General features: G+C 47.2%; 2 protein-coding genes across 4 annotated transcripts; one reads left to right on the forward strand and one right to left on the reverse strand.

Moving 5' to 3' along the window:
* The first annotated feature begins 2601 nt into the window (after positions 1-2601).
* On the forward strand, positions 2602-92275 carry LOC115127423 (probable E3 ubiquitin-protein ligase RNF144A-A). Of its 3 annotated transcripts, none has more exons than XM_065008677.1 (9): positions 2602-2916; positions 49890-50052; positions 52846-52950; positions 53229-53289; positions 54375-54585; positions 56371-56518; positions 61147-61236; positions 67784-67872; positions 92014-92275. In XM_065008677.1, the coding sequence occupies exons 2-9, from the start codon at positions 49909-49911 to the stop codon at positions 92162-92164; spliced, it is 999 nt and encodes a 332-aa protein (XP_064864749.1). In that variant the 5' UTR covers positions 2602-2916; positions 49890-49908; the 3' UTR covers positions 92165-92275. The 3 variants fall into 3 exon arrangements, with proteins under 3 accessions (XP_064864749.1, XP_064864748.1, XP_064864750.1); XM_065008676.1 differs by lacking the exon at positions 2602-2916 and adding an exon at positions 7315-7555; XM_065008678.1 differs by lacking the exons at positions 2602-2916; positions 67784-67872; positions 92014-92275 and adding exons at positions 7322-7555; positions 63639-66325.
* A 21759-nt stretch (positions 92276-114034) lies between these two features.
* Positions 114035-132008, reverse strand: LOC115124662 (uncharacterized). Its single transcript, XM_029654097.2, has 2 exons — positions 131839-132008; positions 114035-114266 (listed from the first exon to the last, which is right to left on the reverse strand). The coding sequence occupies exons 1-2, from the start codon at positions 132006-132008 to the stop codon at positions 114035-114037; spliced, it is 402 nt and encodes a 133-aa protein (XP_029509957.2).
* Positions 132009-143506: the final 11498 nt, after the last annotated feature.

The following is a 143506-nucleotide window of genomic DNA, read 5'->3' on the forward strand; positions in this document are numbered from 1 at the left end:
ACACTAACTGGAGTGTTTTTTTGTAATCATTAATATTTCATTTTCCAGTCCGTTTTTTGGGGGGTAGTACAGTAGACAAGTACCCTGGTCCCAGGTCTGTTTGTGTTTCTGTTTGTGTTTGTGTAGACAACTCTTTCCATTGGCTGTACAGCACACAGCACAAACAGATCTGGGACCAGGCTAGAGTTGGCTACAGAGTTGGCCTCATTGTAGTGGCTGGAATGGAATCGCTGGAACGGAGTCAAATATGTGGTTTCCATATTTTTTATGTGTTTGATACAGTTAAATGATTCCATTCCAGCCATTACAATGAGCCCATCCTCCTACAGCTCCTCCCATCAGCCTCCACTGCCCTGCAGTACTTCCGTACTCTAAAATAGTGACTCACAAATAGTGACTCACATGTACATGACATCCATATGGTGACAGTAACTTAACAAACATAATGTACACTCAATAAAGCTGTCATCAGCCCTTCAATTAATAGGGTATCAGGTGACAGAAAAACATTGTATAGGTGTCTTTCAAAAAGAACGAAGCCTTTCCTCTATATCAGGTGTAATATTTCAGAGACTGCCATTGATGTTGCTTTAGGTTTCAGTTTCTGATGTGTCTCTGACACTCATGCCCTAGGGACTGTTCTCTGGGAAATTCACCCCGCATCAGGTAGGGCTATGTCCCAAATGACACCATATTCCCTGTATTGTGCAGTACTTTTGACCAGAGCATAGGGACTAGGGAGCCATTTGGAACGCATCCAGGTAGAGTGAATCCAAAGACAACGCAAACCACCAATCATTATCTGCCTGGCAGCATTATAAGACACACACACACACAAACACACACACACACACACACACACACACACACACACACACACACACACACACACACACACACACACACACACACACACACACACACACACACACACACACACACACACACTGAACAGGACTCTCTAGCTTTGGTGTGATTTATTTGATGCTCCTGATGGATCTGTTAGCCTCTGGTGATGGGAGTGCAGGGGAATCAAAGCAACGTTCTTTAGGAAGACAGGAAAGGGAAGGATAGTAGTCCAGCACAGGATTCAAAACACTGCCATGTCTGTGAACATTGTGACCTCTATGTGGACAGATATTTACCAAAGGTAAGCTACTGTAAAAAATAAAAATGACTTATTAAAGACATTGGAGAAAGTATGTGAGCTGCTGCTGGTACCACTATTTGCCAAAAATTAATGGTACAATTTAGCTGAGGAAAGACAAAGTAGCTAGTTTGATGTCATTTGCACTTTGACAGAGGTACTAGGGCTATGAAAACATGTCTCAGGAAAAAAGGTTGCAAGGTTTTTTGTTTTTGAGATGAATGTTTTTATTTTCTTGTTCATATCTGCTAGATCTCAACTAGTCCCAGCACTTCTTTCAATTACAAAAGTAGAAACAAGAGTGTTTGCCGTAGCCTACGTCTTCACTTCAGTTGTTGTGAAGAGGAAATTCAGCAGGTCTTGGAGGGAAGTCAGAAGTTGAAAAAAATGCTTCTTTATTGTTATTTGATTCAATTCATTTCATTCAAGATGGAATTATGCAGAATGCAGTTACATTTAAACAATACTTTAAAACTAAATTGTTTTAAGTAAAAACAATGAATTTCGCAGCTTTGCAGGTTTAACAGTTAGAGATGGAGGCTTTTATATTACAGCGACCTTAACCCAGCATCTAGCGACCTCATCAAGGGGTTCAGACCTCTTGGCGCCCTGACAAACGCTGGAACTGGTTTTGAGTCCTGGTCAGAGCTACCCCTGGAATTTACTACATTGATGTGGGATGGGCTAGAGAGGTGTGTACATGCAAGGGATTTGGTGTAGAGAACCGTGGGGACATGCTCTCCTAAAGGAAGGGGGCAATGTAATGACTTTAACACAACACCTTGCAACCTCATCAAGAGGTTTGGACCTCTTGGTGTAACGGTTCAGGTGTTGGCTTGACAGTTGCTGGTCCCAGGTTCAAATCCTGAGCCAGTTGCTGGTCCTAGGTTCAAATCCTGAGCCAGTTGCTGGTCCCAGGTTAAAATCCTGGTCGAGGCAACTACCCACCCGAATTCACTAATATATTTCCTCATGTTCAGGGACCAATCACAATATGAAAACAAAACAACATGTGATGTTAAGTTCAAAAATCTCATAAATTGTTTTTAGAGGTAAACTGATCAACAGATTGTGGGTACATCGTGTTGTACTTTTCAATGGAAGGAGGTCATTTAGAAAAAATATATATAACATCCTCCTTCATTTCTCTATCTGTAAAACCCAACCCTGGCGAAGGCTAAGGGCCAAAACACGTTTACTCTTAACAATTAAGAAGCAGTTTAATCAATGATTGCTAATATTCAGTGAGTCTTGTTGTATTGTCTACAGATAATAGGCCGATTTCTTCTATAAATAAACATTATTCCATAATACCACCCAATCCAAACAGCAGGTGGCAGTACTGGTACATGAATTGTTTTAGGCTTGTGTTTTTCCTTCCCAAACACTGAAAGGGATTACCTCATAATCAGGGAAAACCCTATTCATGACGCCTTGTGCTCGACAGAGGGCTCTTCGCGATGCCACATATCTCAGAATACAGCAATTCCCCCTCCTGAGCTTTTACGGCTCTATAACGCATACAAATTACATTTTTCCACCGAACAGTTGATTTTGATAAGCGCACCAACTACTAGAGCTGTCTATTATACTTTTTAAGAAGAGAGAGAGACATAAATGTTGATGTCCACTGACAGCAAGGCTGTTGTCGATAATACTTGAGCCAAACTGCAACGACTAGAAAAGGTCGTTTGAAAGGATAGTCTGGATGGAAAACAAGGCTCCTGTCCTTCCTCAAGAAAACTGACAAGCAATAGTCTGAATTCAAGGTAACCTGGATACATAACATCATGTTGTTACAATGTAAATGTTACAGATTAGCTGTGCATGTTGTTTGGACGCAGCTGTTACGTGTTGTTACAATGTAACAACACATATCGAGGCAGTCTGTGCTCTGCTTGCGTCAACGGAATGTTAATTTTGTTTGGTTTATGATGTGTTTTGCGTGTGTGGTCTGCTTTTTGTATTTTTTTAATGTTTATAAAGGATTCTTATATTCCCTTAAGGGATGTAGGCTATAGCTGTCATGGAATGGTTTGTGAAGTAGGAAACTGACCTACACTACAATGATGTCTGTGGAGGTAGGCTGCACATACACTTAACAATTCCCAGCATGGCTCTTATCCGATTCAGTAGATCAGGGGTATTTCCTTGCACAGGGACCCCTCCCAGGCAAACAGGTGACCAGGGACCCGTCCCGGGCAAACCGGCGACCAGGGACCCCATGATACCTTAGCAAACTATTTTCTCATCATCAAGTGAATGATAATGGCAAGGAGAAATAATCAACATTTTTAAATAAATAGATTTGGTACATAGTTTTTAATTATTTTGACATCCTGACATTATAATTGGAAGAGGAAGTATAAACTATAACATAGCCTAGTAGCTAGAAAGATACACTACATGAACAAAAGTATGTGGACACATACTGCTCGTCGAACATCTCATTCCAAAACCATGGGCATTAATATGGAGTTGGTCCCCCCTTTGCTGCTATAACAGCCTCCACTCTTCTGGGAAGGCTTTCCACTAGATGTTGGAACATTGCTGTGGAGACATGCATCCATTCAGCCACAAGAGCGTTAGTGAGGTCGGCACTGATGTTGGGCGATTAGGCCAGGCTCGCAGTCAGCGTTCCAATTCATCCCAAAGGTGTTCGATGGGGTTGAAGTCAGGGCTCTGTGCAGGCCAGTCAAGTTCTCCCACACCAATCTCGACACACCATTCTGTATGGACCTCGCGTTGTGCACATGGGCATTGTCATGCTGAAACAGGAAAGGGCCTTCCCCAAACTGTTGCCACAAAGTTGGAAGCACAGAATCGTCTAGAATGTCATTGTATGCTGTAGCTTTAAGATTTCCCTTCACTGGAACTAAGAGGCCTAGCACGAACCATGAAAAACAGCCCCAGACCATTCCTCCTTCACCAAATTGGCAGTTGGCACTATGCATTGGGGCAGGTAGCGTTCTCCTGGCAGCCAAACCCAGATTTGTCCGTTGGACTGCCAGATGGTGAAGTGTGATTCCACTGCTCCAGAGTCCAATGGCGACGAGCTTTACACCACTCCAGCCAACACTTGGCATTGCACATTGTGTTCTTAGGCTCTAGGTACAGCTGCTCGGCCATGGAAACCTATTTCATGAAGCTCCCAACAAACAGTTATTGTGCTGATGTTGTTTCCAGTGGCAGTTTCAAACTCGATAGTGAGTGTTGCAACTGAGGACAGATGATTTTTACATGCTTCAGTACTTGGCGGTCCCGTTCTGTGAGCTTGTGTTCCTACCACTTCACGGCTGAGATGTTGTTGCTCCTAAATGTTTCCACTTCACAATAACAGCACTTACAGTTGACCAGGGCAGCTCTAGCAGAGCAGAATTTGACAAACTGACTTGTTGGAAAGGTGGCATTCTATAACAGTGCCACGTTGAAAGTCACTGAGCTCCTCAGTAAGGCCATTCTGCTGCCAATGTGGAGATTGCATGGCTGTGCTCAATTTTATACACCTGTCAAAATGTGTTTATTCCGTTGTTGCTGGCGATATTCATAAACACATTGAACAAATAAATAAATGATCACTTTAAAATATTGTAGAACCCCTGCAGTACCTTGACCCCAGGTTGAATACCCCTGCAGTAGCTTGACCCCAGGTTGAATACCCCTGCAGTACCTTGATCCCCGGTTGAATACCCCTGTAGTACCTTGACCCCCGGTTGAATACCCCTGCAGTAGCTTGACCCCAGGTTGAATACCCCTGCAGTAGCTTGACCCCAGGTTGAATACCCCTGCAGTACCTTGATCCCCGGTTGAATACCCCTGCAGTACCTTGACCCCCGGTTGAATACCCCTGCAGTAGCTTGATCCCCAGTTGAATACCCCTGTAGTACCTTGACCCCCGGTTGAATACCCCTGCAGTACCTTGATCCCCGGTTGAATACCCCTGTAGTACCTTGACCCCCGGTTGAATACCCCTGCAGTAGCTTGACCTCCGGTTGAATACCCCCTGCAGTACCTTGACCCCCGGTTGAATACCCCTGCAGTAGATACTTTTTTGGGGGGACTGATAGGACATCACCTCCATGGCAGCACAGTGAACCCACCTATTTAATTGTGTAAAACTGTTCTTGAACAACACCCTTGTTTCTTCAAAGGCAATGTTCTCTTTTCCCTATTTTTTGTTAAATACTCTTTGTTAACCATAATATCAGTCAGCAATTGAAGATCAGGCCAAATCAAATAAAAATCATGTTGTTGTGAATATGAATTGGCAAGCCTAATGAGCCTATGTAGGATCATGTCAACCAAATAGTTCTGCTGACGTACAGTAGTGGGCATTGCTTGTATAACCCTCTGCAGGAGGTGATTCATGTTTTGTAAATGTACAGGCTTAGTGCCGTGGGCTTTGGCTTGTTCTGGCCTTATATGATGAGACCCAGTCTGAAAGAAAGTAAGGATGTGTCCCAAATATCACTGTATTTCCTACATAGTAGTGTACTACTTTTGAACAGAGCCCTATGGGCCCTAGTCAACAGTAGTGCACTGCACTATAGTGAATAGGGTGCCATTTGGGAGCTACCTTCCTGGAGGTTTTCACTCCAATCTCAATTGTAACTAACCTGACTCAGCTTATCAACCAGCTAATTATTAGATTATTAGGGGGCGGCAGGGTAGCCTAGTGGTTAGAGCGTTGGACTAGTAAGGTTGCAAGTTCAAACCCTCGGGCTGACAAGGTACAAATCTGTCGTTCTGCCCCTGAACAGGCATTTAACTCACTAGGCTGTCATTGACTTGCCTAGTAAAATATAAATAAAACAATTTAGGTATGTTAGATTTGGGTTGGAGCGAAAACCTACAGGATGGAAGCTCTTTGGGAGCAGGGAGTTGGAGAGCCCTGGGCTAGAACATGGTGATTATTTTCCCTATGGCTATTTGTCATTCTTACCAGTCCAGTCACTCACAACCAGTGGATCTTTACAAGAGGAGATACATTCCTCAAATTAGCCTCATTGTGGAGTGAGCCACACCTAATTGAACACTTAGGAAGTTTGAGGTAAAATAGTGCACTATTTAGGGAATAAGGTTCCATTTAGGACGCACATCGTGATTCGTCATTATATCGTTACATCATGTCCCACCAGCCAGTGAGGTAACACAGCCCCTTACATTGTATGGCCCAGTGGGCACACATAGCAGAGCTTCTGAGTTAGAAGGCTCCTTCAGAAGCTCACTGTGATCAGACAGGCCTAGTAGCTACTTGACAGGCCTAGTAGCTGCTGCTTGACAGGCCTAGTAGCTGCTTGACTGGCCTAGTAGCTGCTGCTTGACAGGCCTAGTAGCTGCTTGACAGGCCTAGTAGCTGCTTGACAGGCCTAGTAGTCTGCAGACACAGAAAAGCCTCTTGACCCACCAGCCTAGTCTGACTGAAGGTATACTGAAGGTACAGCTGTCCAACCAAGTCCTTGAAATAGGATTGTTACTTCAGTAGCAGCAATGACCCAAATATTGTAACCGTTTCAAAATATATATTATGTCTCTCTTTGCACAGTATTTAGATCCTGAATTGTCTGAAAAAACTCCATGATACCTATAAAGCAAGCAGATCCATTTTTACCTCATGTTCACCTTACCTATCCACAGCTCCCATTGGGTGTGAACATACAACTACTGTGTGCCCCCTCTCTCTGAATCCCTCTAACAACGACCACACAGGTCCAGAACCTAGCTCTGGTCCAGAACCTAGCTCTGGTCCAGGCCGTCATGTACGGCTTGCTGGCGCTGAAGGCTCCTAGTGCCCTGGACCAGAGCTAAGGAGAACCATTCTGGGTTGAGAGGGAAGGAGAGGGCAAGGTGTAGCTGGATTAGTGTAAATGGAGCTGAAGAATGTTTATTTCATGAGTAGTGAGACGGGCTTGTAGGCCAGGCCAGGGTTCCAGTGCTGAATCCAGAACACTATGTGCCTGCCAGGCAGCTGGCTCCCAGTCTTCCTGCCCACAGCATAGCCGCACAGTACACTCTGCCCAGGCCAAGCTAGCCACAGCCACACACAGAGAGGTTTGTCTGTCTGCAGACAGAAGCAACCTGCTTTCTCTGCCCAGTGCACTGCCCTGTCAGGACAGACCCGTAGATAAAAATCCCAGAGCTGGCAGGAGACCACTCATTCAGTAGAAAGCCATACGGTTGGTGTGGTTAGATGGACAGCACTGTTAGCTTTTGATGTGGTACATTCATATGAGTGGTTTAGGAACTAATCTCTAGTGACGTGAACATTATTTGGTTCTGGGTGCCAAAATTAGAACAGGTTCTTCTAGCTCCTATCTCTGTTAGTTGTCTGAATTCTGCATCTGAGATCAGAAGTGTCCGTTCTTACTAGGACTGGGTCTACTCCATAGCTGTGATGGTACTTCAAGGGTAAGTCTTCATAAGGATTTCTGTCTGATCAATGTATGATCAGTTCAGAAGCATTGATTGTATGTGTGGTGATGGTGAATGCTGATATATGTGGTAATCCAGGAAATGTTAAGAGATTTAATTTGTGTTCTATTCTGCTTTTACTCTGTTGTTCTGTTAGTGAACCTTGTGTCCTCTGGTAGACTGGAAGTCATTTCAGTCACATGTCATGCCTGCAGGTGGAACGTGATGGGCTTAGTCCCTAATTTGTATTTGTATTTGTTAAAAGTAGTGCACTATGTAGGGAATAGTGTGCCATTTGGAACGTAACCATGGTGTCAGACTTTACAAGTAAACATGGTAAGTGTTCGCAAAGTAAGTCCTCTAAGCATCTTAAAGATGTCTGTGTGACTGACTGTGAAGAAATCCAGTGGAAAGTGAGAAATCCACCCAGCCACGCCAGCTGTTGAATTTGTGATTCATGTTAAGTTCAGCTTTAGCTCATTTGCACCCAGCAAACTTTTGTCTGACAGTAGGCTACATTTATATGCACTGATAGCAAAGGCTTAGCTCACTGTTCAATCTGCATTCAGTGATGAAATACACTAAACCATTCTCCATGTAAAGGTAGTGAAAACATTGCATCCCTTTATAGTCAGATTGTTGAAAAACCTTTGTTTAGCCATAAAGCACTGTGTCCTCATTATCCAATGGCCATAAAAGGGATTTAGTTCAAATATACATTTTCATTCCATGGTGTGTGGCCTCTTCCATCTCTAGCAGTAACCAGACAGGAAGACTTTGAGTCACCTGCTTGTTTCACCATAACAAACACTGCTACAGTACATAGCCTATATTCTTCTGATTTGATTGGGCACCTTGAGAAAACACTAATTGTTAGGGATTGTAAGTGATCACTAATCCCCCTTGATCCCCAACCAAGCATTCATCTAATCTGGTGATCACTAATCCCCTTGATCCCCAACCAAGCATTCATCTAATCTGGTGATCACTAATCCCCCTTGATCCCCAACCAAGCATTCGTCTAATCTGGTGATCACTAATCCCCCTTGATCCCCAACCAAGCATTCATCTAATCTGGTGATCACTAATACCCCTTGATCCCCAACCAAGCATTCATCTAATCTGGTGATCACTAATCCCCAACCAAGCATTCATCTAATCTGGTGATCACTAATCCCCCTTGATCCCCAACCAAGCATTCATCTAATCTGGTGATCACTAATCCCCCTTGATTCCCAACCAAGCATTCATCTAATCTGGTGATCACTAATCCCCCTTGATTCCCAACCAAGCATTCATCTAATCTGGTGATCACTAATCCCCCTTGATCCCCAAACAAGCATTCATATAATCTGGTGATCACTAATCCCCCTTGATCCCCAACCAAACATTCATCTAATCTGGTGATCACTAATCCCCCTTGATCCCCAACCAAGCATTCATCTAATCTGGTGATCACTAATCCCCCTTGATCCCCAACCAAGCATTCATCTAATCTGGTGATCACTAATCCCCCTTGATCCCCAACCAAGCATTCATCTAATCTGGTGATCACTAATCCCCCTTGATCCCCAACCAAGCATTCATCTAATCTGGTAAGTGTTTGTGTCCAGCTAGCTAAGTGGATCATGTTATTCACATGAAATGACATTCCATCTGATAGAGGCTCATCACTAATGTGGCAGTAGTATATGAAGTATCTATTGATCATAGACATGCATGTACTCATGTATATACTGTACATGCATATGTTTGTGTTTACTGTATAGACTAATGCTACACCACTCTTATTGATTCCTGAAAGGGGTATGCTGTATAGGGTTATATTAAGGCATTTCCCTATCCCCTTCCCAATTCCAATCTCTAAATACTGTGAATTTAAGTGAACTTGTCTTTCAGCTCTCCTAGTAGCCTCACCAGTGCATGCACCCCCACCCCCAGCATGCCTATATCCTGCCTGTGTGAATGGGGCCTTTAGGATTCAGCAGGCAGGGTGCCAGTTGTGTCTCGTGCCAACAACAGGAAATGCTGCGGTTTCCTCAGGCTGCTGTCACTTCCTTTCCTTGGCTCCCGGGTCCAGGACTCAGTAGAAGGCTACGGGGGTGTCCCAAATTGCATCCTATTCACTATTTAGTGCACAACTTTTGGCAATGGGGTTCTGGTCAAAAGTAGTGCACTATATAGGGAATATAGGGTGGCATTTGGGATTCACTATGTTTGGGGCTGGGCTATAATCTTGGAAAGGATAGAATAGGAATGAATCCCTTTCTAATGTTATCACTTCATTGTAAACAGTACTGGAGAAGAATACATTTTAGATGAGAAGAGCATGTTTGTTTAGAAATATAGGCTGAGCACTGAGCACAAAGGGAGGAACAGTCATATTTCCTCTTGTGAACTGAACACATTTTCTGTGTGTCCAGAATGGCACCCTATTCCTTATATAGTGTACTACTTTTGACCAGACACCTATTGGTATTGGTCAAAAGTAGTGCACTAAATAGGGAATAGGGTGCCATTTGGGACGTAGCCCTATACCACTGCCTCTCCTCTCATCCTGGGGCCAGCCTGTCACTCACTACTAACTCACTGGCTCACGTCCATGTATTATAAACACATACTGTACTGTGTTTCTTAACTGTACCTCTCCCTTTTCCCTCCACTCCCTTTCTCATTTCCTCTAGTATTGTGTTCTCAATTTAATGTTTCAGCTTGCTCTCTCCTCCCTCTCTATTTCCCCCTCTCCCTGGCATGCAGTACAGTAGTAGTGTGTATTGTACCAAGGCCGAGCAGATGGAGCAGTGCTGTTCCTGGTGTAGGGAGGGCAGGTGATGTAATCAATGTAACCTCTCTCTCTCGCGCACTCTTTTTTTCTCCGTCTGTCTCTTTCTCTCTCACTCCATCTTTTCCTCTCGCTCGCTCTTTCTCTCTCCCCATAAGTCTCTCTCCATATTTCTCTATCTCCCTTGCATTCTCTTTTTGTTCATCTGTCCCTATATGTCCCTCTATAATTTCTTCAATTCAAAAGGCTTTATTGGCATGAGAAACATAGTTTATTAGGTACACCACCCTGTTCACAAAAAATGATTCGCTCCTACAGACAGTGAGTCACATGGCCGTGGCTTGCTATATTAAGCAGGCATCGAGGCATTCAGTTACTGTTCGATTGAACGTTAGAATGGGCAAAACAAGTGACCTAAGTGACGAACGTGGTATGATCATCGGTGCCAGGTGCGGCGGTTCCAGTATCTCAGAAACAACCTGCCTCCTGGGCTTTTCACGTACGACAGAGTCTACGGTTGACAGAGAATGGTGCAACAAACAAAAAACATCCAGTCAGCGGCATTCCTGTGGGCGAAAACAGCTCGTTGATGAAAGGTCGAAGGAGAATGGCAAGAAACCTGCAAACTAACAGGCGGGCCACAAACAGGGAAATAACAGTGGTGTGCAGAACGGCATCTGGGAATGCAGAACTACCCGGTCCTTGTCACAGATGGGCTATTGCAGCAGAAACCACACCGGGTTCCACTCCTATCAGCTAAACACAAGAAGCAGCAGCAGCTCCAGTGGCCACAACAAAAGGGGAGACCACACATTACTTAAATGTAAAAAAGGAATACATTTAAACTAAATAATAAATACAAAAATGTTGTATGGTGAGAACAGACCAAAAAAACAAAATGTGGTGGAAGCCAGCCTGCACATCCACCCAGACCAGAGACAACACGGTTCATGAAGTGCTGGAATGTTGCAGGTGTATAATGCAAACTAAAGTTTTGTTCAGACTCTTTGCGCACCACCGTGAAAGGACCAGTGAAATTAGCCTGAAAAGGAGAACCTACAATAGGTAACAGAGCTAAAATCTGGTCGCCAGGGCTAAATTGTCTATGTTCAGACCGACAGTCATAAATATTCTTCATCTTTACTTGTGCAATTTCCAGTTTCTCTTTTTCAATTTCACTAGTAGAGGGCAGTCTATTACGAAAACCATTGACATAATCAAGCACATTTAGTGGTGGCTCTATTGTTCTGCAGCTGTCCTGCAACACAGCCAGAGGACCACGTGCCGCATGTCCAAAAAACAAATAATTTGGACTAAATCCTGTACTCTCCTGACAACTTCTGGCAAACAGTTCCTTCAAAGATGGGTCATCCTGCTGTTCCTTCAACAAATCATCACAAGAAACAGATGGAGATATTCAGGCAAAGGCTGGTCAAATGGTTCTGTAACAGACAGAATTATATTCAGTTACTGACACCTCACGGCTCATGGCACGTGTCACTGCACAAGCTGGTTAGATAACAGGACTATCTGGAGAGTTCTTACTCCTCACTGGCAGGGAGAACAGGGGTTTGACTCCTCAGGAGCAGGGAGAACAGGGGTCTGACTCCTCAGGAGCAGGGAGAACAGGGGTCTGACTCCTCAGGAGCAGGGAGAACAGGAGTCTGACTCCTCAAGAGCAGGGAGAACAGGGGTTTGACTCCTCAGGAGCAGGGAGAACAGGGGTCTGACTCCTCAGGAGCAGGGAGAACAGGGGTCTGACTCCTCAAGAGCAGGGAGAACAGGGGTTTGACTCCTCAGGAGCAGGGAGAACAGGGGTCTGACTCCTCAGGAGCAGGGAGAACAGGGGTCTGACTCCTCAGGAGCAGGGAGAACAGGGGTCTGACTCCTCAGGAGCAGGGAGGACAGGAGTCTGACTCCTCATGAGCAGGGAGAACAGGGGTCTGACTCCTCAGGAGCAGGGAGAACAGGGGTCTGACTCCTCAGGAGCAGGGAGAACAGGGGTCTGACTCCTCGGGAGCAGGGAGAACAGGGGTCTGACTCCTCAGAAGAAGGGATAACAGGGGTTTGCTGTGTAACCACAAGGTGGTGGCACCCCAACCCAGACCTCTACACCAGCTAACTGGTTACCAAGAATGAGACCAATACCCTGAACTGGTAGATGAGGATGCACCAACACAAACCTTTCACAAGATCTGAGTCAAGTTTCAATGTATGCCCAGGCACAGGAAAAACAAGCAACCCCATCCCACAAATGAGTATAGAATCACCTATATCTGACTCACAAACAAATTATTCCACAGAGCCTGTGTCTTGCAAGATTTTGACTTGCACTTTCTCATCCCGTCCTACCAGGAAGATATATCCCTCAGAAATGTATGCAGCATAGTCAGAAGCACTGGCTTTTCCAAAAGGATATGCATGCTTCTCAAGCTGAGATACAGTACTTGGACTAAGTGATATAGCTAGGCCAGAAAACTGTACTTTTGACTTGCCACCAGAATCTTTTGCTTTTGCTTTAAGGACAGGACATTCATTTTTACAGTGTCCCTTACCTTGACAGTAGTTACATACTCTGTTTAGATAATTTCTACCTCGTATGCTACAATCAACCTAAAAGCATTGATCTGCTCCAAACCTTGAAAACTTTTGGTGAGGGTAGCAGTACTCTAGTACGGGCAGTTTCAGAATGATGACCAGGATCCACAAGAAAGCTTTTATGGGTCAAGACATACTCATCTGATTGAACTGCTGCCACACAGACTTTTCACCTTGTGCTCACTAATATAAATTGTGACACGCTCTGGAACTGAATTCTTAAACTGATCAAGTACCACCAGATCAGACAATTGCTCAAATGTATCTACCTCTGTGACAGAGCACCAATGATTAAACTGAGACACTAAATTACATGCAAATTTTACGTAGGTTTGCTTGTCACCTCTCTTCCAATTTGAAAACGCTGCTTATAAGCCTCAGGGATCAATTCGTAGGCTTTTAACAACTCATTTTTCACCGTTTCATAGACCTGAATCTGCTATAATTAACCATGAACAGGCCTCTTGAGCTTCACCAGTTAACACACACTGTAGCAGTAAAGTACGATTTACATCAGACCAATCTCTAGATTCTGCTACTCGCTCAAAGGGAGAGAAACATGTTTCTTGGTCCTTTTCATTAAACTTAGGAAGTAAATGCACATTTCTTACGTCCTCAGTTGGATAGTTTGTTACTGGCAAAACTGATGAATCTTGTCTAAGTTTACCCTCTCTGATTATGTCTAGTTTATACTGTTCCATCTGTCATTTTGCCAACTCAGTTTGTTTAATCTGCTATTTTTCTAGTTGCAGCATTAACTCGTTGCTCAAAACTTAAACCAGTGACACCTGGTGACACAACTGGAGTAACAAACTGTGGCTCTCGAACAGTTAGGATTCCCTCCTCAACTAGTTTGGCTTTTAGATTGGCCTTCATATTGTTTTTCAATTGCTTACGATCTAATTCAATATTGTAGTGCTCAGCAATCTGTGCCATCTGCTCTTTAGTGCACTGTTCTAAACGTGCTTCAGACGGGCACTCAACTTGTCCACATTATTAGCCATGAGAAACTCAACTAAAGTACCAATTAGACTGTGACAAAAGCCTGTACATAGTGTACCCTGATAATGTGAAGGACAACCAACACAAAATGGACCCTCCCCGGCCCTAGTCTAATTAATATACCCATCTAACGGACTATTTAACCAAAAACCCTAGTCTTTGTGCAGACACTGGCTTTGGGTCAGTCACAGTGGTCAGGTATTATGTTTAGGACCAAATAACAATATTTTTATCTCGCTCTCTCTCTATATTGACGACTCTCTCTTTCAGTGTCTCTCTATCTTTCCTCTTTCTTGCTTTCGCTCTATTTTTCTATCTCTCTCAGAAGCCAGGTACAAGCTAGAGAGGAACTATTAACTGACTACCTGATCACAGAATTGTATTCTAGTTTGCTGTTTCATTAACCTGAACTAGTTTTGTTATTTTCTTGGTGCTGGACGTCTCACCATTGGCCTTATCAAGTGAAATACCACAGTCTGAGGTTTCTGTTCCCTTTATGTAAGAGCCACTAGAGGAGATGTGTTGTATTACTGTACAAAAGGTTTGAACTTTAGCTGAACTTTTTTCTTGATTGAGGAGAAATGACTCACGCTCTGCAGTGTTTTAGTGATTCACAAGGGGAGAGATCTCACTTGACTGTACTTGGGTTGGTCTCTGAAAAGGCAAAAGAGCATCCGCAAAGTCAATTTGCCCGCAGACTCAAGAGAAGAGATGAGAACACCGTTTATAATTCAAATGATCTCTCATGAATTGCCTCTGGTATTTGTATCTATGTAGCTTACATTGTGCACTTAGTCTGTACTCAGCAATAAGTCCATGGAGTCTTGCTGTAGGCTAGTAAGACTCCACCTTGGACAGCCTCGAGACATAGAGATGGGTATTGGTTATTTCGCTAGTTGACTTCAGTCCTCTGTAGCTCAGTTGGTAGAACATGATGCTTGCAACACCAGGATAGTGGGTTTGATTCCAGTGACCGACCTTATGTAAAATGAATGACTGTAAGTCTCTTTGGATAATAGTGTCTCCTAAATGGCATATATTATATATAACTGGACTGTTACTAGGAGACAGAGTTCTCCTCTAGTCTTTCCTGGTTATTCCACTGAGTTCCCAGTCTTTCCCTATTCAAGAGGGTTAATGTAGAGCACGTGTCAAACTCAAAGCCTGCGGGTGGAAAAGCAACCTCAGTCAACATTGAAATGACTAAAACCAAATCGAAACTGTGTAGAAATTATATTGGACCTACATTTTTATACAGTAGTCTCTTCACTCTTTCCATGTTGCTAAGAATCATCGAAACGAAAGCTGAATTGTCAGGGAGCGTCAAAAATTCCAAAAACAATGGATAGAGGGCTATTTTTTGCTCATTTTGACAGCGAGGAAATATAGCACATTTTCAGTGTGGGCCTCCAGACCTCGGTGAAGAGCGAATGCGGTCCGTAGGCAACATTTGTTTGACACTCCTGATGCAGAAAGAGGGTGCACACACAACAAATATGAAATACTTATCATACATTTTGTTAGTCTTCACATTTATTGAATTAAATATAGTTCAGCTGTCCCTGACATTTCAGCTGCTGCCTTTCTCAAGGGATGTTGTTGCAAAGGGTTAGAGCGGTAGCTAGCTTGGTAGCTTGTTCATTCTGACTGGTGTAGATCAGATGTGTTTATTCTGACTGGTGTAGGTCAGATGTGTTCATTCTGACTGGTGTAGGTCAGATGTGTTCATTCTGACTGGTGTAGATCAGATGTGTTCATTCTGACTGGTGTAGGTCAGATGTGTTCATTCTGACTGGTGTAGGTCAGATGTGTTCATTCTGACTGGTGTAGGTCAGATGTGTTCATTCTGACTGGTGTAGGTCAGATGTGTTCATTCTGACTGGTGTAGGTCAGATGTGTTCATTCTGACTGGTGTAGGTCAGATGTGTTCATTCTGCCTGGTGTAGGTCAGATGTGTTCATTCTGACTGGTGTAGGTCAGATGTGTTCATTCTGACTGGTGTAGGTCAGATGTGTTCATTCTGACTGGTGTAGGTCAGATGTGTTCATTCTGACTGGTGTAGGTCAGATGTGTTCATTCTGCCTGGTGTAGGTCAGATGTGTTCATTCTGCCTGGTGTAGATCAAACATGTTCATTCTGACTGGTGTAGGTCAGATGTGTTCATTCTGACTGGTGTAGGTCAGATGTGTTCATTCTGACTGGTGTAGGTCAGATGTGTTCATTCTGCCTGGTGTAGATCAAACATGTTCATTCTGACTGGTGTAGGTCAGATGTGTTCATTCTGACTGGTGTAGATCAAACATGTTCATTCTGACTGGTGTAGGTCAGATGTGTTCATTCTGACTGGTGTAGGTCAGATGTGTTCATTCTGACTGGTGTAGATCAGACATGTTCATTCTGCCTGGTGTAGGTCAGATGTGTTCATTCTGACTGGTGTAGGTCAGATGTGTTCATTCTGACTGGTGTAGGTCAGATGTGTTCATTCTGACTGGTGTAGGTCAGATGTGTTCATTCTGACTGGTGTAGGTCAGATGTGTTCATTCTGACTGGTGTAGGTCAGATGTGTTCATTCTGACTGGTGTAGGTCAGATGTGTTCATTCTGACTGGTGTAGGTCAGATGTGTTCATTCTGACTGGTGTAGGTCAGATGTGTTCATTCTGCCTGGTGTAGGTCAGATGTGTTCATTCTGCCTGGTGTAGATCAAACATGTTCATTCTGACTGGTGTAGGTCAGATGTGTTCATTCTGACTGGTGTAGGTCAGATGTGTTCATTCTGACTGGTGTAGGTCAGATGTGTTCATTCTGCCTGGTGTAGATCAAACATGTTCATTCTGACTGGTGTAGGTCAGATGTGTTCATTCTGACTGGTGTAGATCAAACATGTTCATTCTGACTGGTGTAGGTCAGATGTGTTCATTCTGACTGGTGTAGGTCAGATGTGTTCATTCTGACTGGTGTAGATCAGACATGTTCATTCTGCCTGGTGTAGGTCAGATGTGTTCATTCTGACTGGTGTAGGTCAAATGTGTTCATTCTGACTGGTGTAGGTCAGATGTGTTCATTCTGACTGGTGTAGGTCAGATGTGTTCATTCTGACTGGTGTAGGTCAGATGTGTTCATTCTGACTGGTGTAGGTCAGATGTGTTCATTCTGACTGGTGTAGATCAGATGTGTTCATTCTGACTGGTGTAGGTCAGATGTGTTCATTCTGACTGGTGTAGGTCAGATGTGTTCATTCTGACTGGTGTAGGTCAGATGTGTTCATTCTGAATGGTGTAGATCAGATGAGTTCATTCTCTCTCTCAATTCAATTTCGATTAAATTTAAGGGGCTTTATTGGCATGGGAAACATCAAATCAAATCAAACTTTATTTTCCACATGCGCCAAATACAACAAGTGCAGACTTTAACGTGAAATGCTTACTTACAAGCCCTTACCAAGTAAGCTCAAATAAAAAGTAATAATAAAAAGTAACACAATAAGAATAACAATAATGAGGCTATATACAGGGGCACCGGTACCGAGACAGTGTGCAGGGGTACAGGCTAGTTGAGTTAATCTGTACATGTAGGTGGGGGCGAAGTGGCTATGCATAGGTAACAAACAAACAGCGAGTAGCAGCAGTGTACAAGAGGGGGAGTCAATGTAAATTGTCCGGTGGCGATTTTTATGAATTGTTCAGCAGTCTAATGGCTTGGGGGTAGAAGCTGTTGAGGAGCATTTTAGTCCTAGACTTGGCGCTCCGGTAAAGCTTGCCGTGCGGTAGCCCAAGTCTATAACTTGGGTGACTGGAGTCTCTGACAATTTTATGGGCTTTCCTCTGACACCGCCTATTACAGTGAGGGAAAAAAGTGGACTGGAAGAAAGATTTCTTCCAGTCCAAAACGATGTCCTCTCCGTTCAAAATATATTCCTCCATTTGGGAATCGCTAAATGAATCGTCCTCCAACAATCTCTGTCTCACTTTCCCGATCAATTTCTTCTAAAATTGTGTGTACATCTGTATATCTAGACTTAGATTTTGCTTTCTCTGACTTAGTCGCCATACTGATTGATATATATACAGCTGAAGATGCGCTTTACCAAAACAACGATGTGCGTAACATGCATTGCTCCTTCCGGTATGAAACTTCAATGGCGAATGACCCTCTTTACGCCGGAGTTTACTACATGGGTTGGTCTTCCAACACATAAACATTAAATATTGCCGTTTACCTCAGCTCATTGGCTATCTACCCAGCTAGATTTCAAGACGATCAGTGGTCATTGGGTTAAAATACAGACAATCAACGAAACAGCGGTCATATCATTCGTGCACAATGATGTCGTTACTTGTTGTCTTCAAATCGGTTTCTTTCAGTCAATATGTCCCGTGAAATGATCCATCAGGTTTGGTTGTGTTACAAACAAACCAGTTGATTGCAATGAAACCAAACATGACTGGAAAAGTCACGTTTGGTGTGTGTATTTACATCGAATGTGTCGTCGAAAATGGAATGAGACGGAATTCACGACACAAGCGGTTCACAAAATGTTTCGTGTTAGGCTGTAAAAATGGATTCTATCAAACAAAAGACCATTCATTGTGTAACAATGAGCATTGGGATTGCAAACAGAGGAAGATCATCAAAGGTAAACGATTTATTTTATTGCAGTTTGTGATTTTGTTACGCCTGTGCTGGTTGAAATAGTTGTTTTTTATGGGGCTCTATCCTCAGATAATTGCATCGTATTCTTTCGCAGTAAATCCTTTTTTAAGTCTGACAACGCAGTTGGATTAGCAAGATTCTAGGCTTTCGAAACTTGTGAAACACTTGTATTTTCATGAATGTTTAATATGACTATTTATGTAGCGATCACCGTATGTTGTCGAATTTCATCCCGCTAACTAACGGGTTCGGTGCGCAGAGAGGTTAAGTTTGCCTGCATTAAAGTCCCCGGCCACTAGGAGCGCCACTTCTGGGTGAGCATTTTCTTCTTTGCTTATGGCCTTATAGTGTTGTTTGAGAGCGGTCTTAGTGCCAGCTTCACTTTTGTGGTGGTAAATAGATGGCTACGAATAATACAGATGAGAACTCTTGGTAGATAGTGTGGTCAACAACTTATCATAAGGTACTCTACCTCAGGCGAGCAATACCTTGAGACTTCTTTAATATTACATATGTTTAATATTAATATGTTTACGTTGCCAAAGCAAGTGAAATAGATAATAAACAAAAGTGAAATAAACAATAAAAAAACGGTCTACATTACACTCACAAAAGTTCCAAAAGAATAAAGACATTTCAAATGTATATATACAGTGTTGTATCGATGTGCAAATAATTAAAGTACAAAAGGGAAAATAAATAAGTGTAAATGTGGGTTGAATTTACATTGGTGTTTGTTCTTCACTAGTTGCCCTTTTTTTGTGGCAACAAGTCACACATCTTGATTGCACACTGGTATTTCACCCATTAGATATGGGAGTTTATCAAAATTGGACTTATTGGATTTATTTTCTAATTCTTTGTGGGTCTGTAATATGTGTCTATAATATGGTCATACATTAGACAGGCGGTTGGATTTCAGAGATCATCTTGTTCTACTGTAAGAATTGTCTCAGTACTGCTTCTTTTCCCCTGTGGAACAGACCATTACTTTCCTTTGTTGATTTCTGCTGGTCAAGCAAAGTGGATTACTCTCTCTCTCACTCTCACTCTCTCTCTCACTCTCACTCTCTCTCTCTCTCGCTCTCTCTCTCTCTCGCTCTCTCGCTCTCTCGCTCTCTCTTATCTTCCTTAAAGACTGTTCTTCCAGACACAAGGCACACACCTTCCTCTCCTCTTTGGAAGCTGTGTGCTTTTCCTTGTTCTAATCCAATTATAGACACTAATTTAGGAGACCTACATTTCACTTTTCTGACTGGCTAGAGTTAGATTCAGAAGCCAGAGATTCTCTCTGATCTCTGTGGACTTCTGCTAAGGAAAACAAAGACCTTGTCACTTCGTGTGCTGCGAAAGGGCCTTGAGATCGCTCCCATGGTGTTTAACTTTATTCGAAAATGAACGTTTTATATAGCATGCATGCATGCCCTTTAACAATGAACAATCTCTAGTCTCCAGATAATGATATAAAGAGATGGATCCACTTTTCCTCAGTTGTGTACTTGAACACAAGAATCTATATCTAAATATACCCGCGATGGAACCGTTTGTAGAAACCTGTGGTTTACAGGTCAAACAAGGGCAAGTGAGCCATTAAGCAACATTGGGATACTTAATTAACGTTAAGAAAAAATCCCTAACCGAACATTTTAAGCACAGTGCACCAAACTACTACTAGCAGGTCCCGGTCATCATCATCAAGGGAAAACAAGGCAACAGTAAACAGTCTCCCATGAATGATGCAGCGCCCCCTCTTGGGCCAATTGAGATATTGCGTGTGACTAAGACATTTCAGTTATTGTGTTACCACAGATTATCCATTATAGTGGCTGCTCTAACAATGAAAAAATAAAGTAAAAAATAGATAGCAGTTAGCCTGGGTAACAGTCTTTTCATTCTCTCTCAAACTCATTCCACGGAGGGCCAAGTGTCTGCGGGTTTTCGCTCCTTCCTTGTACTTGATTGATTAATTAAGATCACTAATTAGTAAGGAACTCCCAACACCTGGTTGTCTAGGACTTAATTGAAATAACTTTTTTTTTTTTAACTGCAGACACTAGGCCCTCCATGGAATGAGTTTGACACCCCTGTTCTAGATCATTCTAGCCATTCTATCCAATGAGAGGGCAGATACGCGTGTGAACAACAGGCACAACACTGATATAGTGTTTTTTCAAAGTATCATACTTATCAGTACACTCGTAGCAACCTAAGCACTACTAAACATCTATTCCATCAAATAAGCCATTACATTTTTGTGGGGGAGGATATGTTTACTGTTGCTTTGTTTAACCTAGATGGATTATACATAAAAATAGTTTACGTAAGCCCTTGATACCGACATTATGTAGCTACAGTATATGCTTGTCGGGACTGAAATGAAAGCTGTCAGTTCATTTAGATTCAGAAGACAGGTGCTTTTGACGGAGATCAACACTGACTGACTGCCTGACTGACTGGAGAAATGCTTACAATATTGATTTTCCACTACAGTTGTTGAGTTAAAGGGGAAATCTGGGATTCTAACAACAACAAAGTTGCCACCTTGCCACTTTTTTTGTTAAACAGGGGAGGGGATGGGGCTGGAATTAAACTCATGAGGCATTTATCAATTATTTTCTTCAATTTAGAATTAATTTAAAAGTCCAAAATGGATGTACCACTCTTTAAGAGTGGTTTTTAACTAACAGATTCAGCCTCAGATTATATAAATCCAGTCTTTGTATTGTCAAGTATAGAATTTACAATCAAAATAGATTATCGCATTATGCATATCTAGAATGAAGCCTATCTAGTTGATCTATTTATCAGCAGTGTTCTCCTAGGGCTAGCAGCACAGGGATGTTGCTCTGAGCCGCTTGTCCAGATGGGTGGTTAAAGCAGGAGATGGGCTGGTAACAAGCTGGTCTGGTCTACCATGCAGAGAGAGGAATCAATCCCCATTTCTGACTCACAGTCGTCCATTAAATGAATGAGAACAAACAACTAAAATGGTCAATTTCCATACAGTCCATCACAAAAAAATATGAGTGATCAACTAATAGCCAGCCATTATAGCATATTGGCTTGCCTTTCTGCATGTCAAAACACATATTTTGTAAGTGATGATAGAAGTGTTTCTTTCCAAGCTTTGGACGAGGCAATAACAAGAGATTGACTCCTGTAGACAATCCTAATTGGCCTAAACATAGCTGGGGTGCAATTACAGGGTGTCACTATCAATTATACAAATGGCCAGTTAGTCAGAGAGGTAGTACCCACCTCACTGTTCTCTGTCTGTCACAGGGTAAAGAGACAGAGATTTTAAAATATATATATAACCAGGCAAGTCAGTTAAGAACAAATTCTTATTTACAATGACAGCCTACACCAGCCAAACCTGGACGACACTGGGCCAATTGTGCGCCACCCTATGAGACTCCCAATCACAGCCAGTTGTGATACAACCTGGATTTGAACCAAGGTATCCATAGTGACACCTCTAGCACTGAAATGCAGTGCCTTAGACAACTCGGGAGAGAAGGTAGTCAAGCCACCTCAAAAAGCACAAGAAAGAGGATTTCGACACCCACCATCTCATATTGTTCTGAAATAATTTCTGTAGTTAGAAACAGATAAGGTTAGCATTCCTGCAACATTATTTTGTTTAAATATAATTTGATCTCTGAGAAACTGATTGCTATTAAGGTATTTTAATTTATAGGATTCATATAATCTTCAATAAATATAGTACATAATATCCGATTTGGACCATAATTCTTCCTAACAATGAATTAGGCCTGAGGAATTCAATAAAAGGATCAATAGCCACCCCACGCCAATCTCACCCCACTAACCAGTGTACAGTATCAGTTCTCTATGTCTGACAAGTAGTATGGAGCTGCTTCTTGGGGTATTGTTTCTTCATTCTATTTAATGTATTCCCTGTGAATCTGGGAATGTGTTTTTTTTTAAATAAGTCCCTTGCATTATTTACCATAAATCAGTGTGAAAGTACAACGTTTTGCCCACTAGATACCGCTGTTCGTGCTACTGCCACCGCACCCTTTTATCCATGTTGCTGGTGTTTTGTGTTTAATACTGAACACAAATATAAATGCAATGTGTAAAGTTTTGGTCCCATGTTTCATGAGCTGAAATAAAATAAAATAAATGCCACAGAGGTCTCAAGTTTTGAGGGAGTGTGCAATTGGCATGCTGACTGCAGGAATGTCCACCAGAGCTGTTCCCGGAGAATTACATTAAATGTTCATTTGTCTCCCATAAGCCGCCTCCAAAAATGTTTCAAAGAATTTGGCAGTATGTCCAACCGGGTAACCACGTCAGCCCCTCCACATCAGACTTCTTCTCCTGCGGGATCGTCTGAGACCAGCCACCCAGAAATCTGATGAAACTGTGGGTTTGCAAAACTGAAGAATTTCTACACAAACTGTCAGAAACCATCTCAGGGAAGCGTGCTCGTTGTTCTCACTAGAGTCTGCAGTTCGGCATCGTAATCAACTTCAGTGGGCAAATGCTCGCCGTCGATGGCCACTGACACGCTGGAGAAGTGTGCTCTTTGTGGATTAATCCCGGTTTCAACTGTACCAGGCAGATGGCAAACAGCGTGTATGGCATCATGTGGGCGAGCGGTTTGCTGATGTCAACATTGTGAACAGAGTGCCCCATGGTGGCAGTGGGGTTATTGTATGGGCAGGCATAAGCTACCGACAACGAACACAATTGCATTTTAGCGATTTCAATTTGAATGCACAAAGATACAATGATTAGAACCTAAGGCCCATTGTCGTGCCATTCATCTGCCGCCATCACCTCATGTTTCAGCATAAAATGCACGGCCCCATGTTGCAAAGATCTTTACACAATTCAGTCAGAAATGGCTGTAATTATTTTGCAGCTTCAGCATCACTGACAGTGCGATACACACTGCTGATGTTCTGTGTTGGTCGCTGCAGCAGGGAGGAGAGAAACAACGGATGCTAGTCACACAGTCACTCGCTGTCTTCTTTTTACACAGCACAGCACATCTGAGCCCAGCCCGGCACAATCAAATCAATTGCGGTCGGACTCCCTCTAGTCATTTGTGTGTCTTAATTATTTCATGAAACCTTTCGCTTTAAGCATCAGACAAGCTAAGTGCATATAGTTGATTTGATTAAAACACATAGGATGTGTCTATACAGTATATGAAGGAATTCACATTTAAACATTTCGACCAAATCGATTGGTCAATAGAACAGACGACTCTTGGTCGACTATGATTGTTTTTTGTCAGGGACAGCCCTACTCTGGATCGAAGTGTACAACAGCGGGTTCCAGTTCCCACCAATATTCAGCAACTTTGCACATCCATTGAGGAGGAGTGGGAGAACATTCCTCAGGTCACAATCAACAGCCTGATCAACTCTGTGTGAAGGAGATGCACGAGGCAAATGGTGGTCACACCAGATAATGACTGGTTTTCTGATCCACGCCCCTACCTTTTTTTTAAAGCTATCTATAACCAAGATTAAGGCCTAATTGACTGATTTGTACTGTAACTCAGTAAAATCGTTGAAATTGTTGCATGTTTGGTTTATAAATATATATTTTTCTTTGCAACTTTGGGTAGAAAACCAATAACTTTTGCTCATGTTGAAAATAAATTGTATGGTCATCCTCACAATTCAAGCCAGTCCTCCATGAATGCAATTCAGTTTGTCCTCCTCTTAGGCATAATCTGTCAGAGAACTGCTACTGAATACTGGTTGTTGGGGTGGGATTGGTATGGGGGCTCTGTGGGTGTCTTTTGACCCTGTTATTGGATTCTTCTTGTCTTACTCAATGGTTGGAAATAGTTTGGTTCAAATCGATTTTGGGGTACTATATTTGTAGAATAGTATATTTATCTTACAAATTAAAAGGGCCAATTTGGGTGCACACAATTAGCTTGAGAGAGAGAGAGAAAGAAAATGTTTCAGGAATGCTAATTATGTTTCAAACTACAGAAATGATTTGATGGCTTGCTGAAATGACATGGAATGACTCGGCAGAGAGAAAGCCCGAGACAGAGAGAGCAAGCACTGACATGGAATGACTCGGCAGAGAGAAAGCCCGAGACAGAGAGAGCAAGCACTGACATGGAATGACTCGGCAGAGAGAAAGCCCGAGACAGAGAGAGCAAGCACTGACATGGAATGACTCGGCAGAGAGAAAGCCCGAGACAGAGAGAGCAAGCACTGACATGGAATGACTCGGCAGAGAGAAAGCCCGAGACAGAGAGAGCAAGCACTGACATGGAATGACTCGGCAGAGAGAAAGCCCGAGACAGAGAGAGCAAGCACTGAGGCATGCTGAGAAGTCAACTGAACTGACCTATTCTGCTCACTGGTTTCAACTCGCCTGGCAATGAAATGTCATAGTTAAGTAGGGTGCTGTACTTGAGTTTTCCCCCTTACTCTGCCAGTAGTTTAGGCCTTGCATATCCCAATAGCACCCTAATGTATTCCCAGGCATCTGGTCAAAGGCAGTGCACTAAATATGTTGCTAATTGTATCTTTATTTAACTAGGCAAGTCAGTTTTTACAATGACAGCCTACCCCAGCCAAACCCTCCAGTAACCAAGACAACACTGGGCCAATTGTGCAGCACCCAGGATTGAACCAGGGTCTGTAGTGACACCTCTAGCACGGTATGGCAGTGCCTTAGACCATTGCACCGCTCAGGAGTATAAAATTGTGATGCACCTAATGACTTAGGCTCTCACTGTTAAATGTTCCCATTCATTGTAAATGTTGTGTCCCATTCATTTTCACTGTTATGTCTTCCCATTCATTTTCACTATTATGTCTTCCCATTCATTCTCACTGTTATATGGCAGGGCAGCCTTCATCTGTACACACAGCATTCATTCATGTGATTATGGCGATGTTGATAAAATCATTTAGAAATTAGCGATGGGCTGAACATATCCAGTTTTATTGCTGCTGGAGTCAGCCTGGTAGTCTATGGTCATAATGGGTTTGTTACGAAATGAAAGACTCTCTCCATCCCACCCGCTCTGAACCCTCCCTCGCTTTCTGTATATTAATGTGACAACATCAGTTAGGATGATATCTACCTTATTTCTGGATATATATTTTCTCATACCGTCTGGTTATTATACAGTAGAAACACTAAGTGTGAGTCCCAAATGGCACCAGATTCTCCACTAGTGCACTATTTTGCACTAAAATGCACTAGGGTGCCATTTGGGGCGAACCCACTGTGAGACATGTTGTCTGGAGTGATATCCATATGACACGTATTTTCTCATCTGTACTGTGTTTGGAGGAAAATGTTGTTGTATTGACACTTTGTGGAGGATGTGATACGCCATGTGCCCATGTGTCATCAACATGTTCCTTTTTATAGTTTCAGACATTCAGACACGGTCACATACTCTCACTCAGGTTCCTAATATTAGAGTGGTGGGGGTGGGAAGGAGGTCTGGCTGTGGTACAACTGTGTGATGTTGGTCATCCACACACACACACACACACACACGCACACACACACACAGTCCTCCAGGAGGTCCTTCAGTTCCATCTGTCTCCAACCCTGTCGTCTCCAACCCTGTCGTCTCCAACCCTGTCTCCACACTACCAATCCACATGAATCATCTTAGGGTAGAAAAGAGGACTCACTAGCTGTATAGTCTAGTTACAGTAGTGACGCATGGCTCTGTGGAAGGCAAGCAACACTCATTTCCATCTTTGTTCATAAATAGTCACTTTAGACCATTGAGGTTTGAGGTTTGAACTTGGCTCTGCTTTCATAAATTCCTGTGGTGCCAGTTCCACAGTAGCTTGGCCCTCCCCATGAGGCATCCCTCTCACACAGTACAGAGTAGGGCCGTTTAAAGGCTTAACACAGTCATGGTGCCTGGTCAATCAATTCACAACTTCCCTCTACTCTGTGTGAAGTGAGAGGAACGTGTTGTATATTTGCATAACGCTTCTCACATTCACTCACTCTAGGTTGAAATGAAGTCTCTGAAATGAAGCTCTCTCTCCCTCTCTCTGGAACCCGAATGGAGTGGAGAGAGGCTGGTCTGTGTTGTACTGTTCTGAACAGCTGTAGTGTCCTGTAGAGGCTGGTCTGTGTTGTACTGTTCTGAACAGCTGTAGTGTCCTGTAGAGGCTGGTCTGTGCTGTACTGTTCTGAACAGCTGTAGTGTCCTGTAGAGGCTGGTCTGTGCTGTACTGTTCTGAACAGCTGTAGTGTCCTGTAGAGGCTGGTCTGTGTTGTACTGTTCTGAACAGCTGTAGTGTCCTGTAGAGGCTGGTCTGTGCTGTACTGTTCTGAACAGCTGTAGTGTCCTGTAGAGGCTGGTCTGTGCTGTACTGTTCTGAACAGTTGTAGTGTCCTGTAGAGGCTGGTCTGTGTTGTATTGTTCTGAACAGCTGTAGTGTCCTGTAGAGGCTGGTCTGTGCTATACTGTTCTGAACAGCTGTAGTGTTCTGTAGAGGCTGGTCTGTGTTGTACTGTTCTGAACAGCTGTAGTGTCCTGTAGAGGCTGGTCTGTGTTGTACTGTTCTGAACTGCTGTAGTGTTCTGTAGAGGCTGGTCTGTGCTGTACTGTTCTGAACAGCTGTAGTGTTCTGTAGAGGCTGGTCTGTGCTGTACTGTTCTGAACAGCTGTAGTGTTCTGTAGAGGCTGGTCTGTGTTTGTACTGTTCTGAACAGCTGTAGTGTCCTGTAGAGGCTGGTCTGTGCTGTACTGTTCTGAACAGTTGTAGTGTCCTGTAGAGGCTGGCCTGTGTTGTACTGTTCTGAACAGCTGTAGTGTCCTGTAGAGGCTGGTCTGTGTTGTACTGTTCTGAAGAGCTGTAGTGTTCTGTAGAGGCTGGTCTGTGCTGTACTGTTCTGAAGAGCTGTAGTGTTCTGTAGAGGCTGGTCTGTGCTGTACTGTTCTGAACAGCTGTAGTGTTCTGTAGAGGCTGGTCTGTGTTGTACTGTTCTGAACAGCTGTAGTGTCCTGTAGAGGCTGGCCTGTGTTGTACTGTTCTGAACAGCTGTAGTGTCCTGTAGAGGCTGGTCTGTGTTGTACTGTTCTGAACAGCTGTAGTGTTCTGTAGAGGCTTGTCTGTGCTGTACTGTTCTGAAGAGCTGTAGTGTTCTGTAGAGGCTGGTCTGTGTTGTACTGTTCTGAACAGCTGTAGTGTTCTGTAGAGGCTGGTCTCTGCTGTACTGTTCTGAACAGTTGTAGTGTCCTGTAGAGGCTGGCCTGTGTTGTACTGTTCTGAACAGCTGTAGTGTCCTGTAGAGGCTGGTCTGTGCTGTACTGTTCTGAACAGCTGTAGTGTTCTGTAGAGGCTGGTCTGTGTTGTACTGTTCTGAACAGCTGTAGTGTCCTGTAGAGGCTGGTCTGTGCTGTACTGTTCTGAACAGTTGTAGTGTCCTGTAGAGGCTGGCCTGTGTTGTACTGTTCTGAACAGCTGTCGTGTCCTGTAGAGGCTGGTCTGTGTTGTACTGTTTTGAACAGCTGTAGTGTCATGTAGAGGCTGGTCTGTGTTGTACTGTTCTGAACAGCTGTAGTGTCCTGTAGAGGCTGGTCTGTGCTGTACTGTTCTGAACAGCTGTAGTGTCCTGTAGAGGCTGGTCTGTGCTGTACTGTTCTGAACAGCTGTAGTGTCCTGTAGAGGCTGGTCTGTGCTGTACTGTTCTGAACAGCTGTAGTGTTCTGTAGAGGCTGGTCTGTGTTGTACTGTTCTGAACAGCTGTAGTGTCCTGTAGAGGCTTGTCTGTGTTGTACTGTTCTGAACAGCTGTAGTGTTCTGTAGAGGCTGGTCTGTGCTGTACTGTTCTGCAGAGCTGTAGTGTTCTGTAGAGGCTGGTCTGTGCTGTACTGTTCTGAACAGCTGTAGTGTCCTGTAGAGGCTGGTCTGTGCTGTACTGTTCTGAACAGCTGTAGTGTTCTGTAGAGGCTGGTCTGTGTTGTACTGTTCTGAACAGCTGTAGTGTCCTGTAGAGGCTGGTCTGTGCTGTACTGTTCTGAACAGTTGTAGTGTCCTGTAGAGGCTGGCCTGTGTTGTACTGTTCTGAACAGCTGTAGTGTCCTGTAGAGGCTGGTCTGTGTTGTACTGGTCTGAACAGCTGTAGTGTCCTGTAGAGGCTGGTCTGTGCTGTACTGTTCTGAACAGCTGTAGTGTCCTGTAGAGGCTGGTCTGTGCTGTACTGTTCTGAACAGTTGTAGTGTCCTGTAGAGGCTGGTCTGTGTTGTATTGTTCTGAACAGCTGTAGTGTCCTGTAGAGGCTGGTCTGTGCTATACTGTTCTGAACAGCTGTAGTGTTCTGTAGAGGCTGGTCTGTGTTGTACTGTTCTGAACAGCTGTAGTGTCCTGTAGAGGCTGGTCTGTGTTGTACTGTTCTGAACAGCTGTAGTGTCCTGTAGAGGCTGGTCTGTGCTGTACTGTTCTGAACAGCTGTAGTGTTCTGTAGAGGCTGGTCTGTGTTGTACTGTTCTGAACAGCTGTAGTGTCCTGTAGAGGCTTGTCTGTGTTGTACTGTTCTGAACAGCTGTAGTGTCCTGTAGAGGCTGGTCTGTGTTGTACTGTTCTGAACTGCTGTAGTGTTCTGTAGAGGCTGGTCTGTGCTGTACTGTTCTGAACAGCTGTAGTGTTCTGTAGAGGCTGGTCTGTGCTGTACTGTTCTGAACAGCTGTAGTGTTCTGTAGAGGCTGGTCTGTGTTTGTACTGTTCTGAACAGCTGTAGTGTCCTGTAGAGGCTGGTCTGTGTTGTACTGTTCTGAACAGTTGTAGTGTCCTGTAGAGGCTGACCTGTGTTGTACTGTTCTGAACAGCTGTAGTGTCCTGTAGAGGCTGGTCTGTGTTGTACTGGTCTGAACAGCTGTAGTGTCCTGTAGAGGCTGGTCTGTGCTGTACTGTTCTGAACAGCTGTAGTGTCCTGTAGAGGCTGGTCTGTGCTGTACTGTTCTGAACAGCTGTAGTGTCCTGTAGAGGCTGGTCTGTGCTGTACTGTTCTGAACAGTTGTAGTGTCCTGTAGAGGCTGGTCTGTGTTGTATTGTTCTGAACAGCTGTAGTGTCCTGTAGAGGCTGGTCTGTGCTATACTGTTCTGAACAGCTGTAGTGTTCTGTAGAGGCTGGTCTGTGTTGTACTGTTCTGAACAGCTGTAGTGTCCTGTAGAGGCTGGTCTGTGTTGTACTGTTCTGAACAGCTGTAGTGTCCTGTAGAGGCTGGTCTGTGCTGTACTGTTCTGAACAGCTGTAGTGTTCTGTAGAGGCTGGTCTGTGTTGTACTGTTCTGAACAGCTGTAGTGTCCTGTAGAGGCTTGTCTGTGTTGTACTGTTCTGAACAGCTGTAGTGTCCTGTAGAGGCTGGTCTGTGTTGTACTGTTCTGAACTGCTGTAGTGTTCTGTAGAGGCTGGTCTGTGCTGTACTGTTCTGAACAGCTGTAGTGTTCTGTAGAGGCTGGTCTGTGCTGTACTGTTCTGAACAGCTGTAGTGTTCTGTAGAGGCTGGTCTGTGTTTGTACTGTTCTGAACAGCTGTAGTGTCCTGTAGAGGCTGGTCTGTGTTGTACTGTTCTGAACAGCTGTAGTGTTCTGTAGAGGCTGGTCTGTGCTGTACTGTTCTGCAGAGCTGTAGTGTTCTGTAGAGGCTGGTCTGTGCTGTACTGTTCTGAACAGCTGTAGTGTCCTGTAGAGGCTGGTCTGTGCTGTACTGTTCTGAACAGTTGTAGTGTCCTGTAGAGGCTGGTCTGTGTTGTATTGTTCTGAACAGCTGTAGTGTCCTGTAGAGGCTGGTCTGTGCTATACTGTTCTGAACAGCTGTAGTGTTCTGTAGAGGCTGGTCTGTGTTGTACTGTTCTGAACAGCTGTAGTGTCCTGTAGAGGCTGGTCTGTGTTGTACTGTTCTGAACAGCTGTAGTGTCCTGTAGAGGCTGGTCTGTGCTGTACTGTTCTGCAGAGCTGTAGTGTTCTGTAGAGGCTGGTCTGTGCTGTACTGTTCTGAACAGCTGTAGTGTCCTGTAGAGGCTGGTCTGTGCTGTACTGTTCTGAACAGCTGTAGTGTTCTGTAGAGGCTGGTCTGTGTTGTACTGTTCTGAACAGCTGTAGTGTCCTGTAGAGGCTGGTCTGTGCTGTACTGTTCTGAACAGTTGTAGTGTCCTGTAGAGGCTGGCCTGTGTTGTACTGTTCTGAACAGCTGTAGTGTCCTGTAGAGGCTGGTCTGTGTTGTACTGGTCTGAACAGCTGTAGTGTCCTGTAGAGGCTGGTCTGTGCTGTACTGTTCTGAACAGCTGTAGTGTCCTGTAGAGGCTGGTCTGTGCTGTACTGTTCTGAACAGCTGTAGTGTCCTGTAGAGGCTGGTCTGTGCTGTACTGTTCTGAACAGTTGTAGTGTCCTGTAGAGGCTGACCTGTGTTGTACTGTTCTGAACAGCTGTAGTGTCCTGTAGAGGCTGGTCTGTGTTGTACTGTTCTGAACAGCTGTAGTGTCCTGTAGAGGCTTGTCTGTGTTGTACTGTTCTGAACAGCTGTAGTGTCCTGTAGAGGCTGGTCTGTGTTGTACTGTTCTGAACTGCTGTAGTGTTCTGTAGAGGCTGGTCTGTGCTGTACTGTTCTGAACAGCTGTAGTGTTCTGTAGAGGCTGGTCTGTGCTGTACTGTTCTGAACAGCTGTAGTGTTCTGTAGAGGCTGGTCTGTGTTTGTACTGTTCTGAACAGCTGTAGTGTCCTGTAGAGGCTGGTCTGTGTTGTACTGTTCTGAACAGTTGTAGTGTCCTGTAGAGGCTGACCTGTGTTGTACTGTTCTGAACAGCTGTAGTGTCCTGTAGAGGCTGGTCTGTGTTGTACTGGTCTGAACAGCTGTAGTGTCCTGTAGAGGCTGGTCTGTGCTGTACTGTTCTGAACAGCTGTAGTGTCCTGTAGAGGCTGGTCTGTGCTGTACTGTTCTGAACAGCTGTAGTGTCCTGTAGAGGCTGGTCTGTGCTGTACTGTTCTGAACAGTTGTAGTGTCCTGTAGAGGCTGGTCTGTGTTGTATTGTTCTGAACAGCTGTAGTGTCCTGTAGAGGCTGGTCTGTGCTATACTGTTCTGAACAGCTGTAGTGTTCTGTAGAGGCTGGTCTGTGTTGTACTGTTCTGAACAGCTGTAGTGTCCTGTAGAGGCTGGTCTGTGTTGTACTGTTCTGAACAGCTGTAGTGTCCTGTAGAGGCTGGTCTGTGCTGTACTGTTCTGAACAGCTGTAGTGTTCTGTAGAGGCTGGTCTGTGTTGTACTGTTCTGAACAGCTGTAGTGTCCTGTAGAGGCTTGTCTGTGTTGTACTGTTCTGAACAGCTGTAGTGTCCTGTAGAGGCTGGTCTGTGTTGTACTGTTCTGAACTGCTGTAGTGTTCTGTAGAGGCTGGTCTGTGCTGTACTGTTCTGAACAGCTGTAGTGTTCTGTAGAGGCTGGTCTGTGCTGTACTGTTCTGAACAGCTGTAGTGTTCTGTAGAGGCTGGTCTGTGTTTGTACTGTTCTGAACAGCTGTAGTGTCCTGTAGAGGCTGGTCTGTGTTGTACTGTTCTGAACAGCTGTAGTGTTCTGTAGAGGCTGGTCTGTGCTGTACTGTTCTGCAGAGCTGTAGTGTTCTGTAGAGGCTGGTCTGTGCTGTACTGTTCTGAACAGCTGTAGTGTCCTGTAGAGGCTGGTCTGTGCTGTACTGTTCTGAACAGTTGTAGTGTCCTGTAGAGGCTGGTCTGTGTTGTATTGTTCTGAACAGCTGTAGTGTCCTGTAGAGGCTGGTCTGTGCTATACTGTTCTGAACAGCTGTAGTGTTCTGTAGAGGCTGGTCTGTGTTGTACTGTTCTGAACAGCTGTAGTGTCCTGTAGAGGCTGGTCTGTGTTGTACTGTTCTGAACAGCTGTAGTGTCCTGTAGAGGCTGGTCTGTGCTGTACTGTTCTGCAGAGCTGTAGTGTTCTGTAGAGGCTGGTCTGTGCTGTACTGTTCTGAACAGCTGTAGTGTCCTGTAGAGGCTGGTCTGTGCTGTACTGTTCTGAACAGCTGTAGTGTTCTGTAGAGGCTGGTCTGTGTTGTACTGTTCTGAACAGCTGTAGTGTCCTGTAGAGGCTGGTCTGTGCTGTACTGTTCTGAACAGTTGTAGTGTCCTGTAGAGGCTGGCCTGTGTTGTACTGTTCTGAACAGCTGTAGTGTCCTGTAGAGGCTGGTCTGTGTTGTACTGGTCTGAACAGCTGTAGTGTCCTGTAGAGGCTGGTCTGTGCTGTACTGTTCTGAACAGCTGTAGTGTCCTGTAGAGGCTGGTCTGTGCTGTACTGTTCTGAACAGCTGTAGTGTCCTGTAGAGGCTGGTCTGTGCTGTACTGTTCTGAACAGTTGTAGTGTCCTGTAGAGGCTGGTCTGTGTTGTATTGTTCTGAACAGCTGTAGTGTCCTGTAGAGGCTGGTCTGTGCTATACTGTTCTGAACAGCTGTAGTGTTCTGTAGAGGCTGGTCTGTGTTGTACTGTTCTGAACAGCTGTAGTGTCCTGTAGAGGCTGGTCTGTGTTGTACTGTTCTGAACAGCTGTAGTGTCCTGTAGAGGCTGGTCTGTGCTGTACTGTTCTGAACAGCTGTAGTGTTCTGTAGAGGCTGGTCTGTGTTGTACTGTTCTGAACAGCTGTAGTGTCCTGTAGAGGCTTGTCTGTGTTGTACTGTTCTGAACAGCTGTAGTGTCCTGTAGAGGCTGGTCTGTGTTGTACTGTTCTGAACTGCTGTAGTGTTCTGTAGAGGCTGGTCTGTGCTGTACTGTTCTGAACAGCTGTAGTGTTCTGTAGAGGCTGGTCTGTGCTGTACTGTTCTGAACAGCTGTAGTGTTCTGTAGAGGCTGGTCTGTGCTGTACTGTTCTGAACAGCTGTAGTGTCCTGTAGAGGCTGGTCTGTGCTGTACTGTTCTGAACAGTTGTAGTGTCCTGTAGAGGCTGGTCTGTGTTGTATTGTTCTGAACAGCTGTAGTGTCCTGTAGAGGCTGGTCTGTGCTATACTGTTCTGAACAGCTGTAGTGTTCTGTAGAGGCTGGTCTGTGTTGTACTGTTCTGAACAGCTGTAGTGTCCTGTAGAGGCTGGTCTGTGTTGTACTGTTCTGAACAGCTGTAGTGTCCTGTAGAGGCTGGTCTGTGCTGTACTGTTCTGAACAGCTGTAGTGTTCTGTAGAGGCTGGTCTGTGTTGTACTGTTCTGAACAGCTGTAGTGTCCTGTAGAGGCTTGTCTGTGTTGTACTGTTCTGAACAGCTGTAGTGTCCTGTAGAGGCTGGTCTGTGTTGTACTGTTCTGAACTGCTGTAGTGTTCTGTAGAGGCTGGTCTGTGCTGTACTGTTCTGAACAGCTGTAGTGTTCTGTAGAGGCTGGTCTGTGCTGTACTGTTCTGAACAGCTGTAGTGTTCTGTAGAGGCTGGTCTGTGTTTGTACTGTTCTGAACAGCTGTAGTGTCCTGTAGAGGCTGGTCTGTGCTGTACTGTTCTGAACAGTTGTAGTGTCCTGTAGAGGCTGGCCTGTGTTGTACTGTTCTGAACAGCTGTAGTGTCCTGTAGAGGCTGGTCTGTGTTGTACTGTTCTGAACAGCTGTAGTGTTCTGTAGAGGCTGGTCTGTGCTGTACTGTTCTGAAGAGCTGTAGTGTTCTGTAGAGGCTGGTCTGTGCTGTACTGTTCTGAACAGCTGTAGTGTTCTGTAGAGGCTGGTCTGTGTTGTACTGTTCTGAACAGCTGTAGTGTCCTGTAGAGGCTGGCCTGTGTTGTACTGTTCTGAACAGCTGTAGTGTCCTGTAGAGGCTGGTCTGTGTTGTACTGTTCTGAACAGCTGTAGTGTTCTGTAGAGGCTGGTCTGTGCTGTACTGTTCTGAAGAGCTGTAGTGTTCTGTAGAGGCTGGTCTGTGCTGTACTGTTCTGAACAGCTGTAGTGTTCTGTAGAGGCTGGTCTGTGTTGTACTGTTCTGAACAGCTGTAGTGTTCTGTAGAGGCTGGTCTCTGCTGTACTGTTCTGAACAGTTGTAGTGTCCTGTAGAGGCTGGCCTGTGTTGTACTGTTCTGAACAGCTGTAGTGTCCTGTAGAGGCTGGTCTGTGCTGTACTGTTCTGAACAGCTGTAGTGTTCTGTAGAGGCTGGTCTGTGTTGTACTGTTCTGAACAGCTGTAGTGTCCTGTAGAGGCTGGTCTGTGCTGTACTGTTCTGAACAGTTGTAGTGTCCTGTAGAGGCTGGCCTGTGTTGTACTGTTCTGAACAGCTGTCGTGTCCTGTAGAGGCTGGTCTGTGTTGTACTGTTCTGAACAGCTGTAGTGTCATGTAGAGGCTGGTCTGTGTTGTACTGTTCTGAACAGCTGTAGTGACCTGTAGAGGCTGGTCTGTGCTGTACTGTTCTGAACAGCTGTAGTGTCCTGTAGAGGCTGGTCTGTGCTGTACTGTTCTGCACAGCTGTAGTGTCCTGTAGAGGCTGGTCTGTGTTGTCCTGTTCTAAACAGCTGTTGTGTCCTGTAGAGGCTGGTCTGTGTTGTACTGTTCTGAACAGCTGTAGTGTCCTGTAGAGGCTGGTCTGTGTTGTACTGTTCTGAACAGCTGTAGTGTTCTGTAGAGGCTGGTCTGTGTTGTACTGTTCTGAACAGCTGTAGTGTCCTGTAGAGGCTGGTCTGTGCTGTACTGTTCTGAACAGTTGTAGTGTCCTGCAGAGGCTGGCCTGTGTTGTACTGTTCTGAACAGCTGTAGTGTCCTGTAGAGGCTGGTCTGTGTTGTACTGGTCTGAACAGCTGTAGTGTCCTGTAGAGGCTGGTCTGTGTTGTACTGTTCTGAACAGCTGTAGTGTCCTGTAGAGGCTTGTCTGTGTTGTACTGTTCTGAACAGCTGTAGTGTTCTGTAGAGGCTGGTCTGTGCTGTACTGTTCTGCAGAGCTGTAGTGTTCTATAGAGGCTGGTCTGTGCTGTACTGTTCTGAACAGCTGTAGTGTCCTGTAGAGGCTGGTCTGTGCTGTACTGTTCTGAACAGCTGTAGTGTTCTGTAGAGGCTGGTCTGTGTTGTACCGTTCTGAACAGCTGTAGTGTCCTGTAGAGGCTGGTCTGTGCTGTACTGTTCTGAACAGTTGTAGTGTCCTGTAGAGGCTGGCCTGTGTTGTACTGTTCTGAACAGCTGTAGTGTCCTGTAGAGGCTGGTCTGTGTTGTACTGGTCTGAACAGCTGTAGTGTCCTGTAGAGGCTGGTCTGTGTTGTACTGTTCTGAACAGCTGTAGTGTCCTGTAGAGGCTCGTCTGTGCTGTACTGTTCTGAACAGCTGTAGTGTCCTGTAGAGGCTGGTCTGTGCTGTACTGTTCTGAACAGCTGTAGTGTCCTATAGAGGCTGGTCTGTGCTGTACTGTTCTGAACAGCTGTAGTGTCCTATAGAGGCTGGTCTGTGTTGTACTGTTCTGAACAGCTGTAGTGTCCCGTAGAGGCTGGTCTGTGTTGTACTGTTCTGAACAGCTGTAGTGTCCTATAGAGGCTGGTCTGTGTTGTACTGTTCTGAACAGCTGTAGTGTTCTGTAGAGGCTGGTCTGTGTTGTACTGTTCTGAACAGTTGTAGTGTTCTGTAGAGGCTGGTCTGTGCTGTACTGTTCTGAAGAGCTGTAGTGTTCTGTAGAGGCTGGTCTGTACTGTACTGTTCTGAACAGCTGTAGTGTTCTGTAGAGGCTGGTCTGTGTTGTACTGTTCTGAACAGCTGTAGTGTTCTGTAGAGGCTGGTCTGTGCTGTACTGTTCTGAAGAGCTGTAGTGTTCTGTAGAGGCTGGTCTGTGCTGTACTGTTCTGAACAGCTGTAGTGTTCTGTAGAGGCTGGTCTGTGTTGTACTGTTCTGAACAGCTGTAGTGTTCTGTAGAGGCTGGTCTCTGCTGTACTGTTCTGAACAGCTGTAGTGTCCTGTAGAGGCTGGTCTGTGTTGTACTGTTCTGAACAGCTGTAGTGTTCTGTAGAGGCTGGTCTGTGTTGTACTGTTCTGAACAGCTGTAGTGTCCTGTAGAGGCTGGTCTGTGCTGTACTGTTCTGAACAGTTGTAGTGTCCTGCAGAGGCTGGCCTGTGTTGTACTGTTCTGAACAGCTGTAGTGTCCTGTAGAGGCTGGTCTGTGTTGTACTGGTCTGAACAGCTGTAGTGTCCTGTAGAGGCTGGTCTGTGTTGTACTGTTCTGAACAGCTGTAGTGTCCTGTAGAGGCTTGTCTGTGTTGTACTGTTCTGAACAGCTGTAGTGTTCTGTAGAGGCTGGTCTGTGCTGTACTGTTCTGCAGAGCTGTAGTGTTCTATAGAGGCTGGTCTGTGCTGTACTGTTCTGAACAGCTGTAGTGTCCTGTAGAGGCTGGTCTGTGCTGTACTGTTCTGAACAGCTGTAGTGTTCTGTAGAGGCTGGTCTGTGTTGTACCGTTCTGAACAGCTGTAGTGTCCTGTAGAGGATGGTCTGTGCTGTACTGTTCTGAACAGTTGTAGTGTCCTGTAGAGGCTGGCCTGTGTTGTACTGTTCTGAACAGCTGTAGTGTCCTGTAGAGGCTGGTCTGTGTTGTACTGGTCTGAACAGCTGTAGTGTCCTGTAGAGGCTGGTCTGTGTTGTACTGTTCTGAACAGCTGTAGTGTCCTGTAGAGGCTCGTCTGTGCTGTACTGTTCTGAACAGCTGTAGTGTCCTGTAGAGGCTGGTCTGTGCTGTACTGTTCTGAACAGCTGTAGTGTCCTATAGAGGCTGGTCTGTGCTGTACTGTTCTGAACAGCTGTAGTGTCCTATAGAGGCTGGTCTGTGTTGTACTGTTCTGAACAGCTGTAGTGTCCCGTAGAGGCTGGTCTGTGTTGTACTGTTCTGAACAGCTGTAGTGTCCTATAGAGGCTGGTCTGTGTTGTACTGTTCTGAACAGCTGTAGTGTTCTGTAGAGGCTGGTCTGTGTTGTACTGTTCTGAACAGTTGTAGTGTTCTGTAGAGGCTGGTCTGTGCTGTACTGTTCTGAAGAGCTGTAGTGTTCTGTAGAGGCTGGTCTGTACTGTACTGTTCTGAACAGCTGTAGTGTTCTGTAGAGGCTGGTCTGTGTTGTACTGTTCTGAACAGCTGTAGTGTTCTGTAGAGGCTGGTCTGTGCTGTACTGTTCTGAAGAGCTGTAGTGTTCTGTAGAGGCTGGTCTGTGCTGTACTGTTCTGAACAGCTGTAGTGTTCTGTAGAGGCTGGTCTGTGTTGTACTGTTCTGAACAGCTGTAGTGTTCTGTAGAGGCTGGTCTCTGCTGTACTGTTCTGAACAGTTGTAGTGTCCTGTAGAGGCTGGCCTGTGTTGTACTGTTCTGAACAGCTGTAGTGTCCTGTAGAGGCTGGTCTGTGCTGTACTGTTCTGAACAGCTGTAGTGTTCTGTAGAGGCTGGTCTGTGTTGTACTGTTCTGAACAGCTGTAGTGTCCTGTAGAGGCTGGTCTGTGCTGTACTGTTCTGAACAGTTGTAGTGTCCTGTAGAGGCTGGCCTGTGTTGTACTGTTCTGAACAGCTGTCGTGTCCTGTAGAGGCTGGTCTGTGTTGTACTGTTCTGAACAGCTGTAGTGTCATGTAGAGGCTGGTATGTGTTGTACTGTTCTGAACAGCTGTAGTGTCCTGTAGAGGCTGGTCTGTGCTGTACTGTTCTGAACAGCTGTAGTGTCCTGTAGAGGCTGGTCTGTGCTGTACTGTTCTGAACAGCTGTAGTGTCCTGTAGAGGCTGGTCTGTGTTGTCCTGTTCTAAACAGCTGTTGTGTCCTGTAGAGGCTGGTCTGTGTTGTACTGTTCTGAACAGCTGTAGTGTCCTGTAGAGGCTGGTCTGTGTTGTACTGTTCTGAACAGCTGTAGTGTTCTGTAGAGGCTGGTCTGTGTTGTACTGTTCTGAACAGCTGTAGTGTCCTGTAGAGGCTGGTCTGTGCTGTACTGTTCTGAACAGTTGTAGTGTCCTGCAGAGGCTGGCCTGTGTTGTACTGTTCTGAACAGCTGTAGTGTCCTGTAGAGGCTGGTCTGTGTTGTACTGGTCTGAACAGCTGTAGTGTCCTGTAGAGGCTGGTCTGTGTTGTACTGTTCTGAACAGCTGTAGTGTCCTGTAGAGGCTTGTCTGTGTTGTACTGTTCTGAACAGCTGTAGTGTTCTGTAGAGGCTGGTCTGTGCTGTACTGTTCTGCAGAGCTGTAGTGTTCTATAGAGGCTGGTCTGTGCTGTACTGTTCTGAACAGCTGTAGTGTCCTGTAGAGGCTGGTCTGTGCTGTACTGTTCTGAACAGCTGTAGTGTTCTGTAGAGGCTGGTCTGTGTTGTACCGTTCTGAACAGCTGTAGTGTCCTGTAGAGGCTGGTCTGTGCTGTACTGTTCTGAACAGTTGTAGTGTCCTGTAGAGGCTGGCCTGTGTTGTACTGTTCTGAACAGCTGTAGTGTCCTGTAGAGGCTGGTCTGTGTTGTACTGGTCTGAACAGCTGTAGTGTCCTGTAGAGGCTGGTCTGTGTTGTACTGTTCTGAACAGCTGTAGTGTCCTGTAGAGGCTCGTCTGTGCTGTACTGTTCTGAACAGCTGTAGTGTCCTGTAGAGGCTGGTCTGTGCTGTACTGTTCTGAACAGCTGTAGTGTCCTATAGAGGCTGGTCTGTGCTGTACTGTTCTGAACAGCTGTAGTGTCCTATAGAGGCTGGTCTGTGTTGTACTGTTCTGAACAGCTGTAGTGTCCCGTAGAGGCTGGTCTGTGTTGTACTGTTCTGAACAGCTGTAGTGTTCTGTAGAGGCTGGTCTGTGCTGTACTGTTCTGAACAGCTGTAGTGTTCTGTAGAGGCTGGTCTGTGTTGTACTGTTCTGAACAGCTGTAGTGTTCTGTAGAGGCTGGTCTCTGCTGTACTGTTCTGAACAGTTGTAGTGTCCTGTAGAGGCTGGCCTGTGTTGTACTGTTCTGAACAGCTGTAGTGTCCTGTAGAGGCTGGTCTGTGCTGTACTGTTCTGAACAGCTGTAGTGTTCTGTAGAGGCTGGTCTGTGTTGTACCGTTCTGAACAGCTGTAGTGTCCTGTAGAGGCTGGTCTGTGCTGTACTGTTCTGAACAGTTGTAGTGTCCTGTAGAGGCTGGCCTGTGTTGTACTGTTCTGAACAGCTGTAGTGTCCTGTAGAGGCTGGTCTGTGTTGTACTGGTCTGAACAGCTGTAGTGTCCTGTAGAGGCTGGTCTGTGGTGTACTGTTCTGAACAGCTGTAGTGTTCTGTAGAGGCTGGTCTGTGCTGTACTGTTCTGAAGAGCTGTAGTGTTCTGTAGAGGCTGGTCTGTGCTGTACTGTTCTGAACAGCTGTAGTGTTCTGTAGAGGCTGGTCTGTGTTGTACTGTTCTCAACAGCTGTAGTGTCCTGTAGAGGCTGGCCTGTGTTGTACTGTTCTGAACAGCTGTAGTGTCCTGTAGAGGCTGGTCTGTGCTGTACTGTTCTGAACAGCTGTAGTGTTCTGTAGAGGCTGGTCTGTGTTGTACTGTTCTGAACAGCTGTAGTGTCCTGTAGAGGCTGGTCTGTGCTGTACTGTTCTGAACAGTTGTAGTGTCCTGTAGAGGCTGGCCTGTGTTGTACTGTTCTGAACAGCTGTCGTGTCCTGTAGAGGCTGGTCTGTGTTGTACTGTTCTGAACAGCTGTAGTGTCCTATAGAGGCTGGTCTGTGCTGTACTGTTCTGAACAGCTGTAGTGTCCTATAGAGGCTGGTCTGTGTTGTACTGTTCTGAACAGCTGTAGTGTCCCGTAGAGGCTGGTCTGTGTTGTACTGTTCTGAACAGCTGTAGTGTTCTGTAGAGGCTGGTCTGTGCTGTACTGTTCTGAACAGCTGTAGTGTTCTGTAGAGGCTGGTCTGTGTTGTACTGTTCTGAACAGCTGTAGTGTTCTGTAGTGGCTGGTCTCTGCTGTACTGTTCTGAACAGTTGTAGTGTCCTGTAGAGGCTGGCCTGTGTTGTACTGTTCTGAACAGCTGTAGTGTCCTGTAGAGGCTGGTCTGTGCTGTACTGTTCTGAACAGCTGTAGTGTTCTGTAGAGGCTGGTCTGTGTTGTACCGTTCTGAACAGCTGTAGTGTCCTGTAGAGGCTGGTCTGTGCTGTACTGTTCTGAACAGTTGTAGTGTCCTGTAGAGGCTGGCCTGTGTTGTACTGTTCTGAACAGCTGTAGTGTCCTGTAGAGGCTGGTCTGTGTTGTACTGGTCTGAACAGCTGTAGTGTCCTGTAGAGGCTGGTCTGTGGTGTACTGTTCTGAACAGCTGTAGTGTCCTGTAGAGGCTCGTCTGTGCTGTACTGTTCTGAACAGCTGTAGTGTCCTGTAGAGGCTGGTCTGTGCTGTACTGTTCTGAACAGCTGTAGTGTCCTATAGAGGCTGGTCTGTGCTGTACTGTTCTGAACAGCTGTAGTGTCCTATAGAGGCTGGTCTGTGTTGTACTGTTCTGAACAGCTGTAGTGTCCCGTAGAGGCTGGTCTGTGTTGTACTGTTCTGAACAGCTGTAGTGTCCTATAGAGGCTGGTCTGTGTTGTACTGTTCTGAACAGCTGTAGTGTTCTGTAGAGGCTGGTCTGTGTTGTACTGTTCTGAACAGTTGTAGTGTTCTGTAGAGGCTGGTCTGTGCTGTACTGTTCTGAAGAGCTGTAGTGTTCTGTAGAGGCTGGTCTGTACTGTACTGTTCTGAACAGCTGTAGTGTTCTGTAGAGGCTGGTCTGTGTTGTACTGTTCTGAACAGCTGTAGTGTCCTGTAGAGGCTGGTCTGTGTTGTACTGTTCTGAACAGCTGTAGTGTTCTGTAGAGGCTGGTCTGTGCTGTACTGTTCTGAAGAGCTGTAGTGTTCTGTAGAGGCTGGTCTGTGCTGTACTGTTCTGAACAGCTGTAGTGTTCTGTAGAGGCTGGTCTGTGTTGTACTGTTCTGAACAGCTGTAGTGTCCTGTAGAGGCTGGCCTGTGTTGTACTGTTCTGAACAGCTGTAGTGTCCTGTAGAGGCTGGTCTGTGTTGTACTGTTCTGAACAGCTGTAGTGTTCTGTAGAGGCTGGTCTGTGCTGTACTGTTCTGAAGAGCTGTAGTGTTCTGTAGAGGCTGGTCTGTGCTGTACTGTTCTGAACAGCTGTAGTGTTCTGTAGAGGCTGGTCTGTGTTGTACTGTTCTGAACAGCTGTAGTGTTCTGTAGAGGCTGGTCTCTGCTGTACTGTTCTGAACAGTTGTAGTGTCCTGTAGAGGCTGGCCTGTGTTGTACTGTTCTGAACAGCTGTAGTGTCCTGTAGAGGCTGGTCTGTGCTGTACTGTTCTGAACAGCTGTAGTGTTCTGTAGAGGCTGGTCTGTGTTGTACTGTTCTGAACAGCTGTAGTGTCCTGTAGAGGCTGGTCTGTGCTGTACTGTTCTGAACAGTTGTAGTGTCCTGTAGAGGCTGGCCTGTGTTGTACTGTTCTGAACAGCTGTCGTGTCCTGTAGAGGCTGGTCTGTGTTGTACTGTTCTGAACAGCTGTAGTGTCATGTAGAGGCTGGTCTGTGTTGTACTGTTCTGAACAGCTGTAGTGACCTGTAGAGGCTGGTCTGTGCTGTACTGTTCTGAACAGCTGTAGTGTCCTGTAGAGGCTGGTCTGTGCTGTACTGTTCTGAACAGCTGTAGTGTCCTGTAGAGGCTGGTCTGTGTTGTCCTGTTCTAAACAGCTGTTGTGTCCTGTAGAGGCTGGTCTGTGTTGTACTGTTCTGAACAGCTGTAGTGTCCTGTAGAGGCTGGTCTGTGTTGTACTGTTCTGAACAGCTGTAGTGTTCTGTAGAGGCTGGTCTGTGTTGTACTGTTCTGAACAGCTGTAGTGTCCTGTAGAGGCTGGTCTGTGCTGTACTGTTCTGAACAGTTGTAGTGTCCTGCAGAGGCTGGCCTGTGTTGTACTGTTCTGAACAGCTGTAGTGTCCTGTAGAGGCTGGTCTGTGTTGTACTGGTCTGAACAGCTGTAGTGTCCTGTAGAGGCTGGTCTGTGTTGTACTGTTCTGAACAGCTGTAGTGTCCTGTAGAGGCTTGTCTGTGTTGTACTGTTCTGAACAGCTGTAGTGTTCTGTAGAGGCTGGTCTGTGCTGTACTGTTCTGCAGAGCTGTAGTGTTCTATAGAGGCTGGTCTGTGCTGTACTGTTCTGAACAGCTGTAGTGTCCTGTAGAGGCTGGTCTGTGCTGTACTGTTCTGAACAGCTGTAGTGTTCTGTAGAGGCTGGTCTGTGTTGTACCGTTCTGAACAGCTGTAGTGTCCTGTAGAGGCTGGTCTGTGCTGTACTGTTCTGAACAGTTGTAGTGTCCTGTAGAGGCTGGCCTGTGTTGTACTGTTCTGAACAGCTGTAGTGTCCTGTAGAGGCTGGTCTGTGTTGTACTGGTCTGAACAGCTGTAGTGTCCTGTAGAGGCTGGTCTGTGTTGTACTGTTCTGAACAGCTGTAGTGTCCTGTAGAGGCTCGTCTGTGCTGTACTGTTCTGAACAGCTGTAGTGTCCTGTAGAGGCTGGTCTGTGCTGTACTGTTCTGAACAGCTGTAGTGTCCTATAGAGGCTGGTCTGTGCTGTACTGTTCTGAACAGCTGTAGTGTCCTATAGAGGCTGGTCTGTGTTGTACTGTTCTGAACAGCTGTAGTGTCCCGTAGAGGCTGGTCTGTGTTGTACTGTTCTGAACAGCTGTAGTGTCCTATAGAGGCTGGTCTGTGTTGTACTGTTCTGAACAGCTGTAGTGTTCTGTAGAGGCTGGTCTGTGTTGTACTGTTCTGAACAGTTGTAGTGTTCTGTAGAGGCTGGTCTGTGTTGTACTGTTCTGAACAGCTGTAGTGTCCTGTAGAGGCTGGTCTGTGCTGTACTGTTCTGAACAGTTGTAGTGTCCTGCAGAGGCTGGCCTGTGTTGTACTGTTCTGAACAGCTGTAGTGTCCTGTAGAGGCTGGTCTGTGTTGTACTGTTCTGAACAGCTGTAGTGTTCTGTAGAGGCTGGTCTCTGCTGTACTGTTCTGAACAGCTGTAGTGTCCTGTAGAGGCTGGTCTGTGTTGTACTGTTCTGAACAGCTGTAGTGTTCTGTAGAGGCTGGTCTGTGTTGTACTGTTCTGAACAGCTGTAGTGTCCTGTAGAGGCTGGTCTGTGCTGTACTGTTCTGAACAGTTGTAGTGTCCTGCAGAGGCTGGCCTGTGTTGTACTGTTCTGAACAGCTGTAGTGTCCTGTAGAGGCTGGTCTGTGTTGTACTGGTCTGAACAGCTGTAGTGTCCTGTAGAGGCTGGTCTGTGTTGTACTGTTCTGAACAGCTGTAGTGTCCTGTAGAGGCTTGTCTGTGTTGTACTGTTCTGAACAGCTGTAGTGTTCTGTAGAGGCTGGTCTGTGCTGTACTGTTCTGCAGAGCTGTAGTGTTCTATAGAGGCTGGTCTGTGCTGTACTGTTCTGAACAGCTGTAGTGTCCTGTAGAGGCTGGTCTGTGCTGTACTGTTCTGAACAGCTGTAGTGTTCTGTAGAGGCTGGTCTGTGTTGTACCGTTCTGAACAGCTGTAGTGTCCTGTAGAGGCTGGTCTGTGCTGTACTGTTCTGAACAGTTGTAGTGTCCTGTAGAGGCTGGCCTGTGTTGTACTGTTCTGAACAGCTGTAGTGTCCTGTAGAGGCTGGTCTGTGTTGTACTGGTCTGAACAGCTGTAGTGTCCTGTAGAGGCTGGTCTGTGTTGTACTGTTCTGAACAGCTGTAGTGTCCTGTAGAGGCTCGTCTGTGCTGTACTGTTCTGAACAGCTGTAGTGTCCTGTAGAGGCTGGTCTGTGCTGTACTGTTCTGAACAGCTGTAGTGTCCTATAGAGGCTGGTCTGTGCTGTACTGTTCTGAACAGCTGTAGTGTCCTATAGAGGCTGGTCTGTGTTGTACTGTTCTGAACAGCTGTAGTGTCCCGTAGAGGCTGGTCTGTGTTGTACTGTTCTGAACAGCTGTAGTGTCCTGTAGAGGCTGGTCTGTGCTGTACTGTTCTGAACAGTTGTAGTGTCCTGTAGAGGCTGGCCTGTGTTGTACTGTTCTGAACAGCTGTCGTGTCCTGTAGAGGCTGGTCTGTGTTGTACTGTTCTGAACAGCTGTAGTGTCATGTAGAGGCTGGTCTGTGTTGTACTGTTCTGAACAGCTGTAGTGACCTGTAGAGGCTGGTCTGTGCTGTACTGTTCTGAACAGCTGTAGTGTCCTGTAGAGGCTGGTCTGTGCTGTACTGTTCTGAACAGCTGTAGTGTCCTGTAGAGGCTGGTCTGTGTTGTCCTGTTCTAAACAGCTGTTGTGTCCTGTAGAGGCTGGTCTGTGTTGTACTGTTCTGAACAGCTGTAGTGTCCTGTAGAGGCTGGTCTGTGTTGTACTGTTCTGAACAGCTGTAGTGTTCTGTAGAGGCTGGTCTGTGTTGTACTGTTCTGAACAGCTGTAGTGTCCTGTAGAGGCTGGTCTGTGCTGTACTGTTCTGAACAGTTGTAGTGTCCTGCAGAGGCTGGCCTGTGTTGTACTGTTCTGAACAGCTGTAGTGTCCTGTAGAGGCTGGTCTGTGTTGTACTGGTCTGAACAGCTGTAGTGTCCTGTAGAGGCTGGTCTGTGTTGTACTGTTCTGAACAGCTGTAGTGTCCTGTAGAGGCTTGTCTGTGTTGTACTGTTCTGAACAGCTGTAGTGTTCTGTAGAGGCTGGTCTGTGCTGTACTGTTCTGCAGAGCTGTAGTGTTCTATAGAGGCTGGTCTGTGCTGTACTGTTCTGAACAGCTGTAGTGTCCTGTAGAGGCTGGTCTGTGCTGTACTGTTCTGAACAGCTGTAGTGTTCTGTAGAGGCTGGTCTGTGTTGTACCGTTCTGAACAGCTGTAGTGTCCTGTAGAAGCTGGTCTGTGCTGTACTGTTCTGAACAGTTGTAGTGTCCTGTAGAGGCTGGCCTGTGTTGTACTGTTCTGAACAGCTGTAGTGTCCTGTAGAGGCTGGTCTGTGTTGTACTGGTCTGAACAGCTGTAGTGTCCTGTAGAGGCTGGTCTGTGTTGTACTGTTCTGAACAGCTGTAGTGTCCTGTAGAGGCTCGTCTGTGCTGTACTGTTCTGAACAGCTGTAGTGTCCTGTAGAGGCTGGTCTGTGCTGTACTGTTCTGAACAGCTGTAGTGTCCTATAGAGGCTGGTCTGTGCTGTACTGTTCTGAACAGCTGTAGTGTCCTATAGAGGCTGGTCTGTGTTGTACTGTTCTGAACAGCTGTAGTGTCCCGTAGAGGCTGGTCTGTGTTGTACTGTTCTGAACAGCTGTAGTGTCCTATAGAGGCTGGTCTGTGTTGTACTGTTCTGAACAGCTGTAGTGTTCTGTAGAGGCTGGTCTGTGTTGTACTGTTCTGAACAGTTGTAGTGTTCTGTAGAGGCTGGTCTGTGTTGTACTGTTCTGAACAGCTGTAGTGTCCTGTAGAGGCTGGTCTGTGCTGTACTGTTCTGAACAGTTGTAGTGTCCTGCAGAGGCTGGCCTGTGTTGTACTGTTCTGGACAGCTGTAGTGTCCTGTAGAGGCTGGTCTGTGTTGTACTGTTCTGAACAGCTGTAGTGTTCTGTAGAGGCTGGTCTCTGCTGTACTGTTCTGAACAGCTGTAGTGTCCTGTAGAGGCTGGTCTGTGTTGTACTGTTCTGAACAGCTGTAGTGTTCTGTAGAGGCTGGTCTGTGTTGTACTGTTCTGAACAGCTGTAGTGTCCTGTAGAGGCTGGTCTGTGCTGTACTGTTCTGAACAGTTGTAGTGTCCTGCAGAGGCTGGCCTGTGTTGTACTGTTCTGAACAGCTGTAGTGTCCTGTAGAGGCTGGTCTGTGTTGTACTGGTCTGAACAGCTGTAGTGTCCTGTAGAGGCTGGTCTGTGTTGTACTGTTCTGAACAGCTGTAGTGTCCTGTAGAGGCTTGTCTGTGTTGTACTGTTCTGAACAGCTGTAGTGTTCTGTAGAGGCTGGTCTGTGCTGTACTGTTCTGCAGAGCTGTAGTGTTCTATAGAGGCTGGTCTGTGCTGTACTGTTCTGAACAGCTGTAGTGTCCTGTAGAGGCTGGTCTGTGCTGTACTGTTCTGAACAGCTGTAGTGTTCTGTAGAGGCTGGTCTGTGTTGTACCGTTCTGAACAGCTGTAGTGTCCTGTAGAGGCTGGTCTGTGCTGTACTGTTCTGAACAGTTGTAGTGTCCTGTAGAGGCTGGCCTGTGTTGTACTGTTCTGAACAGCTGTAGTGTCCTGTAGAGGCTGGTCTGTGTTGTACTGGTCTGAACAGCTGTAGTGTCCTGTAGAGGCTGGTCTGTGTTGTACTGTTCTGAACAGCTGTAGTGTCCTGTAGAGGCTCGTCTGTGCTGTACTGTTCTGAACAGCTGTAGTGTCCTGTAGAGGCTGGTCTGTGCTGTACTGTTCTGAACAGCTGTAGTGTCCTATAGAGGCTGGTCTGTGCTGTACTGTTCTGAACAGCTGTAGTGTCCTATAGAGGCTGGTCTGTGTTGTACTGTTCTGAACAGCTGTAGTGTCCCGTAGAGGCTGGTCTGTGTTGTACTGTTCTGAACAGCTGTAGTGTCCTATAGAGGCTGGTCTGTGTTGTACTGTTCTGAACAGCTGTAGTGTTCTGTAGAGGCTGGTCTGTGTTGTACTGTTCTGAACAGTTGTAGTGTTCTGTAGAGGCTGGTCTGTGCTGTACTGTTCTGAAGAGCTGTAGTGTTCTGTAGAGGCTGGTCTGTACTGTACTGTTCTGAACAGCTGTAGTGTTCTGTAGAGGCTGGTCTGTGTTGTACTGTTCTGAACAGCTGTAGTGTTCTGTAGAGGCTGGTCTGTGCTGTACTGTTCTGAAGAGCTGTAGTGTTCTGTAGAGGCTGGTCTGTGCTGTACTGTTCTGAACAGCTGTAGTGTTCTGTAGAGGCTGGTCTGTGTTGTACTGTTCTGAACAGCTGTAGTGTTCTGTAGAGGCTGGTCTCTGCTGTACTGTTCTGAACAGTTGTAGTGTCCTGTAGAGGCTGGCCTGTGTTGTACTGTTCTGAACAGCTGTAGTGTCCTGTAGAGGCTGGTCTGTGCTGTACTGTTCTGAACAGCTGTAGTGTTCTGTAGAGGCTGGTCTGTGTTGTACTGTTCTGAACAGCTGTAGTGTCCTGTAGAGGCTGGTCTGTGCTGTACTGTTCTGAACAGTTGTAGTGTCCTGTAGAGGCTGGCCTGTGTTGTACTGTTCTGAACAGCTGTCGTGTCCTGTAGAGGCTGGTCTGTGTTGTACTGTTCTGAACAGCTGTAGTGTCATGTAGAGGCTGGTCTGTGTTGTACTGTTCTGAACAGCTGTAGTGTCCTGTAGAGGCTGGTCTGTGCTGTACTGTTCTGAACAGCTGTAGTGTCCTGTAGAGGCTGGTCTGTGCTGTACTGTTCTGAACAGCTGTAGTGTCCTGTAGAGGCTGGTCTGTGTTGTCCTGTTCTAAACAGCTGTTGTGTCCTGTAGAGGCTGGTCTGTGTTGTACTGTTCTGAACAGCTGTAGTGTCCTGCAGAGGCTGGCCTGTGTTGTACTGTTCTGAACAGCTGTAGTGTCCTGTAGAGGCTGGTCTGTGTTGTACTGGTCTGAACAGCTGTAGTGTCCTGTAGAGGCTGGTCTGTGTTGTACTGTTCTGAACAGCTGTAGTGTCCTGTAGAGGCTTGTCTGTGTTGTACTGTTCTGAACAGCTGTAGTGTTCTGTAGAGGCTGGTCTGTGCTGTACTGTTCTGCAGAGCTGTAGTGTTCTATAGAGGCTGGTCTGTGCTGTACTGTTCTGAACAGCTGTAGTGTCCTGTAGAGGCTGGTCTGTGCTGTACTGTTCTGAACAGCTGTAGTGTTCTGTAGAGGCTGGTCTGTGTTGTACCGTTCTGAACAGCTGTAGTGTCCTGTAGAGGCTGGTCTGTGCTGTACTGTTCTGAACAGTTGTAGTGTCCTGTAGAGGCTGGCCTGTGTTGTACTGTTCTGAACAGCTGTAGTGTCCTGTAGAGGCTGGTCTGTGTTGTACTGGTCTGAACAGCTGTAGTGTCCTGTAGAGGCTGGTCTGTGTTGTACTGTTCTGAACAGCTGTAGTGTCCTGTAGAGGCTCGTCTGTGCTGTACTGTTCTGAACAGCTGTAGTGTCCTGTAGAGGCTGGTCTGTGCTGTACTGTTCTGAACAGCTGTAGTGTCCTATAGAGGCTGGTCTGTGCTGTACTGTTCTGAACAGCTGTAGTGTCCTATAGAGGCTGGTCTGTGTTGTACTGTTCTGAACAGCTGTAGTGTCCCGTAGAGGCTGGTCTGTGTTGTACTGTTCTGAACAGCTGTAGTGTCCTATAGAGGCTGGTCTGTGTTGTACTGTTCTGAACAGCTGTAGTGTTCTGTAGAGGCTGGTCTGTGTTGTACTGTTCTGAACAGTTGTAGTGTTCTGTAGAGGCTGGTCTGTGCTGTACTGTTCTGAAGAGCTGTAGTGTTCTGTAGAGGCTGGTCTGTACTGTACTGTTCTGAACAGCTGTAGTGTTCTGTAGAGGCTGGTCTGTGTTGTACTGTTCTGAACAGCTGTAGTGTTCTGTAGAGGCTGGTCTGTGCTGTACTGTTCTGAACAGCTGTAGTGTTCTGTAGAGGCTGGTCTGTGCTGTACTGTTCTGAAGAGCTGTAGTGTTCTGTAGAGGCTGGTCTGTGTTGTACTGTTCTGAACAGTTGTAAGCTCGTATGTGGAGGGGGAGGGGAAAAGATCTTAGTGATATGGGCTCTGCACTTAAAAAATAAAAAAAACAGTTCACTCTCGAAACCAGCAACTAAGGATGACAGTGTTACTTTCATGACTCCATAACACCTTCAAACGTGCTAGACAGATTGAATATTCATGACAAAATAACCTATATGAATTTTTAAACAAGCTGTTGTTATGAAGAACTTCTTTTGATGAACATTAGAAGAAACACTGTTCATTCAATGAAAAGTTGATGGACGATCAAATTGAAAATCATCAAACCAGTGATGTCATTTGATGGTATTCATTTTCAAAGAAGCACAATAGAAAGATAATAATAATATAATAATGATAATTATATAATAATAATTAGATAATAATAATTAGATAATAATAATAATTATTATTATATAATAATAATTATATAATAATAATAAGAATCTAGGCTGACTTAAAAAGTATATATATACATTTTACTAAGCAAGTCAGTTAAGAACAAATTCTTATTTACAATGACAGCTTTACCGGGGAACAGTAGGTTAACTGCCTTGCTCAGGGGTAGAACAACAGATTCAGCCCAGGGATTCGATCCAGCAACCTTCCGGTTACTAGCCCACCACTCTAACCACTAGGCTACCTGCCAACCTGCTCGCAGACGTTCTACCATGAGTGAATGAATAATTATTACAGTATTACTGATCTTATAACCATCTGTGTTCCAGGTCACCTGTGCCAGACGTCATGACGACGGGCCCGTCTGCACGGTACCGTCACACCTGGGACCTGGCCCTGGACCCCCTGATGTCCTGCAAGCTGTGCCTTGGGGACTTCCCCCGTGAGCAGATGACCACCATCAGCCAGTGCCAATGTGTCTTCTGCAGCCTGGTCAGTAGGTACAGCCAACACACCTGAACAGGTCCTGTGCATTAGGCACCAAACAGAAGAAAACAGACACACACTTCACTAAGCACATATCTATTTAAGTCAGTAGCACACCTCTTTTGAGGTGTGGAGGAAAGAGCATTTTTAAGTTATGAAACAGATAGAGGCCATGGCTGTATTAAGACTGGGCTGTGTTAATTAAGTATCAAACAGAAGAAAACGGGGTGAAACAGTGAGGAACTACCTGAACTTGTCTAATAGGAAACACACGTTTTCGTGTTCTGTTGCAAAACATTTTGTTACCGTGTGCCTTAATGATAAGACGGAAAGTGAAAATGAATGTTTTTTTATTGGATACTTCTAGGTAGTCCCTCCCCGTTTAAGTCTGTTTTCTTCCACTTGGTGCTTAATGAAATCAACCCAGTCTTAATGGATCCTGATATAGCCATGTACTCTGATTGTGCACTTTCTCCTAGTACCCCTACAAGTGTGCTGACTTAAGTAGAGCTGCAGTTAGTGAAGAGTGTGATTGAGAACAGGACAGCACTCAGCAGTGCTGAACGTACCGTACTTCAGAGCTCTGGTTAAAAGTCGTGCAGTATAAAATGAATAGGGTACCATTTGAAACACAGGACCTATTCTGATGAGGAGGACCAGCTTGGACTGTGTTGATGTAACTGTTCTTGTTCCTCCTAAGTGAGAGTGTGACTTGTTAAGAGTGGATGTCAACATTATGTCATTATGTGCCTGTATCATCATGTAGGAAGACTAGAGGATACTAGAGAACTGGGATAAGTCTAGTCCTGTTCTGTCCTGTCCTTTTCCGACCTGTTCTGTCCTGTGCTTTCATGTCCTGTCCTTTACTGTCCTGCCCTGTTCTGTCCTGTCCTTTTCCGACCTGTTCTGTCCTGTGCTTTCATGTCCTGTCCTTTACTGTCCTGCCCTGTTCTGTCCTGTCCTTTTCCGACCTGTTCTGTCCTGTGCTTTCATGTCCTGTCCTTTACTGTCCTGCCCTGTTCTGGCCTGTCCTTTTCCGACCTGTTCTGTCCTGTGCTTTCATGTCCTGTCCTTTACTGTCCTGCCCTGTTCTGCCCTGTTCTGTACTTTCCTGTACTGTCCTGTTCTGTACTTTCCTGTACTGTCCTGTTCTGCACTGTTCTGTACTGTCCTGTTCTGCACTGTCCTGTTCTGTACTGTTCTGTCCTGTTCTGTCCTGTCCTGTACTGTCCTGTTCTGTCCTGTTCTGTTCTACACTGTTCTGTACTTTCCTGTACTGTCCTGTTCTGCACTGTCCTGTTCTGTCCTGTTCTGTTCTACACTGTACTGTTCTGCACTGTTCTGTACTGTTCTGTCATGACTCATTCTGTACTGTCCTGTTCTGCACGGTCCTGTTCTACACTATTCTGTACTGCTCTGTACTGTACTGTTCTGCACTGTTCTGTCCTGACCCATTCTGTACTGTTCTGTACTGCCATGTTCTGTCCTGTTCTGTACTGTCCTGTACTGTTCTGTACTGTCCTGTTCTACACTGCCCTGTTCTGTACTTTCCTGTACTGTCCTGTTCTGCACTGTCCTGTTCTGTCCTGTTCTGTTCTACACTGTCCTGTTCTGTACTGTCCTGTTCTGCCCTGTTCTGTACTTTCATGTACTGTCCTGTTCTGCACTGTCCTGTTCTGTCCTGTTCTGTTCTACACTGTACTGTTCTGCACTGTTCTGTACTGTTCTGTCATGACTCATTATGTACTGTCCTGTTCTGCACGGTCCTGTTCTACACTATTCTGTACTGCTCTGTACTGTACTGTTCTGCACTGTTCTGTCCTGACCCATTCTGTCCTATTCTGTACTGTTCTGTACTGTTCTGTACTGTCCTGTTCTGCACTGTTCTGTACTGTTCTGTACTGTCCTGTTCTGCACTGTCCTGTTCTGTACTGTCCTGTACTGTTCTGTACTGTTCTGTACTGTACTGTACTGTACTGTCCTGTCCTGTTCTGTACTGTCCTGTTCTGTCCTGGGCTGTCATGTCCTGTCCTTTACTGTTCTGTCCTGTCCTTTACTGTTCTGTCCTGTTCTGTACTGTCCTGTTCTGCACTGTCCTGTTCTGTACTGTACTGTCCTGTTCTGTACTGTTCTGTCCTGTACTGTTCTGTACTGTACTGTTCTGTACTGTCCTGTCCTGTTCTGTACTGTACTGTTCTGTACTGTCCTGTTCTGTCCTGTACTGTTCTGTCCTGTCCTGTTCTGTCCTGTACTGTTATGTACTGTACTGTTCTGTTCTGTACTGTCCTATTCTGCACTGTCCCATTCTGTACTGTTCTGTACTGCCATGTTCTGTTCTGTCCTGTTCTGTTCTGTACTGTCCTGCCCTGTCCGATTCTGTATTGTTCTGTACTGCCATGTTCTGTTCTGTCCTGTTCTGTACTGCCCTATTCTGTCCTATTCTGTACTGTTCTGTTCTGTCCTGTTCTGTTCTGTCCTGTCTTTTCCTATTCTGTACTGTCCTGTTCTGCACTGTTCTGTACTGTTCTGTACTGTCCCGTTCTGTTCTGTCCTTTTCTGTACTGTCCTGTACTGTTCTGTCCTGTACTGTTCTGCTCTGTCCTATATTGTACTCTTCTGTTCTGTCCTGTCCTGTACTGTCCTGTCCTGTTCTTTCCTGTACTGTTCTGTCCTGTACTGTTCGGTCTTGCTCTGCTCAAAAGTAGTGCACTTTATTGGAGATGAGGTGCAATTTGGGACACACACACTATCCATTGTATTTTTGTAATCACATTTAATTCCTCTGCTTCTCCCTTGCAGTGCCTGCAGCAGTATGTTGAACTTCTGATCAAAGAGGGCCTCGAAACCACTATTAGCTGCCCAGACTCTGCCTGCCCAAAACAAGGTCACCTGCTAGAGAATGAGGTATAGTAAAGTAGTTCTACCAGGCTTCCAATTGAACTCACTGAGCCCGTCCCAAATGGCACCCTATTCCCTATGTAGTGCACTAGTGTTGATCAGGGCCTATAAGTAGGGAATAGGGTGTCATTTGAGACACTGTCACTGAGATCTCCAAGTACTGTAGCTATTTGTCTCTATTCCCATTGAACCTGGATGCCTCTTCAACAGGTCAAGAGTGCAACAAGCAGGGTGATGAGAGACCCATATCTGTGTATGTCTCTACGTATGTCTCTGTCTTGCAGATTGAATGCATGGTGGCAGCAGGGAGCATGCAGAGGTACAGGAGGCTGCAGTTTGAGAGAGGTACGTACAGGCAACTTCCTTGACCTCTAACCCCTGACAGGTGACTCATGACGATTCACAAGCTGTGGTAGTAGAGAGAGCAAGTTATCAATGTGACTCCCTCCCGCTCTCCTCCACTATAGACCTATCTTAACCTCTCAAAACATTATATAAGACTCACAGAGAGAAGAGACTGAGAGTGGACACAGGACAGGCCACAGCCCTGATCACTGACCCAGTAACCCTGACACTGACCATACAGGCTGTAGGAGTAGAGAAAAGGGAGACACTGGACTGTTTATTCAGTAATGTGTCTTCTTTCTCCTCTACTTTTAGACCTATCTTAGCCTCTGTTCAGATGACATAAGGCTCTCCGACCGAGCCGAAGGCTGGGAGCTTTTTCTCTCCATCTTAACTAATCAAATTCACTTTCATTGGATTTGCGTAGGATTTAATTGGAAACCCCTTCAGATAAACAATCCTAAGACATCTGGCTCATGGATAATGGTAGATGAGAACTTTTTAGTGGATGCACACACACACACACACAAACACACACACAGCAGTTGTTGTTAAATGTTCTGTACTGGATGTGTTAGGCTTTTATTTTTTACTCCTGACCACAAAAGAGTTCAAGATTAGCATAATTGTGATGATAGGGAGATCAAGCCAGGACACGGAATCATACTGTATTTCAGAATAGCTTTTATTGAGATGCCAAAGATGGAGAAGTGGAAATGGCTTCAGAAGCTGTGCTGGTAGCCTTGTTCTACATGTTTCTCTATTGGGTGTGCCGTTCCCACATGTTTCCTGTGGAGGTATGAGGTCCTAGGCATAGAAATACAATGACTAGTACGTGATTCCCCATTTTAAGTCAACGTTCCGTGATGGGTAGACCGGCGGCCATATTGACTGTACCATGAAGTCTGTTTCTGTGGTATCAGATAGCTCTGTCCATTTGTGATAGGAGGATAACAGTGGAAAATGGGCTGAAACAGGGAAGGACTACCTGAACTCATCCAATACAATGTTAGTTTTCCACTGCAAAACGTTTTGTTACAATGTCCTTTAATGAATAGGACCCTGTCCATGTGTGTCTTCCACAGAGGTGCTGCTGGACCCGTGTCGAACCTGGTGCCCGTCCTCGTCATGCCAGGCAGTGTGCCAACTGAAGGAGGGGGAAGTGGCACTACCACAGCTGGTCCAGTGCTCGGTGTGCAGGCTGGAGTTCTGCTCAGCCTGCCAGGCCAGCTGGCATAAAGGACAGGCCTGCCAGGACAACATGCCCATCATCACCTTCCTACCCGGGGAGACCAGGTAGGCTACAACATTACTACTACTGCCATTACAAACACAACTACAACACTACAACACAGCTACTACTACTACTACAACTACTACTCTACTACTACAGCTACTACAATACAGCTAATACTACAACATGCCTAGTACTACTACACACATACTACAACTATCACTACTACAACAAAACAGCTACTACTACCACTACTAATACAATACAATACACCTACTACTACTACAACACACCTACTACACACATACTACTACTAATACTAATACTACTACTACAACAACGCAGGTACTACATTTACATTTACATTTAAGTCATTTAGCAGACGCTCTTATCCAGAGCGACTTACAAATTGGTGCTTTCACCTTATGACATCCAGTGGAACAGCCACTTTACAATAGTGCATCTAGGTCTTTTAAGGGGGAGGGAGGGGGGGGGGAAGAAGGATTACTTTATCCTATCCTAGGTATTCCTTAAAGAGGTGGGGTTTCAGGTGTCTACTACTACTACACATATACTACTAGTACTACTACTACTGTCACTACTACAACAATACAGCTACTACTACAACTACTAATACAATACACCTACTACTACTACTACCACTAATACTACAATACACCTACTACTACTACAACACATCTACTATTACTACTACTACTACTACTACTACCACCACCACTACTACTACCGCTACTACTACAACACATTTACTACAACTACTGCTGCTACTACTACACACCTACTACTAGTACCACTACTACTACAACAACACATCTACTATTACACACATACTACTACTAACTACTACTATCATTGCAATACACTACAATACAGCTAATACTACTACAACAACAACACACCTAGTACTACAACGCATGTACTACTACAACTACTACTACAAAACACATACTACTACTACTACTGCTACCACTACTACGACTACTACTACTACTACCACTACTACAACACATTTACTACTACTACTACAACAACACATTTACTACTACTACTACTACTACTACCTCTACTACAACACATTTACTACGACTATTACTACTTCTACTACTACTACTACTACCACTACTACTACCACAACACATTTACTACTACTATTACTACTATTACTATTACTGCTACTACCACTACTATTACTACTACTACTACGACTATTACTACCACTACTACTAGTACAACATATTTACTCCTACTATTACTACTACTAATACCACTACTGCAACACATTTACTACTACTACTACTACTACTACTACACATTTAGTACTACTCCTACTACTTATATTACTACACATTTATTACTACTAGTACTACTACTACTACTACTACTACTACTACTACTACCACACATTTACTACTACTACCATTACTACTACAAAACACCTACTACTACCACTACTACTACAACACACCTACCACTACTACTACAAAAGACCTACGTACTTCTACTACTATGACACACCTACTACTACTGCAACACATGTACTGCTACTGCTACTACTACTACTACTACTACTACTACTACTACTCACCTACTGTACCCTGGACCAGGGTAGGGTTCAGTAGGAAGGAACCGGTTTGAAACATTGTAAAATGGCAAGGTTCTATTTCAACGTGTCCAATGAGTTCACAGACCATATGAACACAACAAGGCCCAACACAGAGTCAATGATGGAGTGATGTTTAACTGTTAGTATCACTTGTATTATCCTTGACAGTGCAGTATGTACTGGTCTATATATGTCCTGTCCCCTGATGATTATTGTCTTCCAGTTCCTTCTACAAGAGCGACGATGAAGATGCACCCATCAAGTGCTGTCCCAAGTGTAAGGTGTACATCGAGAGGGACGAGGGCTGTGCTCAGATGATGTGCAAGAACTGTAAGCACGCCTTCTGCTGGTACTGTCTGGAGTCTCTGGACGTGAGTAGAAGCCATAAACACTGAACACATACACAACCTTCTGCTGCTACTGCCTGGGCCTGCCATAGAGATACAGTCTAATACTCTGATACTTAGTAGTGTTCTATTGAATTGTGTGGAACCTGCAAACAGTGACCAGAGCTTGTAAAACTGGTGATGCCACTGCCATAGTTTATTAGGTACACACCAACCCATTCACAAAAATAGTTTGCTCCTACAGTGAGTCACGTGACCTTGGCTTGCTATATAAAGCAGGCAGATAGGCACCGGTGCGCCAATTCCAGTATCTCAGAAACGGACGGCCTCCTGGGCTTTTCATGCACAACACTGTCTAAGGTTTACAGAGAATAGTGCAACAAACAAAAAACATCCAGTCAGCAGCAGTCCTGTGGGCAAAAACAGCTTATTGATGAGAGAGGTTGAAAGAGAATGGCAAGAATCCCGCAAGCTAACAGGTGGGCCACAAACAGGCAAATAACAGTGCATTACAACAGTGGTGTGCAGAACGGCATCTGGGAATGTAGAACTCCCCTTGTCACGGATGGGCTATTGCAGCAGACAGCCACACAGGGTTCTACTCCTATCAGCTAAACACAAGAAGAAGCAGCTCCAGGGGGCATGCGATCACCAACAATGAACAATTGAGGGGTGGAAAAACATCGCCTGGCCCGACGAATCCCAGTTCCTGTTGCATCATGCTGATGGCAGAGTCAATATTTGGCGTAAGCAGCATGAGTCCATCGCCCCATCCTGCCTGGTGTCAACGGTACAGACTGGTGGCAGTGGTGTAATGGTGTGAGGAATGTTTTCCTGGCACACGTTAGGTCCCTTGATACCATTTGAGCAACGTTGGAACGCCACACCTTGTAGAATCCATGCCCAAAAGAATTCAGGCTGTTCTGGAGGCAAACTACTCTTTTGTTGCCGTTTTTACAATAAACAAAAACATACATAGCAAAAACAATAGTTAACTTAACATTTACATACATTCTTTTCAACAAACATTAATGACATCACACTTGCCTGGACGCACATGTTCCCAACGTATCCACATATGTTGTTTTCAATGCTTGTAAGAATTTGCCCCATATGACTTAAAATATTTGTTATGTTGTTTCCGTCTGTAGCCAGTTATATTTCAATAATAAAGCATTAGATTTTTACATTCTCTTAACGTTGGGGTATCATTTGACTTACAGTATTTAAGGAATAGCTTCTTCAATATAAGTGACAAAATTCTATTGTCCAACCCATTGGGTCTCTCACCACACCTCCATATGCCATGTCTTCAAATACTTTATATAGATAGACAGATGAAAAATAAACGTAAATTGTAAAACTTCTGACAGCCAGCATTCAAACTCATTTTTTGTGTGTTTATAGCACTCCCAGAAGGCATTCATTATTCATGTCACAGGGAACTAGGTGTGTGAGGAAGGAGTCAGGCTCAGAGAGTTCCACGGGGAAAAAGTGCACTTTAATATGGCACAAACAAACAAGCCCACAACACAGGGTGTAATGAATTTCCTCCTCTTCTTCCGAAGAGGAGAGGCGAAACGGATCAGAGGACCAATATGCGGCGTGGTAAGTGTCCATGGTTCTTTTTTAATACGTTAAGATACACATGAACAACTGACTACAACAAACAAGAAATGTGAAACTCAAAACAGTCCTATCTGGTGCAAACACAGAGACAGGAATAATCACCCACAAACACACAGTGAAACCCAGGCTACCTAAGTATGATTCTCAATCAGAGACAACTAATGACACCTGCCTCTGATTGAGAACCATACTAGGCCGAAACATAGAAATACTCAAATCATAGAAAAACAAACATAGACTGCCCACCCAACTCACGCCCTGACCATACTAACTAATACAAAACACAGGAAATAAAGGTCAGAACGTGACAGTACCCCCCCCAAAGGTGCGGACTCCGGCCGCAAAACCTTGACCTATAGGGGAGGGTCTGGGTGGGCGTCTGTCCGCGGTGGCGGTTCTGGCGCGGGACGCGGACCCCACTTCACCATTGTCTTAGTCCGCCTTCTTGTCCGCCTCCGTGGCATTCTCACCATGGCAACCCCTCTCAATGACCCCACTGGACAGAGGGGCAGCTCGGGACAGAGGGGCAGGAGCTCTGGCGCCTCTGGGCTGAGGGGCTCTGGCGCCTCTGGGCTGAGGGGCTCTGGGCTGAGGGGCTCCGGCAGCGGCGCCGGACAGCGGCGCCGGACAGGCGGGACGCTCCGGCAGCGGCGCCGGACAGGCGGGAGGCTCCGGCAGCGGCCCCGGACAGGCGGGAGGCTCCGGCAGCGGCCCCGGACAGGCGGGACGCTCCGGCAGCGGCGCCGGACAGGCGGGAGGCTCCGGCAGCGGCGCCGGACAGGCGGGAGGCTCCGGCAGCGGCGCCGGACAGGCGGGATGCTCCGGCAGCGGCGCCGGACAGGCGGGAGGCTCCGGCAGCGGCGCCGGACAGGCGGGACGCTCCGGCAGCGGCGCCGGACAGGCGGGACCACCTGCAGGGAGGAGACAGAGAGACAGCCTGGTGCGTGGGGCTGCCACAGGAACCACCAGGCTGGGGAGACCTTCAGGAGGCTTGGTGTTAGGAGGAGCCTGAAGGACCGGGCTGTGGGGGAGCACTGGAGCTCTGGTGCGCAACCTTGGCACCACTTCCCCAGGCTGGACAACTACTCTAGCCCGGACCCTCCAGAGTGCAGGCACAGGTTGAACCGGGCTGTGGGTAAGCACCGGAGATCTAGTGCTTACTACATGCACCTCTCCCTTTGGCTCCACTCCCACATTTGCCCGGCACGAGCGGAGCGCAGGCAGAGGACGCACTGCACCCTCCCAGCGCCCCGGAGACACAGCACGCAGAGCCGGCGCAGGATAACCTGGACCAAAACTGCGTACCGGCGACCAGACCCGCTGAGCAGGCACCATACGCCCTGGCTCAATGCCCACACTCGCATGGCACTTTCGGGGGGCTGCCCTATAGCGCACCGGGCTATGGGCACGCACTGGCGACACCGTGCGCTTAACCGCATAACACGGTGCCTGACCAGTAATGCGCTGTTTATAATAAGCACGAGGCGTGAGCTCAGGTCTGCTACCTGGCTTAGTACCACACCTCGTGTGCCTCCCCCCAAAATAATTTGGGGCTGCCTCTCGTACCTGTCGCACTGCCGTGCTGGCTTCGCCAACCTCATTCTCCTGTAGCCTTCCTTGCACTGCTCCATCGAATCCCAGGTGGGCTCCGGCACTCTCCCTGGGTCGACCGCCCACCTGTCGATCTCCTCCCAAGTCGTGTAGTCCAGATTCTGCTCTGATGCTGGCCGCTGTTGTTGCTGCTGCTGCTGCTGTCGTCGCTGCTGTTTACCACGCCGCTTGGTCCGAGTTGGTTGGTGGGTGATTCTGTAATGAATTTCCTCCTCTTCTTCCGAAGAGAAGAGGCGAAACGGATCAGAGGACCAATATGCGGCGTGGTAAGTGTCCATGGTTCTTTTTTAATACGTTAAGATACACATGAACAACTGACTACAACAAACAAGAAATGTGAAACTCAAACCAGTCCTATCTGGTGCAAACACAGAGACAGGAATAATCACCCACAAACACACAGTGAAACCCAGGCTACCTAAGTATGATTCTCAATCAGAGACAACTAATGACACCTGCCTCTGATTGAGAACCATACTAGGCCGAAACATAGAAATACTCAAATCATAGAAAAACAAACATAGACTGCCCACCCAACTCACGCCCTGACCATACTAACTAATACAAAACACAGGAAATAAAGGTCAGAACGTGACACAGGGTGCGGAAATATATGGAGCACCCAAAAACACAGGGTACCAGGTCCAGAACACGAACACACCTAACTAACGTACACACGTAACAAAATGAATCCCGCACAAAACAAGGGCGGGTAAACCTACTTTAAATAAGGAAGCCCATCAAGCACACACAAATAGACACAGGTGCAACTAATAAGACAAAACAAACAAACAACGAAAAAGGGATCAGTGGCGGCTAGTAGGCCGGTGACGAGCACCGCCCGAACAGGCAGGGGAGCCAACTTCGGCGGAAGTCGTGACAATTCAGTCATTGTTAGTTTTACACCTAAGACATGACTCTGCCATTGTGCTGTAGAATTTGTGAATTTTGTCTCTTTCAGTTTATACTGGATTAAACATCAATTTGAATTAATTGTAATTATGTTCATTTATTTTCTAACACTCCCTTCATCTTGTGCCAATATCAGTTATTTTTAAGTCTTATTATTATAGTTAAGGTTTTTTATCACATGAGTATCTGTTTCTGACTCAAATAGGATTCCATCAACATTGCTCTGATGTCCAAACGCTTTCAGGTTCATTTTCTCATTCTGTCATGGAAATAATTATATTTAGGCAATTACCATGTCATTTACGGTTTCTTTGATTTTACATTTCCACGTGGGTCAATTTATCGGTGAATTCTGAATGTATAATTCAATAGATAACAATTTGAACAGAACAAGTCTAATCTTAGTGTCTTCAAAACGTACCTATGATCTGGGCCAGTGTCCATCTTTCTAGTGGGCCTGCCCCCACATTTAACCCTAGTGATTATTTCTCTCTCTCCAGGACGACTTCCTCCTGATCCACTACGATAAAGGGCCATGCAGAAACAAACTGGGACACTCCAGAGCTTCAGTGATCTGGCACCGGACACAGGTACTGTATTGTAAAAACTAGGCATTAGTTGGCTTTAGCTCAGCGGGCTAACAATCGTCTGGCATGCTGGAGTTCCGGGTTCGAACCCAGTCAGTCACACAGGTTAGCTGTGACAGCAGTATCTACAGTTGAAGTCGGAGGTTTACATACATTCTTCTAACAATTGTTTACAGACAGATTATTTCACTTAATATCACTGTATCACAATTCCAGTGGGTCAGAAATGTACATACACTAAGTTGACTGTCCTTTTAAACAGCTTGGAAAATTCCAGAAAATTATGTCATGGCTTTAGAAGCTTCTGATAGGCTAACTGACATAATTTGAGACAATTGGAGATGTACCTGTGGATGTATTTCAAGGCCTACCTTCAGACAGCAAAGGACCTTGTGAAGATGCTGGAGGAAACAGGTACAAAATTATCTATATCCACAGTAAAACGAGTCCTATATCGACATAACCAGAAATGCTGCTCAGAAAGGAAGAAGCCACTGCTCCAAAACCGCCATAAAATAACAGACTACGGTTTGCAACTGCACATGGGGACAAAGATCGTGCTTTTTGGAGAAATGTCTTCTGGTCTGATGAAACAAAAATATAACTGTTTGGCCATAATGACCATCATTATGTTTGGAGGAAAAATGGGGAGGCTTGCAAGCCGAAGAACACCATCCCAACCGTGAAGCACGGGGGTGACAGCATCATGTTGTGGGGGTGCTTTGCTGCAGGAGGGACTGGTGCACTTCACAAAATAGATGGCACCATGAGGAAGGAACATTATGTGGATATATTGAAGCAACATCTCAAGACATCAGTCAGGAAGTTAAAGCTTGGTCGCAAATGGGTCTTCCAAAAGGACAATGACCCAAAGCATACTTCCAAAGTTGTGGCAAAATGGCTTAAGGACAACAAAGTCAAGGTATTGGAGTGGCCATCACAAAGCCCTGACCTCAATCCTATAGAAAATGTGTGGGCAGAACTGAAAAAGTGTGTGCGAGCAAGGAGGCCTACAAACCTGACTCAGTTACACCAGCTCTGACAGGAGGAATGGGCCAAAATTCACCCAACTTATTGTGGGAAGCTTGTGGAAGGCTACCCGAAACGTTAGACCCACGTTAAACAATTTAAAGGCAATTTACATGCTACCAAACACTAATTGGATGTATGTAAACTTCTGACCCACTGGGAATGTGATGAAAGAAATAAAAGCTGAAATAAATCATTCTTTCTACTAATATTCTGACATTTCACATTCTTAAAATAAATTGATGATCCTAACTGACCTAAGACAATTTTTACTAAGATTAAATGTCAGGAATTGTGAAAAACTGAGTTTAAATGTATTTGGCTAAGGTGAATGTAAGCTTCCAACTTCAAATGTATGTAGACCAATCCCCCACCTGCCTGTCCAGTTACAGGTCCTTGTTTTCATACTATCCGCCTGTCACTGTGGAAGGAGGTCTTGGAGGAGGTCTAAGACAACATTGGGACAACAATTGTAAAAAAAAATGTGTTTGAAGGTGTCTGGCCACACTAGTTCCTCTGTAGGTCTTATGTAGGTTTAACACCCTAACTGCTTCATCAATATTTAAAAGGTGTTGTTGAAAGCTCTTATCCCATTAGACCCAACACTTAACACTACTAACACAATGCTTTTTATAACAGCATGTTGCCTGTTTATCATCAAGGACACTAAGTGATGTATATATCTGTATATTCAGTGTCAGAAACCATAGGAGGTTGGTGCCACCTTAGTTGGGGGGCTCGTGGTATTGGCTGTAGCGGAATCGGTGGAATGATATAAAATACATTAAACACATGGTTTCCATGTGTTTGATGTCATTCCATTAACTCCATTCCAGCCATTATTATGAGCCGTCCTCTCCTAAGAAGCCTCCACTATCAGAAAAACTGTATGTTTGCCAATCCTGTCTGTCACAATGTAGATTTATATTTGAGGAACTACTGCCACCTTGTGGATATTCAGTGTACTAATTAATGGGCAAGTGAAAGATTGAATAATGTTGTGTTGATGCATCATTGTACTACTTACTGTACATCACATCCCTCCAGTGTCTATGTGATGTCTGGGTTAAAACAAGCACCTCATGAATCCCATGTTACAACTGGGGACGTTAAAAGGGCTTAGATACATTTGGTTGATTGTTAATGTGTGTATGTTGTAAAATCATTGACTTCCACTTGCGCTCTCTCTCTTTCTCGCTCTTGCTCTTTCTCTCTCGCTCTCTCTCGCTCTCTCTCGCGCTCTCTCGCTAGTGTCTCTCTATCGCTCGCTCTCTTTCTCTCTTTCTCGCTCTCTCTCTCTCGCTAGTGGCTCTCTATCACTCTATCTCTCGCTCTCTCGCTACTGGCTCTCACTCTCGCTCTCTTTCTCTCTCCAGGTGGTGGGGATATTTGCTGGCTTCGGTCTGCTCCTACTGGTGGCTTCTCCCTTCCTCCTCCTAGCCACACCCTTTGTTCTGTGCTGCAAATGTAAATGCAGTAAAGGAGATGACGATCCTCTGCCTACCTAACCAACCCTGCCCTGGACACAGGGTCAGGTCAGCTCACCTGACAGACAGGGGCACCAGGCCTGTTGATGGACAGGGTGTTTGGTGTTTGGTTAGTCATCCACTCCTTACAGTGTTTTAATCCCGCACACCAGCCCAGAGGACTCTTAGGGATTGATGGGTTTGTCGCTGGGGCAGCACAGTGCAAGTGGAAGAGGAACATTGACTTTGGGCGGAGCCAGCAAATTGGGTTGTGGGGACACTCTAAACAGTGTAGTTTTGATGTGATGTGTTAAGAAGGACTGGCCCTGCAGAGGCGAGGAGGACAGAACCACCAGTCAGTGTTGGGCTGGGTTGGTTGTTGCTTCAGAGGTCAATCTGGGATTGGTGGTTATAGCTCTGTCTATGTGTGTCAGGTTCAAGGTTACGGTTATTTGTACAACTGTCTTGGTGCTTGTTTGGGGGACTGCAAATATAATGTAGGTATATTTGGAGGGAGCAGCCTTGGCTATCAGCCACGGAATGTGGAAGTGTCTCCTATAAGGGTAGATGCTGTGTCCCAAGTGACAACGTATTCCCTATATAGTGCACTATTTCTGACCAGGACCCATAAGGCTCTGGTTAAAAGTATTGCACTATTTAGGGAATATTTACTTACCAACCGGTTCTCCCCCTTCAGCTCTTGAGCTTTGTATAAGAACACAAACAATATCAAGGATCTCATCAGAGAAAACCATTTCAGATTATCTGTTTGTATCATGTAAATCTCTGAGGATTCACAACGTCCCTCAAATATATTTTGAACGTTTTGTTTTCTATTATAGACTTGCTGGGAAAGATTTGTCAGATAAAAGATGAGACTATTGTTCAACATAACCTACAGGATGCATGTCTACTATATGCTTGAGGATGTTATATAATCTCCTCAGATTATAAGGAGTCAATTTTACCACCATCTTGAATTTACTGCCCGTTCTCCCGAAGAAAAATATGTGTAAATGTGCAAACTTCCTTTGCAACTATTTACCATAGAATAATTTGCTAGAATCGAGAGTGAATGGTATAGCATTGATCGTTCGGTATTACTATCAACACAGTGGAATAAACAGCATACAGGCCGCCCAGATGTAGCAAGCAGGGTTGGAGTCGATTCAGGAAGATAAATGAAATTTCAATTTTCCTCATTGCTTCTTTATGAGAAATATTTGGAATTGGAATTTCAATTTACTGAATGAAAAGGAATTGACTCCAACCCTGGTCGCAAGTGCTAATGTCCATTGAATAACCCATTCTGTAGCAGCTCAACCTACTTCTGTTATATTTACTAGCAGTGAAACCCCTTTACCCTTTAATGAGTTAAACTAACCATCTTATATTAGACAAAGCACTTGAGTTGAGGTAGCCAAGGTGCCACAAAATGTCTTTCAAATCTACTTTGATATGAGTGTGATTGATTCACACTCCCTTTTTACCAAAATGCTCTTATTTGATATTGTACAATTCTGAACACTACTGTTATTTATCCTACAATGTGTCACATGTACTACAAGCATTCTCCTGTTACGCTCCACACCAATTATGTTGAGAAAGACTTCTTTGCTTGCGTGTTGTATTTTTGTGGATAGAAAAATATCAGAATAGTAGCTTTACTTAAAAGAATTCTGTGACACAATGACAATGGTGTACATTCTGGGTTTTAAAAGTGTACAAGTATTCTATCACATAGTTTTTTGTATACGGATATAATCTCACCCCCAGGTTCAAGTGCTATGAAAGAGCGAGAGCCAGCAAGTGGACTAGATTAATATGGATGTATTTCCATGATATGATTTAGAATTTTTAAATGTACTGCTTAATTGATCATTTCACGGTATTCTGTCACAAAACCTTGACCAATTGAGTCAGACTCCAAATATGGGCTCAACACATCCTGGTCCAGTTTTATAGCAGCAATTGGGTCAATACAGCAGGAGACTTATCTGAGAAATGAGGAGGTGTGTGTGTTAGGGGGCGGGATCAGGCTAATAGGCTTATTTATAATTGGTGGTCAAGTTTTTGGAGTCAAATGTAGCCAAAATTATCCTTTAAGATGTCTAGGTCAGGACCACTTGTAGTGTGTGTTCACTTACATTTTAACTTCTTCATTTTGTTGTATTTAGGGGGGTTTTATGTTTAAAGAATATTGCATTGCACTCAACTAATTATATTTAAACTGTATGGAGAACATATTTTTTACTGTAGCATTTCCGCACATGAGTTCTGTTATGTTAAATGGATACTTTGGGATTTTGGCAATGAGGCCTTTCATCTACTTCCCCAGAGTCAGATAAACTCGGGAATAGTATTTTTATGTCTATGTGTGCAGTTTGAAAGATGTTGCTATCTAGCGCTATCGCAATTGCTAACTAGCCTTAACACCATGCATGCTAGCAGATACCATAGACTTCTAGGCATTGCGCTAACGCTAGTTAGCATTGCCAAAATCCCCAAATATCCATTTAAGTTCTTGTTCAGATGTTTACGTACTGTACATTTGTTTGTAACACCACATACTTTAAATAAAAAGCACATTTAGCTTGTTCTGGTAGCAGGTATTCTTGGTTATGTGCTTTGAGTAAATGGAATCAAATTAAATCCAATTTTACCTGTCACTTGCCGAATGCATCAGGTGTTGACTTTACTGTGAAATGCTTATTTACGAGCCATTTTCCAACAATGCAGAGTTTAAAAAAGGTAAATAGTAATAAAATAACATTAACGAGGTTATATACAAGGAGTACCGGTAATGAGTCAATGTGCAGGGGTACCAGGTATAATATGTAGGTAGGGGTGAAAGTGACTAGTCAATCAGGATAGAATATAAACAGAATAGCAGGGGGAGTATATGGGCCTCCTTTCAGACCCTGGGGATGGTACCAGAGATAATTGTAAAGTAACAAATATGTGTTAAAGATTCTCCAGTCAGAGGAACAGAAAAATGCAGCAATAAAGAATCAAGCACATCATCAATCAATTTGTTATACATCAATCTTGTGCAAGGCGTCTTGCACATCACTAGTAGAAAGTTGTTGAAATGAGAAGAAAGAACTGCAGAGGGAAAGGAAGATCAGATGTTTCACTGCAGTTCTCTGTACTATCATCAATACAGTGGAGTAGCACAATATACCGTGGGACTACAAGTAATGTACAGTTAGACTATATTATTCAAACGTTATGGTAACATAGATGTTTTAATACCTGCTTCATGAAAACCACAATGTCACCACTCTAATAAGTACACAATTACTGTTTATCCCTGAGAAATAACCACATTGAAAACTCAGTACACAGACATACCGTCATCCTCTGCCCCTCTACAGTTAATCATTTGAAGAGCAGACCTAACACACTCTGGACCTCTTGACACGAACAGGCTCCCCCAGCCCAAGACGGGGGGGCGGGACCTCAACATCTGCTGTGTGTGGTCTAATCCGAGCATCTAGTTCTGTGTCCCTGGACCACGCATGGTCTGGCACGGGGACCCGCAGGGGCAGGTGGGCAGCTGCCTCCCACGGCAACAGTTCAACACCAAACCTAATCAATTCATGTGCTTCTCCACCAACTACCTCGGCCATCTGTCCGGAACTGAACTACACACCACACAGGAACACAGCAGCGCTACGATGTTCACTCCGGTGCACACAGAACGACAGAACTCACGATCAGAGGCTAGATCCCATGTTGTTATCTAACTAGAGATGTTGAAGACAATGCTGGTACAAAGGAGTGGTGTGTTTACTGCCTCTTGGTTTCAATCTACTGAGTGAAATATTGAGGGTGGAAGTTGGGAGTAGGGAGCTGAAATACTGTTTTACAGCCACAAGAGGGAATCCTTAGTTTGGATTTCGTTATGTAACCACTGCATCTAACAATGTGCCCAATTGCTCACATGATACATTAACTTTGTGACTGTATAACGTTTCTTGTTTACTTTCTGTTTTTCACTAAAATCCCACTCAGAGAATATCTCTCCATTTTATTCTTTCATCCATGTGCAGAATATCCTCCAACCAAAACCTTCACACCATTCACAGCAGAACAGCAGGAGAGAGCAGAGAGCTGGAACTGAGGGACTTCATATCCCCAGGTGAGCTGCGGGAGCCTCTGGTCAGCCTACCATTACAACCCCCCCTGGCTTGGCCTGAGTTCAAGCAGCCAGAGGTACAATTTGGCCATTGACTGTCATAGACTCTGACAAGCACATGTGCGAGAGGGGGAGGGGGGGTTACAAAGTGAACATGGATCAAAGCAGAGCATTTTATCTCCATTACGGAGCCCCTCACTACATTTTGTATTCTGCCAATCTGTTGAACCAGCCGGATTAGAAAACCTGGGTGGGCAGAGATGGAGGCAGTGTTTGGTCTTAAGGAATAAATAGCTGCGACAGAATGATACCTACTAAACAACACTAAACACATACTAAACAATACTAAACACACACTAAACAATACTAAAGACATACTAAACAATACTAAACACATACTAAACAACACTAAAGACATACTAAACAACACTAAACACATACTTAACAACACTAAATGCATACTACAGAATACTAAACACATACTAAACAACACTAAACACATACTAAACAACACTAAACACATACTAAACAACACTAAACACATACTAAACAATACTAAAGACATACTAAACAATACTAAACAATACTAAACAACACTAAACACATACGAAACACATACTTAACAACACTAAATGCATACTACACAATACTAAACACATACTAAACAACACTAAACACATACTAAACAACACTAAAGACATACTAAACAATACTAAACAACACTAAACAACACTAAACACATACGAAACACATACTTTACACTAAATGCATACTACACAATACTAAACACATACTAAACAACACTAAACACATACTAAACAACACTAAACACATACTAACAACACTAAACACATACTACACACATACTAAACAACACTAAAGACATACTAAACAATACTAAACAATACTAAACAACACTAAACAATACTAAACAACACTAAACACATGCTAAACACATAGTTAACAACACTAAATGCATACTACACAATACTAAACACATACTAAACACATACTAAACAACACTAAAGACATACTAAACAATACTAAACAACACTAAACACATACTACACACATACTTAACAACACTAAACACATACTACACACATACTAAACAACACTAAAGACATACTAAACAATACTTAACAACACTAAACACATACTACACACATACTAAACAACACTGAAGACATACTAAACAATACTAAACAATACTAAACAACACTAAACAACACTAAACAACACTAAACACATGCTAAACACATACTTAACAACACTAAATTCATACTACACAATACTAAACACATACTAAACACATACTTAACAACACTAAATGCATACTACACAATACTAAACACATACTAAACAACACTAAACACATACTAAACAACACTAAACAACACTAAACACATACTAAACACTAAACACATACTAACAACACTAGGTAGTATCATATTTTCATTTCATTTCATTACAGTCCCAACGGTGTGATTTGTTTGATCGTAGCTAGCTACATAGCTAGCTACATAGCCGTCTTTGTTTCAAAGATAATTGTGTAGTCTAGAGCGATTTTCTAGGTTAGCTAGCCAGCTATTGTCGTTCTCCTAACGCAACGTAACGTAACCAACACTGCTAGCTAGCCAGCTTGCCCCCGAAAAGCAGCATTGTAGAAACTTCACACTCAACGGAACGACTTGATTAGGGTAGTGTCAACAACGCAGCTAGCCTACCTCAGCAGTACTGTATCATTTTAATCATTTTAGTCAATTAGATTCTTGCTACGTAAGCTTAACTTTCTGAACATTCGAGACGTGTAGTCCACTTGTCATTCCAATCTCCTCTGCATTAGCGTAGCCTCTTCTCTAGCCTGTCAACTATGTGTCTGTCTATCCCTGTTCTCTCCTCTCTGCACAGACCATACAAACGCTCCACACCGCATGGCCGCGGCCACCTAATCTGGTGGTCCCAGCGCGCACGACCCACGTGGAGTTCCAGGTCTCCGGTAGCCTCTGGAACTGCCGATCTGCGGCCAACAAGGCAGAGTTCATCTCAGCCTATGCCTCCCTCCAGTCCCTCGACTTCTTGGCTCTGACGGAAACATGGATCACCACAGACAACACCGCTACTCTACTGCTCTCTCTTCGTCCGCCCACGTGCTCTCGCACACCCCGAGAGCTTCTGGTCAGCGGGGTGGTGGCACCGGGATCCTCATCATCTCTCCCAAGTGGTCATTCTCTCTTTCTCCCCTTACCCATCTGTCTATCGCCTCCTTTGAATTCCATGCTGTCACAGTTACCAGCCCTTTCAAGCTTAACATCCTTATCATTTATCGCCCTCCAGGTTCCCTCGGAGAGTTCATCAATGAGCTTGATGCCTTGATAAGCTCCTTTCCTGAGGACGGCTCACCTCTCACAGTTCTGGGCGACTTTAACCTCCCCACGTCTACCTTTGACTCATTCCTCTCTGCCTCCTTCTTTCCACTCCTCTCCTCTTTTGACCTCACCCTCTCACCTTCCCCCCTACTCACAAGGCAGGCAATACGCTCGACCTCATCTTTACTAGATGCTGTTCCTCCACTAACCTCATTGCAACTCCCCTCCAAGTCTCCGACCACTACCTTGTATCCTTTTCCCTCTCGCTCTCATCCAACACTTCCCACACTGCCCCTACTCGGATGGTATCGCGCCGTCCCAACCTTCGCTCTCTCTCCCCCCGCTACTCTCTCCTCTTCCATCCTATCATCTCTTCCCTCTGCTCAAACCTTCTCCAACCTATCTCCTGATTCTGCCTCCTCAACCCTCCTCTCCTCCCTTTCTGCATCCTTTGACTCTCTATGTCCCCTATCCTCCAGGCCGGCTCGGACCTCCCCTCCCGCTCCGTGGCTCGACGACTCATTGCGAGCTCACAGAACAGGGCTCCGGGCAGCCGAGCGGAAATGGAGGAAAACTCGCCTCCCTGCGGACCTGGCATCCTTTCACTCCCTCCTCTCTACATTTTCCTCCTCTGTCTCTGCTGCTAAAGCCACTTTCTACCACTCTAAATTCCAAGCATCTGCCTCTACCCCTAGGAAGCTCTTTGCCACCTTCTCCTCCCTCTTGAATCCTCCTCCCCCCCCCCCTCCTCCCTCTCTGCAGATGACTTCGTCAACCATTTTGAAAAGAAGGTCGACGACATCCGATCCTCGTTTGCTAAGTCAAACGACACCGCTGGTTCTGCTCACACTGCCCTACCCTGTGCTCTGACCTCTTTCTCCCCTCTCTCTCAGATGACATCTCGCGTCTTGTGACGGCCGGCCGCCCAACAACCTGCCCGCTTGACCCTATCCCTCCTCTCTTCTCCAGACCATCTCCGGTGACCTTCTCCCTTACCTCACCTCGCTCATCAACTCATCCCTGACCGCTGGCTACGTCCCTCCCGTCTTCAAGAGAGCGAGAGCTGCACCCCTTCTGAAAAAACCTACACTCGATCCCTCCGATGTCAACAACTACAGACCAGTATCCCTTCTTTCTTTTCTCTCCAAAACTCTTGAACGTGCCGTCCTTGGCCAGCTCTCCCGCTATCTCTCTCAGAATGACCTTCTTGATCCAAATCAGTCAGGTTTCAAGACTAGTCATTCAACTGAGACTGCTCTTCTCTGTATCACGGAGGCGCTCCGCACTGCTAAAGCTAACTCTCTCTCCTCTGCTCTCATCCTTCTAGACCTATCGGCTGCCTTCGATACTGTGAACCATCAGATCCTCCTCTCCACCCTCTCCGAGTTGGGCATCTCGGCGCGGCCCATGCTTGGATTGCGTCCTACCTGACAGGTCGCTCCTACCAGGTGGCGTGGCGAGAATCCGTCTCCTCACCACGTGCTCTCACCACTGGTGTCCCCAGGGCTCTGTTCTAGGCCCTCTCCTATTCTCGCTATACACCAAGTCACTTGGCTCTGTCATAACCTCACATGGTCTCTCCTATCATTGCTATGCAGACGACACACAATTAATCTTCTCCTTTCCCCCTTCTGACGACCAGGTGGCGAATCGCATCTCTGCATGTCTGGCAGACATATCAGTGTGGATGACGGATCATCACCTCAAGCTGAACCTCGGCAAGACGGAGCTGCTCTTCCTCCCGGGGAAGGACTGCCCGTTCCATGATCTCGCCATCACGGTTGACAACTCCATCGTGTCCTCGTCCCAGAGCGCTAAGAACCTTGGCGTGATCCTGGACAACACCCTGTCGTTCTCAAATAACATCAAGGCGGTGGCCCGTTCCTGTAGGTTCATGCTCTACAACATCCGCAGAGTACGACCCTGCCTCACACAGGAAGCGGCGCAGGTCCTAATCCAGGCACTTGTCATCTCCCGTCTGGATTACTGCAACTCGCTGTTGGCTGGGCTCCCTGCCTGTGCCATTAAACCCCTACAACTCATCCAGAACGCCGCAGCCCGTCTGGTGTTCAACCTTCCCAAGTTCTCTCACGTCACCCCTATTGTAAAGTGGCTGTTCCACTGGATGTCATAAGGTGAAAGCACCAATTTGTAAGTCGCTCTGGATAAGAGCGTCTGCTAAATGACTTAAATGTAAATGTAAACACTTAACACATACTACACACATACTAAACAACACTGAACACATACTAACAACACTAAACACATACTACACACATACTAAACAGATACTAAACAACACTAAACACATACTAAACAATATTAAACAACACTAAACACATTCTAAACACATAATAAACACATACTAAACACATACTAAACAACCCTAAACAACACTAAACACATACTAAACACATACTTAACACATACTAAACAACACTAAACACATACTAAACACATACTTAACACATACTAAACAACACTAAACATATACTAAACACATACTTAACACATACTAAACAACACTAAATACATACTAAACAACACTAAACAACACTAAACACATACTTAACACATACTTAACACATACTAAACAACACTAAACACATACTAAACAACACTAAACACATACTAAAAAGCACTAAACACATACTAAACACATACTAAACAACACTAAACACATACTAAACACATACTAAACACATACTAAACACACACTTAACACATACTAAACAACACTAAACACATACTAAACACATACTAAACACACACTTAACACATACTAAACAACACTAAACACATACTAAACACATACTTAACACATACTAAACAACACTAAATACATACTACACAACACTAAACACATACTAAACAACACTAAACACATACTTAACAACACTAAACCACACTAAACACATACTAAACAACACTAAACACATACTAAACAACACTAAACACATACTTAACAACACTAAACCACACTAAACACATACTAAACAACACTAAACACATATTAAACAACACTAAACAACACTAAACACATACTAAACACATACTTAACAACACTAAACCACACTAAACATACACTAAACACATACCAAACAACACTAAACACATACTAAATAACACTAAACACATACTAAATAACACTAAACACATACTAAACAACACTAAACAACACTAAACATTTACATTTACATTTAAGTCATTAAGCAGACGCTCTTATCCAGAGCGACTTACAAATTGGTGCTTTCACCTTATGACATCCAGTGGAACAGCCACTTTACAATAGTGCATCTAAGTCTTTTAAGGGGGGGTGAGAAGGATTACTTTATCCTACTTTATTCCTTAAAGAGGTGGGGTTTCAGGTGTCTCCGGAAGGTGGTGATTGACTCCGCTGTCCTGGCGTCGTGAGGGAGTTTGTTCCACCATTGGGGGGCCAGAGCAGCGAACAGTTTTGACTGGGCTGAGCGGGAACTGGACTTCCTCAGTGGTAGGGAGGCGAGCAGGCCAGAGGTGGATGAACGCAGTGCCCTTGTTTGGGTGTAGGGCCTGATCAGAGCCTGGAGGTACTGAGGTGCCGTTCCCCTCACAGCTCCGTAGGCAAGCACCATGGTCTTGTAGCGGATGCGAGCTTCAACTGGAAGCCAGTGGAGAGAGCGGAGGAGCGGGGTGACGTGAGAGAACTTGGGAAGGTTGAACACCAGACGGGCTGCGGCGTTCTGGATGAGTTGTAGGGTTTAATGGCACAGGCAGGGAGCCCAGCCAACAGCGAGTTGCAGTAATCCAGACGGGAGATGACAAGTGCCTGGATTAGGACCTGCGCCGCTTCCTGTGTGAGGCAGGGTCGTACTCTGCGGATGTTGTAGAGCATGAACCTACAGGAACGGGCCACCGCCTTGATGTTAGTTGAGAACGACAGGGTGTTGTCCAGGATCACGCCAAGGTTCTTAGCGCTCTGGGAGGAGGACACGATGGAGTTGTCAACCGTGATGGCGAGATCATGGAACGGGCAGTCCTTCCCCGGGAGGAAGAGCAGCTCCGTCTTGCCGAGGTTCAGCTTGAGGTGGTGATCCGTCATCCACACTGATATGTCTGCCAGACATGCAGAGATGCGATTCGCCACCTGGTCATCAGAGGGGGGAAAGGAGAAGATTAATTGTGTGTCGTCTGCATAGCAATGATAGGAGAGACCATGTGAGGTTATGACAGAGCCAAGTGACTTGGTGTATAGCGAGAATAGGAGAGGGCCTAGAACAGAGCACTGGGGGACACCAGTGGTGAGAGCGCGTGGTGAGGAGACAGATTCTCGCCACGCCACCTGGTAGGAGCGACCTGTCAGGTAGGACGCAATCCAAGCATGGGCCGCGCCGGAGATGCCCAACTCGGAGAGGGTGGAGAGGAGGATCTGATGGTTCACAGTATCGAAGGCAGCCGATAGGTCTAGAAGGATGAGAGCAGAGGAGAGAGAGTTAGCTTTAGCAGTGCGGAGTGCCTCCGTGATACAGAGAAGAGCAGTCTCAGTTGAATGACTAGTCTTGAAACCTGACTGATTTGGATCAAGAAGGTCATTCTGAGAGAGATAGCGGAGAGCTGGCCAAGGACGGCACGTTCAAGAGTTTTGGAGAGAAAAGAAAGAAGGGATACTGGTCTGTAGTTGTTGACATCGGAGGATCGAGTGTAGGTTTTTCAGAAGGGTGCAACTCTCGCTCTCTTGAAGACGGGAGGGACGTAGCCAGCGGTCAGGGGTGAGTTGATGAGCGAGGTGAGGTAAGGGAGAAGGTCATCGGAAATGGTCTGGAGAAGAGAGGAGGGGATAGGGTCAAGCGGGCAGGTTGTTGGGCGGCCGGCCGTCTGTCGCGAGATGTCATCTGGAGAGAGAGGGGAGAAAGAGGTCAGAGCACAGGGTAGGGCAGTGTGAGCAGAACCAGCGGTGTCGTTTGACTTAGCAAACGAGGATCGGATGTCGTCGACCTTCTTTTCAAAATGGTTGACGAAGTCATCTGCAGAGAGGGAGGAGGGGAGGAGGATTCAGGAGGGAGGAGAAGGTGGCAAAGAGCTTCCTAGGGTTAGAGGCAGATGCTTGGAATTTAGAGTGGTAGAAAGTGGCTTTAGCAGCAGAGACAGAGGAGGAAAATGTAGAGAGGAGGGAGTGAAAGGATGCCAGGTCCGCAGGGAGGCGAGTTTTCCTCCATTTCCGCTCGGCTGCCCGGAGCCCTGTTCTGTGAGCTCGCAATGAGTCGTTGAGCCACGGAGCGGGAGGGAGGACCGAGCCGGCCTGGAGGATAGGGGACATAGAGAGTCAAAGGATGCAGAAAGGGAGGAGAGGAGGGTTGAGGAGGCAGAATCAGGAGATAGGTTGGAGAAGGTTTGAGCAGAGGGAAGAGATGATAGGATGGAAGAGGAGAGAGTAGCGGGGGAGAGAGAGCGAAGGTTGGGACGGCGCGATACCATCCAGTAGGGGCAGTGTGGGAAGTGTTGGATGAGAGCGAGAGGGAAAGGATACAAGGTAGTGGTCGGAGACTTGGAGGGGAGTTGCAATGAGGTTAGTGGAAGAACAGCATCTAGTAAAGATGAGGTCGAGCGTATTGCCTGCCTAGTGAGTAGGGGGAAGGTGAGAGGGTGAGGTCAAAAGAGGAGAGGAGTGGAAAGAAGGAGGCAGAGAGGAATGAGTCAAAGGTAGACGTGGGGAGGTTAAAGTCGCCCAGAACTGTGAGAGGTGAGCCGTCCTCAGGAAAGGAGCTTATCAAGGCATCAAGCTCATTGATGAACTCTCCGAGGAACCTGGAGGGCGATAAATGATAAGGATGTTAAGCTTGAAAGGGCTGGTAACTGTGACAGCATGGAATTCAAAGGAGGCGATAGACAGATGGGTAAGGGGCGAAAGAGAGAATGACCACTTGGGAGAGATGAGGATCCCGGTGCCACCACCCCGCTGACCAGAAGCTCTCGGGGTGTGCGAGAACACGTGGGCGGACGAAGAGAGAGCAGTAGGAGTAGCGGTGTTGTCTGTGGTGATCCATGTTTCCGTCAGTGCCAAGAAGTCGAGGACTGGAGGGAGGCATAGGCTGAGATGAACTCTGCCTTGTTGGCCGCAGATCGGCAGTTCCAGAGGCTACCGGAGACCTGGAACTCCACGTGGGTCGTGCGCTGGGACCACCAGATTAGGGTGGCGCGGCCACGCGGTGTGGAGCGTTTGTATGGTCTGTGCAGAGAGGAGAGAACAGGGATAGACAGACACATAGTTGACAGGCTAGAGAAGAGGCTACGCTAATGCAAAGGAGATTGGAATGACAAGTGGACTACACGTCTCGAATGTTCAGAAAGTTAAGCTTACGTAGCAAGAATCTAATTGACTAAAATGATTAAAATGATACAGTACTGCTGAGGTAGGCTAGCTGGCAGTGGCTGCGTTGTTGACTTTGTAGGCTAGCTGGCAGTGGCTGCGTTGTTGACACTACACTAATCAAGTCGTTCCGTTGAGTGTAAAGTTTCTACAATGCTGCTATTCGGGGCTAGCTGGCTAGCTAGCAGTGTTGATTACGTTACGTTGCGTTAAAAGAACGACAATAGCTGGCTAGCTAACCTAGAAAATCGCTCTAGACTACACAATTATCTTTGAAACAAAGACGGCTATGTAGCTAGCTATGTAGCTAGCTATGATCAAACAAATCACACCGTTGGGACTGTAATGAAATGAAATGAAAATGTGATACTACCTGTGGAGCGAAGCGGAATGCGACCGAATGCGAAAGTTCTATTCAGTAGGCGTTGGCTAGCTGTTGGCTAGCTAGGAGTGACTCCTACGTTAAGGACGACAAATAGCTGGCTAGCTAACCTCGGTAAATTAAGATAATCACTCTAAGACTACACACTCTAAACTACACAATTATCTTGGATACGAAGACAGCAAAGACAACTATGTAGCTAGCTAACACTACACTAATCAAGTCGTTCAGTTGAGTGTGATAGTTACTACAGTGCTACGGTAGACGGTGAACGTTTGCTAGCTGGCTAGCTGCTGGGCAGATAGGAGGACGACGAAATACGATAATTACGCAATTATCACTCTAAGACTACACACTCTAAACTACACAATTATCTTGGATACGAAGACAGCAAAGACAACTATGTAGCTAGCTAACACTACACTAATCAAGTCGTTCAGTTGAGTGTGATAGTTACTACAGTGCTACGGTAGACGGTGAACGTTAGCTAGCTGGCTAGCTGCTGGGCAGATAGGAGGACGACGAAATACGATAATTACGCAATTATCTTTGATACAAAGACGGCTATGTAGCTAGCTAAGAAGAAATTGCTAAGATTAGACAAATCAAACCGTTGTTCTATAATGAAATGTAATGAAATGTAATGAAAAGTTATACAACCTGCAGACCGAAGCAGACCGAAGCGCGGATGCGACCGCTCGCTCCAACCCGGAAGGGTAAACACATACTAAACAACACTAAACCACACTAAACACATACTAAACAATACATAAGTAAAGACTTTGATAACTGATGTGGAAGTGGTTCTTTCGTACCATGTCAGCCTTTAGATGTAGTTATGTAATACTGATTAAATGATATTTTGTCAATTTAATGACCTTAAATTATCCAATGACTTTTGCAATGTAGTAACAAAAATAAGCTATGCAAAATGGCGATCCTGCAACGTGCAGCACCGCAATTATATATTTGGTGCAAGCACGCTGGATTGAGATTTTGCGTAGCTAATTGTATTCTTGCGTTGTGTACATACATAAGATGTAAATTAGGCTTAACAAATGCATGTAAAGCTAGCCTGTGTCCTTATTGTCCTTTTTGTCAATCATGTATAACCAAACAGATAGGCAGTCTAACCTGTGTTGAAAAGCTCTCTGGGAAGCAGGTCTCTTCTTTATTCATACATTTTGTTATTTTGAATGACTCAGTGTATAGTGTTCAGTGTTGCAGTCAACCCCTCTTACCTCCTCACTGTGTGGCAGCCACCATTCAGACTGCTGGTGGAGGCAGGTGCTGGTCATTCTGTCAGAGCCATGGCTTCGCTCTCCTCAGAGCCCTAGTGACACGATACAGCCTCCCCCAGTCTTTCCCAGTCTCCCCCTATTCTCCCCTAGTCTCCCCTAGTCTCCCCTATCCCCCTAGTCCCCCCTAGTCTCCCCTAGTCTCCCCTATTCTCCCCAGACTCCCCTATTCTCCCCTATTCTCCCCATATCCCCCAGTCTCCCCTAGTCTCCCTATTCTCCCCCAGTCTCCCCCTATCCCCCCAGTCCCCCTTGTCTCCCCCTATTCTCCCCTAGTCTCCCCCTATTCTCCCCCAGTCTCCCCTATACCCCCCAGTCCCCCTAGTCTCCCCCTAGTCCCCCAGTCCCCCCCCCAGTGTCCCCTAGTCTCCCCCAGACTCCCCAGTCTCCCCTAGTCTCCCCTATTCTCCCCAGTCTCCCCTAGTCTCCCCTATTCTCCCCCAGTCTCCCCCAGTCCCCCCTAGTCTCCCCTATTCTCCCCAGTCTCCCCTATCCCCCAGTCTCCCCTATTCTCCCCAGACTCCCCTATTCTTCCCCAGTCTCCCCCTATCCCCCTAGTCTCCCCTATTCCACCCCTAGTCTCCCCCTTTGTCTCCCCAGTCTCCCATAGTCTCAATAGTCTTTCCCAGTCTCCCCTATTATCCCCTAGTCTCCCCTATTCTCCCCAGACTCCCCAGACTCCCCTATTCTCCCTAGTCTCCCCTATTCTCCCCAGACTCCCCTATTCTCCCCAGTCTCCCCTATCCCCCCAGTCCCCCCTATTCTCCCCAGACTCCCCCAGTCTCCCCTATCCCCCAGTCCCCCTAGTCTCCCCTATTCTTCCCCAGACTCCCCTATTCTCCCCTAGTCTCCCCTATTCTCCCACAGACTCCCCTATTCTCCCCAGTCTCCCCTATCCCCCCCAGTCCCCCAGTCTCCCCTATTCTCCCCAGTCTCCCCATCCCCCAGCCCCCTAGTCTCCCCTATTCTCCCCAGACTCCCCCTATTCTCCCCAGTCTCCCCTATCCCCCCAGTCCCCCTATTCTCCCCCAGACTCCCCAGTCTCCCCTATCCCCCCAGTCCCCCTAGTCTCCCCTATTCTCCCCCAGACTCCCCTAGTCTCCCCTAGTCTCCCCTATCCCCCCCAGTCCCCCCCAGTCTCCCCTATTCTCCCCTATTCTTCCCCAGTCTCCCCTAGTCTCCCCTATTCCACCCCTAGTCTCCCCCTTTGTCTCCCCCAGTCTCCCATAGTCTCCAATAGTCTTTCCCAGTCTCCCCTATTATCCCCTAGTCTCCCCTATTCTCCCCAGACTCCCCCAGACTCCCCTATTCTCCCCTAGTCTCCCCCTATTCTCCCCCAGACTCCCCTATTCTCCCCAGTCTCCCCTATTCTCCCCTAGTCTCCCCAGACTCCCCTATTCTCCCCCAGTCTCCCCTATCCCCCCAGTCCCCCCTATTCTCCCCAGACTCCCCCAGTCTCCCCCTATCCCCCAGCCCCCTGGTCTCCCCCTATTTTCCCCAGACTCCCCTATTCTCCCCCTAGTCCCCCCCAGTCCCCCAGTCTCCCCTAGTCTCCCCAGACTCCCCCAGTCTCCCCTAGTCTCCCCCTATTCTCCCCCAGTCTCCCCCTAGTCTCCCCTATTCTCCCCCAGTCTCCCCTAGTCTCCCCTAGTCTCCCCTATTCTCCCCCAGTCTCCCCTAGTCTCCCCTATTCTCCCCCAGTCTCCCCTATCCCCCCAGCCCCCTATTCTCCCCTATTCTCCCCAGACTCCCCCTATTCTCCCCCAGTCTCCCCTATTCTCCCCTAGTCTCCCCCAGACTCCCCTATTCTCCCCCAGTCTCCCCTATCCCCCAGTCCTCCTATTCTCCCCCAGACTCCCCCAGTCTCCCCTATCCCCCAGCCCCCCCTGGTCTCCCCTATTCTCCCCAGACTCCCCCTATTCTCCCCTAGTCTCCCCCTATTCTCCCCAGACTCCCCTATTCTCCCCTAGTCTCCCCTATCCCCCCCAGTCTCCCCCTATTCTCCCCAGACTCCCCTAGTCTCCCCCAGTCTCCCCCAGACTCCCCCAGTTTCCCCCTATCCCCCCCAGTCCCCCTTGTCTCCCCTAGTCTCCCCTATTCTCCCCAGTCTCCCCTATTCTCCCCCAGTCTCCCCTAGTCCCCCCAGTCTCCCCCTAGTCTCCCCTATTCTCCCCCAGACTCCCCCAGTTTCCTCCTATCCCCCAGTCCCCCTTGTCTCCCCATAGTCTCCCCTATTCTCCCCCAGTCTCCCCTAGTCTCCCCTAGACTCCCCTATTCTCCCCCAGACTCCCCTATTCTCCCCCCAGTCTCCCCTATCCCCCCAGTCCCTCCCTATTCTCCCCCAGACTCCCCCAGTCTCCCCCTATCCCCCCAGCCCCCTGGTCTCCCCTATTCTCCCCCAGACTCCCCTATTCTCCCCTAGTCTCCCCCTATTCTCCCCCAGACTCCCCTATTCTCCCCTAGTCTCCCCCTATCCCCCAGTCTCCCCTATTCTCCCCCAGACTCCCCTAGTCTCCCCAGTCTCCCCAGACTCCCCCAGTTTCCCCTATCCCCCAGTCCCCCTTGTCTCCCTAGTCTCCCCCTATTCTCCCCCAGTCTCCCCTATTCTCCCCAGTCTCCCCTAGTCCCCCCCAGTCTCCCTAGTCTCCCCTATTCTCCCCCAGACTCCCCAGTTTCCTCCTATCCCCCAGTCCCCCCTTTGTCTCCCCCATAGTCTCCCCTATTCTCCCCAGTCTCCCCTAGTCTCCCCTAGACTCCCCTATTCTCCCCAGACTCCCCTATTCTCCCCCAGTCTCCCTATCCCCCCCAGTCCCCCTAGTCTCCCCTATTCTCCCCCAGACTCCCCTATTCTCCCCTAGTCTCCCCTAGTCTCCCCTATTCTCCCCAGTCTCCCCCTATCCCCCAGTCCCCCCTAGTCTCCCTATTCTCCCCAGACTCCCCTATTCTCCCCAGTCTCCCCCTATCCCCCAGTCCCCCCCTAGTCTCCCCTATTCTCCCCCAGACTCCCCAGTCTCCCCATCCCCCCAGTCCCCCTAGTCTCCCCCTATTCTCCCCAGACTCCCCTATTCTCCCCCAGTCTCCCCTATCCCCCCAGTCTCCCCTATTCTCCCCAGACTCCCCTATTCTCCCCCAGTCCCCTAGTCTCCCCTATTCTCCCCCAGTCTCCCCCTATCCCCCAGTCCCCCCAGTCTCCCCTATTCTCCCCAGACTCCCCTATTCTTCCCCAGTCTCCCCTATCCCCCTAGTCTCCCCTATTCCACCCTAGTCTCCCCTTTGTCTCCCCAGTCTCCCATAGTCTCCAATAGTCTTTCCCAGTCTCCCCTATTATCCCCTAGTCTCCCCTATTCTCCCCAGACTCCCCTATTCTCCCCCTAGTCTCCCCTATTCTCCCCAGACTCCCCTATTCTCCCCAGTCTCCCCTATCCCCCCCAGTCCCCCCCTATTCTCCCCAGACTCCCCAGTCTCCCCCTATCCCCCAGTCCCCCTAGTCTCCCCTATTCTCCGCCAGACTCCCCTATTCTCCCCTAGTCTCCCCTAGTCTCCCCTATCCCCCCAGTCCCCCCCCCTAGTCTCCCCTATTCTCCCCATATTCTTCCCCAGTCTCCCCCCCCTAGTCTCCCCTATTCCACCCCTAGTCTCCCCCTTTGTCTCCCCAGTCTCCCATAGTCTCCAATAGTCTTTCCCAGTCTCCCCTATTATCCCCCTAGTCTCCCCTATTCTCCCCAGACTCCCCAGACTCCCCTATTCTCCCCTAGTCTCCCCCTATTCTCCCCCAGACTCCCCTATTCTCCCCCAGTCTCCCCTATCCCCCAGTCCCCCTATTCTCCCCAGACTCCCCCAGTCTCCCCCTATCCCCCAGTCCCCCTAGTCTCCCCTATTCTCCCCAGACTCCCCTATTCTCCCCTAGTCTCCCCTATTCTCCCCAGACTCCCCTATTCTCCCAAAGTCTCCCCTATCCCCCAGTCCCCCCTAGTCTCCCCTATTCTCCCCAGACTCCCCAGTCTCCCCCAGTCTCCCCCATCCCCCCAGTCCCCCTAGTCTCCCCTATTCTCCCCCAGACTCCCCTATTCTCCCCTAGTCTCCCCTAGTCTCCCCCTATCCCCCCCCCCAGTCCCCCCCAGTCTCCCCTATTCTCCCCTATTCTTCCCAGTCTCCCCTAGTCTCCCCTATTCCACCCCTAGTCTCCCCTTTGTCTCCCCCAGTCTCCCATAGTCTCCAATAGTCTTTCCCAGTCTCCCCTATTATCCCCTAGTCTCCCCTATTCTCCCCAGACTCCCCTATTCTCCCCTAGTCTCCCCTATTCTCCCCCAGACTCCCCCTATTCTCCCCCAGTCTCCCCTATCCCCCCCAGTCCCCCTATTCTCCCCCAGACTCCCCAGTCTCCCCCTATCCCCCCAGTCCCCCTAGTCTCCCCTATTCTCCCCCAGACTCCCCTATTCTCCCCTAGTCTCCCCTATTCTCCCCCAGACTCCCCTATTCTCCCCCAGTCTCCCCCTATCCCCCAGTCCCCCCTAGTCTCCCCATATTCTCCCCCAGTCTCCCCAGTCTCCCCCATCCCCCAGTCCCCCTAGTCTCCCCTATTCTCCCCCAGACTCCCCTATTCTCCCCAGTCTCCCCCTATCCCCCCCCAGTCTCCCCTATTCTCCCCAGACTCCCCTATTCTCCCCCAGTCCCCTAGTCTCCCCTATTCTCCCCCAGTCTCCCCCTACCTCCCCCAGTCCCCCACAGTCTCTCCTATTCTCCCCAGAATCCCCTATTCTTCCCCAGTCTCCCCTATTCCACCCCTAGTCTCCCCTATTCCACCCTAGTCTCCCCTTTGTCTCCCCCAGTCTCCCATAGTCTCCAATAGTCTTTCCCAGTCTCCCCTAGTCTCCCCTAGTCTCCCCTATTCTCCCCAGACTCCCCAGACTCCCCCTATTCTCCCCTAGTCTCCCCTATTCTCCCCCAGACTCCCCTATTCTCCCCAGTCTCCCCTATCCCCCAGTCCCCCTAGTCTCCCCTATTCTCCCCAGACTCCCCAGTCTCCCCTATCCCCCCTAGTCTCCCCTATTCCACCCCTAGTCTCCCCTTTGTCTCCCCCAGTCTCCCATAGTCTCCAATAGTCTTTCCCAGTCTCCCCTATTATCCCCTAGTCTCCCCTATTCTCCCCCAGTCTCCCCTATCCCCCAGTCCCCCTATTCTCCCCAGACTCCCCCAGTCTCCCCTATCCCCCAGCCCCCTGGTCTCCCCTATTCTCCCCAGACTCCCCATTCTCCCCCTAGTCTCCCCTATTCTCCCCAGACTCCCCTATTCTCCCCTAGTCTCCCCTATCCCCCCCAGTCTCCCCTATTCTCCCCAGACTCCCCTAGTCTCCCCCAGTCTCCCCAGACTCCCCAGTTTCCCCCTATCCCCCAGTCCCCTTGTCTCCCTAGTCTCCCCCTATTCTCCCCCAGTCTCCCCCTATTCTCCCCAGTCTCCCCTAGTCCCCCTATCCCCCAGTCTCCCCTAGTCTCCCCCTATTCTCCCCCAGACTCCCCAGTTTCCTCCTATCCCCCAGTCCCCCCCTTGTCTCCCCTATTCTCCCCTATTCTCCCCCTCCCCTAGTCTCCCCTAGTCTCCCTAGACTCCCCTATTCTCCCCAGACTCCCCCATTCTCCCCAGTCTCCCCTATCCCCCAGTCCCCCCCTAGTCTCCCCTATTCTCCCCAGACTCCCCTATTCCCCCTAGTCTCCCCTAGTCTCCCCTATTCTCCCCCAGTCTCCCCTATCCCCCAGTCCCCCTAGTCTCCCCCTCCCCAGACTCCCCTATTCTCCCCAGTCTCCCCTATCCCCCCAGTCCCCTAGTCTCCCCTATTCTCCCCCAGACTCCCCCCCTCTCCCCCATCCCCCAGTCCCCTAGTCTCCCCTATTCTCCCCAGACTCCCCTATTCTCCCCAGTCTCCCCTATCCCCCCCCAGTCTCCCCTATTCTCCCCAGACTCCCCTATTCTCCCCAGTCCCCTAGTCTCCCCTATTCTCCCCAGTCTCCCCTATCCCCCCAGTCCCCCCAGTCTCCCCTATTCTCCCCCAGACTCCCCTATTCTTCCCCAGTCTCCCCTATCCCCCCTAGTCTCCCCCCCCTAGTCCCCTATTCCACCCCTAGTCTCCCCTTTGTCTCCCCCAGTCTCCCATAGTCTCCAATAGTCTTTCCCAGTCTCCCCTATTCTCCCCTAGTCTCCCCTATTCTCCCCAGACTCCCCTATTCTCCCCTAGTCTCCCCTATTCTCCCCAGACTCCCCTATTCTCCCCAGTCTCCCCTATCCCCCCCCCAGTCCCCCTATTCTCCCCCAGACTCCCCAGTCTCCCCTATCCCCCAGTCCCCTAGTCTCCCCTATTCTCCGCCAGACTCCCCTATTCTCCCCAGTCTCCCCTATCCCCCCCAGTCCCCCAGTCTCCCCTATTCTCCCCTATTCTTCCCCAGTCTCCCCCTAGTCTCCCCTATTCCACCCCTAGTCTCCCCTTTGTCTCCCCCAGTCTCCCATAGTCTCCAATAGTCTTTCCCAGTCTCCCCTATTATCCCCTAGTCTCCCCTATTCTCCCCAGACTCCCCAGACTCCCCCTATTCTCCCCTAGTCTCCCCTATTCTCCCCAGACTCCCCTATTCTCCCCCAGTCTCCCCTATCCCCCCAGTCCCCCCTATTCTCCCCAGACTCCCCAGTCTCCCCTATCCCCCAGTCCCCCCTAGTCTCCCCTATTCTCCCCAGTCTCCCCTCTCCCCTTCTCCCCTAGTCTCCCCCTATTCCCCCAGACTCCCCTATTCTCCCCTAGTCTCCCCCTATCCCCCCAGTCTCCCCTAGTCTCCCCTATTCTCCCCAGACTCCCCAGTCTCCCCCAGTCTCCCCCCATCCCCCAGTCCCCCTAGTCTCCCTATTCTCCCCAGACTCCCCTATTCTCCCCTAGTCTCCCCTATCCCCCAGTCCCCCCTAGTCTCCCCTATTCTCCCCTATTCTTCCCCCAGTCTCCCCTAGTCTCCCCCTATTCCCCCCTAGTCTCCCCCCCTTTGTCTCCCCCCTAGTCTCCCTAGTCTCCAATAGTCTTTCCCATTCTCCCCCAGATCTCCCCTATTCTCCCCAGACTCCCCTATTCTCCCCCTAGTCTCCCCTATTCTCCCCAGACTCCCCATTCTCCCCCCTAGTCTCCCCTATCCCCCTAGTCTCCCCTATTCTCCCCCAGTCTCCCCTAGTCTCCCCTATCCCCCCAGTCTCCCTAGTCTCCCCTATTCTCCCCAGACCCCCATCTCCCCTAGTCTCCCCTATTCTCCCCAGACTCCCTATTCTCCCCTAGTCTCCCCCATCCCCCCAGTCCCCCTATTCTCCCCTAGTCTCCCCTATTCTCCCCAGTCTCCCCTATCTCCCCCAGTCCCCCCTAGTCTCCCCTATTCTCCCCCAGTCTCCCCTATTTTCCCCCTATCCCCCCAGTCCCCCTTGTCTAGTCTCCCCTATTCTCCAATAGTCTTTCCCAGTCCCCCCTAGTCTCCCCTAGTCTCCCCTATTCTCCCCCAGTCTCCCCCAGATCCCCCCCTAGTCCCCTCCCCTATTCTCCCCCAGACTCCCCTATTCTCCCCCAGTCTCCCCTATCCCCCCCAGTCTCCCCTAGTCTATTCTCCCCCAGACTCCCCTATTCTCCCCCCCTAGTCCCCCTAGTCTCCCCTATTCTCCCCAGTCTCCCCTATCTCCCCCCCCTAGTCTCCCCAGTCTCCCCTATTCTCCCCCAGTCTCCCCCTATTCTTCCCCAGTCTCCCCTATTCCACCCCCTAGTCTCCCCTATTCCCCCTAGTCTCCCCTTTGTCTCCCCAGTCTCCCCTAGTCTCCCCAGTCTTTCCCAGTCTCCCCCAGTCTCCCCTAGTCTCCCCTATTCTCCCCCAGACTCCCCAGACTCCCCTATTCTCCCCTAGTCTCCCCTATTCTCCCCCAGACTCCCCTATTCTCCCCAGTCTCCCCTATCCCCCAGTCCCCCCCCTAGTCTCCCCTATTCTCCCCCAGTCTCCCCATCCCCCTAGTCTCCCCTATTCCACCCCTAGTCTCCCCCTTTGTCTCCCCAGTCTCCCATAGTCTCCCATAGTCTTTCCCAGTCTCCCCTATTCTCCCCTAGTCTCCCCTATTCTCCCCAGACTCCCCCTATTCTCCCCTAGTCTCCCCCTATTCTCCCCAGACTCCCCTCCCCCAGTCTCCCCTATCCCCCAGTCCCCTAGTCTCCCCTATTCTCCCCAGACTCCCCTAGTCTCTCCCCCTAGTCTCCCCCCTATTCTCCCCAGACTCCCCTATTTTCCCCCATCCCCCAGTCCCCCTAGTCTCCCCTCCCCTATCCCCCCTCCCCCTAGTCCCCCCTAGTCTCCCCTAGTCTCCCCCAGTCTCCCCAGTCTCCCCCCCTATCCCCCCAGTCCCCCCCTAGTCTCCCCCCATTCTCCCCCCCCAGACTCCCCTATTCTCCCCCAGTCTCCCCTATCCCCCCCCTAGTCTCCCCTATTCTCCCCCAGACTCCCCTATTCTCCCCCAGTCCCCCTAGTCTCCCCCTATTCTCCCCCAGTCTCCCCTATCCCCCCCCCAGTCCCCCTAGTCCCCCCACAGTCTCCCCTATTCTCCCCAGAATCCCCTATTCTTCCCCAGTCTCCCCTATTCCCCCCTAGTCTCCCCCCCATTCTCCCCAGTCTCCCCCTTTGTCTCCCCCAGTCTCCCATAGTCTCCAATAGTCTTTCCCAGTCTCCCCTATAGTCTCCCCTAGTCTCCCCCTATTCTCCCCCAGACTCCCCCAGACTCCCCTATTCTCCCCTAGTCTCCCCTATTCTCCCCCAGACTCCCCTATTCTCCCCAGTCTCCCCTCCCCCCAGTCCCCCCTAGTCTCCCCTATTCTCCCCCAGACTCCCCCTATTCTCCCCCCCAGTCTCCCCCTATTCTCACCCCTAGTCTCCCCAGTCTCCCCTGTCTCCCCCAGTCTCCCATAGTCTCCAATTCTCCCCAGTCTTTCCCAGTCTCCCCCTATTCCACCCCTAGTCTCCCCCTTTGTCTCCCCCAGACTCCCCCCCCAGACTCCCCTATTCTCCCCTAGTCTCCCCCTATTCTCCCCAGACTCCCCTATTCTCCCCCTAGTCTCCCCTAGTCTCCCCTAGTCCCCCATTCCCCCCAGTCTCCCCTATTCCCCCCAGTCTCCCCTAGTCTCCCTATTCTCCTCCCCTAGTCTCCCTCCTATCTCCCCCATTCTCCCCCAGTCTCCCCTATTTTCCCCTATCCCCCCCAGTCCCCCTAGTCTCCCCCTCTTCTCCCCCTATCCCCCCAGTCCCCCAGTCTCCCCTAGTCTCCCCTATTCTCCCCCAGTCTCCCCTATCCCCCAGTCCCCCCCTAGTCTCCCCTATTCTCCCCCAGACTCCCCTATTCTCCCCAGTCTCCCCCTATCCCCCCAGTCCCCCTATTCTCCCCAGACTCCCCAGTCTCCCCTATCCCCCAGTCCCCCTAGTCTCCCCCCTATTCTCCCCCAGACTCCCCCTATTCTCCCCTAGTCTCCCCTATTCTCCCCAGACTCCCCTATTCTCCCCCAGTCTCCCCTATCCCCCCAGTCCCCCTAGTCTCCCCTCTTCCCCCCAGTCTCCTATTCTCCCCCCAGTCTCCCCAGTCTCCCCCCCTATCCCCCAGTCCCCCTAGTCTCCCCTATTCTCCCCAGACTCCCCCCATTCTCCCCAGTCTCCCCTATCCTCCCCCAGTCTCCCTATTCTCCCCCAGACTCCCCTATTCTCCCCAGTCCCCCTAGTCTCCCCTATTCTCCCCCAGTCTCCCCTATCCCCCAGTCCCCCCCAGTCTCCCCTATTCTCCCCCAGAATCCCCTATTCTTCCCCAGTCTCCCCTATTCCACCCCTAGTCTCCCCCAGTCTTGTCTCCCCCCCCCTAGTCTCCCCTAGTCTCCCCCAGTCTTTCCCAGTCTCCCCTAGTCTCCCCCAGTCTCCCCTATTCTCCCCAGACTCCCCAGACTCCCCTATTCTCCCCTAGTCTCCCCTATTCTCCCCCAGACTCCCCTATTCTCCCCAGTCTCCCCTATCCCCCCAGTCCCCCCCCCTAGTCTCCCCTATTCTCCCCCAGACTCCCCCAGTCTCCCCTAGTCTCCCCTATCCCCCTAGTCTCCCCTATTCCACCCCTAGTCTCCCCTTTGTCTCCCCCAGTCTCCCATAGTCTCCAATAGTCTTTCCCAGTCTCCCCTATTATCCCCTAGTCTCCCCTATTCTCCCCAGACTCCCCTATTCTCCCCCCAGTCTCCCCTATTCTCCCCCAGACTCCCCTATTCTCCCCAGTCTCCCCCTATCCCCCCCAGTCCCCCCCCAGTCTCCCCTATTCTCCCCAGACTCCCCCAGTCTCCCCTATAGTCTCCCCCTTTCTCCCCAGTCTCCCCTATTTTCCCCTATCCCCCCAGTCCCCCTAGTCTCCCCTATTCTCCCCTATCACCCCCCAGTCCCCCCTAGTCTCCCCCCCCCTATTCTCCCCAGTCTCCCCTATCCCCCAGTCCCCCTAGTCTCCCCTATTCTCCCCCAGACTCCCCTATTCTCCCCCAGTCTCCCCCTATCCCCCAGTCCCCCTTGTCTCCCCTAGTCTCCCCTATTCCCCCAGTCCCCCAGTCTCCCCCTAGTCTCCCCTATTCTCCCCAGTCTCCCCTATCCCCCCCAGTCCTCCTAGTCTCCCCTATTCTCCCCCAGACTCCCCTATTCTCCCCAGTCTCCCCCTATCCCCCCCCCAGTCCCCCCCTTGTCTCCCCCAGTTCTCCCCTAGTCTCCCCTATTCTCCCCTATTCTCCCCAGTCTCCCTAGTCTCCCCTATTCTCCCCCAGTCTCCCCTAGTCTCCCCCCCTAGTCTCCCCTATTCTCCCCCCAGTCTCCCTAGTCTCCCCTAGTCTCTCTCCCCAGTCTCCCCTATTCTCCCCCAGTCTCCCCTATTCCCCCCAGTCTCCCCTAGTCTCCCCCAGTCTCCCCAGTCTCCCCTAGTCTCCCCAGTATCTCCCCCAGTCTCCCCTATTCTCCCCAGTCTCCCCTATTCCCCAGACTCCCCCAGACTCCCCTATTCTCCCCCAGTCTCCCCTATTCTCCCCAGACTCCCCTATTCTCCCCTCCCCTATTCTCCCCAGACTCCCCCCCCCAGTCTCTCCCCTAGTCCCTATTCTCCCCAGAATCCCCCCAGTCTCCCCTATTCTCCCCCCCAGACTCCCTATTCTCCCCCAGTCTCCCTATCCCCCAGTCCCCCTATTCTCCCCCAGACTCCCCAGTCTCCCCTATCTCCCCAGTCCCCCTAGTCTCCCCTATTCTCCCCCAGACTCCCCTAGTCTCCCCTATTCTCCCCAGACTCCCTATTCTCCCCCCCCAGTCTCCCCTATCCCCCAGTCCCCCCCTAGTCTCCCCTATTCTCCCCCAGACTCCCCTAGTCTCCCCCATCCCCCCAGTCCCCTAGTCTCCCCTATTCTCCCCAGTCTCCCCTATTCTCCCCCAGTCTCCCCTATCCCCCTAGTCTCCCCTATTCTCCCCCAGACTCCCCTATTCTCCCCAGTCCCCTAGTCTCCCCTAGTCTCCCCCCCAGTCTCCCCTATCCCCCCATTTCCCCTAGTCCCCTAGTCTCCCCTATTCTCCCCAGACTCCCCCCTATTCTCCCCAGTCTCCCCTATCCCCCAGTCCCCTAGTCTCCCCTATTCTCCCCAGACTCCCCCAGTCTCCCCCATCCCCCAGTCCCCCTAGTCTCCCCTATTCTCCCCAGTCTCCCCTATTCTCCCCCAGTCTCCCCTATCCCCCCCCAGTCTCCCCTATTCTCCCCCAGACTCCCCTATTCTCCCCCAGTCCCCTAGTCTCCCCCAGTCCCCCCCTAGTCTCCCTATTCTCCCCAGACTCCCCTAGTCTCCCCTATTCTCCCCCAGACTCCCCTATTCTCCCCCCAGTCTCCCCTATCCCCCAGTCCCCCCCTAGTCTCCCCTCCCCCTATTCTCCCCAGACTCCCCAGTCTCCCCCATCCCCCCAGTCCCCCAGACTCCCCTATTCTCCCCTAGTCTCCCCCCATTCTCCCCAGACTCCCCCTATTCTCCCCAGTCTCCCCTATCCCCCCCCAGTCCCCCTATTCTCCCCCAGACTCCCCCCCCAGTCTCCCCCTATCCCCCAGTCCCCCTAGTCTCTCCCTATTCTCCCCCAGACTCCCCTATTCTCCCCTAGTCTCCCCTATCCCCCAGTCCCCCTAGTCTCCCCTATTCTCCCCCAGACTCCCTCCCCCAGTCTCCCCCTATCCCCCAGTCCCCCTAGTCTCCCCTATTCTCCTCCAGACTCCCCCCTATTCTCCCCCAGTCTCCCCCCAGTCTCCCCTATCCCCCCCAGTCTCCCCTATTCTCCCCAGTCTCCCCCTATTCTCCCCAGTCTCCCCTATCCCCTAGTCTCCCCTATTCTCCCCAGTCTCCCCTAGTCTCCCCTATTCTCCCCAGTCTCCCTAGTCTCCCCTATTCTCCCCCAGTCTCCCCTAGTCTCCCCTATCTCCCCCCAGTCTCCCCTATTCTCCCCTAGTCTCCCTCCCCCCATTCTCCCCAGACTCCCCCTATTCTCCCCTATTCTCCCCAGACTCCCCTATTCTCCCCCAGTCCCCCTAGTCTCCCCTATTCTCCCCAGTCTCCCCTATCCCCCAGTCCCCCAGTCTCCCCCTATTCTCCCCAGACTCCCCTATTCTTCCCCAGTCTCCCCTATCCCCCAGTCCCCCTAGTCTCCCCTATTCTCCCCCAGACCACCCCCTAGTCTCCCCTTTGTCTCCCCCAGTCTCCCATAGTCTCCAATAGTCTCTCCCAGTCTCCCCTAGTCTCTTCTAGTCCCCCTTGTCTCCCCAGTCTCTCCTAGTCTCCCCTACTCCCCTAGTCCTCCCCTAGTCTCCCCAGTCTCCCCTATAGACTCTCCTAGTCTCCCTTAGTCTCCCTAGTCTCCCCCTAGACTCCCCTAGCCTCCCCTAGTCTTCCCTAGTCTCCCCAGTCTACCCCTTGTCTCTCCCAGTCTGCCCCCTAGTCTCTATTCTCCCGTCTCCCTCTAGTCCCCCAGTCTCCCTATTCTCCCCAGTCTCTCCCATCCTTCCCAGTCTCCCCCATTCTCCCCTAGTTTTCGCCAGCCTCCCCAGTCTCTACCTGCCTGCCCCTAGCTTCACCCAGCCTCCCCAGTCTCCCCCAGTCTCTACCTGCCTGCCCCCAGCTTCCCCCAGCCTCCCCCAGTCTCCCCCAGTCTCTACCTGCCTGCCCCTAGCTTCACCCAGCCTCTGCCAGCCGCCCCCCTGGCAGATGGTACCAGGCTGAGGGTGCTTCTCTTAACCGTAATTACCAGCCAGGCTCCAGATGGAGCCATGCAGCCTCACTGGTCCCTTCATCCGCCATCCTCCCCTCCTTATCTCTTTTTTCCCTCTTTCCGTCATCCCCTCTGCCCACCGCGGGCCTATTTGTGCTGCACCGTGCCTTCCAGCCCACACTGTATGCTTCTGTGCACACTGGCTACAGTATGGCCCCCAACTAATACTTATTCTTGACCGTTGAATATTGTGTAAATATTTCACATCCACCGCACTATTCACTTGGATTTTCCTTCAAGAAACATGATGGCTCTTTTCATTTATTTACAAAGCAATTCTTCACTGTTGAAAATGGGAAATGTTTTAGACGTGTATGACTCTATCCCTACTTGAGCAGCAGCTAACATGAAAGAGTTTGGTTCCTGAGTCCAGCTGTCTCTCTATCTCCTCTGTCTGAATGCCATGCAGGCTGGTGGCTGGTGCCACTGTGACATTCACAGATGGGGACTCAGAAGAGACTCAGAGGAGAGAGAGAGATGTGCTTCTCATCTCTGATGCTGTCTGCTTCAGAGTAACAGAACTGCACAGAACACGGAACACAGACACAGTGAAGAGCTGAGTATCAAAGACAAAACACCCCATCAATCTGTTAGAGTCAGAGTGAGGAAGTGACATAATGTAATGTGCAGAATAAAAAAATAAAAGTACTTTATTAAATGTTTTTTTTAAAGATTTGTGTCAAGTAAAAATTATTTGATATGCACCTGTAAAAAATGTGTTTGTTTGTCACCAACATCTTCAATACTTTGAGATACGCAACAATAGGCCTATTCTTACTGTAGACTAGTTCCAAAATACAAACTGCTCATGATAAATGAAATCACTCAACATTTGACTTATTTCCTCCTTAACTCTTGCTGCTCTACATAGCAATACCAGATTCAGGTAACAGCAATAGACTGAAGGGGTTGGAGAGGGGGAGTACATGGGTGAGGGGGCAGTGGCCGGGGTGATGGTAGAGGTGACCTTGTTACCATTTCAGGCTGAATTGGCCTGGCTGGTAGGGCTCATACAGCAGCAGGAGGGTTGTGTCTGTGGGGAAAGGCAGACAGATGCTGTCTCTCTCTCTCGCTCCCTGTGGGTGAGATGCACTGTGGAGAATCTGGCCTGAGCAGCTGCCACCCTAATGATGAGCCCTGCTTCTTCTTTACAACCTACACTCAACTACTCAATGCTATGCTACATTCGCTGCACTACATTACACTACACTATATTACACTACAGTACACTACATTTGGCTACATTACACTACACTACATTATGCTACACTACATTACACTACACTATATTACACTACAGTACACTACATTAGGCTACACTACATTACGCTGCACTGCACTAGATTAGATTACACTACATTAGGCTACATTACATTAGGTTACACTACATTACGCTAGACTACATTATGTTACACTACATTATGTTACACTACATTAGGCTACACTACATTAGGTTACACTACATTACGCTACACTACATTAGGCTTCACTACATTATGTTCCACTACATTATGTTCCACTACACTACATTACACTATATTACACTACAGTACACTACATTAGGCTACACTACATGACGCTACACTACATTAGTTTACACTACAATAGGTTACACTACATTAGGTTACACTACATTAGGTTACACTACATTACGCAACACTACATTAGGCTTCACTACATTAGGCTTCACTACATTAGGCTTCACTACATTAGGCTTCACTACATTACGCTACACTACATTACGCTACACTACATTAGGTTACACTACATTACGCAACACTACATTAGGCTTCACTACATTACGCAACACTACATTAGGCTTCACTACATTAGGTTACACTACATTAGGTTACACTACATTAGGTTACACTACATTAGGTTCCACTACATTAGGCTACACTACATTACGCTACATGATATTACTCTACACTACATTCGGTTACACTACATTAGGTCACACTACATTAGGCTACATTACATTAGGTTACATTACATTAGGCTACATTACATTAGGCTACACTACAGTAGGCTACACTACATTACGCTACATTAGGTTACACTATATTAGGTTACATTACATTAGGCTACACTACAGTAGGCTACACTACATTACGCTACACTACATTAGGTTACACTACATTAGGTTACACTAAATTAGGTTACACTTGCTATGCTACGTTACAGTACACTACTCATACACGTACATCATATTTTTATTTTATTTAATTAAACTTTATTTTAACAGGGAGTCATACTGAGACCAAGGTCTCTTTTACAGATGAGCCCTGATTTATATTAATTACAGAAATACACACATCAATATAAACACAAAATGCAAGAAGAAAGAAAAACACGTTCATAAAAAAACGAACATATTCATCAGTAATACGGTCCTCAATCAGTTTTCTGAATTGTCCTAGAGGCACCAAAACACACATATTCATCAGTAATACGGTCCTCAATCAGTTTTCTGAATTGTCCTAGAGGCACCAAGACACACATATTCATCAGTAATACGGTCCTCAATCAGTTTTCTGAATTGTCCTAGAGGCACCAAGACACACATATTCATCAGTAATACGGTCCTCAATCAGTTTTCTGAATTGTCCTAGAGGCACCAAGACACACATATTCATCAGTAATACGGTCCTCAATCAGTTTTCTGAATTGTCCTAGAGGCACCAAAACACACATATTCATCAGTAATACGGTCCTCGATCAGTTTTCTGAATTGTCCTAGAGGCACCAAGACACACATATTCATCAGTAATACGGTCCTCGATCAGTTTTCTGAATTGTCCTAGAGGCACCAAAACAAACATATTCATCAGTAATACGGTCCTCAATCAGTTTTCTGAATTGTCCTAGAGGCACCAAAACAAACATATTCATCAGTAATACGGTCCTCAATCAGTTTTCTGAATTGTCCTAGAGGCACCAAGACACACATATTCATCAGTAATACGGTCCTCAATCAGTTTTCTGAATTGTCCTAGAGGCACCAAAACAAACATATTCATCAGTAATACGGTCCTCAATCAGTTTTCTGAATTGTCCTAGAGGCACCAAAACACACATATTCATCAGTAATACGGTCCTCAATCAGTTTTCTGAATTGTCCTAGAGGCACCAAGACACACATATTCATCAGTAATACGGTCCTCAATCAGTTTTCTGAATTGTCCTAGAGGCACCAAAACACACATATTCATCAGTAATACGGTCCTCAATCAGTTTTCTGAATTGTCCTAGAGGCACCAAAACACACATATTCATCAGTAATACGGTCCTCAATCAGTTTTCTGAATTGTCCTAGAGGCACCAAGACACACATATTCATCAGTAATACGGTCCTCAATCAGTTTTCTGAATTGTCCTAGAGGCACCAAAACAAACATATTCATCAGTAATACGGTCCTCAATCAGTTTTCTGAATTGTCCTAGAGGCACCAAAACACACATATTCATCAGTAATACGGTCCTCAATCAGTTTTCTGAATTGTCCTAGAGGCACCAAGACACACATATTCATCAGTAATACGGTCCTCAATCAGTTTTCTGAATTGTCCTAGAGGCACCAAGACACACATATTCATCAGTAATACGGTCCTCAATCAGTTTTCTGAATTGTCCTAGAGGCACCAAAACACACATATTCATCAGTAATACGGTCCTCAATCAGTTTTCTGAATTGTCCTAGAGGCACCAAGACACACATATTCATCAGTAATACGGTCCTCAATCAGTTTTCTGTATTGTCCTAGAGGCACCAAAACACACATATTCATCAGTAATACGGTCCTCAATCAGTTTTCTGAATTGTCCTAGAGGCACCAAAACAAACATATTCATCAGTAATACGGTCCTCAATCAGTTTTCTGAATTGCCCTAGAGGCACCAGAACATCACATTTAAGAACATTTTGAAATTTGTTCCACAAAGAAGGTGCAAAAAAACTTAAAGCTGATTTACCTAACTGGGTAGAGACCAACGGAATATCCAGAGTTAATCATCCCTAAGACCGGGGGACGGTGACTCGTATGTCTTAAGTTTGCAAAAGATGTTAGGTGGAACTGTGGAACTTTTTGCAAAAGGGCTTTAGAAATGAAAACATAGCAGCCAACCAACTTTCTGGTAGAGAATGCAGTGATGAGCACTAAAATAGTGGTCTGTAATAAAGAGCCATGCGTTATGATAAACTGCATCTAACAGCTTTAATGAAGTGGCAGTTGCTGAAGACACAAATCTTTACACCCCACAGAAAACTCCTCTCTAACAACTTCAATGAGACACGCCACCACGCACACAGCAGCCTCCATGTCAAAGCAGTGTTTCTGGTTATACAGTGACAAGTCATACTTTTTCAGGTCCTGGTCTTATGTCCTACTCACTTCATCCTGGTCGTATGTCCTACTCACTTCATCCTGGTCTTATGTCCTACTCACTTCATCCTGGTCTTATGTCCTACTCACTTCATCCTGGTCGTAAGTCCTACTCACTTCATCCTGGTCGTATGTCCTACACACTTCATCCTGGTCGTAAGTCCTACTCACTTCATCCTGGTCATATGTCCTACTCACTTCATCCTGGTCGTAAGTCCTACTCACTTCATCCTGGTCGTAAGTCCTACTCACTTCATCCTGGTCGTAAGTCCTACTCACTTCATCCTGGTCTTATGTCCTACTCACTTCATCCTGGTCATATGTCCTACTCACTTCATCCTGGTCTTATGTCCTACTCACTTCATCCTGGTCTTATGTCCTACTCACTTCATCCTGGTCGTAAGTCCTTCTCACTTCATCCTGGTCTTATGTCCTACTCACTTCATCCTGGTCGTAAGTCCTACTCACTTCATCCTGGTCGTAAGTCCTACTCACTTCATCCTGGTCGTAAGTCCTACTCACTTCATCCTGGACGTAAGTCCTACTCACTTCATCCTGGTCTTATGTCCTACTCACTTCATCCTGGTCATATGTCCTACTCACTTCATCCTGGTCTTATGTCCTACTCACTTCATCCTGGTCTTATGTCCTACTCACTTCATCCTGGTCGTAAGTCCTACTCACTTCATCCTGGTCGTAAGTCCTACTCACTTCATCCTGGTCGTAAGTCCTACTCACTTCATCCTGGTCGTAAGTCCTACTCACTTCATCCTGGTCGTATGTCCTACTCACTTCATCCTGGTCTTATGTCCTACTCACTTCATCCTGGTCATATGTCCTACTCACTTCATCCTGGTCGTAAGTCCTACTCACTTCATCCTGGTCGTAAGTCCTACTCACTTCATCCTGGTCGTAAGTCCTACTCACTCTTATGTCCTACTCACTTCATCCTGGTCATATGTCCTACTCACTTCATCCTGGTCTTATGTCCTACTCACTTCATCCTGGTCTTATGTCCTACTCACTTCATCCTGGTCATATGTCCTACTCACTTCATCCTGGTCTTATGTCCTACTCACTTCATCCTGGTCGTATGTCCTACTCACTTCATCCTGGTCTTATGTCCTACTCACTTCATCCTGGTCTTATGTCCTACTCACTTCATCCTGGTCGTAAGTCCTACTCACTTCATCCTGGTCTTATGTCCTCCTCACTTCATCCTGGTCTTATGTCCTACTCACTTCATCCTGGTCTTATGTCCTACTCACTTCATCCTGGTCGTAAGTCCTTCTCACTTCATCCTGGTCTTATGTCCTACTCACTTCATCCTGGTCGTAAGTCCTACTCACTTCATCCTGGTCTTATGTCCTACTCACTTCATCCTGGTCTTATGTCCTACTCACTTCATCCTGGTCTTATGTCCTACTCACTTCATCCTGGTCTTATGTCCTCCTCACTTCATCCTGGTCTTATGTCCTACTCACTTCATCCTGGTCTTATGTCCTCCTCACTTCATCCTGGTCGTATGTCCTACTCACTTCATCCTGGTCGTATGTCCTACTCACTTCATCCTGGTCTTATGTCCTACTCACTTCATCCTGGTCTTATGTCCTACTCACTTCATCCTGGTCATATGTCCTACTCACTTCATCCTGGTCTTATGTCCTACTCACTTCATCCTGGTCGTATGTCCTACTCACTTCATCCTGGTCTTATGTCCTACTCACTTCATCCTGGTCTTATGTCCTACTCACTTCATCCTGGTCTTATGTCCTACTCACTTCATCCTGGTCTTATGTCCTACTCACTTCATCCTGGTCTTATGTCCTCCTCACTTCATCCTGGTCTTATGTCCTACTCATTTCATCCTGGTCTTATGTCCTCCTCACTTCATCCTGGTCGTATGTCCTACTCACTTCATCCTGGTCGTATGTCCTACTCACTTCATCCTGGTCTTATGTCCTACTCACTTCATCCTGGTCTTATGTCCTCCTCACTTCATCCTGGTCGTAAGTCCTACTCACTTCATCCTGGTCTTATGTCCTCCTCACTTCATCCTGGTCTTATGTCCTACTCACTTCATCCTGGTCTTATGTCCTACTCACTTCATCCTGGTCTTATGTCCTCCTCACTTCATCCTGGTCGTAAGTCCTACTCACTTCATCCTGGTCTTATGTCCTACTCACTTCATCCTGGTCTTATGTCCTACTCACTTCATCCTGGTCTTATGTCCTCCTCACTTCATCCTGGTCTTATGTCTTACTCACTTCATCCTGGTCGTAAGTCCTACTCACTTCATCCTGGTCGTATGTCCTACTCACTTCATCCTGGTCGTATGCAGGAGCAGGATTTAGTTTAATGTATTTGAGGCCATTTCATTTTCTCACTATATGGCACTCCAATGCACTCACTGGTGACTTTATTGATAGCGGCACAAGCCATGATCAGCCATTGGGAAACTTGGATAACACAGGAGGCTGCTGAGGGGAGGACAGCTCATAATAATGGCTGGAACAGAGTTAATGGAAAAACCCTGTGTTTGGTGTATTTGATACTATTCTATTGATTCCGCTCCAGCCATTCCTACGAGCCGATGGTAATAGCTGAAAAATGAATGAAAAACTAAATGTGTTAGGTATGTCAGAAAGTGTCTGTGTGTGTCTTTATGTTATCATATTATTTATTATTTATAAGTGAGTCTGTTGGACTGTGTTTCGGGGAAGGACACAGAAAGGGGGTAGAGGAGGGGGGAGGGGGAGGTGCTGGCTGGGCCAGTCAACCCCAGCAGGGTGGACATCTGTGGAGCTGTCTTTCATCTCTGTACTCTCCTTCCATTCCCAAGCGAGATGACTGGGTACCTGGGCTGGGCGATGTGAGGCCAAGGGGGCCTGGAGACAACCCAGCCAGAGAAGAACTAACTACTGCAGCCAACCAGCCAGCCAGCTAGTTCCTAGGCTCTGCTCGGCTCTGCTCAGCTGAGCTCTCCCCAGCTGGGGCTGCTTCTTGCCCGGGGCCTACCTAGCCTGCCGCACAGCCATCCTGCTGCAACATCTGCCCTCTCTCCCAGGCCTGTTTGATCTGCAGCCCATAGCCCTGCCTGCCTGTCTGTCTGTCTGTCTGTCTGTCTGTCTGTCTGTCTGTCTGTCTGTCTGTCTGTCTGTCTGTCTGTCTGTCTGTCTGTCTGTCTGTCTGTCTGTCTGTCTGTCTGTCTGTCTGTCTGTCTGTCTGTCTGTCTGTCTGTCTGTCTGTCTGTCTGTCTGTCTGTCTGTCTGTCTGTCTGTCTGTCTGTCTGTCTGTCTGTCTGTCTGTCTGTCTGTCTGTCTGTCTGTCTGTCTGTCTGTCTGTCTGTCTGTCTGTCTGTCTGTCTGTCTGTCATACTGCCTGCCTGCCTGCCTGCCTGCCTGTTTGCCTGCCTGCCTGTCTTTCTCCTTGCATTGTCACTTTAGGTCGGCATTATTGTGAGGAGAAGGCCTAACTGATTTTGGTTGCCCCAAATTATGATTCCATGTTATTTTCCCTTACCATGATATACCATCTCATCATCCCAGACTAATTACCTGGAGAATGTTGCCAATTATTTATTTAAAAATCAAATTAGATCAATTGAAGATAATATAATAAAATAAATTGCGTAATTCGTTTGATGTTTCATAAAGTCAAATCATAAATGACAGGATTACTAACATGCTAGTCAAACTTTTATGAGGTCATGTGTGTACATGCCCGTGTGTGTGTGGTCTGAGATTTTTACAGCTCCTTTCATACAGGGCGTGTGTGTGTGTGAGTCTGTTTTTACCGTCTGAATGGTTTGGATTACCGTCTGAGTTTCCGGTGTCTCCGTTAGCGGGCGCTGCCACACACATCTTTCTGGCGCTGCTCAACCCCCGGCTGTTGAGGAAGACCGGCAGGTGGATGGTGTTTCTCATGTAGTCATGACCGTTGATGTTGGAGTCCCTGAGCACGCTGTTCAGGTTCTGGTTGATGGCCTTGATGATGATGTGGGGGTCGCTGGCGAAGATGGAGATGAAGGGGCCTTTGGAGAAGATCAGTCTCAACTGGTGGAGAGGAGAGGAACAGGATGCATATTTTTTCTAGGTCACTTTTTCAGGGGAGACTTAGCCAAGAAGGCAATAACTATGTTATTTGTCACATGCACCTAATACAAAAGGTGCAGACCTTACAGGGAAATACTTACAAGCCATTAACCAACAATGCAGTTTTAACCCTTGTGTAGTCTTAACATTCTGTACACTCCACTTGTTCTAAGTGTAAAAAATGACCCGCCTTCACTAAACCCCTAAAATAAAGAAGCTTAATTTAATTTAAGCAGCAAATCTATTTTGCATGAAGAAACAACCTGTCATTCATCACAAACGTTGTGAATATCTGGGTCTTCTCTCTTCACAGTGCAGAAAGACTGCATTTAATCAGTGGACACCACTCGTTTGTATTACAACACACCTGGCATAATTGTTTTCTTTACTAAAGTAGAGGTTTATTATTATTATTATTATTATTGCTGAAGGTAATGCATAGGTGTAAACATTACTTTTAAAGCAAGAGATAGCACTTGTATAGCCTAAGATAGTAGCATAAATGTGTAGAAAGTAGTTTTGAATGCATTTTATTGAAGGGAAACAATAACAGTATTGAACCTTTTTGGCAACATAGTGATATATTCGTATATACTGTACAATGAGGAATTCAAGCCCAAAATACTAGTCTTCTCCCATTTTGTTAACCATTGCCCCCACCCACGAGGTGTATAAACAACAACAATAAATAAGAATAAAATAAGATAAGTTTAAATCAATCAACTCTAATTAGCACATGTATGCAAGTGTGTGTGCATGGACTTTGCAGATGTATTTTTCACGTGCAGCACATAGTATTTGTTTTACAGTCCTTCTTTGAGGAATTGTCATCTCCTCCTCTTGCCTTCCCCAGCTGCAGTGTCAGGTGAATCAGGACAAGACTCCGCCCCCTGAACAGCTTCCACATAGTGCTGCAGAGGCTGCTGTGCGGGGGAGGCACTCCCTTCTTTGAATGTGTGGGGTAACAAGTGCCTTCCCCCGCTGCTCCAGGAACACCCTCCTCTTGTTCCGCTTATCAGGCACCCAGGTAGGGTTGATCTCGTTCCGTATCACGTAGGCATTGTATGAGGACACATCAATGGTGTTATGGAAGATGACCAGGGGCCAGCGGGCAGTCCTCCTCCTGCAGCTGTAAGTTCCAATCACCTTGTCCAGGTTGTCCATGCCTCCTTTGTTGTGGTTGTAGTCCAGGATGATGGCTGGCTTCCTGTCCTCACGATCACTGATCTCAGCCGTTTTGTGCAGTGTGCTCAGGAGGACCACATTCTTGTTCCTCTAGAGTGGTAGTGGGAGTGAAGGCAAACTTTGATGAGAAGGCCTCTCTCCCCCTTGTTGTGAGGAGTGCAGGGAGGAGCTCAGGCTTGTTCTTTCTAACTGTGCCAACCATGGTGATCTTCCTCTTCAGGAGCTGCTGGCTGAGTTCAATCAGTAGCACACATAATCTCAATTTCTCATAGTGTGTGTCTTTGCGGTTTTGTAATTGTGTAAATAATTGTATAACTGCCGGGTCAAAAATGACCCTAAGACAATCTTTGTACCCTGGTGGTGTACAGCTTTCATGGAAATATGAACAAAGGCGATGTTTCACTTTTTCTAATGTTGAGGTTACTCTAGGAAAAGTCATCAAATTTCAAGTTGAACAAATATAATTTAGGGGTTTTTCTCTGCTGTTAAATATACTGTGTCATGCCCTGACCTTAGAGAGCCTTTTTTATGTCTCTTTTTGGTTTGGTCAGGGTGTAATTTGGGTGGGCATTCTATGTCCTTTATTTCTATGATTTGTGTTTCTATGTGTTGGCCGGGTATGGTTCTCAATCAGGGACAGCTGTCTATCGTTGTCTCTGATTGGGAATCATACTTAGGCAGCCCTTTCCCCCCCCCCCCCTCCTTTCAGTGTGGGTAGTTAACTTTGTTAGTGGCACTATAGCCCTGTAAGCTTCCCAGTTGTTCATTTTGTTGGCAGCATTCCAAAATAAAGAGGAGAATGTACCCTCACCACGCTGCGCTTTGCCACTTCTTTTGATGGCCGTGACGAAGTGGCGGGTCATTTTTGACCTTTAAGACAACACAAAGGTTAAGAAAAAATAAGTATTTAGAAAGTATTTAATAAATAAACTGAAGTAAACAATAAATTAAACATTTAAATAAAATAGAAAAATAACAGATAATTAAAGAGCAACAATAAAATAACAGTAGCGAGGCTATATACAGGGGGTTCTGGTACAGAGTCAATGTGGAGGCTATATACAGGGGGCACTGGTACAGAGTCAATGTGGAGGCTATATACAGGGGGTACTGGTACAGAGTCAATGTGGAGGCTATATACAGGGGGCACTGGTACAGAGTCAATGTGGAGGCTATATACAGGGGGCACTGGTACAGAGTCAATGTGGAGGCTATATACAGGGGGCACTGGTACAGAGTCAATGTGGAGGCTATATACAGGGGGTACCGCTACAGAGTCAATGTGGAGGCTATATACAGGGGGCACCGGTACAGAGTCAATGTGGAGGCTATATACAGGGGGCACTGGTACAGAGTCAATGTGGAGGCTATATACAGGGGGCACTGGTACAGAGTCAATGTGGAGGCTATATACAGGGGGCACTGGTACAGAGTCAATGTGGAGGCTATATACAGGGGGCACTGGTACAGAGTCAATGTGGAGGCTATATACAGGGGGCACTGGTACAGAGTCAATGTGAGGGGGCACAATTTCCAGACATTTGTTAGAGGTTATGTTACTATTAATTGATAATATATGGAGGATTTGTGCAGTGTGTCTATAGTATTGACGGTGTTCCTACGAAAGGGTTACAAACCTTGGTGTCCAAAAGCCACAGGCCAGTCATTGTAGCAATAGGCTGGCTCCCAATGACTGTATGGACGATCTTGTTGAGGTTATGGCTGGAAATCATTTAGTCCTGGCTACAGACAATTGTGATATATCAGCATCATTATTCTCCCTCTCTCTATATACAGGAAGTCCTCTATAAACACAGAACTGTGGTAAACTGTGGTAAACAGTAAGAATCTTAAGAATCATAAAATCATAGAATTATAGAATCACATTCATAGTTTGTATTCCTGTATATTACCAAAATGTGCGTCTGAAATAGTACCCTATGCCCTATATAAAATACTACTTTTGACCATAGTGAATAGGGTGTCTTTTCAGACGTGCAGCCCAAGACTGTCCCAGCCAACACAGAGAGAGCCATCAGTCACTCTGGGAAATGCTGTCTCTGTGTTGGATGTGTTCACAGTTTGTTTTCTCAGCACCAGAGACTGTTGCTGCAGCACCCACAGCTCCACTAACCCACCCACAGCTCCACTAACCCACAACTGAGTTATTCCTGCAAGAGAGAGGAATGTCATAACTTCATTCCAAATTAAATCCAGAGTTAAGGATTCCTATTCAAGAACGTATTCACTTTCATTTGATTAATGAAGCCAAGCCAACCATCATCAGCATATTTTGTCAAATAAAATGTGTGATTTAGCCCATCTAAAATGTATTTGCTTCATCGTGTTGTTACTAATGGAATGGCCTTATATTGAAACATCAACCAAATGTCACACCCTGTTTCACCTGTCTTTGTGCTTGTCTCCACCTCCCGCCAGGTGTCGCCCATCTCCCCTCATTATCCCCTGTGTATTTATACCTCCCCTTTCTGTTTGTGAGTTGCCAGTCTACCAGCGTGTTACCGTGTCCTAGTTATTTTGTTCTTAGTCGTCCCAGTGCTGACCTTTCTGCCTGTCCTGACCTTGAACCTGCCCACCGTCCTGTACCTGCCTGACTCTGATTTGGATTTACGACCCTTTGTCTGTCTTGACCTACCGATTGCCTGCCGTCCTGTACCTTCCTGATTACGACCCTTTGCCTGTCGTCCTGTACCTTCCTGATTATGACCTTTTGCCTGCCGTCCTGTACCTTCCTGATTACGACCCTTTGCCTGTCGTCCTGTACCTTCCTGATTATGACCCTTTGCCTGTCGCCCTGTACCTTCCTGATTACGACCCTTTGCCTGTCGCCCTGTACCTTCCTGATTACGACCCTTTGCCTGTCGTCCTGTACCTTCCTGATTACGACCCTTTGCCTGTCGTCCTGTACCTTCCTGATTACGACCCTTTGCCTGTCGTCCTGTACCTTCCTGATTATGACCCTTTGCCTGTCGTCCTGTACCTTCCTGATTATGACCCTTTGCCTGCCGTCCTGTACCTTCCTGATTATGACCCTTTGCCTGTCGTCCTGTACCTTCCTGATTATGACCCTTTGCCTGCCGTCCTGTACCTTCCTGATTACGACCCTTTGCCTGCCGTCCTGTACCTTCCTGATTACGACCCTTTGCCTGTCGTCCTGTACCTTCCTGATTACGACCCTTTGCCTGCCGTCCTGTACCTTCCTGATTACGACCCTTTGCCTGTCGTCCTGTACCTTCCTGATTATGACCCTTTGCCTGCCGCCCTGTACCTTCCTGATTATGACCCTTTGCCTGTCGTCCTGTACCTTCCTGATTATGACCCTTTGCCTGCCGTCCTGTACCTTCCTGATTACGACCCTTTGCCTGTCGTCCTGTACCTTCCTGATTATGACCCTTTGCCTGCCGTCCTGTACCTTCCTGATTACGACCCTTTGCCTGTCGTCCTGTACCTTCCTGATTATGACCCTTTGCCTGTCGCCCTGTACCTTCCTGATTACGACCCTTTGCCTGTCGCCCTGTACCTTCCTGATTACGACCCTTTGCCTGTCGTCCTGTACCTTCCTGATTATGACCCTTTGCCTGTCGTCCTGTACCTTCCTGATTACGACCCTTTGCCTGCCTTGACTTACCTTTCGCCTGCCCCTTGAACTATAATAAACTCTGAGACTCGTACTATCTGCCTCCTGTGTCAGTATTTGGGTCTTGGCCTGAACCGTGAAACCAAAAGTGTTCAGTGGTTGGTATTCAGACACCTTATACACGTGTGGTTCCCTTGCTCGCTGAATACTTTGAATTCAACAGCTGAAAACCCTCCCACTGACTGACCAACAGATCTTCTGAGTTTTCATTCAATAGGGTTCAGTACGTTCATCTTAAGACATACCTTTAAATACGGTGTACCTTTCATTCGAATTTTGTCGACAGAATATATCGAGAGAACGGGTTCAGTTATAGGGATCAATGAAATGTCTGTTTCGGCACCAACTGGTAGATTTATATATACTCTGATCTTGTACATTTTAGGGTTAGGAAAGTATGTATGATTCATAAAGTAAAAAAGTTTTGGAGAGCCTTTACTCATAAAATATATTGATGAATAAAAATAGAGTAGTTTGATTTATCCTGAAGGTTGTCATATTCAAGTTCAAACCATGAAATATTGGAAAGTAGAAAAAAGTGTACAATAGAGGTTGAATAATAGTCCTATAAATCTACCTTAATCCTCACTAATCATGGAACTGTATGACAACGGCCCAGTCGTGGTGAACATGGTCTGAGTTCCATAATGATTCAAATTATTACACAACGTTAGACTAACATGATCCACTAATGCTAGCGACCCTCAGCAACAACTACACAGACATGACAGAGGAAAGGTCAACCGAAGGGAATGATGCAAAATGTAAGCTACAAATTGAAGAAAAGTGCCAATTATAAATGAATGTGGATATTACTGACGATGGCTCCCGATAGTTGCTAATATTTAAAATGATACAAATTGTAAAATAAACTAAATACAATTTCCTCACGCATAAATGTGGCGGAATTATGAGGGAATGAAGGTCAAAATACAGCGTATCTGTAGACCAGTGGAGGATGCTGGGGGAAGGACGTCTCATAATGTATGTGCCTCATGTATGAGCCGTCCTCCCCTCATCAGCCTCCAATGCTGTAGACACACCTTCATTTCTTAGATCTACACCTTGAGCAAATAGCATGCTACTCTCATGCTTAAGTTCAAGGTCAGAATACGCATGGAGAGAAGTGCATTAAAAGAGAATTATGTTCCATTTACGCGCTCTTAACTCGGTTCTGAATCGGCCCCATAGATCATTGGACATTTACTGCACTGCCTGCAAAACTGACAGAAAAACCTTACACACAACAGCTACTCTGTCACCTCAAGTAAAAAGTCCTCTGGTTGCACCATGGAACATTGCAGTCACATACAGATCCTGCAGACTGTGAAAAGGGAGCCTCCTTGCGCCAGCCAACTGTTTTCTTAAAGAGAAAAAGAAGAGACATATTTATGTTCTCGTTAAGCTAATGGAAACAGACTCAACGCTAAGCAGCAGGAAATGGCACTTTAGCAAATTAAGCTCCTGTTTCTTTTCGAGGTGCTCCTCTCTCTCTCCCCTCTCTCTCCTCCTCCTCTCTCTCTCTCTCTCTCTCTCTCTCCTTCTCTATTTCGCCTCTCTCCCCTCTCTCTCCTCCTCCTCTCTCTCTCTCTCTCTCCTCCTCCTCTCTCCTCCTCTCTCTCTCTCTCTCTCTCTCTCTCTCTCTCTCCTTCTCTATTTCCCCTCTCTCTCTCATTCTCTCTCTCTCTCTCTCCTTCTCTATTTCCCCTCTCTCTCTCTCTCCTTCTCTATTTCCCCTCTCTCCTCTCTCTCTCTCTCCTCCTTCTCTATTTCCCCTCTCTCTCCTCCTCCTTTCTCTCTCTCCTCTCTCTCTCTCCTCTCTCTCCTCCTCCTCTCTCTCTCTCCTTCTCTCTCCCCTCTCTCTCCTTCTCTCTCCCCTCTCTCCTCCTTCTCTCTCTATTTCCCCTCTCTCTCTCTCTCCTTCTCTCTCTCTCCTTCTCTATTTCCCCTCTCCCTCTCTCTCTCCCCTCTCTCTCCTCCTTCTCTTTCTCTCCTTCTCTCTCTACCCTCTCTCTCTCTCCTCCTCTCTCTCTCCTTCTCTCTCTACCCTCTCTCTCCGCCTTCTCTCTCTCTCTCCTTCTCTCTCTACCCTCTCTCTCCGCCTTCTCTCTCTACCCTCTCTCTCCTCCTTCTCTCTCTCTCTCCTTCTCCCCTCCTTCTCCCCTCTTTCTCTCCCTCTGACCCAAAACCAACCCTGGAGTCGAAACATGACATGTGTGAAATGCTTTATGACCGTGCTGCCAGAGATTACATTACATGAATAAAAACTGGGCTGACACTGCAAATAGCCCAACCAGATACAATCTGAGTACTGTGGCAGCATAGGAGGCAGGAGGAAACAGGCAGAGGAGGAAAGGCCCTATCTGGGTCCAAATAACACTGCATTCCCTGTGTATGGGCCCTGGTCAAAAGTAGTGTACTACATAGGGAACGGTTGCGTTCTCTAGGTGGGAGGTCTCATTGAAGACTGAAGAGTATAGACAGGCAGGGTTGGGTGGTTTTCCTCTCCCTGTGTCATGTAGGCTTGTCCCTGGTTAGGCTCATGGTTGGCGGTGGTGGGTGGTTCACACATGAACTAGAGGTGAGAAGGGAGGGAGGCTGTGGCTGTCGCTCTAGGGCCCTCGGTATCAGTGTGTGTGTGTGTGTGTGTGTGTGTGAGAGGCTTCACATCTGGAGCTCCCCGTGCACCCCCTTTCTACCTCTCCCTCTCCTCCCTTCCACCTCTCTCTCCTCCATCCTCCCTAGATTAAGTCATCATTTCAGAGAAAGAGCTCAACTGACAGCAAGGTAATGCAGACTTCTAAGCATTGATCATTCATCAGAAATGTTACATTTGTCATGTTTACACTACTTTACTGATCGCTAAGATCATGATTCAATTCAAACCAATTAAACATTTCACTTGAACCCTCCTGATGAATAAAGTCACTCTGATGCGAAACTCAAGTGACCCCATTCTTCAGCACAATCGGTTGTCATAGATTTTTTTCAAATTTGGCGGAGCCATTGTAATTGCGTCAGAGAGAGAGAGAGAGAGAGAGATACTCTTCACGGGTCCCTGCCTATTAACATGTGACATAATTAGACTGGGGAGAAACAGCAGAGTCCCAGTAGCCAACGTTAACACAGACACAGGTAATGGCAGAAGATAGACTTTAGACACAAGCCTGAACAGGGTCGTATTCATTAAGCACCAATCGGAAGAAAACAGACTGAACAGGGAGGGATTTACCTGAACATGTCCAATAAGAAACAACCATTTTCTATCGCAAAATGTTTTTCAATGGTGCGCGCTAATGAATATGACCCAGCTCTGAGAGGGGACCTGTTACTAGCCAGGCAGATGGGGAAGAGCACTACATACCGCTGGGTTCAAACCCGGGACACCTACACACCACACAACTGTGTTAGTCCTCTGAGCTAAAGCCTAGGTATTTGCGTGGGGAGCTAACACAAGACCTCAGGTTATTCATCATGTTCACTGAACCACCTCCGTTACAATCGACAGCTTCACTTTTCTGGCTCAGCCTGGATCAATGGACCAGCCCTTTTCTACAGCTCTCGGACTCCAAGAGACTGCTGCTGCGTACAAGTTTTTCATAAACCATTAAGTCTGCAACGATGTCTGTCTTAACAAAAAGTCATTTTAAAAAGAGAGTTCTGCTTTCACCGTAGAGGACAAAGAGAGACTATCACAACAGATGGGGTTTAATTGATATCCATATAAATCAAAAAACAATCAAGCCAACCTTTCAGACCCTCAAAGTCAGACTCTGTCATTTCGTCTTTCATCAATTAGCTATTATCTAAAATGGGGCATTGGTTAATGTTTTGGTGGAAGGTGAAATGTGACTTCAGTAAAGCTAAATCATTCCCAATAATGAGACACAGTGAATTGCTTGACCAATACAGACACAGAACTTCATTAACCTTTTCTACTGGATGATGACAGAAGCATTTCGGCCTCAGAAGACAATTTCTAGAACTATTCTATTAGATTTTCCACACAATGTATTACATTTTAGTCATTTAGCAGACTTTCCGCTATGCTCTTAAATAAGTGGCTACAAGCTAAACTGTACGTTCACCAACGATGCTGCCCTTCTGTGTCTTGTCCTCTCTGGTCCAGGTAAGGGAGTTCGCCATCTCAGGTGTGTCCTACCTCACAGGTGTCCCTCTGCCTGCTCCCGTGGCCTTAATCAAAGGAGTGGTGACATTTACCTAAATAGATCTACCGCAACTGCACAACAATAGCCACAGTGGGATCAACTCGGAGACTTTGCATCTTATCCTGCTCTGGATCTGTCTGTCCTTTCAGCTAGCCAGTACTGCTATGGGTAACCAGTATCAACACATGCAAAACACTTCAGACTACAGCTCACTGTTTTACAGCTTCTATGGATTTTCACGCTGGTAGGAGTGTATTCAAATGTTTGTGATGTGAACAGGGGTGTTTTACTGTTATGGGTCACAAAGGGATTTTCTTATTGTGGCTGTGTGCCAAATGGCAGGCTGTTCGCTATGTAGTGCACTGGGGACTATATTGGGAATAGGGTGCCATTTGGAACAGAGGTAACGTACTGGTTACGGATGCAAAACCACATTGTGGTTTGTCTTGCAAATGTGGGACCTTTATGGACAAAGGTCATGAAAAGTATACAGTGCCGTCATGCCGATCGACAGATTCAAAGAGGAAACTCACAACACACTGTCTTTGAGAAGATGCACCACTCCTGACCTACAACAGGATTGTACGTGCTCTGTTGAGCATCTTATGCCATAAACTGTACAGTTGAAAACACGCTCTGTGAATCAAGTGTCGTTGCTCTAGTTCCTGTCGTGTAAAAACAACATTTTCTCTGGTGCCACTTACCCACATTTGACAAGGCAAGTCAGTTAATTAAGAAGAAATTCTTATTTTCAATGACGGCCTAGGAACAGTGGGTTAACTGCCTTGTTCAGAGGCAGAACGACAGATTTTTACCAGTTCGGGGATTTGATCCAGCAACCTCTCGGTTACTAGTCCAACGCGTTAACCACTAGGCTACCTGCCGCCCCACATACAGTATATGTTGTTCCTGTCTCTCTCACTCCAATAATGGGCCGGTCCCACTTGTCTTGTGGTATTTTGAAGCTGATAACAAGACCCAGACAGATCCTCAGGACCTCACAGCAGTCACACCTCAACTGAATGACTGATGCTACTTTCTCAGGGGCAATTTAGACATTTTCAGGCAGATACTTTCCTCGCTATCCATCATGTTGTTGAGAACCATCATGTTTTTGTTGTAAATTGGTTTTGGTCATTGGTTTGGTTATAGAGAGCATACTTTATAATTAAACAGAATATATTATCTCTCAGATGCCAGAGGCCTTGACAACAAACAGTGTCAAAACTATGGAGAAAAGCCTGAACTTCTGGGTCATCTAGTGTTGAAAAACCATCAGTTATCATATGATATTGTACTTTGCTCTGGCGGAGATGTTTTTACATGCAGATCCTGTTCCCCAACAGTAAGCAAATGGAACCCATGCTACACAGGAGATTAACGGGAATCAAGCATTCATTTAACAAGTCACTCAAAAAACACCATCTTGCTGTATGGTAAATGCAATTAAACAATTCCATGTTCTTGATTTTAATACCGTTCTTTTTGCCAATTAGCCGTTTGAAAACCATTCATCCAGTCTGAAAACCAGTCATCCAGTCTTAAAACCATGTACAATACAGTAATTGTAAGCTTTTAACAGTATGTGCATAAATAATTCCTATTTCCTTCACTGTCTCCATCTGGTGAAACAAACTACTTTATATTAAAGGTAAAAACATGATCTTCTTTTCAAATCAATGTTTCAATATTTAGCCTTCATTCTTCTCACACAGCCCATTCTCTTCAGAACAGTCTATTCCCACTCTGCCTTTCTCCTCTGTTGAGCAATTTAACCATAGAGTAGAGCAGCAACCCGTGTCAGATAGGCTACCAACCAATGTACTGACTGACCTCATTCACCACTCAGGGTCTTGGCGTAATTGCATCCATGAAATGGGATTTGAGTGGTATTAAATGTGTCCTTATTCATTATTCATTTGTCCTTCATTACGTTTCCCGTTGAATGCTTTGTCGTTATGGAATTATTCATCCATTTCGAGATGTAATATTCTGTGAAGTGATTGGATACCATAACATTTCTTGTGATTGGATTTTATATTGTTGTTCCATGACCACAAAGAAAAATGACAAGATTTGACAAGATGAGCCCAAGAAACCTCATTGTGGATACAAACAGGATGATTTATTTGAAGCTATGAGGACCACATAAAGGGTTTCTAGTGCTTTCATGTCCCATCCTCTGGGGGTTCTTTGAGGTTTTAAATCGTTTTTAAAGGTATGTATTACTTTAACCATAGAATAAGATTTTTTGCTCCATTGAGAAAATCCAGATTATATTAGGAGCCATACCAAGGACTGGTGTATACAGTATGTCCAGACAGGCCAGCTTCCCATGGCTGAATAATGCCATGCTGCAGTACAGAGGCTAGAGAGAACAGTGCATTCTCCCCCAGCCCAGAGAGAGAGAGAGAGAGAGAGCATTCTCCCCCAGCCCAGAGAGAGAGAGAGAGAGAGCATTCTCCCCCAGCCCAGAGAGAGAGAGAGAGAGAGAGAGCATTCTCCCCCAGCCCAGAGAGAGAGAGCATTCTCCCCCAGCCCAGAGAGAGAGAGAGAGAGCGAGCATTCTCCCCCAGCCCAGAGAGAGACAGAGAGAGCATTCTCCTCCAGCCCAGAGAGAGCATTCTCCCCCAGCCCAGAGAGAGAGAGAGAGCATTCTCCCCCACCCCAGAGAGAGAGAGAGAGCATTCTCCCCCAGGAGAGAGAGAGAGAGAGCGCATTCTCCCCCAGCCCAGAGAGAGTGAGAGAGAGAGAGAGAAAGAGAGAGGGAGAGCATTCTCCCACAGCCCAGAGAGAGAGACCATTCTCCCACAGCCTGAGAGAGAGAGACTTTTCTCCCACAGCCCAGAGAGAGAGAGAGAATTTAATCAAGAGGGAGAGAGAGAAACCATTCTCCTACAGCCGAGAGAGAGAGAGAGAGAGAGAGAGAGCATTCTCCCCCAGCCCAGAGAGAGAGAGAGAGAGAGAGAGAGAGAGAGAGAGAGAGACCGTTCTCCCACAGCCCTGACTCATCTGATTTTAAATGCAGCAGACTTACTACCATCATATTTCACAGCGGCCAGCAGCCCGGCCTGTCATTGGCTATTGCCCTGCAGGGACCTGCAGTAAGTGCTCTAGGGTGCCCCCCAAATGACACACTTTTCCTTATAAAGTGCACTAATTTTGACTAGGGTCCATAGTGCTCTGGGCAAAAGGAGTGCACTACATAAAGAATGGGTTGCCATTTGGGACACATCCTAGCTATACCTTCTTGTAAAACCTATCCTTCCCATGCTGCAGTCCACCAACCCGATGGAAGAAGACATTGCAACATTGCAAAACAGACTAGAACAACGTTCAGCAAGTGAGAAACCCAGGTGGTCATATACAGTATAAGTCATATAGACTGTACATATCTATTTGATTATTTCAGAGAACAATAGCTGCTATTCATGACAAATTCACCCAGACGTGGACATATTTCTGTCATTATCTCATGTACAGCAATAGCAGAGAGAGCATCAATTATTTTTATTGCCTTCATGTATTACATCTTACCAGCTCTATTTTTCATCCCCATCTGACAGTTCTCAGGTTGCAGCCATTTACCTGGAGATGCTGAATGTCTGAGTGAGAGTCTCCTACTGCTCTGTGCTGCTGCTGAGTCAAGTCAATGTGGTCAGAGGGCCACAGTGGCACAGGGCCATTTGTCAAATCCGTCAATGCTTCGAAAAATGTGTGGGCTTTAACTACCTTCAGTATCCAGTACCACTCTTCAGTCCCAGTACTTTAACTACCTTCAGTATCCAGTACCACTCTTCAGTCCCAGTACTTTAACTACCTATTTGACCAAGAAGGAGAGTGTTGGAGTGCTGCACCAGATGACCTGGCCTCCACAGTCACCTGACCTCAACCCAATTGAGATGGTTTGGGATGAGTTGGACCGCAAAGTGAAGGAAAAGCAGCCAACAAGTGCTCAGCATATATGGGAACTCATTCAAGACTGTTGGAAAAGCATTCCAGGTGAAGCTGGTTGAGAGAATGCCAAGAGTGTGCAAGCTGTCATCAAGTCAAAGGGTGGCTACTTTGAAGAATCTCAAATATAAAATATGTTTAAAAATATGTTTAAACACTTTTGTGGTTACTTCATGATTCCATATGTGTTATTTTATAGTTTTGATGTCATCCCTATTATTAGATGTATAAAATAGTACAAATAAAGAAAAACCCTTGAATGAGTAGGTGTGTCCAAACTTTTGACTGGTACTGTAGCTAAATTGCAGTTGGACCAGAACAAAGCAGCGTGTATTGCACTTATACGAACACGGAGGTTAATTGTCAGTAACGTTCATGTCAGTCTCTCCTGGCGCAAAGTTGAGGAGAGATTGATGTGTTGAAGGTACCGAACTGTCTGTTCAAGCAGTTGGCACACAGTTCGGACACTAATCGGCACAATACAAGACATGCAACTGGAGGTCTCTTCACAGTCAACAGGTCCAGAACGGAGGCTGGGTAATGCACAGTATTAAATAGGGGCATGACTACATGGAACTCTCTGCCACCCCAGCTAACTAAAGCTAGCAATAAAACCAGTTTCAAAAAACAGATAAAAGAACACCTTACTGCACAAAGGGGACTGTGAAGATACATTTTAAATATCTTGTATTGTAATTTGCACTGTACTATGTATTAGACCTAGATATTGTGTGTTTGTACTGATATGTAGGCTGTGTGTGACGTTTTACATTTATGTATTTCAGTCCTTGATGAATAATGTTTGGTATTAAGTATTATGTCATGTTTCATGTGGCAAGATTAGCTGATGTTTTTGCAGTGGCTAATAGGGATCCTAATAAATAGCAAATACAGTACTGGTACTTGGAAAAGCCCACAAGGCTACAAACTCAACAAAACTGTAACATTTGAGCACATTGTACAAAAACATACAGTGCGACATGCTTGTTTAGGAGTTCCCTCCACCGTCCTCCCCTCCACCGTCCTCCCCTCCACCGTCCTCCCCTCCACCGTCCTCCCCTCCACCGTCCTCCCCTCCACCGTCCTCCCCTCCACCGTCCTCCCCTCCACCGTCCTTCCCTCCACCGTCCTTCCCTCCACCGTCCTCCCCTCCACCGTCCTTCCCTCCACCTTTCTTTCCTCCTATCGGATCAGAATTCCTCCTCTCTATCTCTATTTCCCTGGAGGGTGTATGACCCACGCTGCCTGAGAGAAGGACTCCCCATTTGACCTCATCACATCCCCCAGCTGAGCATCACTCCATCAGACCTATCCCCCTCTCCTCCTCCCTCCCTCTATCCATCCACTACATCACTCCATCAGACCATCCCCCTCCTCCCCCCCTCCCTCCCTCCCCCATCCATCCACTACATCACTCCATCAGACCATCCCCCTCTCCTCCCTCCCCCATCCATCTCCTTTATCACCCCATCCAACCCATCAGCCATTAACTGTATACAGTTGAACTCTCTCTCTCTTGCTCTCTTTCTCTTTCAATCCACCTCTCTCTCTGTCTCTGCATCCCCTCTCTCTCTCTCTCTCTTCTTTCTCTCAATTCAATTCAAGGGGCTTCATTGGCATGGGTAACTTATGTTAACATTGCCAAAGCAAATGAAATGGAAAAACAAAAGTGAAATAAACCATAAAAAGTGAAGAGTAAACATTACACTCACACAAGTTCCAAAATAATAGAGACATTTCAAACGTCATATTACGTCTATATACAGTGTTGTAACGATGTTCAAATAGTTAAAGTACAAAAGGGAAATCAAATAAACATGGGTTGTATTGACACAGGTGTTTGTTCTTCACTGATTGCCCTTTTCTTGTGGCAACAGGTTACAAATGTTGCTGCTGTGATTGGACACTGTGGTATTTCACACAATAAATATCCATGTTTAACATTAAACTAGGCAAGTCAGTTAAGAACAAATTCTTATTTACAATGATGTCCTAGGAACAGTGCCTTGTTCAGGGGCAGAACGACAGATTTTGACCTTGTCAGCTCAGGGATTCAATCCACCAACCTTCCGGTTGCTGGCCCAACGCTCTAACCACTAGGCTACCTGCTGCCCCAAACAAAATAGGAGTTTATCAAAACTGGATTTGTTTTAGAATTCTTCGTGGGTCTGTGTAATCTCGGCGACTTCCGGGTTGGAGCGAGCGGTCGCATCTGCACTCGGTCCGCAGGTAGTATTACATTTCATTACATTTCATTATAGTACAACGGTTTGATTTGTCTAATCTTAGCAATTTCTTCTTAGCTAGCTACATAGCCGTCTTTGTATCATAGATAATTGCGTAAATATCGTATTTCGTCATCCTAACGCAGTCTACACTGCCCTGCAGCTAGCCAGCTAGCTAACGTCCACCGTTAGCTAGTCCACCGTCTACCGATTAGCAGCACAACTATTACACTCAACTGAACGACTTGATTAGTGTAGTGTTAGCTAGCTACATAGTTGTCTTTGCTGTCTTCGTACCCAAGATAATTGCGTAGTTTAGAGTGTGTAGTTTTATGTCGTCCTTAACATAGGAGACTCTGCTAGCTAGCCAACGTCTACCGAACAGAACTTCTGCACTCAACAATCTGGTCGCATTTCGCTTCGCTCCACAGGTAGTATCACATTTTTCATTTCATTTCATTACAGTACAACGGCTTGATTTGTTTGATCGTAGCTAGCTACATAGCTAGCTACATAGCCGTCTTTGTATCAAAGATAATTGTGTAGTCTAGAGCGATTTCCTAGGTTAGCTAGCCAGCTATTGTCGTTCTTTTAACGCAACGTAACGTAATCAACACTGCTAGCTAGCCAGCTAGCCCCGAATAGCAGCACAGTAGAAACTATTACACTCAACGGAACGACTTGATTAGTGTAGTGTCAACAACGCAGCCAATGCCAGCTAGCCTACATAGTCAACAACGCAGCCTCTGCCAGCTAGCCTACTTCAGCAGTACTGTATCATTTTAATCATTTTAGTCAATAAGATTCTTGCTACGTAAGCTTAACTTTCTGAACACTCGTGACGTGTAGTCCACTTGTCATTCCAATCTCCTTTGCATTAGCGTAGCCTCTTCTGTAGCCTGTCAACTATGTGTCTGTCTATCCCTGTTCTCTCCTCTCTGCACAGACCATACAAACGCTCCACACCGCGTGGCCGCGGCCACCCTAATCTGGTGGTCCCAGCGCGCACGACCCACGTGGAGTTCCAGGTCTCCGGTAGCCTCTGGAACTGCCGATCTGCGGCCAACAAGGCAGAGTTCATCTCCGCCTATGTCTCCCTCCAGTCCCTCGACTTCTTGGCACTGACGGAAACATGGATCACCACAGACAACACTGCTACTCCTACTGCTCTCTCTTCGTCTGCCCACGTGTTCTCGCACACCCCGAGAGCTTCTGGTCAGCGGGGTGGTGGCACCGGGATCCTCATCTCTCCCAAGTGGTCATTCTCTCTTTCTCCCCTTACCCATCTGTCTATCGCCTCCTTTGAATTCCATGCTGTCACAGTTACCAGCCCTTTCAAGCTTAACATCCTTATCATTTATCGCCCTCCAGGTTCCTCGGAGAGTTCATCAATGAGCTTGATGCCTTGATAAGCTCCTTTCCTGAGGACGGCTCACCTCTCACAGTTCTGGGCGACTTTAACCTCCCCACGCCTACCTTTGACTCATTCCTCTCTGCCTCCTTCTTTCCACTCCTCTCCTCTGTTGACCTCACCCTCTCACCTTCCCCCTACTCACAAGGCAGGAAATACGCTCGACCTCATCTTTACTAGATGCTGTTCTTCCATTAACCTCGTTGCAACTCCCTCCAAGTCTCCGACCACTACCTTGTATCCTTTTCCCTCTCGCTCTCATCCAACACTTCCCACACTGCCCCTACTCGGATGGTATCGCGCCGTCCCAACCTTCGCTCTCTCTCCCCCGCTACTCTCTCCTCTTCCATCCTATCATCTCTTCCCTCTGCTCAAATCTTCTCCAACCTATCTCCTGATTCTGCCTCCTCCACCCTCCTCTCTCCCTTTCTGCATCCTTTGACTCTCTATGTCCCCTATCCTCCAGGCCGGCTCGGTCCTCCCCTCCCGCTCCGTGGCTCGACGACTCATTGCGAGCTCACAGAACAGGGCTCCGGGCAGCCGAGCGGAAATGGAGGAAAACTCGCCTCCCTGCGGACCTGACATCCTTTCACTCCCTCCTCTCTACATTTTCCTCTTCTCTCTCTGCTGCTAAAGCCACTTTCTACCACTCTAAATTCCAAGCATCTGCCTCTAACCCTAGGAAGCTCTTTGCAACCTTCTCCTCCCTCCTGAATCCTCCTCCCCTCCCCCCCTCCTCCCTCTCTGCAGATGACTTCGTCAACCATTTTGAAAAGAAGGTCGACGACATCCGATCCTCGTTTGCTAAGTCAAACGACACCGCTGGTTCTGCTCACACTGCCCTACCCTGTGCTCTGACCTCTTTCTCCCCTCTCTCTCCAGATGAAATCTCACGTCTTGTGACGGCCGGCCGCCCAACAACCTGCCCGCTTGACCCTATCCCCTCCTCTCTTCTCCAGACCATTTCCGGAGACCTTCTCCCTTACCTCACCTCGCTCATCAACTCATCCCTGACCGCTGGCTACGTCCCTTCCGTCTTCAAGAGAGCGAGAGTTGCACCCCTTCTGAAAAAACCTACACTCGATCCCTCCGATGTCAACAACTACAGACCAGTATCCCTTCTTTCTTTTCTCTCCAAAACTCTTGAACGTGCCGTCCTTGGCCAGCTCTCCCGCTATCTCTCTCAGAATGACCTTCTTGATCCAAATCAGTCAGGTTTCAAGACTAGTCATTCAACTGAGACTGCTCTTCTCTGTATCACGGAGGCGCTCCGCACTGCTAAAGCTAACTCTCTCTCCTCTGCTCTCATCCTTCTAGACCTATCGGCTGCCTTCGATACTGTGAACCATCAGATCCTCCTCTCCACCCTCTCCGAGTTGGGCATCTCCGGCGCGGCCCACGCTTGATTGCGTCCTACCTGACAGGTCGCTCCTACCAGGTGGCGTGGCGAGAATCCGTCTCCACACCACGTGCTCTCACCACTGGTGTCCCCCAGGGCTCTGTTCTAGGCCCTCTCCTATTCTCGCTATACACCAAGTCACTTGGCTCTGTCATAACCTCACATGGTCTCTCCTATCATTGCTATGCAGACGACACACAATTAATCTTCTCCTTTCCCCTTCTGATGACCAGGTGGCGAATCGCATCTCTGCATGTCTGGCAGACATATCCGTGTGGATGACTGATCACCACCTCAAGCTGAACCTCGGCAAGACGGAGCTGCTCTTCCTCCCGGGAAGGACTGCCCGTTCCATGATCTCGCCATCACGGTTGACAACTCCATTGTGTCCTCCTCCCAGAGCGCTAAGAACCTTGGCGTGATCCTGGACAACACCCTGTCGTTCTCAACTAACATCAAGGCGGTGGCCCGTTCCTGTAGGTTCATGCTCTACAACATCCGCAGAGTACGACCCTGCCTCACACAGGAAGCGGCGCAGGTCCTAATCCAGGCACTTGTCATCTCCCGTCTGGATTACTGCAACTCGCTGTTGGCTGGGCTCCCTGCCTGTGCCATTAAACCCCTACAACTCATCCAGAACGCCGCAGCCCGTCTGGTGTTCAACCTTCCCAAGTTCTCTCACGTCACCCCGCTCCTCCGCTCCCTCCACTGGCTTCCAGTTGAAGCTCGCATCCGCTACAAGACCATGGTGCTTGCCTACGGAGCTGTGAGGGGAACGGCACCTCAGTACCTCCAGGCTCTGATCAGGCCCTACACCCAAACAAGGGCACTGCGTTCATCCACCTCTGGCCTGCTCGCCTCCCTACCACTGAGGAAGTACAGTTCCCGCTCAGCCCAGTCAAAACTGTTCGCTGCTCTGGCCCCCCAATGGTGGAACAAACTCCCTCACGACGCCAGGACAGCGGAGTCAATCACCACCTTCCGGAGACACCTGAAACCCCACTTCTTTAAGGAATACCTAGGATAGGATAAAGTAATCCCTCTCACCCCCCCTCCCCCTGAAAAGATTTAGATGCACTACTGTTCCACTGGAGGTCATAAGGTGAATGCACCAATTTGTAAGTCGCTCTGGATAAGAGCGTCTGCTAAATGACTTAAATGTAAATGTAAATGTAATCTGAGGGAAGTATGTGTCTCTAATGTGGTCATACATTTGGGAGGAAGTTAGGACGTGCAGCTCTGTTTTCACCTCATTTTGTGGGTAGTGTGCACATAGCCTGTCTTCTCTTGAGAACCAGGTCTGCCTACGGTGACCTTTCTCAATAGCAAGGCTATGCTCACTGAGTCTGTACACACATTGGCTTGCGAAAATATTCACTCCCCTTGGCATTTTTCCTGTTTTGTTGCCATACAACCTGGATTTAAAATTAATTTTGGGGGGGAGTATCATTTGATTTACACAACTTTGAAGATGCAAAATATTTTTTATTGTGAAACAAACAAGACAAAAAAAACAGAAGATTTGAGCATGCATAACTATTCACCCCACCAAAGTCAATAATTTGTAGAGCCACCTTTTGCAGCAATTAAAGCTGCAAGTCTCTTGGGGTATGCCTATATAAGCTTGGCACATCTACCCACTGGGATCTTTGCTTTCTTTAAGGCAAAACTGCTCCAGCTCCTTCAAGTTGGATGGGTTCCGCTGGTGTACAGCAATCTTTAAGTAATATATTCTCAATTGGATTGAGGTCTGGGCTTTGACTAGGCCATTCAAAGATATTTAAATGTTTCCCTTTAAACCACTCAAGTATTGCTTTAGCAGTATGCTTAGGGTAATTGTCCTGCTGGAAGGTGAACCTCCGTTCCAGTCTCAAATTTCTGGAAGACTGAAACAGGTTTCCCTCAATAATTTCCCTATATTTAGCGGCAACCATCATTCCTTCAGTTCTGACCAGTTTCCCAGTCCCTGCTGTTGAAAAACACCCCCACAGCATGATGCTGCCACCACCATGCTTCACTGTGGGGATGGAATTCTTGGGGTGATGAGAGGTGTTGGGTTTGCACTAGACATAGTGTTTTCCTTGATGGCCAAACATATAAATTTTAGTCTCATCTGACCAGAGTACCTTCTTCCATATGTTTGGGGAGTCTCCCACATGTCTTTTGGTGAGCAATGCCTTCTTTCTGGCCACTCTTCTGTGAAGCCCAGCTCTGTGGACTGTGCGGCTTAAAGTGGTCCTATGGACAGATACTCCAATCTCCGCTGTGGAGCTTTGCAGCTCCTTCAGGCTTATCTTTGGTCTCTTTGTTGCCTCTCTGATTAATGCCCTCCTTGCCTTTTCCGTGAGCTTTGGTGGGCGGCCCTCTCTTTGCAGGTTTGTTGTGGTGGCATATTCTTTCAAATTTTTAATAATGGATTTAATGGTGCTCAGTGGGATGTTCACAGTTTCTGATATTTTTTTATAACCCAACCCTGATCTGTACTTCTCCACAACTTTGTCCCTGACCTGTTTGGAGAGCTCCTTATAGTCTTCATGGTTCCGCTTGCTTGGTGGTGCCCCATGCATAGTGGTGTTGCAGACTCTGGGGCCTTTCAGAACAGGTGTATATATACTGAGATTATGTGACAGATCATGTGATACTTAGATTGCACACAGGTGGACTTTATTTAACTAATTATGTGACTTCTGAAGGTAATTGGTTGCACCAGATCTTATTTAGGGGCTTCATAGCAATACATAAGCAAAGTTCTTTTTTAAATTTCACTTCACCAATTTGGACTATTTTGTGTATTTCCATTACATAAAATCCAAATAAAAATCCATTTAAATTATGAATGCTGTCCCTGAATACTTTTGCAAGGCACTGTAGCTGGCCAAAATTAGGAACAGGCGGCCGGCGGCACATTAATTGGGGAGTACGGGCTCATAGTAATGGCTGGAACAGAATTAATGGAATGGTATCAACCACATTTCCATGTCGTTGATATCATTCCACTCACTCCATTTCAGCCATTATTGTGAGCCGTCCTCCCCTCAGCAGCCCTGTGTTAGTGTAGGTTTTCAGTGAATTTATGTAAATCACGAAGCTCCTCTACATTTCCTGCGGTGCAGGAAAATTCTCAGTAACAAAATAGTTATCAAATTAAAATCCTACACCTGTATGCCTTTGAGGCACAATAATGTACATTTTGGCAACAACATAATATTGTAGATAGAATAATCTAAAACGTTAAATTATTAATTTACAGTGGGGAAATCTCAAAATGGGACAAAATATGCCAGTGACAGACAAACAGAGCATTTTTACTTGCTCTGGGAGACGGTCAAAAGGCTGACTGATAGAGATCAGACAAGATCACCTTACAATACATAGACTGTGTGCTCCCTTCCAAGAGAGCCTTAAAGACACCCATATTAGATCTTAATTCATGTGTCTAGACACCATTCAGGCAGTTAATATAGGTGCCTATTATCCACAGTGGTGCCCAGGCTGCATCCCAAATGGCACCATATTCCCTATATAGTGTACTACTTTTGAGTAGTACATTCAGTACTTAAGGAATAGTGCGCAATTTGGGATGCCGCCATGATGAGTATGCAGCAGCAAATTGTTGAGCTGCCCCTAGACAGAAAGAGAGAAAGAGAGAAAGAGAGAAAAAAAGAGAGAAAGAAAGAGACAGGGGGAGAGAGAGAGAGAGAGAGCCTGAGCCTACGCCTTCACTAAGGTGAATCACTAAAACAATACTGAAATACACTACGGAAAAAGAAGGAACAGCACATCAGAATGTAATTGAAGAATCCATAGACTCGAACCACTTCTGGGAAAATTGGAAAACACTAAACGAACAACAACATGAAGAGTTATCTGTCCAAAACGGAGATGTATGGGTAAACCACTTCTCCAATCTTTTTGGCCATATACAGTGCCTTGCAAAAGTATTCATCCCCCTTGGTGCTTTTCCTATTTTGTTGCATTACAACCTGTAATTTAAATGGATATTTATTTGGATTTCATGTAATGGACATACATAAAATATTCCAAATTGGTGAAGTGAAATGAAAAAGATAACTTGTTTAAAAAAAAAAAATTCAAAAGTAAAAAACTGAAAAGTGGTGCATGGATATGTATTCACCCCGTTTGCTATGAAACCCCTAAATAAGATCTGCTGCAACCAATTACCTTCAGAAATCACATAATTGGTTAAATAAATTCCACCTGTGTGCAATTTAACTGTCACATGACCTCAGTATATATACATCTGTTCTGAAAGGCCCCAGAGTCTGCAACACCACTAAGCACCATTTCCTTTGACCTTTATTTAACTAAGCAAGTCAGTTAAGAACAAATTCTTATTTTCAATGACGGCCTAGGAACAGGGGGCAGTATTTCATTTTTGGATAAAAAACGTTCCCGTTTTAAATGGGATATTTTGTCACGACAAGATGCTCGACTATGCATATAATTGACAGCTTTGGATAGAAAACACTGACGTTTCCAAAACTGCAAAGATATTGTCTGTGAGTGCAACAGAACTGATGTTACAGTCGAAACCCAGATAAAAATCCAATCAGGAAGTGCCCCATATTTTGAAAGCGCTGCATGCCAATGACTCCTTATATGGCTGTGAATGGGCTACGAATGAGCTTACGCTTTCTACGTATTCCCCAAGGTGTCTACAGCATTGTGACGTCTTTTTACGCACTTATGTTGAAGAATTGCCGTAAGGGACCACATTGAGCAAGTGGTGACATGATGGCTCCCGCAGAAAATCTTGCGTAAAGTACAGAAGTAGCCATTTTTCCAATCGCTTCTAATGAGAAACCAATTGTCTCGGTGGATATATTATCGAATAGATATGTGAAAAACACCTTGAGGATTGATTCTAAACAACGTTTGCCATGTTTCTGTCGATATTATGGAGCTAATTTGGAAAAGAGTTTTGCGTTGTAGTGACCGCATTTTCCGGTTGATTTCTCAGCCAAACGTGAAGAACAAACAGAGCTATTTCGCCTACAAAAATAATATTTTGGGAAAAAAAGAACATTTGCTATCTAACTGGGAGTCTCGTGAGTGAAAACATCTGAAGTTCTTCAAAGGTAAATGATTTAATTTGATTGCTTTTCTTATTTTCTTTGAAAATGTTGCCTGCTGCTAGCAGGGCATAATGCTATGCTAGGCTATGATAAACTTACACAAATGCTTGTCTAGCGTTGGCTGTAAAGCATATTTTGAAAATCTGAGATGACAGTGTGATTAACAAAAGGCTAAGCTGTGTCTCAATATATTTCATTTGTGATTTTCATGAATAGGAACATTGTCTAGGGATATTTATGTCTGCTGCGTTATGCTAATTAGTTTCAGGCGATGATTACGCTCCCGGATCCGGGATGGGTAGTATCAAGAGGTTTTAACTGCATTGTTCAGGGGAAGAACAACATATTTTTACCTTGTCAGCTCAGGGATTCGATCTTGCAACCTTTCGCTTACAAGTCCATTGCTCTAAACACTAGGCTACCTGCCGCCCCAATGAAGACCAAAGAGCTCTCCAAACAGAAATTTGTGGAGAAGTACAGATCAGGGTTGAGTTATAAAAAAAAATATCCTAAACTTTGAACATCCCCACTGAGCATCATTAAATCCATTATTAAATCATAGAAATAATATGGCAGCAAAACAAACCTACCAAGAGAGGTCCGCCCACCAAAACTCACGGACCAGGCAAGGAGGGCAGAGAGGCAACAAAGAGACCAAAGATAAGCCTGAAGGAGCTGCAAAGCTCCACAGCGGAGATTGGAGTATCTGTCCATAGGATCACTTTAAGCCAAGCACTCCACAGAGCTGGGCTTTGAATTGAGCTTTTTGGTCATTAAGGAAAACACTATGTCTGGTGCAAATCCAACACCTCTCATCACCCAGAGAACACCATCCCCACAGTGAGGCATGGTGGTGGCAGCATCATGTTGTGGGGGTGTTTTTCATCGGCAGGGACTGGGAAACTGGTCAGAATTGAAGGAATGATGGATGGCACTAAATACAGGGAAATTATTGAGGGAAACCTGTTTCAGTCTTCCAGAGATTTGAGACTGGGGCGGAGGTTCACCTTCCAGCAGGAGAAGTCTCTTAAGCATACTGCTAAATCAACACTTGAGTGGTTTAAGGGGAAACATTTAAATGTCTTGGAATGGCCTAGTCAAAGACCGGACCTCAATCCAATTGAGAATCTGTGGCATTACTTAAAGATTGCTGTACACCAGCGGAACCCATCCAACTTGAAGGAGCTGGAGCAGTTTTGCCTTGAAGAAAGGGCAAAAATCCCAGTGGCTAGATGTGCCAAGCTTATAGAGACATACCCCAAGAGACTTGCAGCTGTAATTGCTGCAAAAGGTGGCTCTACAAAGTTACGCATGCTCAAGTTTGAATTTTTTTGGTCATATTTCTTGTTTGTTTCACAATAAAAAAATATTTTTCATCTTCAGTGGTAGGCATTTGTGTAAATCAAATGATACAAACCCCCCCAAATCAATTTGAATTCCAGGTTATAAGGATACAAAATAGGAAAAATGCCAAGGGGGTGAATACTTTCGCAAGCCATTGTAACAAAAGAAAAACAGCAAATACAAATCTTAGAGTCAAATATTAAAGACTACCAGAAACCACTGGATTCTCCTACTACATTGAATGAACTACAAGACAAATTACAAACCCACCAACCCCAAAAGGCCTGTGGTGTTGATAGTATCCTTAATGAAATGATTAAATATACAGACCACAAATTCCAATTGGCTATACTTAAACTCTTTAACATCATCCTTGGCACTGGCATCTTCCCCAATATTTGGAACCAAGGACTGATCACCCCAATCCACAAAAGTTGAGACAAATTTGACCCCAATAACTCCCATGCGTTATGCGCCAACAGCAACAGAAAATCCTCTGCATTATCATTAACAGCAGACTCGTACATTTCCTCAGTGAAAACAATGTACTGAGCAAATGTCAAATTGGCTTTTTACCGAATTACCGTACGACAGACCACATATTCACTCTGCACACCACAATTGACAAACAAACAAACCAAAACAAAAGCAGTGTTCTCATGATTTGTTGATTGCAAAAAAGCATTTGACTCAATTTGGCATGAAGGGCTTCTATACAAAATGATGGAAAGTGATGTTGTGGGTAAAAACATATGACATTATAAAATCACTGTATACAAACAAAAATTGCCAAAAAACACACATTTCTTTCCACATGGCCGTGGCGTGAGATAGGGATGCAGCTTAAGCCCCACCCTCATAAACATGTACAGTGCCTTGCGAAAGTATTCGGCCCCCTTGAACTTTGCGACCTTTTGCCACATTTCAGGCTTCAAACATAAAGATATAAAACTGTATTTTTTTGTGAAGAATCAACAACAAGTGGGACACAATCATGAAGTGGAACGACATTTATTGCATATTTCAATAAATATTTTTTTAACAAATCAAAAACTGAAAAATTGGGCGTGCAAAATTATTCAGCCCCCTTAAGTTAATACTTTGTAGCGCCACCTTTTGCTGCGATTACAGCTGTAAGTCGCTTGGGGTATGTCTCTATCAGTTTTGCACATCGAGAGACTGAAATTTTTTCCCATTCCTCCTTGCAAAACAGCTCGAGCTCAGTGAGGTTGGATGGAGAGCATTTGTGAACAGCAGTTTTCAGTTCTTTCCACAGATTCTCGATTGGATTCAGGTCTGGACTTTGACTTGGCCATTCTAACACCTGGATATGTTTATTTTTGAACCATTCCATTGTAGATTTTGCTTTATGTTTTGGATCATTGTCTTGTTGGAAGACAAATCTCCGTCCCAGTCTCAGGTCTTTTGCAGACTTTTCCAGAATGGTCCTGTATTTGGCTCCATCCATCTTCCCATCAATTTTAACCATCTTCCCTGTCCCTGCTGAAGAAAAGCAGGCCCAAACCATGATGCTGCCACCACCATGTTTGACAGTGGGGATGGTGTGTTCAGGGTGATGAGCAGTGTTGCTTTTACGCCAAACATAACGTTTTGCATTGTTGCCAAAAAGTTCAATTTTGGTTTCATCTGACCAGAGCACCTTCTTCCACATGTTTGGTGTGTCTCCCAGGTGGCTTGTGGCAAACTTTAAACAACACTTTTTATGGATATCTTTAAGAAATGGCTTTCTTCTTGCCACTCTTCCATAAAGGCCAGATTTGTGCAATATACGACTGATTGTTGTCCTATGGACAGAGTCTCCCACCTCAGCTGTAGATCTCTGCAGTTCATCCAGAGTGATCATGGGCCTCTTGGCTGCATCTCTGATCAGTCTTCTCCTTGTATGAGCTGAAAGTTTAGAGGGACGGCCAGGTCTTGGTAGATTTGCAGTGGTCTGATACTCCTTCCATTTCAATATTATCGCTTGCACAGTGCTCCTTGGGATGTTTAAAGCTTGGGAAATATTTTTGTAACCAAATCCGGCTTTAAACTTCTTCACAACAGTATCTCGGACATGCCTAGTGTGTTCCTTGTTCTTCATGATGCTCTCTGCGCTTTTAACGGACCTCTGAGACTATCACAGTGCAGGTGCATTTATACGGAGACTTGATTACACACAGGTGGATTGTATTTATCATCATTAGTCATTTAGGTCAACATTGGATCATTCAGAGATCCTCACTGAACTTCTGGAGAGAGTTTGCTGCACTGAAAGTAAAGGGGCTGAATAATTTTGCACGCCCAATTTTTCAGTTTTTGATTTGTTAAAAAAGTTTGAAATATCCAATAAATGTCGTTCCACTTCATGATTGTGTCCCACTTGTTGCTGATTCTTCACAAAAAAATACAGTTTTATATCTTTATGTTTGAAGCCTGAAATGTGGCAAAAGGTCGCAAAGTTCAAGGGGGCCGAATACTTTCGCAAGGCCCTGTATATCAACGACTTGGTGAGGGCACTAGAACAGTCTGTAACACCTGGTCTCAACCTACTAGAATCTGAAGTCAAATGTCTACTGTTTGCTGATGATCTGGTGCTTCTGTCACCAACCAAGGAGGGCCTACAGCAGCACCTAGATCTTCTGCACAGATTCTGTCAGACCTGGGCCCTGACAGTAAATCTCAGTAAGACAAAAATAATGGTGTTCCAAAAAAGGTCTAGTTGCCAGGACCACAAATACAAATTCCATCTAGACACCGTTGCCCCAAAAAACTATACATACCTCGACCTAAACATCAGCGCCACAGGTAACTTCCATAAAGCTGTGAACAATCTGAGAGACAAGGTAAGAAGGGCCTTCTATTCAGTCCCCTAAGCAAGCTGGTCCTGGGGCTCTGTTCACAGACACAACACACATTGAAAATAATTAACAAAAAAACAGAGCAAACTAGAATGCTATTTGGCACTAAACAGAGAGTACACAGTGGCAGAATTCCTGACCACTGTGACTGACCCAAACTTAAGGAAAGCTTTGACTATGTACAGACTCAGTGAGCATAGCCTTGCTATTGAGAAAGTCCCGCAGTAGGCAGACCTGGCTCTTAAGGAAAGACAGGCTATATGCACACTGCCCACAAAATGAGGTGGAAACAGAGCTGCACTTCCAAACCTGCCAAATATATATTGACTATATTAGAGACACATATTTCCCCCCGGATTACACAGACCCACAAAGAATTCAAAAACAACCCCCATTTTGATAAACTCCCATATCTACTGGGTGAAATACCACAGTGTGTCATCCCAGCAGCAAGATGTGTGACCTGTTGCCACAAGAAAAGGGCAACCAGTGAAGAACAAACACCATTGTAAATACAACCCATATTTATGCTTATTTATCTTTGCTTTTGTACTTGTTTATTTCAATTGTGTTTATTATCTTTTTCACTTGCTTTGGCAATGTTAACAAATGTTTCCCATGCCGATAAAGCCCTTAAATTGAAATTGAAAGAGAGCGAGAGAGAGTGAGAGAGTGAGAGAGAGTGAGAGAGAGAGAGAGAGAGAGAGACCAGAATCTTAAAGAGACAGGTTCCTATAATCACAACAGGACACGTCTTATCCACTTCAATTTCCTTTTCCTCACTCTGTAACGCCCTATCAAACACACTGTTCATAGGATGCACTCAGTGATGAGAATCCTAACCCTAGCTTCTTGTCCACAGCTCCAGCTCAAGTTAACCACTGAGCATTATGTAAAATAAGTTCAACAGCTCCTCTCAATCATACAAACACGAGCCAAGAAGCGTGCAAGATGGAAACTGAGCTGCACTTCCTAACCTCCTGCCACATATTTCCCTCAGATTACACAGACCCAGAAAAAAAAATAATCGAATTTTGATAAACTCCCGTATCTATTGGGTGAAATACCACATTGTGCCATCACAGCAACAAGATTTGTGAACCGTTTCCACAAGAAAAGGGCAAACAATGAAGAACAAACACCATTGTAAATACAACCCATATTTATGTTTATTTATCTTCTCTTTTGCACTTGAACTATTTGCACATAATGTGACATTTTAAATGTCTTTATTCTTTTGGGAACTTTTGTGAGTGTAATATTTACTGTTAATTTGTATTGTTTATTTCACTTTTGTATATTAACTACTTCACTTGCTTTGGCAATGTTAACATATGTTTCCCATGCCAATAAAGCCTTTAAATTGAAATTGAAATTGAAAGAGAGAGAGAGAGAGAGATGTATACAATGTATACTGGCAATACGTGCAGCGTTAAAATTGGCAACAAAATAACAAAATTCTTTAACCAGGGGCGGGGCCTTCGCCAGGATTGCAATCTGAGCTCTGCACTCTTCAATATTTACATCAACGAATTGGACACTATTCTAGAAAAATCCTCAGCCCCTGGTGTTAGTCTCCACAATTCAGAGGTTAAATGCCTACTCTTCGCAGATTACCTATTACCTCTTGCAAAACAAGATTTCATCAAATGGGACAAACACCCCATTGAAACCCTGCAGGCAGAGTTCTGTAAGATTCTCCTACAAGACCAGAGGAAAACTACAAACAATGCATGCAGGGCAGAATTAGGCCAATATCCACTAATAATAAAAACTAAAAAAAGAGCAATTAAGTTTTGGAAACATCTAAAATACAGTGACCCCCTCTCATATCACTACCAAGCCCTGCAATGTCAAGAGCTGAGCAAAGAACAGAGTCCCCTCATCCAGCTGGTCCTGGGGCTGAGTTCACAAACTTGTCTACTAACACACTGAAGTCTCAGGACCAGAACATCCAATCAATCAGAATAAACCAAATTACAACACAGTCAAAACAAAACTACATTGCTTATTGGGAAACGAGCACAAGCACAAAGCAAAATGCAGTGCTATCTGGCCCTAAATCAACAGTACACCGAGGCACAGCCTTGCCACTGAGAAGGGTAGACACAGGAAAACCTGTCTCCCTGTAGAGGAAAGGCTGTGCAACCACTGCAGAACAGCAGAACCTGAGACGGAGCTGCATTTCCTGACAAAATGTGAAAAATATAAAACAATTAGAGAGTGTCATTTACCCAAATTTAAAACCTTTATTCAAGGTTTCAAAGACCTCTCTGATGAGAGTATGCTACCCGTCCTGTTGGGGGAGGATGCAGAGAGCTGTGGGTTGGCTGCGCACTACATTGCTGCCTGCCATAAGATGAGGGACAGTGTCTGACAGACCAACCAACCTGCCCATGTTCTTTATGCTAATTGTTATTGTTCAATGTATGGTTATTTTGACCCTTGGTTATTATTGTTACTGTTGTCCCGTTGACAATTTTGATTCTTATTATTTTCATATTATAAATATCCAAAATAAGCTTTGGCAATATGTACATTGTTACATCATGCCAATAAAGCAAATTGAATTAAATTGAATTGAGAGTGAGAGGGAGAGAGAGAGAGAGAGATGCCAAAGAGTCTTAAAGAGTCAGGTTCCTAGAATCACAACAGGACACGGCTTATCAAATCAACATCAAATCAAATGTTATTAGTCACATGTGCAGAATACAACAGTGTAGACGGATAAGAATAAGAGATAAAAGTAACAACTAATTACAGAGGAGCAGTAAAAAATAACAATATATACAGGGGGGTGCCGGTACAGAGTCAATGTGCGGGGATACCGGTTAGTTGAGGTAGTATGTACATGTAGGTAGAGTTGATTAAAGTGACTATGCATAGATGGCAACAGAGAGTGGCAGTGGTGTGGAGAGGGGGGGGCAATGTGAATAGTCTGGGTAGCCATTTAACTAGATGTTCAGGAGTCTTATGGCTTGGGGGTAGAAGCTGTTTAGAAGCCTCTTTGACCTAGACTTGGAGCTCCGGTACCGCTTGCCGTGTGGTAGCTGAGAGAACAGTCTGTGACTAGGGTTGCTGGAGTCTTTGACAATTTTCAGGGCCTTCCTCTGACACCGCCTGGTATAGAAGTCCTGGATGGCAGGAAGCTTGGCCCCAGTGATGTACTGGGCCGTTCACACTACCCTCTGTAGTGCCTTGCGGTGGGAGGCCGAGCAGTTGCCATACCAGGCAGTCATGCAACCAGTCAGGATGCTCTCGATTGTGCAGCTGTAGAACCTTTTGAGGATCAGAGTAATCATGCCAAATCTTTTCAGTCTCCTGAGGGGCAATAGGTTTTGTCGTGCTCGCTTCATGAATGTCACGGTGTGCTTGGACCATGTTAGTTTGTTGGTGATGTGGACACCAAGGAACTTGAAGCTCTCAACCTGCTCCACTGCAGCCCCATCGATGAGAATGGGTGTGTGCGCTGTCCTCTTTTCCTGTAGTCCACTATCATCTCCTTTGTCTTGATCACGCTGAGGGAGAGGTTGTTGTCCTGGCCCCACACGGCCAGGTCTCTGACCTCCTCCCTATAGGCTGTCTCGTTGTTGTCAGTGATCAGGCCTACCACTGTTGTGTCATCGTCAAATTTAATGATGGTGTTGGAGTCGTTTCTGGCCGTGCAGCCATGAGTGAAAAGAGAGTACAGAAGGGGGCTGAGCACGCACTGAGGGGCCCCTGTGTTGAGGATCAGCGTGGCGGATGTATTGTTACCTACCCTTACCACCTGGGGGCGACCCGTCAGGAAGTCTAGGATACAGTTGCAGAGGGAGGTGTTTAGTCCCAGGGTACTTAGCTTATTGATGAGCTTTGACGGCACTATGGTATTAAATGCTGAGCTGTAGTCAATGAATAGCATTCTCACATTGGTGTTACTTCTGTCCAGGTGGGAAAGGGCAGTGTGGAGTGCAATAGAGACTGCATCATCTGTGGATCTGTTGGGGCAGTATGCAGATTGGAGTGGGTCTAGGGTTTCTGGGATGATGGTGCAGATGTGAGCCATGACCAGCCTTTCAAAGCACTTCATGGCTAGCACTTCATGGTGAGTGCTACGAGTCGGTAGTCATTTAGGCAGGTTACCTTAGTGTTCTCGGGCACAGGGACTATGGTGGTCTGCTCAAAACATGTTGGTATTACAGACTCGGACAGGGACAGGTTGAAAATGTCAGTGAAGACACTTGCTAGTTGGTCAACGCATGCTCGCAGTACACGTCCTGCTATTCTGTCTGGCCCTGCGGCCTTGTGAATGTTGACCTGTCTAAAGGTCTTACTCACATCGGCTGTGGAGAGCGTGATCACACAGTCTTCTGGTACAGCTGGTGCTCTCGTGCATGTTTCAGTGTTATTTGCCTTGAAGCGAGCATAGAAGTAGTTTAGCTTCCCTTTGTAGTCTGTAATGGTTTGCAAGCCCTGCTACATCCGATGAGCTCCAGAGCCGGTGTAGTAAGACTCGCTCTTAGTCCTGTGTTGACACTTTGCCTGTTTGATGGTTCGTCTGAGGGCATAGCGGGATTTCTCATAAGCTTCCGGGTTAGAGTCCTGCTCCTTAAAAGCGGGACTCTTCCATTTCCACATATCCACTTCCATTTTCTTTTCGTCACTCTGTAACGGCCTATCAAACACTGTTCATAGGATGTACTCAGTGATGAGAACCCTAACCATAGCTTAATGTCCACAGCTCCAGCTCAAGTTAACCACTGAGCATTATGTAAAATAAGTTCAACAGCTCCTCTCAATCATACAGTACTTTAGAGACAAAAACACGAGCTAAGAAGCGTGCAAGAAACTACCTTAACTATCAGCCTGAGATACTGAAGACTACCTCAACGATCAGCCTGAGATACTGAAAACTACCTCAACTATCAGCCTGAGATACTGAAAACTACCTACACTATCAGCCTGAGATACTGAAGACTACCACAACTATCAGCCTGAGATACTGAAGACAAACAGAGGGTTTGTCAGCAGAAAGGGAACTGTCTGAACAGTGTCACAGATAACTGCCTAATAGCACCCTATTCCCTACTGTATAGTGCACTACTTTTTACCAGAGCCCTATGGATAGTACTTTTGACCAAGGCCTGTACAAAAGTAGTGCACCAAAGAGGGAATAGGGTGCCATTGTGACTCAACAATGTATTTTTCCTGGATTGTAATCAGAGTCCGGCCTGCACGGTAGCCTCTGTGCTCTTATGCTCTGTGCTCCGGCAGAAAAGGCCATGCAGACTATATCCCAAATGGCACCTTATTCCATATATGGCCTGCCACTTTTGATCAAGGCCCTGGTCAAAAGCAGTGCACTATATAGTGAATAGGGTGCCATTGGGGACACAACCCACCATATTTACTTGCTGTGGAACAGATTGAGTGCTGTACCTTACAACAGAATCCTGATAAAAAGCCTTGTGCTGGTGTTCAGTTTATCTTGCAGGGATATCCTCCTCACTGAGACAGAGAAAGATTAGGTTCTATCCCAGGCTGAATCCCAAATGGCACCATTTTCCCTATATAGTGCGCTACTTTTGACCAGGGCCCATAGGGCACTGGTTAAAAATAGTGCACTATTTAGGGGGAAAGGATGCAGTTTGGGACGAGTCACAGTGGTAGCACGGACACGGATGTCCTCACCCATGGAAGTGGACACACACCGGTCCGCCCACTCCTGCCTGGGAGGACACCATCTTGGAAATGAAAACAAAGGAGAAATTCCACTCACTGAAATACTGTACCACCAGCCTACCATTGAAATGGAAACAAGATGACATAGGTGGTAGTGGTAGAATCGCTGACATGAAAGTTAAATATACATTATATCAGGGTTCCTTCTCTCAGAATCAGGAGGATGATAAAAAAATATGTGTCTGCCTGCCAGTAGGTCTGCCTGTCTGGCTGGCTACCTGCCTGTCTGTCTGTATATCTGCCTGTCTGCCTGCCTGTCCGCCTGTAGGTCTGCCTTTCTGTCTGGCTGCCTACCTGCCTGTTGCCTGTCTGGCTGACTACCTGCATGTCTGCCTGTAGGTCTGCCTGTCTGGCTGGCTGCCTACCTGCCTGTCTGCCTGTAGGTCTGCCTGTCTGGCTGGCTACCTGCTTGTCTGCCTGTAGATCTGCCTGTCTGGTTGGCTACCTGCCTGTCTGCCTGGCTACTTGCCTGTCTGCCTGTAGGTCTGCCTGGCTGGCTGGCTGCCTACTTGCCTAGCGGTCTGCTTGCCTGCCTGCCAGCCTGCCAGCCTGTCTGTCTGTCTGTCTGTCTGTCTGTCTGTCTGTCTGTCTGTCTGTCTGTCTGCCTCTGCCTGCCTGCCTGCCTGCCTGCCTGCCTGCCTGCCTGCCTGCCTGTCTGTCTGTCTGTCTGTCTGTCTGTCTGTCTGTCTGTCTGTCTGTGAGCTTGTAAAGGGGGGAAGATGATTTCACACACCAGTGTGCGCCTTAATATAATAATAATAATATAAAGTATTGTAGATGGGAGCTGAATAAAGTGTGTGCACAGTGGAAGTGATTGAGATGTAGGCCTAGTTGTGCAGTATATTGATGTAGAGATATAAAGACACTCATTGGCTCAGACAGAGCATTGTTTTCAACGTAATATGTTTTGGGGAGAACAGAATAAAATAAAGGGATTATATGGGTCCCAAATGGCACCCTATTCCCCCAGGCCTCTGGTCAAAAGTAGTGTACTATATAGGGAATAGGGTGCCATTTGGGACATAGCCATATACTTTCTATGGGAGCATGATTATGGGTGGAAGTGTCAAACTCCACAGGATATGTAACATCTCTCCTCTGACAGTCACTCATCATCCCAGCAGCTAATATGATGCCCCTCAGCAGCCAGTGGTTTGGTTCACAATAGGCAATAATCCATAACACTCACCCATGCCCCTAATTTATTTTAAGCCACTGAAACAAACAACAAAATAAAACCAAACAGCGGAGGATAGAGGAGGCATGACAAAGAGCTTGTAAAGCAGGGATAGTTTGATGGTTCCTTGTGGCTTTCCTCCATATCATCTAGTCTTGATTACTGTTTTGTCCCTCCTGATCTGGCATCTCGCCACTGTGCTGCAGCAATTACCATATTATACAGCACTCCACGAAACATGCAATTGAATCATTACCTTTAAAGTCATATTTTTATTACCAGTGTATCTTTTTACCAGATCCTCACTCCTCTTTCCGCTCCTCCTCGCTCCTCTCTCTGCTCCTCCTCACTCCTCTCTCCGCTCCTCCTCACTCCTCTCTCTCCTCCTCCTTGCTCCTCTCTCCGCTCCTCTCTCTGCTCCTCCTTGCTCCTCTCTCCGCTCCTCCTCACTCCTCCTCCCTCCTCTCTCCACTCCTCCTCGCTCCTCTCTCTGCTCCTCCTCGCTCCTCTCTCCGCTCCTTTCTCCGCTCCTCCTCGCTCCTCTCTCCGCTCCTCTCTCTGCTCCTCCTCGCCCCTCTCTCCGCTCCTCCTCGCTCCTCTCTCTGCTCCTCCTCGCTCCTCCTCGCTCTTCTCTCCGCTCCTCGTCGCTCCTCTCTCCGCTCCTCCTCGCTCCTTTCTCCGCTCCTCTCCCTGCTCCTCTCTCCGCTCCTGTCCCTGCTCCTCATCCGCTCCTCCTCACTCCTTTCTCCGCTCCTCTCCCTGCTCCTCTCTCTGCACCTTCTCCGTTCCCTATTCCACTCCTTCTCCACTGTTCTCTCCGCTCCTCCTCGCTCCTTTCTCCGCTCCTCTCCTTGCTCCTCTCTTCGCTCCTCTCCCTGCTCCTTTCTCCGCTCCGCTCCTCTCCCTGCTCCTCTCTCAGCTCCTCTCCCTGCTCCTTTCTCCGCTCCTCTCTCTGCTCCTCTCTCCGCTCCTCTCCCTGCTCCTCTCTCTGCTCCTTTCTCCGCTCCTCTCCCTGCTCCTCTCCCTGCTCCTCTCTCCGCTCCTCTCTCTGCTCCTCTCTCCGCTCCTCTCCCTGCTCCTTTCTCCGCTCCTCTCTCTGCTCCTCTCTCCGCTCCTCTCCCTGCTCCTCTCTCCGCTCCTCCTCGCCAGTTTCTCTTCTCCTCTCCCTGCTCCTCTCCCTGCTCCTCTCTCTGCTCCTTCTCCGTTCCTCTCTCCACTCCTCTCTCCACTCCTTCTCCACTCTTCTCTCCTCCTCACTCCTCTCTCCGCTCCTCTCCCTGCTCCTTTCTCCGCTCCTCTCCCTGCTCCTCTCTCCGCTCTTCTCTCTGCTCCTTCTCCGATCCTCTCTCCACTCCTTCTCCACTCTTCTCTCCTCTCCTCTCTCCACTCCTTCTCCACTCTTCTCTCCTCTCCTCTCTCCACTCCTTCTCCACTCTTCTCTCCTCTCCTCTCTCCACTCCTTCTCCACTCTTCTCTCCGCTCCTCTCTCCACTCCTTCTCCACTCTTCTCTCCACTCCTCTCCCTGCTCCTCTCTCCGCTCCTCTCTCTGCTCCTTCTCCGTTCCTCTCTCCACTCTTCTCTCCGCTCCTCTCTCCACTCTTCTCTCCGCTCCTCCTCGCTCCTCTATCTGCTCCTCTCTCCACTCCTCTCCCTGCTCCTTTCTCCGCTCCTCTCCCTGCTCCTCTCTCCGCTCCTCTCCCTGCTCCTTTCTCCGCTCCTCTCTCCGCTCCTCTCCCTGCTCCTCTCTCCGCTCCTCTCCCTGCTCCTTTCTCCGCTCCTCTCTCCGCTCCTCTCCCTGCTCCTCTCTCCGCTCCTCTCCCTGCTCCTCTCTCCCTGCTCCTCTCTCCGCTCCTCTCCCTGCTCCTCTCTCCGCTCCTCTCTCCACTCTTCTCTCCGCTCCTCCTCGCTCTTCTATCTGCTCCTCTCTCCACTCCTCTCCCTGCTCCTTTCTCCGCTCCTCTCTCCGCTCCTCTCCCTGCTCCTCTCTCCACTCCTCTCCCTGCTCCTTTCTCCGCTCCTTTCTCCGCTCCTCTCTCTGCTCCTTCTCCGTTCCTCTCTCCACTCCTTCTCCACTCTTCTCTCCGCTCCTCTCTCCACTCCTTCTCCACTCTTCTTTCCGCTCCTCTCTCCACTCCTTCTCCACTCTTCTCTCCACTCCTCTCCCTGCTCCTCTCTCCGCTCCTCTCTCTGCTCCTTCTCCATTCCTCTCTCCACTCTTCTCTCCGCTCCTCTCTCCACTCTTCTCTCCGCTCCTCCTCGCTCCTCTATCTGCTCCTCTCTCCACTCCTCTCCCTGCTCCTTTCTCCGCTCCTCTCTCCGCTCCTCTCCCTGCTCCTCTCTCCGCTCCTCTCCCTGCTCCTTTCTCCGCTCCTCTCTCCGCTCCTCTCCCTGCTCCTCTCTCCTGCTCTCCCTCTCCTCCGCTCCTCTCTCCGCTCCTCTCCCTGCTCCTCTCTCCGCTCCTCTCCCTGCTCCTCTCTCCCTGCTCCTCTCTCCGCTCCTCTCCCTGCTCCTCTCTCCGCTCCTCTCTCCACTCTTCTCTCCGCTCCTCCTCGCTCTTCTATCTGCTCCTCTCTCCACTCCTCTCCCTGCTCCTTTCTCCGCTCCTCTCTCCGCTCCTCTCCCTGCTCCTCTCTCCACTCCTCTCCCTGCTCCTTTCTCCGCTCCTTTCTCCGCTCCTCTCTCTGCTCCTTCTCCGTTCGTCTCTCCACTCCTTCTCCACTCTTCTCTCCGCTCCTCTCTCCACTCCTTCTCCACTCTTCTCTCCGCTCCTCTCTCCGCTCCTTCTCTCCGCTCCTCTCTCTGCTCCTTCTCCGTTCCTCTCTCCACTCCTTCTCCGCTCTTCTCTCCGCTCCTCTCTCCCTCCTTCTCCACTCTTCTCTCCGCTCCTCCTCGCTCCCTCTATCTCTCTCTCTCCACTCTCTCTCCTTTCTCCGCTCCTCTCCTCTCTCTCCTCTCCTGCTCCTTTCTCCGCTCCTCTCTCCACTCCGCTCTCTCCGCTCCTTCTCCGATCCTCTTCTCTCCGCTCCTCTCCTCCTCTCTATCTGCTCCTTCTCTCCTCTCCTCTCCTCTCCTCCTTCTCCCTCTTCTCCTCTCCCTCTCCTCTCTCCGCTCCTTCCCTGCTCCTCTCTCCACTCCTCTCTCCGCTCCTCTCCCCTGCTCCTCTCTCCGCTCCCGTCTCCCTGCTCCTTTCTCCGCTCCTCTCTCCACTCCTTCTCCCTGCTCCTCTCTCGCTCCTCTCCCTGCTCCTCTCTCCTGCTCCTCTCTCCGCTCCTCTCCCTGCTCCTCTCTCCGCTCCTCTCTCCTCTTCTCTCCGCTCCTCCTCGCTCTTCTATCTGCTCCTCTCTCCTCCTCTCCCTGCTCCTTTCTCCGCTCCTCTCTCCGCTCCTCTCCCTGCTCCTCTCTCCACTCCTCTCCCTGCTCCTCTCTCCTCCCTCTCCTGCTCCTTTCTCCGCTCCTTTCTCCGCTCCCTCTCTCTCCGCTCCTTCCTCCTTCGTCTCTCCACTCCTTCTCCACTCTTCTCTCCGCTCCTCTCTCCTCTCCCTCTTCTCCACTCTTCTCCCTGCTCCTTTCTCCGCTCCTTTCTCCGCTCCTCTCTCTGCTCCTTCTCCGTTCCTCTCTCCACTCCTTCTCCACTCTTCTCTCCGCTCCTCTCTCCACTCCTTCTCCACTCTTCTCTCCGCTCCTCTCTCCACTCCTTCTCCACTCTTCTCTCCACTCCTCTCCCTGCTCCTCTCTCCGCTCCTCTCTCTGCTCCTTCTCCGTTCCTCTCTCCACTCTTCTCTCCGCTCCTCTCTCCACTCTTCTCTCCGCTCCTCCTCGCTCCTCTATCTGCTCCTCTCTCCACTCCTCTCCCTGCTCCTTTCTCCGCTCCTCTCTCCGCTCCTCTCCCTGCTCCTCTCTCCGCTCCTCTCCCTGCTCCTTTCTCCGCTCCTCTCTCCGCTCCTCTCCCTGCTCCTCTCTCCGCTCCTCTCCCTGCTCCTTTCTCCGCTCCTCTCTCCGCTCCTCTCCCTGCTCCTCTCTCCGCTCCTCTCCTGCTCCTCTCTCCGCTCTCTCCCTGCTCCTCTCCCTGCTCCTCTCTCCGCTCTCCCTCCCTCTCTCCACTCTTCTCTCCGCTCCTCCTCGCTCTTCTATCTGCTCCTCTCTCCACTCCTCTCCCTGCTCCTTTCTCCGCTCCTCTCTCCGCTCCTCTCCCTGCTCCTCTCTCCACTCCTCTCCCTGCTCCTTTCTCCGCTCCTTTCTCCGCTCCTCTCTCTGCTCCTTCTCCGTTCCTCTCTCCACTCCTTCTCCACTCTTCTCTCCGCTCCTCTCTCCACTCCTTCTCCACTCTTCTCTCCGCTCCTCTCTCCACTCCTTCTCCACTCTTCTCTCCACTCCTCTCCCTGCTCCTCTCTCCGCTCCTCTCTCTGCTCCTTCTCCGTTCCTCTCTCCACTCCTTCTCCACTCTTCTCTCCGCTCCTCTCTCCACTCTTCTCTCCGCTCCTCCTCGCTCCTCTATCTGCTCCTCTCTCCACTCCTCTCCCTGCTCCTTTCTCCGCTCCTCTCTCCGCTCCTCTCCCTGCTCCTTTCGCCGCTCCTCTCTCCGCTCCTCTCCCTGCTCCTCTCTCCCTCCTCTCCCTGCTCCTTTCTCCGCTCCTCTCTCTGCTCCTCTCCCTGCACCTCTCTCCGCTCCTCTCCCTGCTCCTTTCTCCGCTCCTTTCTCCGCTCCTCTCTCTGCTCCTTCTCCGTTCCTCTCTCCACTCCTTCTCCACTCTTCTCTCCGCTCCTCTCTCCACTCCTTCTCCACTCTTCTTTCCGCTCCTCTCTCCACTCCTTCTCCACTCTTCTCTCCACTCCTCTCCCTGCTCCTCTCTCCGCTCCTCTCTCTGCTCCTTCTCCGTTCCTCTCTCCACTCTTCTCTCCGCTCCTCTCTCCACTCTTCTCTCCGCTCCTCCTCGCTCCTCTATCTGCTCCTCTCTCCACTCCTCTCCCTGCTCCTTTCTCCGCTCCTCTCTCCACTCCTCTCCCTGCTCCTTTCTCTCGCTCCTTTCTCCGCTCCTCTCCTCTCCTTCTCCGTTCTCTCTCCTCTCCTTCTCCACTCTTCTCTCCGCTCCTCTCTCCACTCCTTCTCCACTCTTCTCTCCGCTCCTCTCTCCACTCCTTCTCCACTCTTCTCTCCACTCTCTCCCTGCTCCTCTCTCCGCTCCTCTCTCTGCTCCTTTCTCCGCTCCTCTCTCCACTCTTCTCTCCGCTCCTCTCTCCACTCTTCTCTCCGCTCCTCCTCGCTCCTCTATCTGCTCCTCTCTCCCTCCCTCTCCCTGCTCCTTTCTCCGCTCCTCTCTCCGCTCCTCTCCCTGCTCCTCTCTCCGCTCCTCTCCCTGCTCCTTTCTCCGCTCCTCTCTCCGCTCCTCTCCCTGCTCCTCTCTCCGCTCCTCTCCCTGCTCCTTTCTCCCGCTCCTCTCTCCCTCCTCTCCCTGCTCCTCTCCCCTGCTCCTCTCTCCACTGCTCCTCTCTCCGCTCCTCTCCCTGCTCCTCTCTCCACTCTTCTCTCCGCTCCTCCTCGCTCTTCTATCTGCTCCTCTCTCCGCTCCTCTCCCTGCTCCTTTCTCCGCTCCTCTCTCCGCTCCTCTCCCTGCTCCTCTCTCCACTCCTCTCCCTGCTCCTTTCTCCGCTCCTTTCTCCGCTCCTCTCTCTGCTCCTTCTCCGTTCCTCTCTCCACTCCTTCTCCACTCTTCTCCGCTCCTCTCTCCTCCTTCTCCACTCTTCTCTCCGCTCCTCTCTCCTGCTCCTTCTCCACTCTTCTCTCCACTCCTCTCCCTGCTCCTCTCTCCGCTCCTCTCTCTGCTCCTTCTCCGTTCCTCTCTCCACCTTCTCCACTCTTCTCTCCGCTCCTCTCTCCACTCTTCTCTCCGCTCCTCCTCGCTCCTCTATCTGCTCCTTCTCCTCCTCTCCCTGCTCTTTCTCCGCTCCTTCTCTCCGCTCCTCTCTCCGCTCCTCTCCCTGCTCCTTTCGCTCTCCTCTCTCCGCTCCTCTCCCTGCTCCTCTCTCCGCTCCTCTCCCTGCTCCTTTCTCCGCTCCTCTCTCTCGCTCCTCTCCTGCACCTCTCTCCGCTCCTCTCCCTGCTCCTTTCTCCGCTCCTCTCTCCGCTCCTCTTCCTGCTCCTCTCTCCGCTCCTCTCCCTGCTCCTCTCTCCGCTCCTCTCCCTGCTCCTTTCTCCGCTCCTCTCTCCGCAACTCTCCCTGCTCCTCTCTCCGCTCCTCTCCCTGCTCCTTTCTCCGATCCTCTCCCTGCTCCTCTCTCCGCTCTTCTCTCTGCTCCTTCTCTGTTCCTCTCTCCACTCCTTCTCCACTCGTCTCTCCGCTCCTCTCTCCACTCCTTCTCCACTCTTCTCTCCAATCCTCCATCTGCTCCTCTCTCCACTCCTCTCTCTGCTCCTCTCTCCACGCTTCTCTCCGCTCCTCTCTCCACTCCTTCTCCACTCCTCTCTCCGTTCCTCTCCCTGCTCCTTTCTCCGCTCCTCTCTCTGCTCCTCTCTCCGCTCCTCTCTCTGCTCCTCTCCCTGCTCCTCTCTCCGCTCCTCTCTCCGCTCCTCTCTCCATTCCTTCTCCGCTCTTCTCTCCGCTCCTCCTCGCTCCTCTCTCCACTCCTCTCCCTGCTCCTCTCTCCGCTCCTCTCCCTGCTCCTTTCTCCGCTCCTCTCCCTGCTCCTTTCTCCGCTCCTCTCCCTGCTCCTCTCTCCTCTCTGCTCCTCTCCCTGCTCCTCTCTCCTCTCTGCTCCTCTCCCTGCTCCTCTCTCCGCTCTTCTCTCTGCTCCTTCTCCGATCCTCTCTCCACTCCTTCTCCACTCTTCTCTCCGCTCCTCTCTCCACTCCTTCTCCACTCTTCTCTCCGCTCCTCTCTCCACTCCTTCTCCACTCTTCTCTCCACTCCTCTCCCTGCTCCTCTGTCCGCTCCTCTCTCCGCTCCTCTCTCTGCTCCTTCTCCGTTCTTCTCTCCGCTCCTCTCTCCACTCTTCTCTCCGCTCCTCCTCGCTCCTCTATCTGCTCCTCTCTCCACTCCTCTCCCTGCTCCTTTCTCCGCTCCTCTCTCCGCTCCTCTCCCTGCTCCTTCTCCACTCTTCTCTCCGCTCCTCTCCCTGCTCCTCTCTCCGCTCCTCTCCCTGCTCCTTTCTCCGCTCCTCTCCCTGCTCCTTTCTCCGCTCCTCTCCCTGCTCCTCTCTCCGCTCCTCTCCCTGCTCCTCTCTCCGCTCCTCTCCCTGCTCCTCTCTCCGCTCTTCTCTCTGCTCCTTTCTCCACTCCTTCTCCACTCTTCTCTCCGCTCCTCTCTCCACTCCTTCTCCACTCTTCTCCCTGCTCCTCTCTCCGCTCCTCTCTCTGCTCCTTCTCCGTTCCTCTCTCCACTCCTTCTCCACTCTTCTCTCCGCTCCTCTCTCTGCTCCTTCTCCGCTCCTCTCTCCACTCCTTCTCCACTCTTCTCTCCGCTCCTTCTCCACTCATCTCCCGGTCTCCAGCTGCTTATATAAAACCTCATAAACCTCATAAAACACATACAGAGAAAGTGGTATGCATGCAGCTAGCAGTCCTCCACCTGTAATGCATCATTATAATCAGACTCTCGTCATTTCCAAAGATATGAAGGTTAATGAGCGAGGGCAGCTAGAGACCTGTCATTTTGCAGAAATGCATTCCTTTCTCTTGTGTGTTACTTTATCTTACCAGACATATACAGTCATCCAGATGCATTGTAGTTTTTATGTCCCTTCATCAACGCTGATTTTAAAGTGTCTCCACTTTCCACAAGTCCAGCACTTAAAGGTTGTTACTGTGTTGTACGATAAACCACACCCAGAACCCATCGTCCATCTCCACAATAGTTAACACAACACTTAATTCATTCCACAAACTCATTTTCATTTTCATATGAATACATACGTGGATAATCCAAGTAGTTGTTATTGTTCATAATAACAATAATAATATGACACTTTAATGAGAAAAACAACCACAACAGGTTCAATGCCTCCCAGGCCTATATGTGAGGATGCGGAGTGCATGACAATGGCTGCCATGGCCTTGGTGGGACGGAGAGGCTGTTGTCCCTTTGAAGAGCCTTCCAGGCTAATCAATGCCTCTCACAGGATCATTGATTAGTAGTCATACTCACAGGGCCACAGCTTTAATATTGTCACATCTCATGTCATGATGTGCAGCTTTGTCCAGCTGTAAGTGGATACATACTATTTGTACATACTACATATGTAAGATCTTAATTTGATTACCCTTAATGCCCATTAATAATATTCCACGTAATATTTCAGATTTCCTGTTGCTGAATTATTATTTTCCTGCTGTAGCATACTGGTTCAAATTAAGATCCTACATCTTCATATTAGAGCTATGTTATTTTAGAGTTGCTTCTTTAATCATAGATCAAAGTGAATACCAATGGCTAAGTAGATGTCATTCAGTCATGTATAGGGAGGAACATTCCAGTTCACAGTAGGACAGGGCAGCTAATGTAACACAATCAATCAATCAATCAATCAATAAAATGTACTTATAAAGCCCTTTTTACATCAGCACTTGTCAAAGTGCTTTACAGCTACCCAGCCTAAAACACCAAAGAGCAAGCAGTGCAGATGCAGGAGCACAAGAGGAGAACCAGAGGAGAGGATGAGTACCCCCAGTCTTCCTGGGTGGAGGAGCCCAGTCTCTGGCCTGCCGCTGACCCAGGATGCGTCCCAAAAGGCACCCAAATCCCTTTACAGTGCACATTGATTCACCCTGGCTGTCATTCATTGAAAGTCTTTGTTTATGATCAGTATTGAATTTTAAAAAACGTAGCGTAACATAAAACATAACATAAAACTGAAGGTGGGGAGAATCTCAATTGCGTACTCCTTACATCCTCTCTCCTCATTACTCGCCTCCTTCTCAAAACCCATTGGATGAGAAAGCCATATGTCCCTCCCCTCTAACCTTCTCCTCCAATTGGTTTTGAAATGGAGGAGAGGAGAGATGACGTGAGGAGTATGCATTTGAGATTCTTGCAGAATATCTCAAGGTGCTCACAGTGCCTAAGTTAGAACTATCTTAATTTGCGTCACATAGGGGCAGTCACAGGGGGAGTGAGAGGAGGGTGAGAAAAGTTTGACATAATTTCAGCAGTTATACAGTTCAGTGCTCAGAGGGATGGAAGGAGGGAGTGAAGTGTGAGGGGAAGAGAGGAGGAGAGAGAGACATAAATGAGAGCA

Source organism: Oncorhynchus nerka, linkage group LG24 (assembly GCF_034236695.1).
Source record: "Oncorhynchus nerka isolate Pitt River linkage group LG24, Oner_Uvic_2.0, whole genome shotgun sequence".
Lineage (NCBI taxonomy): Eukaryota > Metazoa > Chordata > Actinopteri > Salmoniformes > Salmonidae > Oncorhynchus > Oncorhynchus nerka.

Bases quoted from the DNA above. Each gene is read 5' to 3' on its own strand.
- LOC115127423 (XM_065008676.1), top strand. The intron at 53,290-54,374 runs GTACGTACAGGC...TGTCTTCCACAG, and splicing joins GAGGCTGCAGTTTGAGAGAG to AGGTGCTGCTGGACCCGTGT. The intron at 67,873-92,013 runs GTGAGCTGCGGG...AATGCCATGCAG, and splicing joins GAGGGACTTCATATCCCCAG to GCTGGTGGCTGGTGCCACTG.
- LOC115124662 (XM_029654097.2), bottom strand. From the start codon at position 132,008: ATGGAAGTGGATATGTGGAAATGGAAGAGTCCCGCTTTTAAGGAGCAG. The intron at 114,267-131,838 runs GTAGCAGGGCTT...TACACCCTCCAG, and splicing joins GGCTCTGGAGCTCATCGGAT to GGAAATAGAGATAGAGAGGA.